General features: G+C 41.7%; 1 protein-coding gene and 1 long non-coding RNA gene across 3 annotated transcripts; both read left to right on the top strand.

The window, feature by feature from the left end:
- Nucleotides 1–55347: 55347 nt before the first annotated feature.
- oprl1 (opiate receptor-like 1) lies at nt 55348–132428 on the top strand. 2 transcript variants are annotated; one of them, XM_019260219.2, is made up of 6 exons: nt 55348–55817; nt 60932–61176; nt 106899–106986; nt 108536–108718; nt 109766–109856; nt 129804–132428. In XM_019260219.2, exons 2-6 carry the CDS (start codon nt 60971–60973, stop codon nt 130349–130351), a joined length of 1116 nt encoding a protein of 371 aa, XP_019115764.1. In that variant the 5' UTR covers nt 55348–55817; nt 60932–60970; the 3' UTR covers nt 130352–132428. The 2 variants fall into 2 exon arrangements, with proteins under 2 accessions (XP_019115764.1, XP_019115763.1); XM_019260218.2 differs by lacking the exon at nt 55348–55817 and adding an exon at nt 56575–56648.
- On the top strand, nt 95543–96682 carry LOC113747780 (uncharacterized). The gene is made up of 4 exons (XR_003463886.1): nt 95543–95783; nt 96098–96224; nt 96336–96466; nt 96552–96682. It is a non-coding gene; the product is annotated as an uncharacterized LOC113747780 (long non-coding RNA).
- Nucleotides 132429–144179: the final 11751 nt, after the last annotated feature.

The following is a 144179-nucleotide window of genomic DNA, read 5'->3' as shown; positions in this document are numbered from 1 at the left end:
GTGTTGCGTGTAACCACTTCTCACGAAATGAGTTTTTTCATGTCCAAAAACAACAGATGTGTTTTTTTGTTGGCATGACATCCAGTGCCATCTATCTGTGTTCTGAATCAGAGGTAACAGCCATTGAGGTCAGTGTTTAAATGATGACTCACGCAAACAGAAAATTCGTCACCACCGGCCTTTATTCAGTCTGTCTGTGCACCAATCTGCTGTTACCTCCACCCACTGGTGGCCTCTATGCGCCTCTAAAGGGTTAAATGTCCATTGTTGGTGTTATACAATTCTGAGTCACGTAATAAAAGCCAGTAGAAACTTCTTCTCTCTGAAGTGACCTCTGTTTGTCCAAAGTCTGCAGTCATGGTCAGATTTTCTAAAGCCTGAAAACTAAAACATCTCGTTCTGTCTCCGATCACTTGAATGGATTTTTTGAAAAACAGCCTGTCCCAGCTTTAATTAATGCAGGAAATTTGAACATAAAAGTCTTTGAATATAAAGTGACGATTATCGCATCAGTAAAGACAAAAACAAGGCACAGGATTAATATGGTCTCCAATCATTTTTAGTATTTAGATGATAATGATGTTGATGATGATAATAATGCATAAAGAGTGAGAGCGAAGAAAAAGCGAGTCAGAGCTGCAGGAAGCCAAAGTTAAGAGAAGCAGAGCTCAGGGTCCAGGTGGAATATGAAATATTCATCGGGAATATAAATGACTGTTTAATTTATTTAAATGAGGTGATGATTCATGTCCTCGGTGCTCTAACCTGCGTGTCTGGCTCACCTTTATTCACAGCGTGGCCATATTGGATTTAGTTATTCACAGTACGCGCAATGAGCGGAGCGTTAAAGACCAAACAACTGTACGTGAGGCTGATGCGTAACTTGAGATAATGTTAGCACATGATCAGCAGCAGATGTACATTAAAATTATATCTACAGACGTCATAGGTCCTCTTCCACGGAGTCCATGTGACTCCAGATCAGATCCTTTTGCACATTTTGTGGCCACCGTTGTTTTACAATCTACAAACTAATTTCACCCATACAGCAACCTACATAGGGGCGTCTGTGGCTCAGGAGAGCAGGTCGTCCAATCATCGGCGGTTCAATCCCCTCCAGGCTACATGTCCAAGTGTCCTTGGGCAAGATACTGAACTCCAAATTAGGCGTATGAATGGTTAGCTCCTCAAACGGACGAGCAGTTGACACCTTGCATGCCAGCTAATGCCATCAGTGTGTGAATGGGTGTGAATTTGGAAGTGGCAAAAACTGCAGTTCCTCAAACATCCACTTGAGGCTGGCTCCAGAAGTGGGCAGTCTCCATAAGTCCCATAAGGTTGAGCATCCAGACTTCATTCAGCCCACCTCAGGTCCACCAACGTTTCAGATCTTTGCCTGTTTTTCAATCAGCCTAAGGTGGCAAAGGCAGGATCAGTCCCCACACTGAACTTCAGAAACCTGTGGGCGACTTCACGGACACGTGACAAGAATGATGACGTCCAAGAATACAGAGGTGAAATGAATAATGTACTAGATTTCTATTCTGTTTCACTGTCCACACATTTAAAGTTAGTATTTTTATAAAACTTGAGTTTGAGTTTTGGCTGCATGTTGCAGTAAAGTTGTACAGAAACATCTCCTCTTTGTTTCTCCCCCATTTAATGTCCTAATTCACTTTACATGTCCGCCTCGCTCTCGAACTCTTTGGCTCCCTCTCTTTTCATCTTGCTGTGTCGTCCGTTGAGGTAAGCAGAGAGACTGTGTGTGTGTGTGTGTGTGTGTGTGTGTGTGTGTGTGTGTGTGTGCACACTTGTTTTAGGCTGCCTCGGCTTTTATTGCTAATTTGAGTGAGAGGTGATCCATCACATAATGAAATAGCTAGTAAAATGTTTGTCTGTGTGTGTGTGTGTGTGTGTGTGTGTGTGTGTGTGTGTGTGTGTGTACTGGTTTTATTGCCAGCCTTGAGATGTCAACAACCTGAACATTGTATGAGAGGAATTAGAACTACACACACACACACACACACACACAGAGTACAGGTTGAATAATGAGCAAAGCAAATGCATGTTTATCGTTCGGCTTCTGCTGCTCCGTAATTCATGTTGATGGATGAGTAATCAGCTAATGATATGAGCGACGGAGGCAGAGAGAGTGTGTGTGAAAGAGAGAGAAAGAGAGGAAGATGGAAAGAAGGACAAGAAGGACAAAGAGTGAGACAGATGCGGGCTGACGGTGACGTATCGATCCGATGAGTTGGATCAGATATCAAGTCTTGGCTAGACATGACTCGTCAATATGAAATATTGTATTCTCAAGTCAAGTCAGCTTTATTGTCAAAGCTGCCATATGTGCAGAGACATACGGAGGATTAAGATTTCCCTCATATCCCTGGTGCAAACAGTAATAAACAAGTAAATATAAAATATACAAGTTTAAAGATCTGAAAAAAAAGGCAAATATAAAAAGATATAAACTGTATAAATATGGCAAATATCAAAAATACAAGATGTAAACAGTTTGAATGGCATTCAGCAACTGACTGTACATATTGTAACAGTTTGAATGGCATTCAGCAACTGACTGTACATATTGTAATATTTAATAATTGATGTAACTGTGCATGTTCTATGTTTTCTGATGTTAGTTTTGTATATTATCTTCAGATTTCTGCCATATTAACACACTTGAACTTTACGTGTTCGCTTAATTTCTGTTGTTTTTACACACTTGAACTTTACGTGTTCGCTTAATTTCTGTTGTTTTTGCTTTTTGATTAGTTTGACTGACATTTACCGGTATAATGTACCCTTTATCATTTTTATAAGATACCCTATCGTAAATAAAAAGTGATTTTCTTGTATATTTACTGTTAAAACCGCAGCGATAGCAGTTGCTGTTAGTCATGTATATATATGCATAGAGCAATCACTGGAATTGCTTTTGATACAGAAGATATGAAGCATTTTTTTTTCCTTCTCTGTAGATTTATCTTTCTTTCCTGCTGTCACTGGAAAATTAAAGTCATGCTGATTCCAGCTCGATGTGATGTCTGCGCTCTGATTTCTCTGGGTAACAACCCTGAGAACAAGGACGAATGATTCATGATGCAAAATGTGTCATTGGGTACTTAATGTTGAACCCAGAAACATGAGCGCAATCGGATTTTAAAAATAAGACAGTTTGGTTTTGGATCAGTACCTGGCATTGGAGCCAGAACAGGTCTCCCTGACAGACCTGCAGGTCCAGTCATGACCTTGATAGCAGCACAGTCACGTGACTGTTCAGAGTTTTAGTCTTTTGTCTTTCTGTCGACCTTCCAACTCTATCTTCCTCTCCGTCTCTCTCTCTCTCTTTCATCCTATGAATGATGCATAGACCTCTAGATAGACGAAGCACACATTGAAAATCAGCCATGACCTTTGCTGATAAGCTGAAAGCCAGACCTCGCTGTTATTTCACTGAGCTCGGGGCTCAGGACCCTTCTCCTTAACAAATTATGGAAATTGCAGCTGTCGGGACATGGAGCTGACCGTCGGAAAGGCAGAACTGCTGGACACCAGCAAGCCTACTTGATCTAATTCACATCTAATGCTTTTCCATTATAGATTTGGCCTGAAGGACTTCTCGTAAAGAACAAAGAAAAAGTTCTACCTTTGGCTGTAATGAAAATTACGGATGGTTTCCCTCTAATTAACGCCTAAATGAAAATAAATCCAGGGAGATTTGGCAATGATATTAAAAAGTCCTCCAAAACATAAAAGGGATTAACATTGACCCTCATTCTTATAGTTGAGATGAGGGCGAAGTTAAGTCAAAAAAGAAATCACTTCATTCTAACGTCAGACATTTCAAGCAGGGAAATGCTGTCTGACACTCTGATCAAAGTCGGATCATACCCACGTCGTCTATATATAATCAGGGGACAGACAGGGCTCAAAAGAGCTTGACAGCCCCACGTCAGTGCTGCCACATTTAATATAACAGGGCATACCCCACCACCATGACTGTCTGGTGTCAGCCGTGATTCTGTGATCACCAAGAGATCGAAATCATTTGTTAATGCAACAGTTTTTGTCTTTCAAAGCTTTGTTTACCAGTGAGCTCACATTAAGTTGGTGGAGACATGATAATTGGAGATGGACACTACATCTTGTGCACCAGAGAAATGGGTATGTTGAGCCCCTGGGGAGTTCTACAAAGCAAACAATTGAGTCACCCACCGGTAAAAACGTTCCGACCGAAGTGTTGCCTTCATACGTAGCAAGATTTAAAGGAAGGGACCCTGACAGTAATGAAGGAGAAGGGGGTGATTCACATCTCCAGCCAGAGCCAAGTAACTGAGTAACTGGGGAGGTCCAGAGTCCACTCCATCCAGTCAGTGAACCCACCACACTGCAAAAATTAACTATCTAACCAAGTCTTCCAATCTTGTATGTAGCCAAAAAGTCTTTTTGATCTTGTTTTGAGAGCAATATACTATGCAAGCACAGAATGTGTAAGATTATTATTCTTGTTCTGAGAATATTTGTCTTTTTATTTCTTAGTCAGTAAGTAGATCCTAACACTATATATTTTTCACAGGTAGTAAGCCGAATTATGTCAGATACTCTTTCATGACCACTTCCTAGCTTAGAAAACTTGTTTCAAGACCTCCAAGTAAGCATTCACACACACTCTGATCACAGTTGTAACATGTTATTCACATTCATTTCAATGTCTAAGTACAGCAACATCACCAAGATAATATTTTGTCAGAACATACGTGGTGTTTTTGAAACTGACAGGGTAATATGATGTATGATCCACTAGCTTTTCAGCATCGATCAACTCTGTTGCTTGAGCAAGATTAGGCACTGCAACTTCAGTGCCACTTGCGGTCAGAACAAAACCAGTTTGGTTAGTCTTTCTGTCCTTCCAACACATTTCATATAATTTGTAACCACAATAGGTAAAAAGGCATTAGGCATTAGAATTTTAGTTTCTTCATCTCAGACTTACTCATGACACTTTTTCCCCCCTAATTCTAATCACATAACTTTACTCCCTCAAAGGAACTTCAGATGTATTAATCAGTAGAGACAGAGCACTTGTATTGTATGTATTTTGGCATTCACATCCTGCCCAGTGCAGCTTTAGAGTCTAAGCTACTCTCAGCCTGAAGTATTACAACTTTCATTTGATCTTCAGTCTGTCTGGTTTTCTAGAACTCTCTCATGATTCACAACCGTTTCATTTCCATATCCTCAAGAAACTGGATGCATTTCGCTCTGTTTACGAGGAAACTTGATTTAACAGTGTGAAGTAGTAATTACAGTTTCATTTCAACTCATTGTCTCTATCTCAGCTGTACTTATATGCAATTTACTATTGCAGAAGGCAGACATTAAGTATCCATACCTCTTTCTGGGGCTTAATTTAAAGATACAGTCTTATTTTGAAACAATACAGAGAAAAGAACTTCCAGAGTGGATTCAGGCCCCCGAGGTCCCTCCTGACCTCTCCGTCTCTCCCATAGGCCTTTCTCTCTTCCTTTCTTATCACTCTCTCCTCTTCCCCTATCACCTTTGGTTATGAGAATGGAGCAGCAACCTTTCAGCGTCTTTCATCTGTCAGACGTCCTGTGTTGGCCCCCCCACTGCAGAAGGGAAGCAAATTACAATTTTTACCTTAAGATCTGGAGACCACGTCGCTGTTTTGAAGAGAAGGGAAAGGAAGAGACAGAAAGGCCGACAAGTAGAAGAACATGAAAGACAAAAGAAAACTAAGTGATTCAGTGGAGATAGGTTAGATGCTTGAGTGAGTCATTGCTGCTCTAACAGTTCAACATGTTTGTCTTCTCTGTTTCGAGTGCAATTATCCAACCCCCATACATCTGACAGTTTCATGGCGTAGATATGAATTTCTCATGTCTGAGGAAATGTTCTTATCCATCCATCATCCATATTTATGCTTCAGGTTGGGGTAAAAAGACATCAAGTTCTGCAGCGTCTCCTGGGAAAAACCCAGGGATTCCCAGGCCAGATGGGATATACACTGCAATATAATCTTTCAGTGTATCATGGGTCCAGAAGAACTCCACGGGGAGACCTTTAGTAGGCTATAAAGATGTAGACTGACAACACATTGTTTAAGAAAGGCACCTGTTCTGCCCTCACACAGTAAAGACATAGGGTAATGACTGAAAAACACTATAAAATCTCCTCCTCCACCTCAGGGCAGTCAGCATTTGTGTGCATCATCTTCTCCAATGTTACTGTCCTATATGAAATGAACAGCTGCCTGAGGGAAATGCAAGTGTCCAAGAATGTATGCCACTTAAATGCAGCAGTAACGGACTCTGAGCCTTTCAAATCGTTCAGTATCCCTCCAGCTGTCCTTGAGCACAGCTCTTACATCATAACTTAGTGAGCCATGCACCATTCAGCATTGATGTGAACAAAGTGTAAAAGTAGCATCAGAATTATGGACGGTACATACCAAATCTGAATCTAGTAACAAATCAGCTAATCGAAGCAGAACCCTTTCAAATTCTTCAAATCTAAGTCAAACCAAAGTTTGACTTTCTAATTGTAAGTAACTAAAGTTGTAAAGTAACTTTGTTTCCGAAACTCTTAATTGAATTTTCAGTTTTGAGAAGGAACTGAATTTCTTTTAACCCTTTTTTTTGGTGGTTTCGATTCAAAATTATTAAAGCAGAAATCCACCGGGTTCAAATAAACAAGAATTAACTTTAAATGTGAGCTCCCACCTTACATAATGTTGCTTTAATGGTAAGTAAGAATTGCTATTTTTGTGATTTAGTGCCCTCAGTTTCAGAGCACTGTAATTCAATCAGGTTTTAATTCAATCAAGTCATCCATCAAAGATGGAAATACACATTAAAATGAAATATTGTGACTCTTTAGTCTGCCATCAGTGATTACAGGGACTCTCCAAATATCAGCAGATAATCGTCCTGCCTCACCAAACTCTGCTGAATTGAATTGAGCTCTGGGATCAATGAGGTACACAAGCCACCACGCCACGTCAGAGGCAGGGTCCATGTGGAGGTTTAATTTATTTTAAATGTAGAGGACAAAAGGAAAAAGACAAAACAAAAGTCATGTCTTATAGGATGCTTAATCAGGACTTAGACTACCTGGAAAACAAAAAAAAACAGAATGCCTCATTGGGACATACAGCCTGCTAAGCTCCTCCAATGCCAGCCTCAGCTCAAACACTTGTGACATGATTCCTCCAACAACTTCCCCATGGACGCAACCAGCTCATTCCCCACCCGGTGCAGCACAGACAGCATGTTGTCCTCTCCACTTTAAAAAAGGCCACAATCAGAGCTTGCTCCTGGTCAAATACAGTACTCTGCTTAAACACACCTAGAAGGTCCTGCACCTGCTCCACCTGCAGTTGAAATTGGCACCTCAGCCTGTTCCTATTGTGGGCAGAGGTATGAGAATGCCCGATCCTCCAGGGACTTGATGAACTGTGGGTGTGACCAGTTGGAGGAATGGGCTTCGGTGATGTATGTGTGGGGTATCCACATACATTTATACATTATTTTCCACTATAGTCATCCCACAGTGCAGGGAGATGGACTGAGGGAGGGTCCAAGACCGTCCTGCTGTGGTCATGCTTTGGGCTACGGGACCTGGTGGTGTAGCGATCCAGAGTTGGATCCAGTTTCACACACACACAGACTAGGAGGTCAAGTTCTTGATGTACTTTAATTCACACCACAGATCAGGGATGAGTCAGTAGTAGTAAAGAGTAACACGAACAAAATGTCCCAAGTTTCTCAACAGGAATACTGCAGGAGCAGCATAAAATATTGGATTCGGAAAACCAAAGCAAACACAAGCCAAAAACCTCAGGGCAGAGATTTGTAGTCGAATTCAGAAAGCAGGGTAGTTTAACAGGAAACTGGCCGGCTCTACAACGGTGAGTCCAAATGGTGAATGCCAAGCCCAATCTGACAGTGAGTGCATGGAGGTCTGGGGTTTAACTAGTGGCTGAGTTAGTGGAAATCATGTGTGTGTGATTGTCCTGATTGCAGTGGGGCAGAGTGAAGCGGGGGCAGGGTCAATCCCTGTGGAGAAGAGCCTAACTCACACAAGCAGTGGTCAATGGGAGACTTGCCAAAGAAATAATGGAACAGGGAAGAGAGGGAAGTCCAACCCACGGCTGACAGAAGATGGAAAAGAATTCAACGTTGACTTCATGGGGAAACGGAAATAAGGAAAGGGATGAAAAGAGAATGGTATACAGAGCTACTATCTGAAGTTCAGAGACAACCACGCAATTAAGACAGCAAAGCATGTGCGTCACTTACCAACTGTGGACTCTTATCACAGCTGGAGCTGCACTAACTGACAGCGTCGTCACATCCCAGCCCATTTTTCCTGTCATCTTTCATGTCATCTGTAAATTTAAAAACGCAGCCAGTAGCTCAGAGTGTTACATTATTAATGCAGTAACACATTTACATGTGACAGAACCATAAACTCAGTGTTATCAAACATGGGTTAGTATCGAGACACGGCTGAGGCTGACGCTCACTGCCAGCACCTGAAGGCAACAGAGCAGATGTTTTAAACCAGCATCATGCAACTATTTTACATTTTATATATTCATATCCGGATTAAAGGGACAAATGCTGACATAGGGATGGATGTGTTCAAACTTTTATCCATAGAAGCGCTGGTATTGCTGGTCACTGACATGGGCAGGTATACACATCACGTTTGGAGTCATGGGGATGCATACAGTCCAACAAATTTCTCTATTTTGACTTTACTCCTCTCATTTTTTGATAATCAAAGGGCAATGCACAAATCCCTTTTCTTTTTAATGTCCTCTGCATTTTAAGAGTGGTGTTTCTTTAGGTATCTCCTATTGAAGCTTAAAGCGGAGCCTAAACGACCTAATCATGTCCTCTGTCCTCCCACCCCTTCTGTTTCTTTATTTCTTACTCTCCATAGGTTCATAAGAGGGTCCGGATTCCCCTCCGGAAGCTCCCCACAACATAACATAACATAACCGCATCCCGAGATCCAAGACCACAGCACATTTCATCATTTTGTCTGTATCAATAAATCTTCCAGCCTCATCCGTTGATGGCGGTTTTGGAGTCACTGTACCATATTTGTTGTTTAAATTAAATGGCAAACACATTTTGACGGATTGGACTTTCCCTTAAGGACAGCGTGGGCATGTTCAGACGTCTTAATTGGCATCCGTCTGACTCTCTAATGATGGAGATTGATAGAAAATCTATTTTACTCACTTTCAATTATTTGCAACTTTTATTAATTCCCATTTCAGCTGTAACCAAACTATTTATAACTTCCCACGCCTGCTCTTCTTAACCCTACTGACACTTACCATGACTGTTCACACGGTGCTGAGCGATTTATTCAACATGGAGAATTCATCATGTGCAAATATTGTAGGATGATAACCTGTTGGCATAATGTATGAGGATGTGCTTTTAGGTGTTTACCATATTCATTCCCATGATGGCACTAGATGGATAAATCATGAGATCATGAAGGCCATTAGGATGCTGAATGGGGTTTCCCGGATCCAGTCTGGAGTCCTGCAGTGCTGTATAAATGTTCTGGTGGGTGGGTTGGTCCATGTCATTTTATAACTCACTAAAATAAATGCTTCATTTTTTATTTATGTTTTTATTTATTTGTTTATGCTAAACTAAACAACTGTAATTGGCATTTAATGTCTTGAGTTTCTCTGCTTCCTGTCAGCTTTCACATATCTTCATCCAAAACATCAATAAGTAGAAAAAGCACACAGCGTACATTTACAGTATGATTGCTGTCAGTGGGAGATGTTACTCACTGCCGAGCAGCATATTATCATTTTTCGTTCACACAAACTCTCACTCATACGAGCAAGTAAGTACAGGCGTGTGTGAGTGCGAGTTAAAACTCTTCGACATTCATCTGATGATGCTTTTATCCCAGGCGAAGGTGAAAGCAAAAAGCCGCACTTCCTCGAGTGCCAACATAACAAGCAACCACTCTTTAAAATGTCAAGTGTCAGTTAGTGGCAGTGCTCCGATAATTTTCTTGTCAACGTGGAAAAATCGGCCTGGCGGAGAAAGACGCTGAGCGATCTTTGAGAAAAAAGGTGGAGAAGTTTCTAACTGGTTTGACTGGTCACTGACTGCAAAGAGCATCTTTCTTCCGAGTTATGTGTTCATGAATTGAGGATGCATTCCCATTCTCCATTTTCCTGAATTGCCCAAATCTTCATGTATTTGGATTTGGTAGAATAGCTAAATTACAAGCGTGGCTGTCTGTTACCATCTGCCACAGCAGCTCAACTTCCATTTTAGTGCCACAACTGTCAGCATTAATGCTTTCTTCTCTGCACTGGAAGCTGGTTTGTGGGGGAGTGATGGCAATCAGCAAACATGTCATGACCTCCATGACATGTATCCTTGTCCTCGTATAGTATAATGGGAATTACTTCTCTGTGTGTGGATAGTGTTTTTCACAGTTCAACTGAGGTATGTTTCTCTGTGCGTCTTCCTCCTCCATGTTCATGTAACCCATTAGTCCGCATCCTTGTTCGTCATTCAGTTGATCGCATCACCGATGACACTCAGGCTCTCTCACATGTATGATTCACCGTTCTTTATCTTTCTATTCTCCTTTGGGTTTAAGAGGCTGAGACGGAGAGAAGGAGGTGCTGCTCATGGTTGTCTTTAGTGTCTGGATGTGCGTGGGTGGTTCTTTGTCGCCTTGTACTGTATGTGCACACATAACTTTGTTGGTTGCTCATGTCGTGTGTGTGTGTGTTACATTTATTACTTTTCTTGTTAGGTATTTCTCATGTTTTGAGGTGTTGTGTAACATTTATACAAAATCCTGGAAAAGAAATTGAGTCACAACATTTTAAAAATATGTCAGCGTCCCAGGACAGACAGAACAGAAGACACCAACATCAAATCTCATGAAGGACGTATGTTTTAAAATGTTTAGAAAGGGACATACTGTTGGAAGATTCTGACCCCGAAACTCCACCAGCACGTCTCTGTCACATCACGCCACAACACTGCATTGGTCCGTCCTGCACACGACTTCAAACCACCGAGAGCGTTTCAGAAGCATTGAGCCCGCCAGACTTGCTGCTACTTTGACTTGCTCAGATCTGCTCATTTTCTTGGTTTATGTGTGTTATGAAGTTTTCTGTCCTTAGGTTACACAAGGTCCCGTGTGGGCCTTGTGGGCCTTGGCAGTATTAATTGTTTTTCTTTGACTAGGTGCCACCATATCTCAACACTGTGGTGTCCAGGGTCACAGAGACCTGTTGCTGCCTTCATAGACATAATAGATAGCTTGTTGTTGACGGTCCAATCTGCGTAAACAGACATCTGTGTCTTCAGACTAGAATATGCTGACAATAACACCTCCATGGGTAAAGACATTCTCTTTGACTAATTCTGGGCGTGTAGTATTTGTGGTGTTATCTTGGGGTTTAAAGTCGATCCACCAGGATGAGTTGGGCAGAATGTGAGACCGACTCAGGCACTTCTGATGAACTTTGAGAGTGTCTCTAATTCTCCTTGGCCAAGCATCAATAAATAATACAGCATAAGACATCAGAGGCTCCTGAACACTTTCTGAACTCCTGACCTTTGACCTTTGACTTCAGCAACTTCTCCACAACAGTGTGCTTCTAAACATGCTTCTACATGTGTAAATATGCCAGGTAGTCGTGCTTCTAAACATGCTTCTACATGTGTAAATATGCCAGGTAGTCAATTTGTTTAGCTTTTGTCTGTTTTTACAACTGGCAGTTTGCACAGGGTGTTTTATTTTGAAAATCCACTGGATTCTCTATGCTGTTTTTGTGTCTGGCTTCCTGTCAGCTCGAGGTGTTCTGTCTAAATTTCCGCGGGCTGCTCGCGGCGTCCGTCAAAAATTGGAACAGCCGCGTATTCAACGTGGAGCCGAGCAGGAGGTCCACTTCTGGGACAATTTTAGGGGGTGAGACTTTGGAAAGTGAGGACTTTGTTTTTGTGTTTGGCCTTGTGCTTCATTCATTCAATCAATTTACTTTTGGAATTATTAAATGAGTCTGTATTTGCTTGGTAAACCGTGTGAAACACAGAATCAATCCGTATTTGATGAAGTGAGAGTGAGCAGAACATGTTATTTTACTGTGCTTGATCCGTTCAGCTCACTCTAAATAATCCTCGTTTATTTGCCAGATTCTCAGCTGTTTGCTCAGTAAAAATGTTCTTATCTCTCACAGTGTTTACTCTCTCTCTCTTTCTGTCCATCCATCCATCCATCCTGTCATCATTCCTCTTTTCACAGAGCTGTTCTCCAGCTCGGTCTGCTGTTGGAGCTCTTTAACCTCCTCTGCATGAGGTTGATGATTCCTGGCAGCGCGGCTGGTGTGTGATGATGACGTTTCTGTAAGTGTGAGTGTGTGTGACGCGGGCAGTACAGATGTTTGACAGGTTTGATACATGTCACCGTCAGCTCCAGGCATGCTTTTCAATGCACGTGCCTGTTATACGCGTCATTTGCATGCTGATTTTCAAGTGTTATTAAATATTCTATGAATGCAAAGTGAAGCATGTTTTTATTTGATATCAACAATGAAAGAAATTAGAAAAAGGATAAAATGCAACAAAGATCCCAGGACCTTTGAATCTCACACCTCCGAGCCAATCAGAGCTTTGTAGGCGGGATTAAGAATCACTGTCATGTGCCAGAGCCAGAAACATGATGTTGTGTCAAAGAAAAAACAACTTTCAAATGAATATAATTAACATACATTTTGTCACAACGCAGATAGGCTCAAGACAGCCAACCAACTGACTGTTTGTGTAATCAATCAGGTATCGTGACCCCCCAAACTGAACTTCCAACAGCAGACAGTGTGGCTAACTTCCAACCAAACGTATTTCAAATCTGAACCTAATTACTGTACGCCAGTCGAACCTCGGTTGTAAAAAACAAACAGAACACAGGATTTAAATTAGACATTTGTGTTTCTTACATCGAGGAAACTGGAACATGAACGTTCACTACATCGCAACTTATTCAGAAAAAGTGTTTCCTTCTCCCCATTAGAAGCAAAAATCACGTCAAGCGCACATAAATTCAAGAATTTTCCATTTCCATCAAACTTTTCTAATGCAATACTTTAAAACTGACACGTTTTGGTTTAGAACCATGTGAAGAAGTCCAACAGATAAATCCAACGTACTGAGACACTGCAAGAACTTTTCTTCAGAGGTTTGCGGGAAATTCTTTTGTTTAGTCAAGTGCTCACCATAAAAGTTATCACCGTCATTTCATGTATGTTCACTTTCAGCCAACACGGTTAAGATTATCTAGTAATAATAATAATAATAATAATAATTGTTTATTTCCCAGCCAGACGGATCTCAAAGATCATCGTCTGAGAAGCAGCTGCTCATCGAGGCAACAAGAACGCGCATCACCATCCGATCAATATGTTCACTCAGAGAAAGTGCAGCCACCTCCTCCTGCTCCAACCGTCTGTCCGTCCAGTTCTGAAGTCCTTGAGTCAACATGTGGTGCCAAAGTGTGTTTACTCTGTTTAATGGCAGAGAGAGAGAGAGAGAGAGAGAGACAGAGAGAGACAGAGAGAGAGAGAGAGAGACAGAGAGAGAGAGAGAGAGATGTAAGACCTTGAGGTGACACACATGTCTGCACACACACACACACACACACACACACACACACACACAGTAAGGTGTGACAGATGTTATCTTTAGTTTCCCTCCTGCCGTCTCCTTATCCGTCCTTCTGCCTCCTCCTCCTTCCCTCCTCCCTCTGTTGTGTTTCCTCCCTCTTTTCCTCCCTACCTCCCTCTAACACTCCTTCAACCTCCTCTCCTCGTCTCGCCTCCAATTCTCCTCCACGTTTGTCCTTCCTCCCCTCTCCCTCACTCCCTCACTCCCTCCCCTCCCAATCAGCCGACATGCATTGAATGTAAAAAAAAAAATACGATTTGAGTGCAGGTCTTGTTCCTTTTCCAGATTGTCAGATTTCATTTTTGTTTGACTTGTTCCTGACAAAACTATTTTCTCACCTCCTCCTCCTCCTCCTCCTCCTTCCACCTCGCTCTCTTCACCTCTTTTCTTCCCTCCATCCTCGTGTGTCTCTTTAATGAAGTCGTGACAAGAATAGTCCAGTTCGACACTTTGCACGTGGAGTGCAGGTCTACATGTTATGCACTGAATACATCAGTCTGTTATTGTGTGTGTAGAACGTTATTCTCGGTTTCTATTCTTCGATTTTAGTTTATGATTACAGTGTTTGATTTAGTGTTTTATCCTTGTTTGTTTTATAAATTGCCACACAACTATTCTTAAACAATTATTATAATTAATCCCGATCTTTACTTGTGCCTTTTGTTTGCAGAGCCAGTTACAACTGTCGTTTTTTATGTCCTTTGACTTTTTTACGGCTGCAATTATTTGGAATTTGTTAGATATTAATCTGTAATATTCAAGGAGTTTAAGAAAATTATACCTACTACTTGTAAATAAAAATGACTTGGTTGCTTTTTGCATGATTTTAAAACAATGTCAGAGGTGTGGAAATATAATAAACAATAGATTTAATTCCTAAAATAATAATATAAAATCAATCATTGTAGCATAAATACACTTGTACATTAATAATGATTCTCTCAGCCAAGAATAATGAGTCACTCATTTTACATCAGAGGGGTTAAAGTCACTGTGACTTCAAGATTATTTACAGTGTAACACACCTGAAGAAATCTTTGTTTAAAATTTCCTGTCTACATATTGACAGCAGTCGATGTTCTCTCTGCTTCACAGAGCCTGTAAGATCCTGGAGTCTGTGCCTAGAGACAGTCTTACCCATAATCCACTAACACTGTACACAGATGCTGGTAGATTGTGTCAGACCAGCTGTTTCTCCCTGTGTCCAGTCTAAGTGCCCATAAGAGCTGCAAAGTCTGGTGACATTGCCTGCTTGCCCAGCTCCGGTTCTGGCACGACACTGGCTTCACTCCATGTCAGAATTTGTGCACGTCCCCAGGCATGAACACTTCCTCTGCTTCTTACCTGTGGTACAAACACCAACACTGCCCCCGGTGCTCTGAGCTCAAAGTCTGGGCAAGCCAGCTAACAAACTGAACTAAAAACAAAAAAATATTCCGTTGGTTCAGATTCTCAAATGTGAGGATTAATTTTTATTCAACATTTTTAATTGTCTGTTGATTGACCCCCCGTGGCTGCGTTAACGTGTGACAGGCATTTTAATATTTTGCAGGTTGAGTGACTTGTACAAAATATTTACTGCGTAAAAATATAAAATCATGTCTTGTTCTTTTCATGGAAGAAGACAAAGATGGAGAGAGGCTGGGCATCGCTCACCTGCACCCGTCTCTCCCATCTTATCTTTGTCTCCAGCTGTTGCCATAGTGACACACGAGTCCCACAAGACGATGCCAGTTAGCAGTAAATTGACTCTCCACACACACACACACACACACACACACACACACACACACACAGCTCGTTCACGTGAGCACATAAACACATCTGTTGTATGTTGAATAAAAGCCTCCTGGACGTGTTTAGACGCAGGAAGGTCAGACGTGTTGAGCTCCAGACTGTCGTCGTAGATTAACGGTGTTTCTCGTAGCTGTCTGAGATCACCTGTCAGTCAGTGTGAGCCTGGGATGTCTTCTTCAGAGTCTGTCAAAGAGGATGGGACGCCTGAAGAGACGCAGAAGAGTGTTTGTTTAGAGGAAAACTTACTCAGATATCTACCAAGAAGTGTTCTCCCTGGTTTCCGTTCTGACCAGTCACCAATGACACTGGTTGTTGTCCCTGGAAACTCAGTCAACAGCTGAGATGCCTGATTTATGAATGATTTATGACCCAGCCGTGACAGTATATGGTAAATAATGCATGCATCTACGAAGACGATCCAAAATCTGCCCAGTAAATATGAAGCTACAGCAACAGCCGCAGCTTAGCATTAAACCTGTGGCTGTACAGCAGACATGTCAAACTCAAGGCTGAGATCGTTTCATACGTCCATTATTAACGCCCCGCAGGTAAATCGCACTCCCACCGCTCATATACAAATCAACAGCCACCTTACCATAATAACCTATGTAACCTAAACAGACTAACCTCTATATCTCTAATTACTTAGTTACCTTTGTTTCACAGGCATCCTGCTGAGGAAATAAAATGATATAAATCATTTATTCTTTATTTTTAACACTTCCCCATTTGCACAAACATACCGCTGGTACCTTTGTCTGTATGAGTTCATATGTTTCTGTACCACAGTTAACACAGCATTCTCTCACATGTCCTGTCTAACAATAATTACACACGTCACACAAGTCCTCTTACCTGTTTCCTAGCAACGCTCTATCGCTAAATGAGTGTGTGTGTGTGTGTCTTAAGACCGACTGACCACTTATCACGCTGGAGCAGCACGTGTCCTTGGATTCCTGTTTCAAAGTATCAGTTATGGAAATGTCTTAATGTGCACCTGCTGTGGCTGTGGGTGTGTGCATGTAGGAGGAGAGGCTGTGCACATGTTTATTTCTGCTGTGAAGACACTTGGACATGGGGACTTATGGAGACTGACTCACTTCTGGAGCCAGCCTCAAGTGGACGTTCAGGGAATTGCAGCTCTCGGCACTTTGGCATTAGCTGCATTCAGTGTTGTGTTCAGGGAATCACCTCAGCTGTGTCAGTCTGCCAGTGTGCTGAGAGAAAATCCATCCGCCTCTGTATGAGTGTGCAGCCATCAGGGAATCAGCAGCGTTCTCTCTGAGATGAGCTGAGACAGCAAATTCACTTTGTGTGTGTGTGTGTGTGTGTGTGTGTGTGTGTGTGTGTGTGCCCGTGGTGAACAGAAAATCGCTTCAACTTTATGAGATCTGTGGGTGTGAAATGAGCTGAGAGAGCAAATTTATGAGCCTGCGGTTAATGCCGAGCGTGAGCGTGCATTGATGTGTGTGTGTTTGTAACTACCTGTGTGAGTGTGTGTGTGTGTGTGTGTGTGTGTGTGCCATTAAGTGCGCATCTTAAACCCCCTGCTTGAATCTTTCTCACCCCGGAGAATGTCAGACACATCTAACATCACTGTTGTGTTATTTGTTCTAACGTCGGCAGTGTTTCTGTTTCTGTGCCTCCCGCCTCTGTTCCCACCGTCCTCTTTAACGAAGCTGATTTCAATACGAGCTCAATTTCCCCAAATGTCAGAGCTCACTTCTGGAATAGCAGAGCCCCCTGCTATTGTGTGTCTTTATTTTTATTTTTGTATTTTTTCTGCTGAAGATTCAGTCAAATCGCTGCTCCACTGTACAAAGAGCAAAGCAGGATAACAGCTATCAAACTTTACAAACCAAGTCTTGTCTCAGAATGAACTTAAACAGCTGTGCATCCATGCTATGTGCTTTTGTTGCTTTTCCAATTTTCATCATACGCTCCACCCTGATTAGTTTCACCTGCATCTTCTTGTCCTGTATTCAGTCTGTCAGTTCCTTAGTTCCAGTTTTCAAGTCAAGTGTTCAGACCTGTGCTTTGAAATCTTTGTTTTAATGGAACTTGCCTTTTCTTTTGGACTTTTGAACCCCTGCCTGCCATGCCACCCTCCAGTTTTTGGGCCTTTCCTCAAGTTACCCTGCTTGTGCAACCATGACGGACAGGAGAAATCTTTCATGTGGTGCTTAAGCTCAAGGAAGCGAGCTGGGCTTTGAAGATAATTTGACACAGTGGCCAAACCGTGTAATAACAATGTCACATGATGCATAGAAGCCCCAAAAGACTTCCCCATACGTTCACACTGTGAAAGAAGTCGCTGTGAAATGACGGATACTTTAGTTTAACAGCACGAAATGACTTCACGATCATAATTCGATCAGTTCCATCCAATAACATTTCCATAAAATTCAAAAGAGCTGCACGATTAAATGACTTTGTCCTCATTCACATTAAAGGACGGTTAAAACAGAGATTAGCCGGCTTCATCTGGGTAATTCAGTTGCAGAGTGAAGTGGGTTCATACATCACTGGGGCAACTTTCAAAGGACGGAATAGAGCCACTCTCTGTACTATTAAATGCAGTGTAGTCTTTAATGATTGTGGTGCACGATGCACTAATCTTTCTGTGCATTGGAACTTGAGTTGTAGACGTACGTTAATATGACTGCGTTCGATTCAGGCTTGAGTCTTGTTGAAAATACTGCTGGGTCCGACCCTCTCAGACCGCTTTTGCAGCTTTTATGGATAGTGACTTGGGGGAGTTATTCAGACTGAAGACCAACATGTTAAATCGCCGTCACATTTATGTAAGCCTGTAAGCCTCATGGAGTCCGACAGGCCTTTTTTCTTGCTTGCAGGCTGATGATGATGATTTCTACGCCGGGAGATTTGAAAAAAAAAAAAAGACTATAGCCTCTGAATATACATGGGGACATACTCCGAGCATACATTATGGATGGTGATGAATTTTTAATGCTACTGGCGACACAGAGGTGGTGGAGGCACAGTGTGAGAGAGGTGGGTGGGAAGTTTTCAGGGTGGAAATAAAAATATCAAAAATAATCCGACACATTTCTCTGTCTCCATCCTCAGTAGTCATAAACTTGTTGTTGTTTCGCTTGAGTATTGCTAAATACATCTTCCATGTCAGGAGAACTCAACACTTCTGTTGAATATTTAATACTAATACTGATATTGCAGACCTGAAACTGGCCCAGATATTACTAGGGCTTAAGACAAAGGTTGCAGCTTCGTTCGGTTATAAATAGTGTGTCCTAGAGGGTAGAGGAGAGGGTGTGAATATATTTCCACAGTACATGAAGTTCATATGTATAAATGCATAATGAGAATGAGGAGGTATCATTATTGTAGTCGATGTGACCAGCAGGCCAAGAAAACCCAATGTACAGAAGAAAGAATCATTATGATGAACATGTTCCGTTATCCTGCTGCAGTACTGAGATCATCAGTATAAATTATATATAAAATATATATTATAATTATATTATTATATAGCTGCACAACTGAGCTGACGTAGAGAATCTTACATCAGCAGGGGTCAGTTATTGAGACTCTTTTTTATTTTATTTATTTATGGGTGAAAAGATGATTGAAATTTCTCATCTGCATGACCAAACAGGGAATATATTTCAATAACAGCTAATTAGATTGACTGCGTCCTTAATTGAATATGACTGGGCTGTAATGGTAGACTGACTCCGATCAGACTAATCGGTTCTGTTGTCAAACAAAAGTACTTTGAGGCTAATTAGAGAAACACGCTGCAGCTCGGTGTTCTCTAACCATCGTCAGTGTTTTCAGCTGAGAATAAAAAGCTCTGAAACTCAATGAGAGCAGCGAGAGTGACCCAAAAAAGAATCGACAACAAGGTGAAGGAAGTAGAACATCTGAAGTCAGATATTCTTCTCAGGAGTTTCAGCCAAACCAAAGCAGAGCTGAAAGGAGAGTGAATATTGGACTCCCATTGATCGGGTAGCAGGATTCCCATATTGCTCAGACATGCGAACACATTAGCCATGATCAGACATTAAATCAAAGCTTTGTTGTCGTCAGTTTGTTTTGGAGCCTTCCTGTCCCCTTTGTGGCCAGGAATCAATTAATGCTGCTTGAGGGATTAGTAGCACTGTGTTGCTTTGGCTACGGCTGCAACATTTCCACAATCAATCAAAACTTGGCCATGAAGAGACATCCTGTTCCTGATGTTAATATAAGCAGCACAAACACGTGGCTCTCTGGAAAAGTGTCTCTTGGTTGAGTCAATCATTTTTTTGTGCAATCCCAAAGCAATCTTAAGTTCACATTGATATATACAATATTGTCTGTGGCTCGGGCAATCTTTGCAATGTGGGAATCTTCCAGTTGTTCAAGTTTCTTTTTGTCATACTGGTTGATGTGAAGACGTCCTGCAGTAAACAGATCCAACAGTGACTTCATCCAACTTTGTGACCAAGTGCTGTTAAACACCAGAAGCACCCGCTTAGAGAAACATCCAACTTCTCTGTCATGTGCTGCCAAATGCTCAGCTCACATAGCGACTCGCAGAGCAAGTTAATAACTCCACGAGAAGTAAACAACACATTATGTGTTGCATGTTTGCGTTCTGATTTTATTTTCCCCTTCAGTCCTTCACTGTGTTAATATGCATATGGTTATTAATGCTGTGCTTGTGCTTGTATTTCCCCTTCTATACATATGGTTATTAAAATGTATTCTCTGTCTTGCACAGAAAAATACACACACAGTCTTGCAGGGTTATGAAGTTGGAATATATCAGCTGTGGGTGATGTGGTATAATGAAATATATATGTGTGTGTTTGAGTTTGAAAGTACATTTATGAATCCAAATAGAGTATTTTGATATTTCAGGGTTGGTGCAGACTTATGTTGAGGTGTGTGTGATGGCAACCCACGATACAGCTGGCCAACTACTCTGCTGAGTCTGCTGAAGGCACATCATCTCCAGCTGAACCTCTCAAAAACCTTCCAGCCAAACTTTCTATACACCTTGACATCGACATCGAAAGTGACTCCCTGTATCTTGGTGCAAAGTGTTTCTTTCTCCTGTATTTTCGACCCATTTGTGTCTTGTCTGTCTGCCTTGTAGTGCCTCTCTCTTCTCACTGGCCTAATCACGATCACAACGGTCATCCAATCAACCTGGACAGGATAAAAGACCAGCTCAATCACTCAGACTCTTTCCGTTTCTTAGTGTTTCTTAGTGGTAACGGCTGAACTCTGCCTTCTGTGATTGCTTTGTTTCTAACCTTTTTTTCTCTGCCATGTACATCACGTCCAGTCTAGTTTCATCATGCTCTCCTCTTGGATTTTTTTTCCCCACCACCAGCCTTGCACCTCCTTGGACATCAAAGATTCTGCAGTTCCATCTTTTCTTTAATAAACCGTTTACCTGATTCTGGTGTTCTGACTATCAGGTCCAGAATCTGTCTGGATCCTTTGTATGCAGCCCAAAATTAATGACTTTGAGGATCTTATGTGTGGTCATTACTCACATCTGGCACTTAACCTGTATTTTAAGTGGGTTCATCCTTATCTAGTGTATATGAAATGCAGTAGGGGAGGGGAGCGGCACATCTAAGAATAAGCTTGCTTACAGGAGCGTGAAATATCGCCAGACGGATGAGCACCAAGGGCGTATAGTTTCTTAAAACAATGACTTGCTTTCCCCCTTCACACACACACACACACACACACACACACACACACACACACAATGCCAGGGTGACTGACACACTGACACTGACACAAACTGACACAGTTTTACAAAAATAGCTTGAGAGGATGTGGACTGCCACTTTGCGAACCTGTCTTAAGGCAGAGGACGTTATGTAACGGTAAAAAAGTGATACAGTGGGATTACAGCTGTGGAGATAAAACTGCTGAATGGAATAAACAACACACTCAAGACTGTTATTCTTAGAGCAAGTGCTTTTTTTACTAAAACTGCAAAAGCTTGTCCCGAGGGTGGCGGTACAGATAAGGTCATAGTGTCATTAAAATTTAACACTTTATCCCCAGGGGAGCATGAACGTATACTCAGTAAATGCCACGGCAGTACGCACATTAGGTCATTTGTTTTGTGTTGACATTTTCGCTTGAGGATAGGAAGTAGCAGATTTTCCAGACTGGAAATGATTCGTCCTCTTTGTGGGGTTGATGTGCTTAGGATTCCCTGTCAGTGACCAAGTGTCATAGTGGCAAATTTCTCCTGATGGAAGTGCTTTAGGAAAAGCCAGGGGTCACTAATACCCCTCGGGACCGTGAACAATTAAAACACGGCAGCTCGGCCATTAGCTTTCAGGATTTCTTGCTATGGAACAAGATGTTGGACAGAAAAACAAAGTCAAACTGTACACTGTCCCACAGCAGAAGACAGGTCACAGAGCTGAATGTGAGGATCAATAAGGATGTGAAGTAAAGTGCTGCTGAACAAGAGCAGACATGCTCAGCGAGCCTTCCCTCAGTGAGTGGGAGTCCAAGTACAAAATTAATAACACATGAAAATGTTTTCATTTTCTGCACATAGAGACCATTTAAAATAAAAACACATAACACAGGCTTGAAACCTACTACAGGTAATGTAATGTGCTTTTATATGCAAGTGTAGCATCCTAGCGGTGATTAGAAAAAGCTTAGTTAAAGTGACATTACTTGGAATTTGGTATTTTGGAGATTTAGTACCTTCAGTTTCAGAATGCAGTCCCACTGTGGTTAATATGGGCTGTTGTACACGTGTATTATATTATTTATGATCAAAAACCTAGTGACAATAACTTACATCGAGCAAGGTCAACACCACAAGGCATAGCAGACAGCTAATATTACTTACTAGTCTAACAGCAAGAAGCCCGGCTCAGCATCTGTCCCAGATTTACTCTTGCTCGTCCTTACAGACTGCTGATATTTGAACTCAACCGCCAAACAAACTGCTGCAGCCTCCCTTCAGTGATCATTCAGAAGCCTGGATCCCCAATGTCACTGACATGCACTGTCGAAGCAACCACACGATCAACCAATCTCTCATAGCTGAAGATAATAAAATATCAAATTTCTCAAACAAATGACATGCAAGCACAAAAACACAGCATAGGAATGCAGAAACAGATGAACCTCCACATCCGTATTCAAGCCGTTCAGCTCTTGGAGGACTCTCCACTGATGTTAAAGTCATTCTTTGCCCTTGCATGATCATAAAACTTATTTTTCAACTTTTGTTCTGACATTTACCACTTTAAATGGTAAATAGGCTCGCATTGATATAGTGCTTTTCTTGTTTACCAACCCTTCAAAGCACTTTTACAACACTTCCATCACATCCATTCATCCACCGAGGTTGCCAAATGCTCATCAGGAGTGATGCAGTGCTTCCTATTCAAAGGACTAACAAGTGATACAAAGCTCACCCACACAAACTCGAGAACACTTCGACAGAACCGGAAGAGCCAACAATCAAACAAGCAACCCTCAGTTTTCTAGACGACCACCTGAGCCCTGCATTCACGGAGCCGTCAAGGGTGAGTCAACAATATCCTGAAGTATCACCCTTTTCTTAGGGATAAAGGAAAATGCACTGAGTATCTTCTCGACCCCCATCTTTCTTTACTTTTCTGTCCTTGCCAATTTTCCCCCCACTTTCTCTTTGTTTGTCTCTTTCTCTCCCTCTTCTCTTCCTCCAAGGGCATCAGGGTAAACAACAGTCCAGACAGTCTTGTTTACTCATTGAGTTGTCAAGGTGCAGAGGGACTCGTTAGTCGGCTTCATTAGGAAGGCAGAGCGGATGATTTCTTTGTTTATAGAGCAGTGCCGCCACGCTCGGCTACCTTGGTAGGGATGTAGGGACGAGGTTCCTGTGTTTCAGGTTGGCTGGGAAACCTCAGGAGTCTGACCCTCTGGTTGAAGGTAGGACTCACAGTAACACAATATTTCACACAGGTCTTTTTGTCCAATTTCAACGTTGGTAGGTCAGTCAGAACGTGAGCAGGAAATCTGTATAACAGCTGGCAACATTACTCTGACATCTGTTGTGGGTACTCATTATGAGTAACCTTCCTCCAGCAGCAACATTAGCTTAAAATGACACATTGAACCTCATTTTCATTTGACAAGCTGTTTATGAAGTTTAATTTCTTCTTATTGCTGACAGTATCAAGCAAATACAGTTTAATAATACAAGAGGTCTCAGAGCAGTTTGAGCAGCTGGTTTGTCAGAACATGAAATCAGCTTGGATATCTGTTTCACATTTACTCAGACTCACATTTAATGAAGTTCATTGATAATAATTAGAACTGTGATCTGATTTCATGCTGCACATAGCGTGAGAACAACAAACAGCACTGTGGCCTTGCTGTTATATGTTCGGGTTTGAGATGTGCAGCCAACTCATGCCCACAAATACAACCCGATACACGTAGGGATGGGAATGGAGGTCGGTGACCGATTGTTTTAACCTGTGTAGTTTCATCGTGAATGATAACCAAGATCACACCAACATGATGTGGACCAATGGCAGTTTAGAGCATCTTGCAGTGTAAGTGTAATGTATTAATGTTACTGATGCTGCAAATGGAACTGTGGAAACCGAGGAAAGATGTTCGATTCTTGTTACCAGAGGTCAGTCCAAGTAACTCTTGTCCGGTGATGTCACACAGGTCATGATAGATGGTGAGTTGCGATCGATCTGGGACTAATGTGTAGTCTGTCACGTCTCTGACTGTGTGAGGAGCATTTCAGAAGTGGATCGTTTGACCACAGGGGTTGCTCCAATTTGGGGATTTTTCCTTGGCCGTGGTGCTTCTGGTGGAATCACAGTCATTGTCTAGAAGTGCCATAAACGGCTCTGACGGACGTTTCACTGCTAAAACGCGTTCCAGAATTTATCTATTTATAATTTTAGTAACTGGGCATGTGGGTCCTCTTTCCTGTTGGCAAATAACAAACCCTTGGACAGACAGACCAGGGTGGTTTGATGGCTCTTTACTAGAAACTTTTAGACTGTAACCTACAGGGAGTCAGACAGTCATAAAATCTTAATGGGCTGAGTCGCTGATGCAGATCACAGGATGGCAACACATCGAAAATCTGGGTATCAGGATCAGACACTTGAAAGGCAGAGATCTCTGAAAGGTCTGAACACAGTATATATATATATATATCTCATGAAATAATAAGCAGGTTGCCATGTTCCTGCTGTAATTATTTTATTATCTTTTAATCATAGACTCTTAAAATCTAAATTAGAGTAACATGGTTTGTCTGTCGGCACTTTTTCATACCAATTCTGACTCTTTTAGTTTTCATTTAATTTCAGGGTGCCAATTATCCCGTCAGTTCTTACTTTAGAAGCTCATAATGCTCTATTGTACTTCAGTGTATGGCAAAAGACGACCTCCTTCCATACTGAGAATATATAATGTAACTGTAGCATAATGACAAAACACTGCCCTACATTACATAAAAAGGGACTCTATATACCATAATGCACTGTGAATATTAAACATAATGTAGTAATAAAAGGACATTGTACAACATAAAGAAACGTATTACAATTGAACACAGTATAACATGGCAGGCCATTAAAATCCCCAGAGTGTCCACAAAGGTGCCTCCAGGGTAATTTACACAAACTAGATTGAATACATGTTTTGAGTTTGGATGACACTGGAGTGCACTGTGATGGTGAATTACATTTTTTCTCCTGTTGACTGAAACTCCAGCCAAATGAACGTCTGTGGTCAGACCGGAGCGGAGCTGACACTTTCTGCATTAACTAAACAAGCAGCCTTGTCTGAAACCACACGCCGCCGGCTTGTTTCGTTAGTGATAGTTGTTTGTTTCAGTTGAGGCAAAAACATCCTGAATATATGAATGTTGTTGAGGATTAAAATGCTTTAACCCTCTAGACCCCCAGTTAAATTCTTAAACTTTGCCGCAGTTTGCTGCTGTCAGAAGGAAATTAAATAAGTTTTAAAAATCAAAACTTTACGTTAATTTGATCATTTGGGTCAGGATCTCTTTCACAACAAAATCTTCCATATGACTGTAAACCTGGGGACGCTTTGCTGGTGGAAACCCCCAAAACAAATCATACATATCAATGTAATGATGTGTAGTTCTGGTTACTGATAACTACAATACAATAATAGATGTTGTGTAACAATAAGCTCAGTGTGTGTGAAGCCCAATCAAAAGAAGCAAGCATTCCTTTCAACCATTCAAGCATTTCATCTGGTTCAGGTTCATTATGGATCCATAATAATGTCTATTCATAGAAGTCCTTTGGTGCACAGATTATAAATATCCTGGCTTTGTGTTCAGACGGTAATTAATGCAAACACTTCTTGTGCTGGGGGTTGCAACACCTCCACATCCACCTCTGTGACTACACTGCAGATTACAGGAGGTGGGTCATAATGATATAAACATATATAACATATTCTCACATCGCGGGAACTGTCTGACAGAATAGATTAAATTAAAAAGCAGGAAGCAGCTCTCACATACTCGGAGACGCACTTTAAAATTAAAACGGTCGATCTGGATAAGACTTCAATTATCGCAGCGGCAGCGGGCTCATAGTTCGCGCAATTAATGGAATCACTTTACGTCCCCCAGAGGGAGGCGACGACTGCTGCTTCTCAAAGTTAAAATCTATTTTGGAATGGCGCTGCGGTGATCACAGCGGGTCATTTATTCAACTAATGTGTTTTCATATTGCTTCATGCATTGACTAATTATGGTGCTTCGTAATACCTAAAAATAAATCAAATGAATTTTTTGTAATTCCTGGCTCTTATGCTCATTTACGGCTAAATTCTCGTAAATTTCTGTTCATGTCTTTCTCATCATCTCATTCTTTTCCCCTCTCACTTTGAAACCGGATCAACCTCTGAAGGCTCAGGACTGCTCAGTGATCTCATCTGTCTCCATATGCAGCTCATTAGTCCTGATGTAAAAACAACTTGTGTCACCGCTAAGTGAGTTTGGCACAGTAACTTGCCTCCTTTCACTGCGACCAGGAATGCAGGAGCACTCTCTCTTGGATTCACAGCAGGTTTGAAATGTACACAGCCGCGAGGACGTTCGCCTGAGCTGAGCAGGAGAATAGAAGCTGCGTGCAGTCATCTTAGCTTTTCTCAGAGCTTCACTGCTCCACTCCTCTTTGTCAAGTGAAAAGAAATATTAGACTACTTTCTCAACCTGCCGTAACACCTGAATGCAACAGGTTTAGAACATTTTCTGGAAGATACAGCAGCGTCAGAGAAATGAGAAGATCTCTTCATGGAAGGGTGACATAAATAAAAATGAGCAAATCATTTCGACAGTGTTAGACATAGACATCCAAGGTTAGTTAACACATCCAATTTGATATGACTGATGATTTTTGTCCACCTCAAATATTCTCAGATGAATAGATGAGACTGTCAGATCTCCGAGGATATACATTAAGAACTCTTCTGAGCTCTACTTGTGAACTGGTACTGCCAAATGATCTGAGCAGTCTTATTGTTGACCACAGACGTACATATTTCAAATAATTTAGACACAACATAGTAGAGATTATTGTGGAGGCAGCTCCTGACTCATGATGCATTTCAAACCCAGCTGCCAACTCCTGCCGACTGATGACTGCTACGCCAATACTGATTACAGTTTAAGCTGACATTCAAGGACTAATAACTGTGGAATTTAGGACTCTATGCAGCTTTGTATTTTGATTGTATGAGCCGAGATGTGGATTGAAGGAAAATATGTAGACACTGGGTACATCCTAAGTCTCTTATTCGGAGGAGCCATGAGCAAGGATACACAAGAGCAGCCGTCACGGGAATGTTGGGTCGATACACTGCCTTAATGGATAACACTTATTGATTGGATACTGTCGTGGAGTTTCCTGTTTTTAATCCACAATATCATTAAATACATAACCTAAGTGCATTCTGCTGATAGAAATAAGCCAAATGACAGCTGCTCCAACTGTGATCATCACAAACAGACGACGCTTCAGAGGAAAGGACGTCTCATTCCTCTGAAAACATTTTTCTAATGTGTTTCTAATCTCCTCGCATGGCTTCACTCCATGCATCCCTGTGGGAGCGAGTGAGAGACAACTGAAAGACACATGGAGGAAACGTGGATGCAATTAAGAGACTTGAGATGTGGCCACTGAGGCAGAACAGGTTAAAGAAAAAGGACTCAAATTAACAGGCGTGAGAAGGCAGTCCAAGCTAATCTAGACAGGCAAGGCAGGCGGGTCATGGGGGGGGTCGAAGCGTAGGCAGATATCAGGCAGAAAACCTGAGGACTGGTGGGAAAGGGCTTCTGGTGCAGAGGTGAAGAATGGAAAAGTTCTTGAATACTTGGGGGAAGTTAGGAGTGACTGGAGGTGAAGACGAGGGGGCATAATTATCAAAAACAGGGGCAGATATTTTATTCTGTGGGGAAAGAAACCTAGATTGCTTAATCTATAATATTACAAATCACTCAATGTTATTAATACAGCTTCCACAACAACCTGGCTATTACTTTGACTGTCCCATCAGATCAGCTGACAGAATCTAATTTGGTAGCCGGTAAAATCAGAGTGAACTGACTCCTCGCTCTGCTCATCTCATCTCCTCTCAGATGTATTTAGGGGATTGAAACATTCCTCGGCGATGGCAGACATTTGATCATTTTCCTGATCACAGGCTGGAGGACAGAGGAGTGAGGACAGGAGGAGGCGTACACTCGCTGCATGTCAATCAGTCTCCAATAGAAATGTTCAAGAATATTGAATAATATGATTTTGAAAGCAAGTATTTGAGTTTTGAGCCATGCATGCGTCTCTAATCAAAATATGAAAATATACTTATGTGCAATAACTTGTGCAAATGTACGTTGTGAAAACTTAATTGGAGAGAGTGCAATTATGAAATCAGCTGTTACAGGATGAGTCTCCTCTCTCTGCATTACAGCTCCAGGTGGGAGCGGGCAGGTAAGTGGCACTTGTTAATGTCCTCAGAAAGGTTTGGTGTGGCCCTGCTCTCGAGGAAAACGACCTTGGAATTATTTTGCTTTCAGCTGAGTCGCCAATGGGAAGTTAATGTCACAAAGGTTTCCATGTTATAATTTGCACCAATGCGATGAAAGCCTGTTTCCCCCTGGTGGGATATAAAGCTAAGCAGCCTGTTAGTGTACTCCTAATTCCTCAGGAAGCAAATCCACCCTTTGGTAATTACAGCAGGACACACAGCCACTTTTAATTGGAATGCAAACACACACCCACACAAAATACACTGAAACTGCACAATAGGTCATTTTTAATTAAACACACACAAACACCCTTTTACAAACACACACCTGCTCTGGATTTCCTGAACAAATTAACCTGAGTGACCTCCACCTCCATGGCAGGGATTCCTGGAAAGCCTCCACTGTTCGTTTATTAATCCACTTCTTCAAAGTCTTACCTTTTCTTTCTTTTGCTTTCATCCCCCACTCATAACTTCCCGTTCCTCTCCTTCATGCTTCGCTCTTTACCTGTCCACTGCTTCCGTCTTAAGTAACTCTTTCATCTCCTCTCCTCCCTTCCGTCCCTTTTCTTCTCCCGTTACTCCCCCTTTTCTTCTTTCTACCACCCCCTTCCCTCCCGTTGGCTGTCTCCACCCCCTCACTTTGAAAAACAGTGATTAGCCTTGACCTTACAGACAAGAGATGGAGAGGGGGAGATGTTTGCGTAGTACGTGGCTATGCAAATAAAAAATGTGTTTTTCTGTGCAGGCCTGTGGACTTAATTGCAGCCGTCCTTTCCTGGTGTTTTGTCTCTGGGGAGTCATGCTGCTTCCACTGGAAACTGTCAATATGCAACAACAACAACAAGAGCCCGAGCCCGGCTCTGCAGCTTTAACACTCAGCACAGTTTCTGTAATGAAGCTAGTGTGAGTGTGACCGAGTGTGATCAGCTGACACTTCACTTATCATACCTGCCAAAACACTGACAACTGATCGCTCGTGTGGATTAATATGTCCATTAGTTATTGCTCCTAGTTCTTTTTGTGTTAGCAAATAAGGCAAAGAACTGCAGCAAATTGTAACGTGTGAGAAGCTGGAGCCAGCAAAGGTTTGGCAGTTTTGCTTGAAAATGAATATCTTGAAATAATTCCAGATTTACTACAATATTTACTGTATATGATAAAACAAAAGACTCTTACCTGAAAACGAAGAAGACTAGCTGCTGGACGCAACCAAGACATTTTTTTGTTTGTTTTTATTACATAAAGCAATGAAGAAATTGGTATTTTATGAGTTTCAATAGTACAATATGGACTGCTGTCTGAGCTCACAGTCCGGGCAGGCTGGTTAACGAACTTCCAGAAGTCAGTCCCAGGTTTACTCAGGTGGCTTCCTCCGTCATTATGTCCACAGAGGCTGCTGAGCCCGGTTACATTGCCTGCTTGCTCAGCTTCGACCTCCTCTTACCGACAGTCCAAATCACCTGTGGTACAAATACTAACAATCTACAATCCTGCTAACACACTGAGGGAACATTTACTAACAGCAGCTACAGGGAATGGGACTGACGGAGACATGCTTCAGTTTATTGCAGGTCTGTGAAACAGCAAAATTATTTAAAATATGTTATTTTATGGTTACACAAACATGACTGTGACTAGTATTTCTGAGTTTTACAGGACACGAGGGAACCATGAACTCCAGATGGTGAAATGTGTCAGCTGATTGCCCGCCGCTACCTCCACTACTCTGACAGAGTTAAGTGACACGGAAGTTCATGGTAAGCTTCGGCACATCACCTACATGCAAAATCATTCTTTGGCACATGCACTGCACAGATATAAAGTGTAAGACTGCGTTATTTGCACGCAGATTAAAAGATCAGAACATTACTGTGCAGCATCTCTAAGTGGCTTGTTAAGCTCTGAATATATAGCACAGTTATCAGTGGTTCCATGTGTTGCGTTTGCTGCCACAGACGAAGAATAAAGCTCTTGTTTATGCATGTTGACTCCCCGCCATCACTTATCAGGTCTTCTAACGCTGCCAGCAGTTATGTGTGAGAGGCATAAACTGCGGATACGGCGTTCTGCGATCTATACTTGGCACAGCAACTGACACACTTAACAGACCTCAGAGTCTTGTTACCTTTTTCTTCACTTCTAACGAGAGGCGAGAGAATTCGGTTGAACTGATCTTTCAAATTAAGCCAGACAGCTTGCACACAATATTTTTATGGTTAGAAAACTCAGATTTAATAACAGCCTGTGCCAACAAGACTATCTGTGTGATAATTGAGAACAGGACTGGCAGAAACATTGATGATCTGAGCTTTGTAGTTGTGTTTGACAGATGGCAACATGCAGTGAGAATATTCACGCTGCATCTTTGTGTTGTAGAAATTATTCATTATCACAGAAAAAAAGTGTTTTGAACTGACATCAGAAGCATATTTAGATTCTGATTCAGCAATTTTATACATGAGGCGTCTACCAAAGATGCTTGATGTCGTGTCATCCACTGATACAAGCCGTCACATTAAAATATTTGTTCTGACTTAATCTCCAAAGTTTTTGAGCGCTGTGCCAGTAAATGGAAACACGCCTTGCTTGCTTTGCCAGCATTTCTTTCCATCTGACAGAAGCTGTGGTTCCACTTTTATCATCACACCAAGACACGTGACAATTTGATGTTGCACACATTTTTCAGTTCTTCAAAAGGGCAGATCCAGAGGTCATCCGACTCCCCGCTGTGAGAAAATGTGGTGCAGCGTGGACATTATAGCCATAATACATGTTTAAACACAAGTTATTTAAAATTACTTAAATTAGTGTCTGTTTGTTTGTATCAGGCTGGAGACCAACACCCTGACTCAGCCATTTATCTATAAGAAGGACATTGCGGGAAGGCAGAGCGTTACTGCAACCCAGAATGGTACAGCGATAGGGACCGGCTTGTTTTGTGCAGTATGCATGCCATTTCACCATATTTCACAACACACAGAGGCTGTGCAGAAGAAGCTGTCATACATACAGACATCAGATGATGTGCAGCTGGTCAAACAGAAGGTCACTGGGCAATGCCAGAGGCAAGAGGGCACATTGGAGCAACTACACTGTCTGATTTGTTGTGCAGCAGGGGTTTGCCATCAGATGGCACAAAGAAAAAAGGTTTTGACAGATGACTACCATGGTGACAGGGAAGTTTGCCTCCTATGGGATTTTAAGTGGATTTCTTGGAAGCACTGCTGTCCACAAACTGTGGTGCTAAAAAGTAAAGAATTATAGTGGGTGAGACCAGAGACTTAAGTGGGAGAGAGCAGCTGTCCCTTTCCATTCGATGGGTCTCCAGTGACTACACAGCACGCAAAGAGTTTTTTGAGATGCACGACTGCCCTTGTACTGATGCATCGTCCATAACATACAGATCTGAGACACTTTTGCCAGTCGGACCTTGATAATATGAAGATGCAGACCAAACTGGTGCAAGACGGTGCATCCATGATAGAGGGGAAGATGTCAAGGGTGGCTAAACGATCAATTTAGCCAATGGCTAAATGCTTTCACAACTCTTTGCTCAACTCTGCAAGCATCACCAAAGTAACCGTTATTGTTGATGTCCTAGCTGCAGGTAAGATGCAGCAGGTAGTTTTAGTTAGCTGGACAAGCTACTGTGTCTCATCCATGCAGAGTTCCTTAAGTCTCTGACATTGTAGATCGGATTCAGGTACAGTTGATGGAGAAACAGCTCAACCGTCTGGTTTTCCTGCACATTCCCAAAAGCCTGACCATGACTCAGATATGAACAAGGTGATAGGCACATCCAGTACTTTGGACTGTCTGGAACTAAACTTGTATGTTAAAAATATTATCTTTAGTGTTTAATAGGCCATGAATTTAGATTCTGTTTCAAGCACTGTTAGTTTTTCAGCACCAGAGGTTGTAAACAGCTGAGGGACTATAATATACCTGCTAGACGGTGTGTTGTGTCAACCTGAAGAAGGGGAAACTTTTTAAGAGTTGGTGTCAAATAAATCCAAAAACAAGGGACAGAAAACAGATAGAAAGAGAAGCTTTACAGGAAGTGGCTTTCTCTATATTTACCCATCCGTGGTCCCCACAGTTTTGCAATATATTAAACTTGGACAGGGATTTGTCCTCTGAGACATGGTGCTCATTTGCTGGAGATATTTCTGTTTCACAAAGTGGATCTAGAAAATGGCCTGGAGCAACACAGCTATAATGCCTTTTGACAAGTGAAGCCGAACAATACCGCCACCTTTCAACTTATCAGATCCTCGGTTCATGTATGCCTGGAAATTCTTGCCAATCTGCTGATTCAGCCATTAGATTGATTCGGAGATGGTGGCAGTCCTTAAGTTCTCACCCTTTAAACTCGTTGTCTGGACTTTTCGTTTGATTTGTACAGTGCTCTGCCCCAAAGGTCGACAATGTAATATAGAAAGGAGGAGGGCAGCCCTGGTGAGACTGTATTAGAAACACTGTGAGGACAGTGTGAAGACTGAAGAGGAGTCTAATAGAGAAAGAGAGGAGGAAGAAATCACATGGGCATACTAGAGGGATTATTGCAATATTTTCCAAAGGCGGGTTCCAGAACTCAAGGCCGCTTATTGGAAGATTAAAACTGGTTATTCAATTAGTGAAGTAGAGCCCCCTCACTGCCCAATGGGCCCAATTGTACCCAGGCTGGCTCAGGGTCAAATCCCACTTGAATGTCCAATTTCTTCCCGTCCATCAATCCACATTCAGCTGCTGTCGGTCTCAAATAAAATTTAAGGAGAAGAAAGGCAATTCAGTAATACTTTTGGACCTTTCTGAGGACGGTCTGTTTAGCGGAGTGTTTATAGCCCTTTCTTTGTTAGATCGAACAAACAAGATTAGAATGGGCTTGGTGCAGTGTGGAGCTTAGAGAAACAAGCGTTTTGCCTGGGAGACTGTCAGTTCTAATCACTGGCTGCAGCTGACAGACGCTCACATGAATGCTAATTCAGTGCAATGACAGACGTTTTTACACACCACATGGTTCTGCCCATCGTAGTTTCTGATAAACAGTCTGACATGAAACCTTTGACTTTTCACTCTGCATGACTGCTGACCTTCTTTGCCAAGAATAAAACTATCGACAGCTTGATTTTCAAGTCTTTCTCTCAGTCTGTCAGTCTCGTACCATACCACCCTACTCAATGGTGGATGAGGGTGGAAAAAGAGGTCAGACCATAGGATTGGCTAGGGTGGAGATGAATTACTCCACAGATGAATTAATGGCACATCAAGCTACATAAACTGGCTGTGAGATTTTATGTTAAAATATATACATATATACTGACCCTGATTTAATTGAAGTGCTATTTGTTGCACCACACTTTTAATGTATTAAGCACATTCAAGTCAACTGCCTCAGAGTGGATTGGAATGAGATCTTGCTTCAGAGAAAACAAAACTGATTAATAAAAAGAACATCTTTAAACGTCGTAATTAATGACTGCTTGTTAATGTGTTTTGAATATGGGAATACAGACTTCAGTCCACTTCAAGTCCACTATCATAGTACCTTAATACTATACATAGACTTATACTACTCATTTGATTTAGTAGAAATAACATTTATTCTCAGTGCAAATTAATAAAAATGCATAGAACATAAAGAAGCGACAACCGAACATGAAAACACGCAACAGCAGTCCAGAAGTAGGCCAAGTGATAAAGGATGGAGCAGATCTGAGATGCATGCTGGTGCCTGATCCTACATGGCTCTATATGTGAGAACAAGAACCTTAAAATAAAAGTGGGATGCCACAGCCACAGTATGAAGAATCCAGGGACATATTACACAAGATGTGGTTGCACAGTGGGTTTTTTCCAAGGTGGGTAAGAAGCAGGGCAAGTTCCAGATGACCATTTTTGACCTGGGTGGCGGCATGATAATCTGGAGCTTCTGGAAGAGCTACTACTCAGCGTCGCGTGGTGCGCTGTTTATGGTGGACTCCATGGCCTTAGAGGAAAACTTGTGACCAAGTTGGAGCTCTGGCTGAAGCAGACATCATCGAGAACCTGTCGTTACAGAATCTGGTCAAGAAGCGTCTTTGCCATTTTAGGCTAAGGTAGGTAAAGGTCGACAAGTCCGCCGAGAAAAGCTTAAAGCAGCTCCTCAGAAACATCATCAAAGACTGTAATGCCTTACCAAGCAGCACACTTGAGTTAAGGGCAGAAGGTGTATGACGGATGTGAGAGGAGAAAGAATGGCACCAGAGGGAAGTAATAACATTAATGATAGCTGTCTCACAAAAATGACTGCACACGGGTTTCATATAAAGGTTTGTCTGGTTATCAAAATAAAGGCCATTGTGTGTTTTTCTATATTTTCACTAAGGGACGTTCACACTCCAGAAGAGGTCTTTGCAGGATATCGAGTCTGCGTGTCATATCTTCTCCCATTATTGTTTTATTCCCGTTATTAACTCACACGTTCTCCTCCGGATTTCGTTCAGCGAGCGACCCCGTTCATCCGTTTTGTTTCTACGTGTCATTTATTCACAAGTCTGCCTTTGTGCTTATTCTTATTCAGCGTGCCTTCTCTCAACTCAATTAGAATCAGTTACTTTAAAGAGAAAACTTCGTCACACGCAACATCAACACTGCAGTCAGGGATTTTCTTTTTCACCGTTACTCGCCTCTTCTTGCATTCTAATCTCCTCCATCGTCTCACATCCCCTCCCATGTTGTTGCTTAAATCCAGGCGGTTCGGCAGTCACATTTGTTATTCTCTGGAGGGTTGTTGTGAAATTGGAATACAACAGAGGAGAAAGGAAAAGAACATTACACAGTTTAATTGGAAAATGTACCTTTTTATTCGTCTTTTATCCTCCACTACTTTCTTCTCCCCTCCTCCGCATCCTCTCTGACATAACACTGCCTTTCAGCTCTCACAGATGAACAGTCGGTGGTCTATTTTCAGGTGTTATGAACATTTGGGAATATGACGGTGTTATGTTTTAATAGCCCTGCTTGTCAGAATCAATCCAAATCTCGTCAGACCGCATGAAAAGTGACGGAGGAAACCAAGAGCTTGTTTACAGCTGTCCCAAACAATTCGTTAAACTGTCCCGGGTCAGCTTTCGTCTCATTACGTCTCCTCTCCCAGATGTTTCTCTTTCCATCTCTGTGTATTAATGCTTATTTTTGCCAAATTGCTTTTGGCCTCATTTCACCTTTTCTTCTTTGAAGCCAAGAGCTAGAACTGAATGTTTATGCTATTAATAAAGGAAAAAAAACACCTTGGAACAATTATTTCATTACTTTGAAAAGATCCATGTTAATACTGTACTTGCAGCACAACATATCTATAATTCTAATTTTACCTTGTTCACAATGTACATATTGGAAACCTTGTCTGACAAGGATTTAGCCTCTTAGGGGCCAACAGTTCCTGGCTTAAGATCTGGGCCAAGACTTCCCCTACTGTTTGATTAGCAACTTGATACACGAGATGAGAAAAACACATTTCTGCTAATCTCTATAAACAGATATTTCTGTATGAATGCAGGTAACTAAATCATTGTGATATGATTATGGAGAATTTGGACTCAAGGTCCAAACAGAAACCAGAGAACTGAACCAGCTTTGAGTTCATAAAGGGTTGTCGTAGATTGAGATCCAGTGAAAAGGTTGAAAGAATGGTGCAGGGATGGTGGTGACAGAAACCCAAGATACAGGTGTGGAGATCAGACAGGACGGAGTGGCAGAGCAGCATTTTCCTGGAGCACAGTGAAATCACGGTTAGACGAGATTTCAACGAGTATAACACTTTGAGCCTTCACATGACAATGTCAGGCGATGTCATAGAAGATTGGATTTCTGCCGCTGTGTTTCGCCTCGTTTGTTCTCCACACAGATTGTTCCAACCAAAACCTATCCTCAAACATGACATATAGGGTAGGATTATATATAAAGCGAGAGAGTAGAGAATAAAGGAACACCACAGTTCAGTTCACAACCTAATATACTTGGCACTTCCCAAACTGAGATTGTTTTTTACCAGATAAACAGCTGCATTGTTTGACTATTAAAATACTTAAAAGACATTGTGACGTGGTTAAAGAGCCACAAATTAAGCTTCATAACTAAGGTTCGTTACCAAATAGCATACCTTGATCTCAACCCATTTCCACACCTTAAGTATATAAGTATCTAATCTCCACAGATAAGAAGAAATGGCACCCCACCCTCCTGGTCTGTCCACCACCAGCTGACCGTTGGATCCATTTCCAAACCCCTCCATAACCCTGATTCTTACCCCATAATCCCTCGACCCTCATCCTTCCTACAGCACACAATCTTGAGTCCCCTTCATCCATTATATGCAACAAACTATTCTAAATCTATATTCATATTGGCATGGTCTCTGTAAGTGCACAGCTTGTGTTCTGATATTGTAAACCACAGAAAACACTTTGTTCAGAAAGTTGTTCAGTTGCCTGAACTTAACCAAACCATAATCATGGAGGTGTCAGATCTGAAGAACTGTTGTGGAACAAAGTATTAGTGAAGGCTCACAGAGACAACTCCCCATCCAGAGTGTGGTTGATGCCTTTTTTGTTGTTGTTGTTGTTGTTGTTGTTGTTGTAAGGTTTATATCCATCCACCATCACTGATCACTCAAGCAATCCAAAATAAACAAGAAAACCGCACGTTGTTGTCCATGATTAGATACGAGCTTTTTCTGATTTGACGCCCCCCTGTCAGCAGGACGACATCATTTCGTCTGCACCTTCAATGCTGAAAAATCCATCTGTTTTGTGATGTGACAACGCTTTTGTTAAGGTCTGGTCAGGTTTAAGAAGAGAAAAAATAAATAAATAATGTTTCGGGAAAAGTGGTTTGGGTTACGGTGGTGGATCAAACTGACTGACACACCAACAATACAACGACTAGAGCCATAGAAATAAAGAAAGATATGTCTTGAAATATCTCCTAATATTTGCAGCTTTTTCTGTTTGATTAAGGGATAAAAGTGGAATCAATTGATGATGATTATGGTCCTTCACAAAGAAGTGATTATCTTTAGAGTTAAATAATGAAGCAGATGAAAGTCCAGAACAGTTGCATATTTAAAAACCTCTCTCTGGGAAATCAGAAAAACTACTTTACTTCCTTACTACCTTACTCCTTGTTAGCTGCATGAAACTAGTTTCCAATATATTCCGTTGGCCTTCTGTACATTGCATTTAATTTCATTAATGCTTTGACTCTCGGGACGCTCAGGAACATAGAAACACACCAGCCTCCGTCTCTGTCCTTTCAAAATAATCCTATTTGAGCTGCAATAACAATACTGTTGTCCTCTCCTTCTTCTGTCCTCTTTCAGGGAAGCACTCCCTCATCATTCCCCCTGCCTGAATTGCAGCAGCAATAAAACAGTCTCTGAGTTTACTCCCCCTCTGTCTCTGACAAATGCTCTCGACTCGTCCTTTCCTGCAGAATTGTGTTTTCTTTCTGAAGTGCAGGGGCAACAAGAACGATTTCTCCCGTTTCCTGTGTCAGTACTTGAAAATCCTTTATTTTTCTTCATCTTTAATAATCTATTTTCCTCTCAACTCCACCAATGAATGGTACACATTTTCTTGTGTCAAGTCCTTAAAGCACAAAATGAGCAAACAGCCTCAGATTTTTCTCATTTTCCGCCGACCTTTCTGTCTTGTTGGTGAAGTCATAACAGCTATTATGCCGCTCTTCTTTTCTTCTGAAATCTGAGTTTACTAGCCAGATATGTTCTTTTTTTTCATCGTCATTGCCTCCATCATTTCTGCGACACCTTCCCACCTGGGTGGCAGCACAACAAGTTCTCACTCCGAAGATGAAATGTACCCAGGGACTGTACCGTGTACCCAGAACAAAGCCATTGCATGTATATTTCTCTGAAATATAGTCTAGTTAGGTTTCGTTTGGACCAGGTGGGAACCAACTTTTGTTTCCACAACAGCTTTGGTGGAGTTTTATAAAGACATCAGCTTTGTCCCAGTTCATTCACCAAACACGCTGCAGTAACAGATGATGCAGTTGACCAGTGACCAATAGAGGTCTTCACAGATCCGACCCAAGCCTAGGATCAGGTCTGTTTCCTGGCCAGGTTTGTGTCTGACATTTCTTGGTTTTGCATGGGTCTAGGTCCGAGAAACGACTGCTCTGGTTCGGGCATACATTTTTCAACCAGTGGGCACCTGTAGTGACCAGGACGTACCAATTTGGGTCGTGAATTAGCTGAAATTGCTTTTCTAGAGTGTCAGTTGGAAATAGGACACCGTTGCATTCTTACATGTTGAGGCATGTCAATGAGCGACCAGTGTTTATATCTTTTGATATGTACAGTGTGTGAAGCTGGACTGTCTCATTTGTCAGTGAGATTCAACTTTAACACAAAGACCAAAACTAACATTCAGGACTTTGAAAATCAAAAAGGTTCCTATAATTTCATTACAGGATGTTGCTCAAATGCACCAGAAAGTCATTACCTGATAAACCATAAAAACTTGTTGATGACTCATCCTGCATTCGGGGGTGTGTACTAATTTTACATCCAACGAAACTCTTTTTCACTTTTGACTCTGCGGGAGTGAAGTGATTCCTTCTGATTCCTGCTACATGCATCTATGGCCGGGTCTTATTCATTACTGTACAAAAGCACAACTTTATAACATTCAGTGACTGTGGAGAAACTGGATCATATTTTATACAGGATATAGTTGGTTTTCCCTCTGATGTCCTCCAGTTTCTCAGCTTTAACACTATGTGAATTTTCTATAGCCTCAACACCTGTTACCAGGTAAGAGCACTGAGCTCTGGGGTCAGACTGGAACGGGTTTGAGCACAATCTCAAGATTTTCCCTGAATTATTACAATCAAACACCTTTAGATCAGGTAAATCTTAGAATAAGAAAGGTGTGAAATTGTTGGCAGGAACCCAAACCTAATATAATAAGCTACATAAAGATCATTTTTGTCTACATGCAATTTAAGAAAGCAGGGAAAATATTGTACACATAATATTGCCTGTACAAAAGTAAGAAATAACTAACTCATCATACTCTGCATAGCTTAGAATTTAGTTTTGGTTTAGTTGTCACTTTATAGATAATATCTGAATATATGAGTTGATGAGGGCATCTAATGGATTATTGGATGTTTGGATGCTTTAAAAGAAAGTTTTGGGCTACACTGGCACATGCTTTTGAAATGTCACATGCCTTGTTGTGACATCAGGACACAGACGGTCTGAAAATGTGGATTGTCATGGATCAGCGCCTAAATGCCTGTCCATGGTGCACTGCAGCCGCAGAAATCTCCTCATTCCAAGTTTCAGACGTGGCAAATGTTAAAAGTTTAATCACTTCGCCAAGGTGTCCACACAGCCAGCTGATGCCATTCTGCCGTGTGTGTGTGTGTGTGTGTGTGTGTGTGTGTGTGTGTGTGTGTGTGTGCCCTAATATGGTAATCAGTGTGAATGTCGAGGCATCCCAGACAAATTTAGCACAGACACAGAGGAAACAAGTTGCGTCTCCAGGCTGCAGACCTTCTGAGAATCACTGTCTTCACTCTCCCTCATCTTTCAGTCCCATTTGATCTATTTCAGTGCCTCTTCCTGCGGTGAATGTGCAACCCGCAGACATTATAATCTTTAATCCCTCTTCTATTCTATTTCTCTGTCTTTAATGTCTGATTTTATGACGATCACTGTGAACAAACAAGCTGACAAAAGACTGCAGGATTGTTCAGCTTCTCTGCGTTCCATACTATGAGTCACTGGATCGCTTCATGGGCACATACCTGTTTCTTGCTATGACAGAAAAGAGAAAACTAAGTGAGGTCAGATGTGCAACATACCTACTTTTACCTATTTTGCTCAATCTTGGAAATCATTGACTATCATCTGACTACGACGTATCCTCTGGAAGCAGTGGAACAATATTGCCCATGCAGAGTGGAAAGAACGATCGACCCAGGTATCCACTGTTTGTTTTCCCAATATCCGACTTCCTCTTCCCGTGCACTGCTCATTGTTTACAGTCCAATTAGCAGTTTGACACATGAGAACAATAATCTATAGACAGATATCTGCATATGAATGCTCAACCATCATTGGATGATGACACATTTCTTCTTGTCCGTCTCTCTGTCCTCCATCAGTGTCCTCCTTGGTCTTTTTGCCAGTTTGGTCATAGAGTCTGCTGAGCCAAGCTACATCGGCAGCTTGGTCAGTTCTGGTTCTGGTCTGACACCAGCTGAAAACCTCCTCTTCTTCCCGGCGGTCCAAAACACCTGTGGTCCAAACATTAACAATACTCTGATAGCTCCAAGTCATTTGGCCAGTGTGCTCCACTTCTTCTGCTGTTGCAGTCATTTTGTAGAGATCTCCGTTGCCTCCATCCATTCATCCAAACTGCTTTCATAGTTTAGTGTCGGCAGGTCAAACTTTGATTTTTTGCAGCTTTGATTCAGCACTGATTCTCGCTTATGAAACACAGTAGATTTGATTTAATCCTCTTTAATGCCACTGCTGAAAGGCAACAGAGAATCAAGCCTGTTACATTAAAACCCCTTTATAAAAACATGTGTCATGTTCTGGCTTCCCCGTCTCAACAGTTCTTCCTTCAACATTAACATTAGCACTGCATGGACTACAGAATATGCAGGTTTAAAACTGGCATAATATTTTTCTACTAACCAGTTTTCAGCCCGTTCACCACAGTATCTCTCTCCCTCTCACTCCTTGGTTGATGTGTTTTTTTCTCCCCCTCTCTCATGAATAATTTACGCATTGAACCAAACATAAGTCACTGCAGTGCAATATATTAAAAATGGAGTCCAGGCTGTAGTGGATTCTCAGCAGCAGTGCAACTGGCAGCTGAAGGGGGAGCTAATAAATTGTTACCGTGCTATCGAAGTAAATCGTCATTAAGCTGATTGGTGTATAAAATCAATCTAAAGCATCGTACTGCCTGCGTGGTTTGTTTTAATGTTTTGCATGTGTGATGTCTTTATTTTGAAGCTTTTCCCCATATAAACAAACAGTAAATATAACACAGTCATGTTGTAGAAGTTATGAAATGCGACATTTATGAAGTAAATTCTCTCGACGTTTTGCATCTTGTCAACCTGTGGCAGAAAATGGATTCTCCTGCCGTCGTCCCCTCAGTTGCTTCCCAACACTTGTCAGTCATGGTGATGAGCTGTCAGCCAGCTCAGGAGGTAACCAGCGTTTCTAAAGCCTCTACAGATGTCCAGGGAGAGTCCAGTAGGCAGTAAATAAGGATGACGTTGATGTTCACTGTGGTATTGAATATTTTACTTTCTTGTTGGCTTTAGCCTCTGGTGACAGCTTGATAGCCTCTGTCCCAACACCCATATAAGAAAAATGAAAAGATTCAGCCTGACACAGCTTTGTTGACAATATATCTTGGGGGAGGTTATCTATAACAATCTATACTTTACAACAAAAGACATTAAATACCAGTTTAAAACCATGCCAGTGGGGTTGCAGTGATTTGCAGTGCAAATCCCAGTATGTGGACAGAATATGGATTTGAGAAAAGCGTTCATCCTTTGGGGACCAGAAATGAAGTCACCAGAAGTCAAAGAATTTTTTTATGACAGTAGGGATTCAGGTCAAAAACAGCCCTGCATGGCAGGTGCCCTGATGGCTTAACTAGTAAACCGTGCGCTTCATGTACAAAAAGCTATATCCTGGCAGCATTGACGGTGGTTTGACTCTGGCCTGTGTCATTCTCTGCTCCATCTCCCTTCCGTCTTGACTTCTGCTGTCAAATAAAGTGAGATGCATCGGAGGGGACATGTTGTTTAATGTACTGAGAAATGAAATATGATAAAATCAAGTTTGAGTAAACACTTTGCACTGGTTTAAACGTGGCTGCAACGATTTTATCCTTTGTTGCAACATTGAGGTTAACAGCAAAATTACAGTGTTAACATTACAAAGTAATTCACCAGCAATGTCCGCTTGCATATGTGTGGTCGGCCATCGAAGTGCCTTGCCGAATGACGTCACACTGCAAGAATGGGTTTTTGCCAGATGACACTGTGTTGTTTTGCCGGAGGAATGTTGGGGAATGTTCAATCAGTGACCAGTAGGAGACAGAAAAGCCTTTCCCTGTTCTTGGTGCAGTGTCAGTTGATCCTATTGAGCCTGGAGACTGACGGATGAGCGGGCCTGTGGCTGACGCAGCCAAACACTTCCTCAGCCAGAGTAATGGAGTGGAAACAAATCAGACGGGCTGTGTTGTTCTGCCAACCATGATCCATTTAACACAACATTCAGCCTTAGGATGTGATTTTCCTTCCTGTTAAAACATCGGAGACATTGCTTGTTTCGAGGATCTTCTTGAAAATATTTGTATTATTTGACAGAAATTTGTCTCCTGCATGACAAATAAATAGCATAAATACATTTGATGACTTCTTCATGCACTGTGAGGCTGAAATTCTGCTAAATGTTCTCCGAAGCTATTCCTAACCCAGGGAACTGCAGTTTTTGGCACGTCACTTCATGGAAGTTGCCGCTTGGGTGTAATGTAACAGAACATACAGTAAATGAATAGAACCAAAAATCTTAATTGCAGTAAATCTGGCAACAACGCACAAATATACCTCGGCCATTGCAAGTACTGACAGCAACACCTGACAAGACCACAACCAACAACAACAGAGACACAAACACACCATAAAAACTCAAATAAAAAGATTTCATTTGCAAAAAACAGATAAACGCCGTTCTTAATCAAAATGGCTCCAACACTGATTGATATTATTCCCTAACGTGCACACAGAGAACAGGAAAATTAAACTCCAATGTGAGTTTGGAGAATCTGGGTCTGTTGAACTGTTGAACACGGACCAAGCTTCGCGTTTCACTGATGACACCGGGGAAACTGATAAACAAAAAGGCTGAGTACAACTATCTAGATAATATTAGATAATCAGATAATTACTGAGTGTTTATGCTGATGACGCAGCTGCAGCTAAATGGTTTCCATGGGAACCAACACTCATACATTGGAGCTGTGGAAAAAAAAAATTCAAAGCAAATTGCAAATACTTGTTACTCCTTTGTCAACCATTTGTTCTTTTGAATCTGGAGTGTAGAACTTTTACATATGAATGACGGATTACATCTAGTACATCGAAGCCCACGTCAAACGAGTTCAGTCACTGCTGAACTCTCACACCAGGTGAACTGTATTTCACAGGATTCATAAGTTTTTAAAACTGATGTCTGTGGTGAAATTGTTGCACTATACCACTGATAGATATGTGTTTTAACCCAACAAGATTGATTGGTTGGTTGGTTTGCCAGAGCTGAAGGTGGAAGGAACGATAACGGCAGAGAAGGTTTCAGCATCATGGAGTCATAGGAGCTCGTCTACAGTGTTTGTGTAATCACGTTCACTGCCAGAAGGGGGAGGCAAAAGTTCCACACTGCAGGTTTGAATTAGACTGCTTCATTTTCCCCAAAGGAGCAGTATTAGCAGGAGATAAAGAGTTTTGAAATGTCCTATCAAGAGCCATCTAGACGTCTGAAGACTGATAGTTAGATTCTATAACGCCTTTCAAGGAATTGTGTTGTCCCAGTCTGCACATAGCCTCACATTAATACATCATACTCCACAAAATAACCACAGAAATAGACATCCAATATGTATAGCGCCCACACATGACAGTTACCGAGGTGTTTTATTAAGTGATGCTATGTCAGAGGGGACTGCGCTCCTGCCAATGCATGCCCGTTTCCAGACCAGAGACCTGCATCTGTGACCGGATGGGAGCAGGGTGAAGAAGGCTTTGGGTCAGTGTCTGGCTTTGCTGCTGAGGTCTGAGGTGTTGGGATCGGGGGGACTAATAATCTTGGAGGCAGTTAACATGGCATTGCAACATGGCATACTCAGTGACAGAGGGGCGAGGCCAGACATGTTATTTCCTGCTTCCACAACATACCAACATACAGCATTGGTCACATTTTTGTTGTGTTCAGTGAAAAACTTATGGCCTGATGTGTGACAGGTGAGGGAATGGGGGCTGGGAGAGCGAGATGTGATGATGATTGACAGCTGGAACTATTTGTCTGATCACTCTTTACTTTTTAATGCAGTTGCGAGCAAGACCTGAAAGACAGACACACAGAAGTCAGGTGTTGCTCCAACCGGTTTGAGTTGAACCTTTGGTACCGTGCTGTTGCACCTGGATGACGCGGAAATTGTGAATAAGATAATCATTATCTGATCAGATGTTTGTGTCTGTAACTGTGCTGTGAACCTACAGCGGCAGCAAGACCTGCTCCAGAATGCAAATAGGTGTGCACAAGCCCGTGGAGGTGTTTAGTCCACCAGTATCTGCCGGCGATCCACAAAGAGCCAAGGTCTCCTTCTCCTCCCAATGCACCACGCTTGTCTCTGCTGCAGCTGGGTGCATTTTAGTTTGTAGTTGTCCTCCAGGAGTTTTTAGGGGAGGGCTGCCATTTCTCTTGAACTCTTGATCTTGTTTTCTCCTGTCTGTTTTAGGTAGGGAGGTAAATTATCAGAATTTTGTTTCTCTGCTTTGAGGTTATATGTATGTGTATTTAGGTACTTTTCTAATAGTTTCTTAATTGTTAAATGTCAGTAATCTGTCTCTGTGGCTGCTTGGGACTTGGAAGATGAGTCATGTTCATATGTGGCCCCTAGATAGGAACGTAGAATACCATCAGTGTATGGATGATTTGTTGGCAGTCAAGAAAAGCATTGTAGAAAAAACAAAAGTTCATTTACAACTTTGCGCTGCAGCTTAAGAGTGGGAGGTGTGATGTCCTTGACTTTCTTGACCTTTAGTGCTTGGTAGGAATTTGAGATGTGCATTAGTCTGTTGCTTTCTGTACCATGCTGTCAGCATAGAAGAAACTCTTTGGATAGGCAGTTTCAGTTTAGTCAAGGATCACCATGGTTAGCCTTGTTTAACATACGAACCATCGAAATCTGTTTGCACTATTCATTTCCTTCTTCTTAACCAGGCTCAGGTCACGGTTGCAGCAGGTATAGCAGAGTGTTCCAGACCTCCCTTTCCCCAGTAATACATTTAAGCTCCTCGTGGGGGATCCTGAGGCACTCCCATGTCAGATGGTCTATATATGCCCCCTAGTGGGTTCTGGGTCTGCCCCTGGTTCTCTAGACATCCTGGAACACCTCCAAAGGAAGGCGTCCAGGAGGTATGCCTGAACCACCTCATCTGGCTCCCTTCAACACAAAAGAGCAGTGGTTCCACTCCGAGCTAGCTCTGGATGTCCAAGCTCCTCAACCTCTAATCTCTGAAGGTCTGAGCCCGGACACCGTACGGAGAAAACTCATTTCACTCACCTGTATCTGCCATCTCATTGTTTCGGTCACTACCCAAAGCTAGGAGAGGGTTGATAGACCAGATAATCGAGAGCTTTGCTGTTTTGCTGCCCACAAGCAGGTCTGAGTTCAGCTTGAACTGAAATGAGTTATGTTACAACCAAACTGTTGATTTCCAGGAGCAGGAGATGAAGTATTTAGATTTAAAATGTCACATGCCTTCTCATTAAAGTTGAAATCAGAGCTCAGATCTGCTGGTCTCCCTTGTACGTGTTCCTTGTATGATAGAGCCTGTTGAGTCCAGCGGACTGACAGCTGAAGTGATGAGGTGTTTCCCCTGTGGCTGACTCAGACAAACAACTCTTCAACCAGCGTAATGAGGCAGAAACAGGCTGGACAGACGACGTCTTTGTTACACCGCCATGCTGTCAATCTTGGAATGGCAGATTTATCTGCAGGTTGCTAATGTGACATGGGACCAAATGACAACCCAAACATAGATGACATGGTGTGCTCACTGAAATTAAGTCGAGTAGTTAGAATATGAGATCCCTGTGATGACCCCCTCAGTGGATGAGTGTGGTACAGTTGTTCTTTGCAGAGCTGAGAGAAAAAAGCAAAGGGAAGTATTCAGTCCCGTACAATGGATCAGAGGAGTTTTTCAGGGTTGTCTTCTTTTACAGTTTTTCTTTCAGCTACATAAAAGGTTCAGTCCTTGTCCCTTCTGTTGTCCTGTGAAGGTAGCAGACAGACAGTGCTACCTTTGTGTCATGCACTGTCTCAATCTGCTTCATCTCAGGGGCAATGAGCGTCGCCTGGACGTTTATTGAATTGGGAGGTTCGTGTTACCACCACTGTGCAGCCAGCTGTTAGTGTCCTCCAATCAAAGTAACTGTTCCTGAAGTTTTAATGATGTGATTATGAAGTTTATAATGTTTTTGTCTTTCTAAGCTCATACAGTCTACATATGGTGGCAGACTGTGTAGAGAAGATGTTGGCACCAGTGTGGGAAGAAGAAGTTTATTGTCTGACTGAGCTCAGATCACGAGTGGGGTGTTGATGTTTATACCACACCGGAAAGAGGTTTTCAGGCCAGAGGGGTGGGGCTGGTGTCATGCCAGAACCAGAGCTGGAGGAAGCTAAGACAAGAAAATAAGAGAGCGCCTGTTGACATAACTTGTTATGTACTGTAAATCCAGGTGTGCGGTCGCCGTCCCCTGATTGGCCCCCCTCCAGCTGAGGAGGTGTGGCCATTTGTCAGAGTTTCCTGGAGGCCCATTGAATCCAGAGTTCTCTTTTTGGAATATTTATTTGTTTCTTCAACAGCATCCACTCGCCCTTTGTTCCCTTGTAGGTTTTATGTTACTGCCTTTTACCCCTCGAGTCGGGGCCATGACAGCGACTGAGCAAGAAGCTGCCAGACGAGAGTAAATCTGGGACTGGGCAGAAATGTGTCTTTCTAGTCATTCTTAGGAGGCTACACCGGAAGCCCAGAAACATCGGCCATAGCTCCCAGAGGCTAAATCACTGTCAGATGATTGGTTCCAAGATTAAGAGAGATTCAACTTCATGATCAGTTTATAGGCTGTAATTTGTGATGCTGTGGATCTGTACTGCACTACACTTCTGTGATTTAGCCTACCCACAAGCATAAAAGGGGTGGACAAGCCAGAAATTCTGAACTCTTAATTGCATGGTTTAAAAATTCTGTGCTATAGTTAGTGAATGATGCTGAAAGTTTCCTGTAATTTTGTTGTGTAGCTTCAGCACTGCACACAACAGAATATTAAGCTTGATGAGTGCAACTTTCTTCCCAAAATGCCCCTTGGGAGTTGCAGTTCACTTGTTTTTATGTCTTTGGTTTTCATCAAAAGGTCCAGATATTTCACACTGTCAATGCAGAAATAAACCAGAGTTTTCCTTCTAAAACCATGGACACTTAGATCTGTTCATTAAAAATGATTAATATCACAGATATCAAGGCTGGAATATCTCTGTTTTTACACTTTGGACCACTACCTGCCATCTTCATAACATCAGCTTGTTTTCACAGACACAGAGGCTTCGTAAAAGACAGCAGGGTCACATACAGCAGATCTAATGTGAAGCACGCAAAAAAATTCAAAGCTGAAAAAGGCTTTGTCTCTTTTTTCCTCACCTCAATTTAAATTCCTCATCTCAAGCTGCTCCTTGTGGCTATCGCTTCAACACTGCCTCAACTCAAAGAGTATTAAGAAGCAGAGATTCATTCATGCCTGCCGTAATTATCTTACAAATGAAGCTAAATAATTACATTTTGAATTAATGCGGTGTCCATTGGCCTCAAAAGCACTTTGTGTTTGGCACTAAAGGGTGACTAATATTGCATTTTGAATGTGAATCACGGTCTAGTTATGCTTTGTATGTAAGTATTCAGAGCACATTGTAAAGACAGATATAGTATTGATGTGTATATTATGCATGTGCATATAGAGATCGAGATTTAATGATTTCATCGTCTCAAGGCAACAGACTTTGTTTTTTTCATGGTCAAGAAAAAGTTTTCTGGGAAGTTCAGTTTCACAGTTTCTATGTCGGAGTGACAGGCTGCTCATTTATCATAGAACAATGGTTCCGAACTGTTGGGTTACAGTCCAGGTGAGTCTGCAGCATGTGGGCCACTTGTGTTAATTTAACTTGATTACTTGGATTAACTGCCTTCCTTGAGACTCTTGAGTAAAACAAACTCTTGCATATACTGTCTCATTATTAGACATAAGATTCTAAGATTCAGACTGGAACGGTTGAAGCTCTGGCGGTCCACGCCGTGGCGGTGTCAGAGGAAAACAGGTTGAATTCGACACGTATAGACTGACAAACACAAGCAGCAGGCTCCAGCTCCGTGTCTCTGACTTTACATTCAGATTTTCATGTCATGCTGTTAAACCATCTGTCTGCACACTGCTGCAACAGTCAACTCAGGTTAGTCACTGATCTCCCTATACGACCCCTTTTCTTCTACATCGCCTTCCCCTATCTGCCTCCGTACCCCAGGTTACACTAAATAATAAATCTACATGCATGATCTCTTCCTCCCACTAAGGCTTAACATCAGTGCCCCCTGTGGCAGGCTCTGTGCACATCCTTCTCCTCCTCCTTGTCCTCCAATGCCATCTCTAACTCAGAAGATAAATCAGGTCATAAAGGCGAGAGCTATGTGAAAGTATTCTCCGTGAACAAAAACTTTAGGCATCAGTCGAGGACTGGTTGGTTTAAGAGAGGTGGGGGAAATGGATCAAGTGAGACCAAAATGATTTAGGAAAAGTGTTGAAAATAAATCACATGTGACAGGAGAAAACAATGCCTGTTGGTGCTGCGAGTGCTGAAATGTTAAAAACACAAAAAGGGGAAAAACATTTTGTTTTGGCTTTAAGAAATGATCGCTGATACATGGAACTCCTCGAGGGCACAAAAACAAATATCATTGGCAAAGGCGAGGATATTGGAAGCATTTTTATTTGAACTTTTGTGTAACCGAGGCCGCATGAATTTTTAATGCAATCTAAATGCATCAAAATAAACCTGGGCAAGATGATATGAGCGTGATATTGCTTTGAATACGACCTGCGATTTATTTTCTTCAGAGTCCTCAGGCGTGCTGATGGGGTAAACTCAAGAACACCGAGTTTGGTTGGAATCCACTCATTCAGGTGTGTGTCATCAAGACAAAGACAAACAATGTGTGCACACTCGACACAAAAACATCAACCATAAAATCAAATGATGATTTTAAAATGCAATAATTAAAACATGAAAACGTCTCATGTTGACGTTCAGACTGAAGCTCAGAATTCGTCTTTTCTTTAAACAAAGTCAAAGTTCAGAACATACAGTTGGTTCATTGGTCTACAGTGATTATGTAAAATTAACACACACCATGGACAGGTGACCAGTTCATCACTGACACAGAGACCAACAACCGTCACGCTCACATTCACACCAATCAACATGTTAAAGAACTTAAATATGAATCATTTGTTTCAGAAAACAGACTTACATAATGGAGTTTTAAAATTAGGTTCACGAACGAAGGGCCACGTCTCAAACTCCCATTTTGGTATCTCAAGTATTTAAACACATCGTATCCGTTCACTCCCTCTTTTCTTTTCTTGTTCTCTCTTCTCGTCTCTCTTTCATTCAAACACAGGAGCATGGGGCTCTGATACACAGAGACGTGGAGAGACGGTTCAAATCCCTCCAGGTTCCCTCCCGTCTTCAACCATAATGGAGTTTTTATAAACTGGGTTCGGGAATAAGGGCCACGCCTCGTACTCATTCAATTTCCGTTCTCCACGTACTTCAGCACTCCTTTTCCATCTACTCCTTCTTTGATGCCGCTATCACATCCCACCCCCCCCAAACCCTCTTTCACGCTTTGTCTTCCCTTTTCTCGTCTCCATTCTCACACAGGAACCAGGGGCTCTAATCCATAGAGTCGCAGAGAGACGGTTCCCCCACTCAGAGTCTCCATCCCGTCAACCTCAGGACCACTCTGCCGATGGTCCCGCCTCATCCCTCTCACCTTTCCTCCCTCCCTCCCTTCATCCCATCATCCCTCCATCCCTCAACCCCTCTAACCCCCCACGTCACTTGTAATAAACATGTTTAAACTTCATCTGTACGGGCGTGGTCCTTGTTAGTGAAACATCCGATAAACCTCTTTAAACTTAAATCCATACTTGCGTGGTCCTGGTTAGTGAATCAGTGCAAAATTATAATCCACATAAAAAAAAGGTCTGTCTGTATCGTCCCCCATGTTAGTTTCAGTATCTGCCACAAAAATCCTGATACCCTGATACTTGGAGCATTTCTGTGGTTGGTTGTTTTTACACTTTTCCCGCAGGTGTGTTGTCAAATTCTCTGATTTTTTTCTTTCTTCATTAACTTGTGTTTTGTTGGTTTGCAGAGGTTTTCTGTAGTTGCAGTGTGTTGAGCTACTTTTTAATAAAAATTACGAATGAAAAATAAATGGAAAATGTCAGTGAGTAATGCGTGACCTATCAGAGAAAGATGCTCTAGCTAAGAAATACATTATTGTTTTTTTTTTAAAATGTATTTATAAAATGTATAAAGCACTTAATGAGTCATCATTTTTATTGGGGAAAAAAACAATTTGAAAGTGTTTCACTTAACATATTTACCAAGCTGTTAAAGTTGATTTCACCAATGGAAACTGTGGCTGTGGATTTTCTCAGTTGGAGTTAATCAGTGTTCGTTCCATGAGTTGATAGAATAAATCTGTGTGGTGAAGCTTCAGTTTAATAGACCACAAACACAAGCCTGTGGTTGAACTCGTTGGAAGTCATTGCAAGCTGAATCATGCTCAGATTTACTGACCGTGGATTTTCTGTCTTGAGGGGGCGTGATCAAAGCCACGTCCACAAATCTTGACGTCACGTATCGGCCCACGCAGGAGAAGCTGGGATCAGGTTTGAGCTCAGGTCAGCAGAGGTCCATCTGCTACAGAACAAGTGTGTTTAATGAGTCCTCTGCGGTCTCCAGGTTCCTTCAGACTTTGGAGCCTTTAGACAGCATCAATAAATAAATGGCACTATAAAACAATTCCCACTGGCTTTTCTGCCACTTCTTCATCATCTTTACTGAATCTATATGCTCCTTTTATTTCATAACCATGTGGACGCAGCTGGTGGATTCTCCTTTGTGGCAGTTTGGAGTTAACTTTTGCTCAAGGTTGTGTTAAATGAGCAGAGTGCTGCCTCTCATGTGCCCACAGATCAGAAGAACTCAAGGTGAAGAGCTCACTCTGATCATATTCTCTCTTTCTCTTCCATACATCCGTCCAAACTGTCACTTAGGAACATAAATTCACCCATTGAAGACTTTTTCAGTTTGGGGATAAATATTTTAACATACGTTCCAAATTTATTCCCTAATTCTCATCTAATGTCTCATCCAAATGTTGCTTTTGTTTTCTGTCTGTTTCTTTTTTTTTCTGGGATCTTTACCTGGAGACAAAACTCTTTTCATGATTACCTGTGATTACAGGTCCATCACACCTGTTGTCGTGTGTCCCAGAGAGTTGCACCTGCAGGTAATTAGTGCTCGTTAGACGGAGCAAACGTTTGATTCGAGGCAGTTAGAATTAGAATATAGAACAGAAACACTTTCTGACACCGTAATGCGGAAAAATGACTTTGATAAACACTTCATAACACCCTGGATAATTATTTTTATGTTCTTTATTTAATAAATGAAAGAGTTCAGCTCCACATGAAACACACACACACACACACACACACACACACACACACACACACACACACACACACTCATTAAGCTCCTTTCTGATGTATTAGATGAAATCCTTGCCCTCATGTGTGTTACCATGGTTACAAAATAATATCATGTTTTCTGTGTGATTATATGGGAGATCTTACATTTCCCACAGATGAGTCACTAATGAGTCTTAATAGTTTAGTTTAGTTGAAAGAATAAATATGTGCATGTGTCAGACCAAAGAAGAAAGTGTTATTAACCATCCAGCCATATTTGGATGATACATTTTGACAAGTTTGTGAAATCAGGTGAAAATCACTGAGGCCACGCCCACTTGAGGGACCATTCGCGTCACATTACGTAACGTAGAAATTTCGATTTTAGCGGTTTAGGATGCACGGCTTCAGAGTGCATAATCCCTGTCGTAAATATGGACAGTTGTACACGTCTGTTTGTGATGATTCAATTACACATGATCAAAAAGTCAGACTTTTATTTCACAAATCTCTCGCCAATGAGTAAAAGTCAGTCCCAGATCTTGTCCGACAGCTTCTTGCTGGATCCAACTCTTGTTAACTTCAGCCGTCAACGATGATCCTGAAAACCTGGTGGTCCAAAATTTTAAAATTTTATGTCTACTTCACCAAGTGGATTTAGAGCCTACCGACCAAACCGTGACTGCTTCACAAGGTTAACGTGATGACGAATCCATGTGCCTAAGGTAGATGTGTCACCTGAACATTTCATTTAGAAAATGTTAACAATTCTCAAGCAGCAGCTCAAACTGAATCAAACATGCAGACACACCTGGATTAAACACTAAACAGATTCGATGTAGGAAAGGCCGTAAGATTTAACTACAGCCGTGGTTTATTACTTCAAGTAAAAGTACAATATGTCTCGATCATAACTCAAAGACATTCATCTGATTCAGGAAAATAAAGCGAGCACAGAGACCTGAGGAGTCCTGACTTTACTACTGCTGACCAAACATCAACACACAGAAAGAGAACTGTTCGTTCCAAACAGTTTGACTGATCGGATCAGCTGAGGTCACAAAAACAGCATATGACTCGTCAACCTTCAAATGAAATCAGTGCTGACTTCATCCAGGGGTTTCTTCTTGTGTTCATAACTTAGCTACTGTGTGGAAGAAAGATTTTACACTGTCTAATGTAAAAAAAAACCTTTGAGCATTAACTGATGATGAGATTTATAATCATTTTGATGCTACACTGACTGTAATCACGTGAACGGTGTCTCTGTCATTCCCACTTTGTGTCCTGCATGTCTGTGTGTGTACAATCACCCACAGCAGCAACTATTTCACTGATTCTGGTGAAACTGGATCATATTTTATGGAGGAAATGTTTTCTGGTTTTCCCTCTGATGTCCTCCGGCTGCTCCGCCTCAACTCTCTGTGATTTACAGAGTTTATGATGGACAGTGAAGTAAACTGCTGACAGCTGTAGCTGCTGTCAGCTCAGTCTGTTAGCGAGGCTGTGACTAACTTTAATAAATAAAAGGCTGAAAGACAGACTGAGCTGGTCTGACTGCTGCAGTAATATAGTAACTGCTGGCTGCTATGTCTCGTGTTATTGACCTTGTTTGTCACAATGAAACTGAGAAAAATACTAATTTCTACATAATGTTACTTCAACTAACTAATATTAGTATCACACTGTATGTGGTGCAACAGCCCTGTTCTCTTATATAGTACCCAGAATGTTTTGTAGGCTGTTTTTGTAAAATAACTGAATTGATTGTACATTTGGAGTATTTTGTCACATCTGTGTTGAGTTGAGGAAACTGTCCTTGTCCTTGTTTATTATATCAGGATTAAATACATGGATCAACTCATTTTGAAGGTCAGATTCAGTTATTCCGTTTCATGTTTTGTCCACAAGTCTTCTAAAGGAAAATACAGCAGAATACAATAGTGCAAAAAAGACCTTCTGGGTTTCAAGATGCTACAGTACGTTTTTCATCTTTCTCTTTCTATCACCATCACGTTCCCAGACATATTCTCTGTCATTGGCATTATTATGTCTCTGCTTTTGTTATTCAAGAGTTTAAGAATGTTTGTCACTGTGATCTGCAGCAGGTTGAAGGTGTGATCCAAATACTTCAGGTTCAGTGTGAAGTTCTGCTGTCGTGGACGTTTATTTGAAGCTATAGGGAACATTCATAGACAGTATAAATATGGACGTGGACCACTGGGTGCTCAAACAAACCACCTGTAACCACACACACCTGTTAACCCTGCATAACTTTAAGCCTTAATATAATGTGAACAGGTGAGTTGTATATAAATTCACCCTCAGTACAGTTGTCATGAACGGGGAAATTAGCTACAGAGACCAAAACTGTTTTTTGTACCAGGCTGTAAACATGTTTATTTCTGCTGTCTAACATGGGGACTTATGGAGACTGACTCACTTCTGGAGCCAGCCTCAAGTGGACAACAAGAGGAACTGCAGTTTGTGGCACTTTGCATTGGCTTTACTTCACAGCCATGTAGTTTTACCACTTTGTTGCAAGCAGCAGGAAATATTCTTATAATGAGCAGGTTCTGATTTTTATGCAAGAAATATTTAAAACACACGAATCATTTCTCACAGCGTCCGGACTCGTCTGCTCTTCCAACACTTTAACACGAGGCAGAGTCATTTCTGTTGATTCATATCAGTAATATTGCGATGCACACACACACACACACACACACACACACACACACACACACACACACACACAGTGACTGCTGTTTCAGCTGGTCAGAGGAATAATAAATCATCATTCTGTTCACTGGATACAAACTGCAGCATCACTGTTGAACCATAACATCACATTTTTGTGGTGATCTAATGTTACTGCACTCTGTTGTAATCAGATTACAGTGTAACAGGTTGGATTACACGTGTTCTCTTCTTCTTTTTAAGTGCAGCTTCGTTTGCTTAATCGTCCCTCCGGAGCAAACACACACACACACACACACACACACACACACACACAGAACAGTTCCCGATCCAAATGCGCATACAAGACGGGAGAGAGAGAGAGAGAGAGAGAGAGAGAGAGAGAGAGAGAGAGGTGGAGGGTTGGAAGAAATCGCAGCGCTTGGCTGCATCTCTATCAGCAGACCCCTCTCTCTCTCTCTCTCTCTCTCTCTCTCTCTCCGTCTGCCTGCCAGCTGATGCTGACTGGAGGTTGAAGCGGTTTTTTCCCTCTCCCCCCTCATCATCATCCCGGGGAAACCTGGACGGACCGGACCCGAGGTTTTTTTTTTTACAAAAAAAAAGACAAAAACATTTAAACATTTATTTCTGAGGATTTTCACAGACTGCTTTGACCTGGCGATGACAGCGGCGGGAGGAAACTGCGAATGTGAAGCAGAGAAACCAAACATGAGAGGCAGAGAGGCGCAGTAACACACACACACACACACACACACACACACACACACACACACACACACACACACAGAGACAACAACAACAACTTCCAGCGGTTGTGTCCTGCGGGGTCTGCGGGGTCTGCGGGGAGCTCCGGAGCTGTTGCCAACACAGAGGTAGGTTACTGCTCCCGCGTGCTGTGCCGCAACAATGCAACAACATTTCCAAACGCGTGTTTGACGTGCGTGTGTGTGTGCGTGAACACAGACATATGCATGCGTGCGTGCGTGTCCTGGACCCCCACAGTGAGCGCCAGACGCGGCTCCGTCCGAACCGTCTGCAGTGTGTCAGTGTGTTTATGTTGGAGCTGCTGCGGATGAAGGGCTGCCATAACACGCTGTGGAGATGGTGATGGCGCGTGGATGTGCGCATTCACGTGCGTGAGGGTGCGTTTACACTTGGCTTCATGTTGTGGTGCGTTTGAGTGACAGGTTGCATGAAGAAATGCTTTCTCATTGTGTCTGTACTGTGAGTGCAGTGTGTGTGTGTGTGTGTGTGTGTGTGTGACTCTGCTGTTACTACTTTCCTGCAGTTTTAACACTTCCACGCAGAGCTGCTGCTGCTGCTGCTGCTGCAGATACATTCAGGAGCGCTCACACTCATTAGAGGAGGTGAGGAGATGACTACATGACGACAGGTTTTCAACATGCCCTGATCTCTGTCATCATCACTCTTGGATGGATTTCATGATGATTCACGTCCAGAAACATCAGCTGCTCTGGTGAACTTTGCATGTGAGGGATATTACTGAAGAACAAGCGGCTTCAGAGGTTGTGATGGTGATGAAGAAGAAGCTTCTTTAAGTCAAACTCTTTTGTGCTCAAAACATCTTCTCTGCTGACTTTGCTTCACTTTCTTTCACCGAGACACTTCCACAGATCTGCAGCATCTTCTGCTTCATCATATGACAGCATGCTGCTGAACTCCTGATGGAAGAATTGCAACAGGTCTGTCTTTATTATAACGTGGTGCCATCATCAACATTTGTCATGAATCTGTGCATACTTGAACTCATCTCTAAGACTTATTGTCTAAGAGTGATGGATCAGCAGAGGTTAGATGTTCAGTCTACAGTATTGTTGTCTCTCGCTGCAGAATGATTTCTGATTTCTCTGTTTGTGAAGAGCACTGCGACTGTCTGTCCATCACTAATGACTTCTAACTAATCCCACAGAGAAACAGAAAGAAAAAAACACTGAGCCAGCCGGTCTCGTACAAAATGCCTTTGTTGTTTGTAGAGATCCTAACAATAGAGCAGTCAGCTGATCAGCTCAGAGAGACAGAGAGGGATGAAATTAATAAGTTGAAGAAGTTCATATCGGTGTTTGTTTTCATGACTCATGGGACAGATCTGTGACCTGCTGTCATGTGCAGTCAGAAAAAAAACAGATCGGAGAAGCCATCATAACCTCGTTGAACTGTACAAACAAAAGTCCATAAAAAGGAAGGTGCACTGCTGTATGTCCACCTCCTATCTGTTCAATCGAGGCTGATGTCAGCCGGCACTCACAGACCTGTAGACGCTGCTTCGTTTAAGAGCACAAAGTTTGTTAATAGAGCTCGATAATCATCCTGGATCTCACTGTCCATGGTGTACGTCCTCTCTGTGGGTGAGTTGGGGAAATGTTGGAATACGTGTTTTGCATCCAGAGGGCTGAAGCAGCTAACCAGTATGGCAAGTATTAGCTTCAATGCACAACAGGCTGCTGTTTGTCTCAGTCAGGGAAAAATCTGATGAAATCGTTGCTGCTCTTCTCGGCTTTCCAAATGTTATTGGACCAAATGGATGGAACTGTGAATCATTTGTGATGTGATGCTCGAAAAAATGTATTTACTTACCGCTTCTTTCACAATGTAAGCTTACAGGAAGAAGTATTTCACATGATGGAGGCCATTGTTCGGCGCATATGTCCAATTGGCTCCAAAGACTCGGTTCTATGTTGTGCACAAACAGAGTAGTCTGGCTCACAGGAAATAGCCTTGGCCAACAATTTTAGTCAGCATTATCCTGTTTCTCTAAAAATGTGTGTCAGTTTGCAAAGTCCTTGTCGGTCAATACGTGAAACAACGATCTACATGCTAAAAAAAAGCCATTTTTATGCCAATCATTGCCTCCTCATGTGCAAATGTTCCACCAAAACATCTGACGCTATTCTGCAAGGGCGCCGCCACTGGATCCTCCCCAAATCATCACACAAACAAGTGACAGTGGTTTCCCCCCTACATCAAAATAACAATGGAGACTGGTGTGTGGAGATAGTCCTGGCTATGCAACACTACTACACCAGGGGCATAACATAAATCACTGTATGTTTAGGTAACTGTAAGCATTGGGACTACTGTGAACAAACTGAAGGGTTGAAAATAAGCAGACTATATCCTCCCCCACAGTTTACCTGAACTGTATGGGCTTATTAACAACTGTTTGTATTATGTTTCCTCTGAGGAGCCTGGAGGTATCCAGTACAAAGAATTCTTCTGCAACATCCTGATCTGTTATGTCTATAAATAGTTTGCAGCGTTAAATACTGAAAATATACTGTAGCCGTCCCTATGGTCTTTCTATGAGGATATTCAATGTTTTGTTTCCTTAATTATTATGGGAATTCTTCCTCATTCAGTCTCATTAAAGGTCCATGGGTCCCCTTATTAAGGCGGGGCAAAGCAGACCAATGTGACATCACACGGCACTGTGGCGGCCAATCAAATACACGCAACAATGCTGCCATGTTTTGTTCCAAATTTTTATAGTATACTAAAATATTCAAACTTTTAATGACATGTTTGAATTCAAAACTCACCATCAGCATTGTCTGGAACTATTTTACTAATTAATTCTTAATATAATGAATTACATGTCAGATCAAATGTCGAGTTTTGAGAAACTGCCCAAACATTAAAGCTCATATTCCTGCAGGCCACCTAGGTGTATTCACCTGTATCATACTGTTTGCCTCCCAGTCGTCGTGATGAAACAAAACATTTATTTTCCAAATCTTATCTTCTAAAATTTTAAACCACTTTGTACATTTGCTAATCAAATTAATGCAGAATTCCTGGATCACATCTCATTGGTCTCATTGTCTACAATAACACGTCCACCACCACCGGATGACTGATCTGATCATTCCTAGTTTGGGTCCAGCTGGTGACACTTGTTGTAGGTCACCTGGAAGACTCTGTCACCATAGCGGCTGATGGGAACGCCACGCGACACAGAGAAGACAAATTCATTTAATAAAATAACACAAATGCCATCGGAGGTTAGAAACAGTAATGAAATGCCACAATGAATCAGAGCCGCTGCTTCTTGATAAATGACGTCATCTTGTTGCGTCCTCTTGCACGGGTTCTCACTACCACGCTGATTTTTATGGTGGACACATAACTACTGAAATATCTTCAGGGATCACAACTTCAAAACTTACAACACATCATTTGAGGTGTAAAAAACTTTAATTTCCTACATGCACCTTGCTCTGTTGCATGCAGTCTCATAAGTACTTCATGTCCTCTTCCACGTACTACAAGTGGTACAGTGGCCCACCCAGAGTGGCACTGCAGCCTTACATGGACACACACTTCAGCCTCTAAGTTTAACTGCTTATTCATCAAGCTTAGGCAGCCAACACACACACACACACACACACACCACTGCTGCAGCAGAGATCGAACCTGGAAAACAGAACACACTGTATCGAGATGAGGACGGTGGATGTGAGAGGGGGAGGAGGTTAGCAAAAAGAAGGCAACAGGGAGGGAGGAAGGGAGGAGAGGAAGGGAGGAAGAGAGAGATATTGGATCATATATAACCCACGTGTATTGAGCCTGGCAGTAACCCCGGGGAAATTCAGCAGCACGGCAGAGTTACTTTGCTGTTTTGATTTGATGAATATTCATGATGAAGCAGAGAGAGAGCGAGGGAGGCTCATGGAGACCAGCGAGGCAGCTCACATGAAGGAGTGTAGCAGAGTGCTGCCTGTGTCGTAGCTTATGTCTATATCAGTGCCATGGACCTCCACTGCTGTCCAGAAACTATTACAAAATGCATTAAAGGACCAGTGTATAAGGACCAATTCAAGGGTATCTTGCAGTGTAGTAGCAGATTGCAACACCGTCCGTTTGCCCTCTTGTTCCAAGCATGAAGAGGAAACTACAGTGGCTGTGAAAGTCATGAAAAATGCAAAGTGCCCCAGGTAAAGCCAATGGTTTGTCCATTCCAAGCAAATGTAGAAACTTGGCAGACTCCGTAAAAGAAGACCTGTAGGGTCTGTAGATAAAAAGCTTACTCTAAGTCACAAAAACGTGGCAATTGTTATTCTCAGGTGATTTTGCACTATGAGCATACATATATTCAATTCCTGCAATCCTAAATCTGACAAACAGGAACTTTTAATTAAGAACACAGGCAATGAGTTAGTCTTACATACACACACAAGTCCCAGTGGCGTTCTTCCATATCCTCCCACTGTCCCTTTGGGATCCCGAGGTGTACTTAAACCAGGTGGGATCTCCTCCCAGTTGGACATTCCTGAAACACTGCAAGAAGTTGTCCAAGAGACATGAGACTCAGCTACTTAAACCACCTCAAATGACTCATTTTCAACAACTCTGACTGTGTCCCCGAGGATGAGAGCAGATGCACTGTGAAGGAATCTCATTTCAGCTGCTTGCAAAAAGGAATGAACGTTAGGAAGTAGATTGACCAGTAGAGTGCTTGACCCTCATTCATTCCCCTTCACTATGACTGATGCCGCATCAATCCACTTGTGGATCTCACACTCTTGAAGACCTGAAGATGCTTCAACTCCTTCATTTGGGGCAGGAACTCACGTCCAAGCTTGAGAGTGCACATCCTTGTATTTTCAAGCATACTGATCTCAGACACTGAGGTGCTGACTCCCGTCCCATAATGGCGATAACGGTGGAACCACATCGTCTGCAAGAAGAAGAGATGCAGGAGTTCCTGCTGCCCTCATCTGATCTTCTGAGATTTGTTCAGCATTTCAAATAGATCTCGTGTTGTGTCCATTGAGGGTTGTTTCCCATCAGTCAACCTATCAGAGCTTAGTAGGCGGAAAGCTCTTATTAAACCTCACACCTTCCTTCACTTTTGTTTGATTAACAAGAATCAATGGAAAACATATGAAACACGTTTAATAATAAGCTTCTTATTTTTTATTTTCTGTTGAATCCCGTGTCCAACCACACTTCTTCCTCCATCTTTCAGGTGGTTGTGAAACTGCCTCCCCCTTGGTCTTCATCAGAGATGGAGTTCCCGGACGACTTGCTGGCTGAGCTCGATCACCTGCAGCTCTACAACGACTCGCTCTTCCAGAACAACTTCAGCAGCGCCTACAATGACACCGACGCCTTACTGCCGACAGGGGTGAAGGTCACCATCGTAGTCGTCTACATGATCGTCTGTGTCATCGGCCTGGTGGGAAACTTCCTGGTCATGTATGTCATCATAAGGTAAGAGGGACAGGGGTTTCTGCAGGTACATTGAATTGAGTTTGGTTCAAGATTTTTTTAGGACTGAGAACAACAGAAGAATCGAGACAGCAGATGCTAGTTTTTAGAAAATTAACCATGCATCCAACATGTCCAACTTGAAAGATTGTGAATTTGACAGTAGACCTAGTACACATAGGTCACTGGAAGTGTAGAAAAACATGTTTTCTGCATATATTTGATATTTTTCTTGATGCCACATTTATGTGCAATCAACCTCGATAAAACGCAACGGTCAAGTGTGTGCATGAGTGATTCTCAAGTTTTCTAAGAGTACTTAACCTTTATCCATGTCTCAAGGGGTTTAGAACTAAAATGTCCTTGAAAAGTCCTTGATTTTGATGCTAAGAAGCTGAGGGAACCCTGCTTTAAACAAGCTGCTTCACACTGAAATGATCGCACTCTACTAGCCTATATTTTTAACTTTTTAGGACCCTTCACTTTACATAGAGGACGGAGGATATTTTTGCAGAAAGCCTCGATTTCACTGTTAGCACACTCTTGTTGAAAAGGATTTATATCAGATTTTTATGGTTTCAGCACATAAATAGGTGAGAAACCTCGACAGCCCAGACTCCCAGTTTAGTGATAGCACATTTTCAGCCGTTCCTCTAAATCTAAGGTGTTGTAGTCAGGAATGATGATTTGTCCACTGTTGCTATAGCAATGCACACTCAAAGGGACGAAAAAACTTTAAATAAAACATCTAGATATAATCTAGTCCCATCATAAAAATAGACTCCATCTTTTCAGCTGTTTTAGTGAAGATCCGTCTCACTCACACGCCGTCGCTGCAGCCTGTCGATACTGCAGTCCATAAATCAAGACGTTGATTGAAGTAAAATTATGCAGCTGCAATCTTATGAGTAATTTAACTCATTTATCAAGTGAAATCACCAAGATCTTCTGCTGTTCTAAGCGTCGTTTCATTGTAAACTTTGTACTTTCGCACTCTGGTGACAAGGACAAGTGCCCCTGAGAAATAATCTGTAGCAGCGTGAGAAGGTGTCGGGCTTTACCGAGATCCACCACTCAAGATGATCTTTGGAAACCCTCATCTGCCCACGTGTGTGTGTGTATATATGTGTATGTGATCAATCCGCGAGATGTTTTTGCGGAAAGCCTGGCAGGTAACGCAACCGTGCGGGTCATGTGTGCCACTGTCTTTTCTGTAAATGTGTGTGTGTGTGTGTGTGTGTGTGGGCAGCTGTTTGCACATACACACACATTATTCCCTGTGGATTTGATCAAAACAAGTGTAGGTGAACACATGGTGTTGTGTGAGTTAGTGTGTGTGTGCAGCAGTCATGGTTGGCCCCCGGTGGGCAGTTGCTGTCTGCTCATGTATATCATGTTGAATCAAGAGTGTGTGTGTGTTATGTGTGTGTGTGTGTGGGACTTTGCTGTTGTTTGCTTGAGACAAATGTCATATCAATCACACAACCTAACACATGATTGACAGCACTGTCCTCACTTGTGATTGTCAAACTGGAGAAACGTGGCAGCGTTATGGAAATGTCAGATTTCTCCCGAAACTTTCCGTCAGTTTCTGAATAAATATCAGGAAAAACTGAAGACAGCGCAGTCACAGAATTACGTGTCATTATATACAGATAAACAGCTGCAATACATGTTCAGTGGAACTCCAATAGAGGGATGTGACGCCGCTTTTATGAAGATTCTAAAGACTGTCCTTCATTTGTCCACGTGTTTTGATGATGGTGGCGGCTAATGAGTTGCTGTGATTGTTAAAATGGGAGATCTGGTGACTGTGTGGGCGAAAGAATAAGATTCACATCGTTTTTAAAACATTCAGTGACCCTATGTGCAAGAACCATTTATTCCAGTTTTCATATGTCTGGTTTAAAAATGTTGCTCAAGAGGTTTTGGTGTTTTTACAGTAACAGAGTCAGGTGACTCTCAGTGGAAGGTTTTTGTATTATCTTCTGAAACTGGATCATATCTGATGTCCTCCAGCTGCTGTGAACTGTAGCTGTAGAGTTTGTACCAAGGGCATTTTGGTCCATCATGAAGAAGAGGAGGTTTTCAGGTTGGGGGGCAGGGGGATACTGATGGGAGTGGATCTGGTGTCATGACAGAACCAGAGCTGGCTGCGGGAATGTAACCATGCTCAGCAGCTTCTATGGACATAATGACAGAGCTGAAGAAACCACAGAGGACGCTGATGCAGGAAGCTAAGAAGAATGTGGGACTGACTTTTAGTGGTTGGTGAGAGCTTGGTGAAATAAAAGGCTGAAAGACAGACGCCGAGCTGGGCTGACTGCTGCTGGACTAGTCAGTGAGATCAGCTGCTTGTCTCTTGTTGATTTTTTTATTTTTTTCCTTAATTTTTTAAAAATATCTGCATAGGGATCTATATGCTGCACTACTTTCTCATCTGTGTGAGGCCGTGGATAGCTTTCCAGTGTGTATTTGTGCTGAGAAGTTGTAGCATTGCGTGAATAAAATTAGTTTTCTTGGCTAATATGCCATATGAAATCACACACACACGCTTTTGGCGTTCACACATTAACACACACAGGCGTTAAATCATCTCTTTGCTCAACTCGCCTCACGGTGTCATCTCAGCCGTTGCCCTCTGTAAAGATGGCCGCCCTCGACAACTTGCCCTTCATCGAGGGTGTCAGAAGGCAGCAGCCGCCAACATTTAACCACGTCGGGTTGGATGAAAGGGCTTATCACGCACGACGGCCAACCGGAATGCTCACCATCACCGAACGAGGCAGAGCAGAGTGCAGGTGTCTGGCCTCATTAGCCTCTAATCCTCGGCTTCAGCCATGAATTTTCTCCGGATATTTTTACTCGCACAGCTCCATCTTCATGCCTACATGTATGACACTGATAATGCCTGCCCAACACTTGATCCTGTCTCCAGCACACTGTACATAAAAGCCGTGTCACGCTACATATGTATTCTTTCCCTTCGTGGCCAATTAGAGATGTTTTCTGTCACTAGGTAAACATCATAATAGTCGTGATGTGTTGCGCTTCGAAACATTCGTTGATGTTCACTGCTGGAATCTGGGAGCTGCATGCTGCGTGCGTGCGAACCTGCTTATTTACCAGCAAAATAAAAAGCAGGCTGTAATTAATGTGCCGCCGACGTGTTCCTCGCTTTATATTCGGAGATGATTCTATGTGTTTTTCTATGATCTTGACTGTTCATGTCTTTTTCTGCAAATGTAGATCCAACCCACAGAACTCCTCGTTACCCTCGGATTTCTCTTAGCGACCGTGTTTACAGTGTTTTCAACGCACTGTGGGGAAATGTATAGTAGCTGCGGGGGAACATGACAGATCCCAGCTCCCTTAGCCTAAGATTAAACCATGCAGAGGACATGATATGATATGCACATTATATATACATCACTACTGGTTGTTAGAGGCACCTTTAAAAAGCTTGGAAGCATTAAAAGAATAATCTCAGTGCAGGTCAGAGCGTCAACCGAGTGCTTTGAATTTAAAGATGGCGAATTACTTAAAGAACTGAATCCAATGTGACTCTTCTAGGCTTGGTATTAAGGTGATGGATTGTGGGTAATTACCTGGGGTGGACTCATGTTTCATCCAGGAGGGATGGAGCTCGCTTCAGGAGCTGGAGTCTCAGAACAGAGGGCCGTCCGACCAACTGACTTATTCATGTCCAGAGACCGCGGATGGAGAAAGAAAATAAGGAAGAATAAGTCAAATGTAAATGTTTTTTATAAATACTCAATGCTTAGAAAAGTCTGAGTCATTCTTTTGAAGCAGATGGAAGAGGTGAGTTTCACCGACACAAACAGATGCTGCCGCATTTAAATACATAAATTAACATAAATTACTTTTGTAATGCGAAACCGTAAAACTGCATCAGTTAATGTAGCACAAGAGAATGTTGTCATGTGAGTTTAAATACTGTTTTTCAAAACCACAACGATTATTGTCATCACTGATTAATCTGACCATCATCTCGATTAATTGATAAGTTGTTGTAAAATGGTGAAAAATGCAGATCACAGTTCCCCAAAGCCCGAAGGTGACGTCCATAAAGGTCTTATTTTATCCAAAATTTGAAATATCCATTTTTTTGTCAAAGAAACCAGAAGATATTCACATTTTAGAAGCTGAGATTTCTTCTTGAAACAATGAACCAAAACAATTAATGAAGTATCAAAGAAGTTAGAAAGCATGCCTCAAACTATACCCCTTCTTAAGAATTAATTTATTCTTAATGGAACAATAATTTAACCCATTTACTCTTTTTTGAGGGGTTGGCATGCCTAAATAACATGCTCAGATAAATGTTTGTGAAAGAGGAACTCACATATCTCATTTACATATCAGAGTCTGCTCTAATACGAGTACTTCTGCATATATATATTTTAAAACATGTATAAAACCTTTTGTTGCTCCAGCAGGAGCTGCACAAAGTCTGATGAATTACCCAAAGTTATGTCATTTGAGGCAGTGTGGGGGTGTGGGAGTAGAGCAAAGTGAATTTACCAGAGCTCTTCAGCCTGCTCCTCATTTCTGCTTGTGTCAAAGATATCAAAGACTTGGACTGCCTCTGCAGTTTTTTCCACAGTAAAGACAAAGTAATTACTCTTTAAGCCAGAGAAAAAGATGTGACATCCAACCAACACACACACTGTAACTATTAATTACTGTGGGATGGGGGAGAGAACAAAAGACAGTCACAGGCATGCTGCTCATGTGTCAGGTGTGATGGAAGGTGGGAGGCCGGCGTCGTTTGTCAGTAGCAGAAAGAGACAAAGAAACATTGACAAAGACACAGTGGAAGTGGAAACCCTTTAGAGTTTTTTCAGTGGGTAGTTCCATCGGCTATTAAGCCCCACGCAGAGATGGAGATGGATCCAAATGCCCACAGGGATCATGTCGACTGGATGCCTCCGTGTCGAAGATAAAGGAAATCCAAAATTCAAAAAGAATCAGAAAGCAAGGACTACAGTGAGAATCAAACACCGGCAGTAAAACTTTACATGACCAAAATATGCACTTGATTTGTCTGATCCACTTCCGGAACCTTGTATCAACACTGGCCGAACTTTTGGAGAAATTCTGTGGATTCTGTGTCACATCTTTTGCTTTGCAGTGAATGTGAATAAATGATCGTTTCAGGGCCGAATGTGGACTGGAGGAATAAAAGTGTTTTGACAGAAAAAGCCACAAACCTATCCATTAAACATCAGCTATTTTCCATTTTCTCTGCATTTTGCTCTTCACTCTCTGACAGTGGAAATGATGCTGTGTACGCTGAGCTGTCCTGCCTGAACAGGAGCATCCTGTTTACTGTAAAATGAGCCGAACGATGTCTGCTGGCAGCAGCAAAATCCTGTTTAAACAGTTCAAGACAGGTCAGTCATTTAAAAAACAAATCAAGGGATCATTGGTCAGGCCAAAGAAAACTGACATTCGCTCTTATGCACCTAGCATTACCTTTAAACCGTGCCCCATCTATGAATCTTTTGCTCGAGAAGTTACCGTCACAAGAATGTTCAGGACCATAACACCTTCCATACTTGAACCAACCACCCTCCGGTTCCCAAGCCAAGTCCCTACGGACTGAGCCTCATCTTGGCAGGACTGCTGTTACAGGTGGAGGCAAGCCAATCAAAGCGACCACACTCTTAATAATAGATAACTTCCAAGCCTTGGAACATTGGAACAGGTGAGTTCAATAAAGATTCTCCCTCAGTACAGTTGTCATGAATGGAGGAATTAGCCATAGAGACCAAAACCACATTGGCGTTGAATTGGACTGCATTATATTGACAGGTGTTTGTAATGTTTTGGCCACCCTATTCACATGAGAAGACCCTAAGATTAGAAACACTTTCCACTATAATGCACCGCAGTACAACACCACCACCTCCAATGGGTTCACTAATAAACATAAAGTAGAACTATTAGAGTTTGTTAGTAAGTTTGTTCCTAATGGAGGAGTCATAAATCACCATTTGAAAGCCAACAAATGGAGGGCAGGCAGCGGCCTTCTGATCCATTTCTTTGTTTTCAACAAAAAGCAACAAAAGCCTCAGAGGAAAAGCCGTCAGGCAGCAAGAAATCGAGGCTACGCGTCTGCCGGGAAACTCTTCTCCCAGTGACGCTTCTGCTTTTTGTTTTGCCAGACATGCTGTAGCACTTTCTCCCTGACAGCGCCGCAAGCGTAGCGTGTTCTCAGCTCTCAGCGCTGTCACAGAACAGCAGAGAGAAACAGAGCTTTAACTTTCAGCAGCAGAGCATCACACCGCAGACGTGCTTCTGGCTCATAGGAACAAAAAAGAGCCGAGAGCATGGATCCCTGCGAGCATCTGTTAAGTTCCACAGGCCAGAAAAAAGAGAGAAGGTGGACCACAGGGAGAGAAAGTCATCTGACTGAATCCAGCACAGAACAGCCTGGAGACAGAGGATGGCAGACTGAAGCTGTGTTCACACAGAGCAGGAAAGTGCTGCCTGGAGAGAGTTTTTGAAAAAAGGAATCTGTTTCCATAACAACAGACAATCCACATTGTGCATTTTAGGATTATAATCAGCTCCTCGCATTAGTTCAGAGACATCAATCATTCCTTGGAGCGATAAACATCAGGCACTGGAGGTAAAAAAGGAAAACCAACACATTGTCAATAGGTCGTCCAACTGTATGAACAAGCTTTGTAATAAATGGGTTTGCCAAGTATCAGGTGGATCTCCAAACCTCTGCAGTGAAGCTGTAGTACGTCCAGGTTCAGGAAGTCCTTCCAAGGCTTGGATGAGGATGAAACACTCCGCACTGAAAATAATCTCTGCTAAGCTGAAGTTAAGTGGTATAGCTGAAATGATCCATCCATTTATTTCCACTTATTTTTTGCCCAGTGGATGGTGGGTCCACAGGGTGACGGCTCCATGTTGCTTTTGTTGCCCCATGGGTGGCTAAGGCTCGGCCACCAGGCACTCGACCTGCAGCTCAATTCATCGTTACACATGGGGGTCTTTGTGAATCGCATTTTGTCTGATCCCTCCTTTGGGACCTACCAGGTACTATTGCCCCAGACAACGCAGCTACCAGGATCACTGAGATACGCAAACCTCACCACCACGATAAGGTGGAGAGTCTTGGGGGGATAGTTGAAACGATTGCTTAATTAATCAAATGATAATGGGCAATGGGATAATTTGAGCTGGAACTAGAGAATGCAGGCTGACATTTTTAGATGTTGTTGACTTTTGGTCAAACAATACAAAAAAAGTTTAAGATGTCACCTTGAGCTGTGAGAAGTTATGACTCACCATCACTATGTCTCACTATTTTCTGATTTACATTGTCAATAACCAGCCAATTATATCAAAATATACATAAAAAGACCCGTTTAAGTGTTTTACAATCTTGCTCTGTAAAAACTTGATGAACTGTCAATAGTTCATTAGTTCACTTTGGCATAATACCAAGCAGGTGTGAAAATGTAATTTACTAAAACTGATACAGAATCCCAAAGACCATTCCTCCAAGCATAAGAACTCGTTTGATTTAATTACTGAACACTAATTTCCACTTTGACTGCGGCGGTCGACGTTTCAAACACGTCCCTGTTTGCTTTTGTTTAATCTGCTCGTCTTTAAATATTAGTTTGCCTCTGAAGTACAGCAGTTTTGACGTGTATCGCGTGGTTTAACAATTAAAAATGACACGTACAGTGTCTAACTCTGACAGCGCTGTGAATGGCAGATTTTGGTATGCAGACAAAAAAAACATGACACATTCAACATCTTAATTTAACCGGCGTGAAGACAAAATACAAATCAGGGAGACACTGGATGTCAAAAAGCGACATATTTAACATAATTTAAGAAGAAAAGTGAAGGAACACATTTACAGTATAACAGCAAACCAGAGGTGAGAGGTGATGCAGCTCAGCTGTGCGTCTTGACTGATCTGGCTCAGCAAAGATTTTTAATTTGTCGCAGGAGGAGGAATGAAGCCGGGCTTGGAAAGAAACCACAGAGAAAGGCAATAAGCACAGAAGATGGATGTCAAGTAAATCTTTCCTGTCCCTGGAGAGCAGTGAAGGGCTGCATACTGTTCGGCTCAGTCGTCAAAACAAATCTGCATGTTGCTGTTTTTCATTTGAATCCCCGGACGAGGTGAAATTTGCTACAATGGATTTATTTTCTCTGATATGAATTAGGGAAATATACGAAAGGAATTGATTTAAAGTAAGCGTCTTTGTTTGGTCTCCACTTATTTTCTCTGGGCTCCATTTTCTCTCATTATCAGGAAACATTCTTATAATTCATTCACAGATATTACAATCATGTATATTCATACATTGTTCATTTGGGTGTGAGCAAGGCGTTTGGTTTCCTGTGTATGACGCAGCTGATAAACATTTTTACCTCGTCCTAAAACACGAAAATGACCTGATTTTTTAAAATACGAAGCAGTGGGTCAGTTTGGGAGCATCTGCTCGGGAGCAAATCTGGCGTGTGAACTGTATTTTGGGTACCAGAGAGTCTGATCAGGATGTGACTGAGCTGCATCGCTCAGTTATCTGAATCTCTGATGGTAAACAAAGCTGCTGATGTGGTTCTGCCGGCTTCATCAGACCTTTGCAGTCGAGTGTGAATGAACTGGGCTGAGAGTCAGCACCTCAAAGTCTGAGGCCATGGTTTTCTGCCAGGAAACACGGGACTGATTATTTAAAAAGTGTTATATAGTTTGAGAAAACAAGCTACCACTATTCACAATGAACTCACATGTTTGAAATAAAGCTGTGATCCCGTAACACAGCTGTTTACACTTTATTGCTTGAAAGTATCGTTGCAGGTAGGCGAGGTGTCGGCAGACGAGGCTGCTGGGTATTTGTGAGAATCTGCAGTGTCATAGTCCGACAGCGTGATCACAGTGTCTCAGTCCGTTCTGCGCTTTTTCTGTGGTGACGTCAAACACTTATCGTAAACATTCGTGCTTTGGCTCTCGGGCATGAAGCTGATTTAAGAAGTTATTATGCACAGATGGTTTGGAGTCACACAAAAAAAACAGTCAGCTCTTCCGAGGACTTCACACTAATTACATTTATTGCATGTGTGTGTGTGTCCTTGTAACATCATTAGAAAAGACAAAACTGACCTCTGAATTTTTATTCACGAGGATCTTCAATGTCATTCATACCCCCAAAAAAGTGAGTGTCGAGGTGTAGGTCGAGCTTGGTGCTGTTATTCCGAGTTTTCTTGGTGAAAATAGATTGAATCAGAAGGGAACGGGCAAAAATAGAGAGAGGTCAATAAACAGAGTGAAAGAGATACAGGGAGAAGGGCAAAGAGAAAGAGATATGAAATGAAAGAGAATGAGCATCCAGCGTCATGTTATCTGATATCCTCTCATTTCTTCATCTCCTCTATAGTTCCCTTTTATAATCATAATCAGAATGTGTGTGTGTGTTTAATCTGCATTCACTGGGAGCCATTATGATCCTGATGAAATCTGTTTATTCATTAGTTTGAACCTTCATCCGTCACACTGGTACTTCTGGACACAACAACACAAACTGATGGTCAAAGGTGGAAAAAAAACAAACTTAAAGTTAAATGTGGTTCTCACCGGCAGTGTGTTAGGAGTTATCTTGATTTTTAACCTCATATAAACAAACATAAGCAATATTATATCCATATTTATGTTATCCTACAGTAACATACGGGACATTCTGTTGTACCAGTGTAACAACTTGAGGAGCAGAACCAGAAATGTATTTTTTAGTTTTCCTTCTGGTCTCAGCCTGCCATGTGCATTACTCACAATCCAACTGGGTACAAATAGGAAGTTAGTCTGCATCCAGGATTTTATGTTGGCGAGGCAGAGAGCGTGGCGGAGGTGATGGATGTGGTGGAGATATAAAGCAGGACATCGTCGGCGTAGCAGTGGAAGTGGAGACCATGGCGGCGAATGATGTTGCCAAGGGGAAGCAAGGGGAATTCTTTCTTATGGAAGCTGCTCAGTGGCTGAAAAAGACAAAAAAGTTCAATTTATGGAAGCTGCTCAGTGGCTGAAAAAGACAAAAAAGTTCAATTTCTGGCCATAAAATTAACCCGAAGAGACTTCTGCCAGCCGAGACGCTAACTCCTGGTTTAACTCTCTGTTGGTAAAGTGATTTCATCATGTGGCTCTTTGAGACTTTACAAATGTTATTGGTCCTAACTGATCAAATTCTGATAGTGAATTGATTTCAGAGTTGTGATGCTTTAAAAAAAAAAGTATCCACAGTTTTACAGCCACTTCTTTCACAATGTAAGCTTATGAGAAGAAGTCCTTCTGGGTCAGTGTGCATCACATGATGGTTGTCATTACAGCATTACCAGATTCACTCAGCCTCACAGACTCTGGTGCATCTCAGCGAGTAGCAGCTAATGTATCCATGAGCCACAGTCTCTAGCAGAGATCAGGAACGGGCTACAGTGATCTGGAAAGAACTCTTCTTTGTGGTTCTTCACAAGACCTGCACCAGACTTTCAGGATCAGAGTAATATTAGAGAGATGCAGATTATTCATCACACACATTTACCGTCGGCCATGTTCCAGTCTGAACCGTCAATCCAAGCAGATGCATTTCAAGAAGGCGTGCCGCGATCCACCAAGTAGGGAGACGAGGTGATGCAGAATAGAACAATGAGAAGAACCCTGAAGGATGCTGTCGTCTGTGTGTGAACCAGCAGAGAGGATCATGTCACATCTGCCAGTCCTTGACCCCGTGACCTCTATACTCCACATATAGATTGATGGTGTGTGTGTTTGTGTGTGTGTGTGTGTGTGTGTGTGTGTGTGTGTTTCCATCTGTTCCTTTTCATAGTGTTCAAACTCGGTAGAAGGGAACGTATTTTTTAGCCATTAAAAACATTCACCGCATCGCTGTAACAGTTGGTAGAACGACAGTTAACCGTTTCCTCTGTCTGTACCTGTGTGTGTGTGTGTGTGTGTGTGTGTGTGTGTGTGTGTGTGTGTGTGTGTGTGTGTGTGTGTCAGCCACAGGCTAATGACTGTGCCTTCCTCCTTCCTAATGACCGCGGTGAATTATGAGGCCATTGACTCTGCACTGCAAATGAATCCCTCCTACTGATAGCAGTGTGTGTGTGTGTGTGTGTGTGTGTGTGTGTGTGTGTGTAACAGACACCAAATATAGCTGGTCATCACGTGACTTCTCTGTCTCTGTGACACAGGCACACGCTCTCATTTGCATATTTTCAGGACATGCTCTCTCCTCATGTCGTCCCTGGAGCTCCTCTGTCTGTCTCGCTGCTGCTCCCCGTCACAGAGGAGACATTCTGGACCACATTTTATTTAAAGAACACTTTTTTTGAAAGGTGCTTATTTGCTGTCACATGAGAGGATTAAAGGGCTGATCCATTAATTTAGTATGTCGCTTCCATAATGTTTTAAAATCAAAGCAGCAGACTGAGATATCCTGAATTTCCTACATTTACCATGATGCAGCTCAATTTTGCAAAGATCAAACTAGAGCTGCACATTTTTATTTTTGACAGATTACAATTGACATTGACACAATGTGACATTTGTTGGTGTCCGTACCAAACAAGCCTGCCACTGCTTGGAATAAAAGTGGAGCCAGTCTCGAAGACGTAGGTTTTGTGGGATTAAGAATGGTGACCTTGTGCCAGAGCCACAACAAAAGGTGAAAAAGATGCAGCAGACTGACAGAGCTGCACACGTTTCTCAAGGACAACCTATAGAAAAAAACCCAAGGATCAACCCAACCTCGATGTGATTATAATCTGATTATAAATTATAAATATTCCACAATCTTAGAAATTAGTTTGAGCAACATTCCTGCACTGTTATTGTTTTGTCATGGTAGTTCACTAAATGTAACAGTTTAAGAATAACTGAACCGATGCTTGCACGACGTTGTCGTGGTAAATCAGTTATCGATGTTTTTATAATGACAAAGTCTTTCAGGCAGGATTAGGTGGGAATCAGTGATTCGCGAGAGAGACGGAGGATACATGCTGAGGTGCAGGTGCACTCACAAACACCTGACCGTTGAACCATTCACCAAGTAACAATGAGGCCTTGAGGCTTTTACACTGGTGCTCTGGAGAACGTCTATTCAGAGGAACATCTTCTCTTTCAGATGCTGGATGCTCCTCTCATCAGTGCTGGCACTTAAAACCTGCTAACCCATCACTGTCCAGCACTAAGTAGAAAATACTACAGTGGTTGAGCTGGACACACCAGCGAATGAGGAACTTAACTAACAGTCAAACGTCAACAAGGTCACCAACAGCAGACAGCAGTCAGCCCAGCTCGGCGTCTGTCTTTCAGCCTTTTATTTCACCAAGTCCCACATATACTCGGCAGCTTCTTGCCTGATCACTCTCTTCTTTTATCTTCTTAGCTTCTTCCATCAACCCTCTTTGTCGCCTCTGGCATTACATCCCTCTACTACTAACAGAAAAAAATTCTGACTGGATAAAGTCTTAATGTGATATAAAATAATATACAAATAGTTTCTGTAAAAAAAAAGGAGCATCAAAGAGTGATTAAGTCTCTGAAACTGAAATCATGTTATGTTTGATAGATCATGTACTTGCATCTGTGTTGCACACGTTACCTTTGATTGATGTTCTGTAAGTAACATCATAAATAAAGAAATAAAGAAATAAATAAATAAATGCTTTTACCCAAAACACGTGCAGAGGGGCAGGTTAGTTCAACTGCCCTCGAGTTAGACCTTTGGTAGATGGACAGATACCTGGTCTGCCTCATTCATGCTCTCACTGTTTTCCTTTGAGTAGTCGACCTGAAGCGCTTACTGGATATTGCAGAGTGTGAAATCTGTCAGCCGTGAGGGACAGTCAGGAGATATTTCCTCAGATCTTTCCTGGAGGCTGGTGATGTGATTAAACCGAGCCGCAGGACACGACTGAGCTTCGACACAACCTCGTCTGTCATCCGTGCGTCCTTCCTGATGCAGACGTTTTTTGCCTTTGCAGGGAAGCTCTTGCATGGTTATTCAATGCCAGACAGTTTGAAAGTGTAGAGTTTGGCATCGTGTGGCAAATTTCTCTAACTCTTACCCTCTGCTGAAAGCTTCAGGCAGTTAATGCTTTCCCGATTTATCCTTAACTGCCACCTAATGATTGATTGAAGACTCATTTGACAGCAGCTGTAGAGAAAAAACCCCACCTAATGAGCAATAAAAATGACAGACAATCTGTCAACGTCTGCGCTCCACCCATGCAATTTCATGGCACTTATGCCATTGAGAAAATACTTCCCGTTGAGACTGTTTAAAGCAGACGTCACCATCAAAACAGGCTCCATTACAAACCAATGTTATGAGTAGAGAGCTGAAGTTTGACCTCTTCCCTGTTACTCAGACGTCTATGAAACAACATGATGAGATGCTGCCATGTGGTGTCAGCAACGCATCAAAAACTTCAGACTTCTCCCGGTTTGAATGTTGGAGCTCTGCTACTCTAAAGCTGCTTTGCAGTCGAAGTCACAGGTTGGAATTTCCCATTAACGTCCCAACCTCCAACCTCTGAGCCTCCCGGGTGCACAATCAAACTTCATTCACACCGTTCTCATACATTAAACCACTCAGTCACCCCTTTTCTCTCATTTACTCAGGTCAATGGATTTCTAAGAAGTTTACAAATAGAAACTCAGACTTTGAGCAGTGTTTGATTGTACTTACAGAAGGAGGTCAGAAATGTTCAGAACTCTGAGTTGTGTGGAAAGCAGCATTAGGATCAGTGACCGAAATTAACGAGATCGTTAAAGAGGAGCCTGATAGTGTTCAAGAATCCTTTCAACCTATAAAAACGGCTCGTGGTGTCGCCTGAAATATCTCAGCGAGTGTTAGGTTAATTACATGATGCGAACATTCATGAGGATGAAACCTAATGACTTCTTTTCATCTAGTGCCACCATCAGAGTTTTTCAGTGGAATAGCATGGCATCGTCTGCATGGAGTCACACGAGTTAGATAATGGGCCTCATGCAAGAACACGTTCATACTCTCATGCACAAACAGGAAACAGTTGAATCCGTGTAAGTGGCATTACATTGTACTTTTTCCATTCATGCCTGATGAACGCCGTCTACTCACGAAATGCCATTCAAGATTCATAGGAAGAATTTCTCTGTGGAAATGTTAGAAATGTGCAGACGTTTCATTTCTCTGGTAGCGTGTTGATATTTTTCAGCCAACATTCAACTACAACACACAAATAAAACTCGTCTTCAGAGGCGACCGTGACATTTTTAGCTGCACTGAACGTGTGGATCTTTTCTTTTTTTCTGTTTCTGTTGGACCTGCTGAGTTTTAAAGGTCATTTTACTGATTTCTTCCTGTATTGAGATGTGATAAAGGCCTTCACTAATGAGACATTTGTCTCCCTCAGAGTGGGTGCAGTTAATGAGCATTAAACTATAACTCTAATACTAATGAGGACCCAGATGTGAGAAGGTTGCAGAGGGTCTATGATCAGTTTTTCCTCTTGAATTCAAAGTGAAGACATTATCTTCAACTGGCCTAACTGTTTACTCTATGATTCATTCTTATAATATCGTTCCCTTTTATTCCTCTTCTATTCTCCCGAACTTGTCTTTAGTAGCGAGTAGTCATTTGCTGAAATTAATTTGCTGAAAATTGGCTAAATCTCTTTTGCCCTTTCTTTTCTTCGTTCTCTGCTTCTGTTTCCTCTCTTACCATATGTTTATCTCTGGCTGGTTTAACACTGTGATATAATGAGATTGGCTTCATTATCTAAAGCTGTGTTGAAGTAGATTTTGACTCTACATTTTACTTAAGTGGTTCCACACAATCAGTAAGAGGTCGAATCAGATTCCGGGATTTTCTCCAGCGCAGCTTTTAAGGCCCGTTCCAAAATAAACCGTCACATCTTATTTTAATTCTGTCTGAATTCAGCCCATGTCAGTTCACCTTGACGTTTTAGAGTGACAGGCAGCAAGTTAAAGGACAAGTCTAAAGATCTCTGAACATCTCTGCACAGCTTGGACAGTGAAATAGTTTGTATTCCTTCTTGCTGTGATTGTTCTTTGATGAATTCAGCCGTCTGCAGCTCTGCGGCATTTTTCTATTGAAGCAGCTGTGTGTGAACAGTTAAAACATTATTAAAAAAACGTCTGGTGAAACCTTAAACGCCTTTATTAAAGACTGGCTGGTGTAAATTGTTCTCCAGTTGTAAGGCGATATTTCAGATCTATTCATTTATAATTAAATAATCAGCGCTCTAACATGCATAATTTAAATGTTAAACTATTTATTGGATTGGCTGGATGGTTTTCAGAAGCTCAGAGACAGAATACAGACAAAATTCGAAACCTTATCTGCCTCATATTTGAATAAATTGGCACAAACCAACACTGGAAACCCCGAACAAGTAAGCAGAACTAAAATATTAATGTAACATATAGTTGTCTAATATATACAAATGCAATTACAGATTAAGCCTACTCAAATGTTTTCAGTACATACAAGTCAACAACAAATGTATTCCAGATATTCAGTATATAGTACAACACATATTTCTACAGGATTCTCTCCCTCATGTCTGCTGTATTTGCTCTGCTCTCCTCTCTGTGTGAGAAATGTGAAGCTGATTACCTGTTAACACCTGATCAGAGGAGCGGTGACACATTGGAGAGATCAGATGGTGCGGAGAGGAAAATGGGGAGAGGCAGGAGAAGCTAGTCTTTCTTTTTTCATGTTCTTCGATCTCTCATTATCCATCGTTATGCTTCTTTGCTGTCATCTTCATTTTCCATCTCTGTGGTCGTCGACGTGTTTCCTTTCACTGCGGGTGTAACTCACTGAGAAGCGTGGACTTTATGACTCCACACAGGAGCACAGAACATCTCCAAATGTGTGTTTACGTTTGACCTTCATTACACAGTCGATGTCTTTATGTAACAGCACAGAGGAGAATATAAATCAAACGATTTGATGGCAGAGGAGGAATAAACATTAGGATCCTGAAGATTGTTCCCGGAGATCAACGAGAAAAGAGAAACAGTTGAGGCTTCTCTGGTGTTCAGAGATATTTGTCATTGGATTTCAAACTTTGCCTCCTAATATTCAATTCTCTGCTAACAGGCTTATCTATGACAAAATGCCACATTAAGTCAAGGCGGAAAGTCTCTCGCATCCCCACTGAGACTCCATCGCCTCGAAGTCAGTGCAGAAACTTTTCATCTTGAACTCAGATGAACTTAAATCTTGATTCCTGTAGCACTTATTGTTGTCATGTTGTGTTGTTTGGATCTGGAGGAAGCATGATATAGAATATTTATGTGGTTTATATGTTGTGCTGCATCATCATGTGGCATTTATTTGATATGTGAGGTCACGCTGAGTGAGTGCTTCGCTTTTAAACACCATTATCACTCTAACATCCTATTTAGACGTACAAGGTCCTTTGGGTCGAAGCTTTCTAATATTCAACATGATAGAAATTTAATCAGGACTTAAGTGGTTTGGGACCAAGAAGATTTGCCAAATCAAACCTCACAGAGCAGAAAGAAATTAATCAGATGTCAGCCCAGCTCGGCGTCTGTCTTTCAGCCTTTTATTTCACCAACCACTAAAAGTCAGTCCCACATTTACTCTTGCTCAGCCACTCTCCCTTTTCTCATCTTATCTTCCCCCATCAACGTCCTCTTCACTGTCATCATTACGCTCATAGAGGCTGCTGAGCCTGATTGCCCAGCTCTGGTTCTGGGATGACACTGGCTCCAGTGAAGAAAGAAACCCAGAGTTACATAATGTGGGAACAGACGTACAAATGACAGAGACACCATCCACAGGTCAGTGCAGCATCGACATGATTTTATGATGTGTTGTTATTTTTCAGTAGAAATGTAGAAATGTTGCTTTGCAGCGACAGAAGGTAAGCAGCTCGCTGAGTCATACAAAGGTTCACGCAGAGCAAAATGTGGCTCTAAAAATGTCGGATTATTTTTGGTTATTTTCACTGACAGATGAATTTTAGAATCGGTCGTGACGCACAAAGTAGGAAGACGTCAGCGTTCAACCAAAACAAACGTTTCACCTGGTGTATGACAGAGCAACATGTGGTTTGGCAGAGATGCATCATTTCATCACACCAGCAACAGATTGCATTCAGCTGGGAGACACACACACACACACACACACACACACACACACACACACACAGGCCTTGGTGGGGTTAACGGCGTGTGCAATCATCCCTGCTCTGGGCCTCTGCGAGCCATTTCCTTTAATGAGGGCCTCAGATGGCGAAACAGAGCCAGACCATTTACCATCATCATGGCTAATTTCTGCTCCGCGTGGCTTGAACATGGCAGCGTTTCTTTTTACCAGTACGCTTCTGGACTTTCTCTTGACTTTTTTTGGGAGATTTATTTTTGACAGAGACAGCTGAAGAGTGACAGGAGAGAGAGAGAGAGAGAGATGGGGATCGGCATGCAGCAAAGGACCGCGGGTCGGATTCGAACCCTGGGCCGCTGCTGAGCCTTCGTACACGGGGGCGACTTTCTCTTGATTTTTAACAATGGAGAACCGGGGCTGATTCCTTTTGACAAGGGAGCGCTTCATTTGCATTAGAATGAGAGCTGGTGTGAGGTGGGATGGTGGATGGAATTGATTTTAGAAACATGGCAGTGATTTGTGCAGTTTTTACAAGTCATTTCAAAAATGAAACATCGTGTGTGGGTTAGATGTCAGGAAAACAAAAAACCACCCGACCTGCTGAAGTCTTTGAGGGTGATCAGCATCGTAACTCTCAGGCTGAACCACCTGAAGGTTCAAGTCCTCACACCCGTTCACTCGTCTGCTCCTGCTGCTTTATGTCCCTCAAGACATGAGACAGCTGGCCAGCTAGCATTAACTACCCAGCAGGTGGACAGCACAGAGAGGACTCCACACAGTCAACTCTCATGTTACCTTGTCAACAAACACAAACTGAGCTCAGATCAGTTTGCACAGAAAAAGCTCTGTGCGTCTTATTCTGCACAATCTAACTGTGTCTCTGTACGATCATCTGCTTTACGGCAGCACATCACCACCGGCTGCTTCACTGATTGTGGTGAAACTGGATGATGCGAGCCGTGAGCGCAGAGCACCGGGGGAGCGTCAGTGTTTTGTACCACAGGTGTTTTGGACGATGAGGTGGTTTTCAGGCCAGGGTGTGGGGCTGATGCTAAGACCTGAGCTGGAGTCTGTGAGAGAGCGAGCGAGCAAGAAGCCGCCGGACAAGAGTAAATGTGGGACTGACTTTTAGTGGTTGGTGAGAGCTTGGTGAAATAAAAGGCTGAAAGACAGACGCCGAGCTGGGCTGACTGCTGCTGGACTAGTCAGTGATATCAGCTGCTGCTGGGTCTGTGAGGTGATAAATAAAAAACACTAATTTCTACGTTTAAGGCATGATAAATATGTGAAATCAAACATTTTGATCCTATTTGTTTTGGAAGTCACTGATGCACAATGTCTAGACTTTAGTAAATTCTGCAGAAACAGCATGTGGACACATTGACTGTGTTTTCTTGCTGTTCACAAACTGGTCATTGCCATGTGACACGTCGTCCAACACCCTGAGCGAGTCTAATTTAAAAAATATTGGAATTCATTAAAATCTCATCAGTGGTGTTTGTGTGGCTCGGCGTCATTAAGAGGCGGACAGACAAAGAAACAGATCAAACTGCAGGCGGACTTTCAGTTTCATCCTGGAAGACACAAAGAGACGACACAAGTGTGAGACCAAATGGAAGCGAGAGAGGTTGGATGGAAAGACAACAAAGTTAATGAGAGAGAAAATAAGGTCTTTAAATAAATGGAGAGCCGACCTGAGAGGGAGGCAGACAGATGAGTGGATTTGTGGCCGTCGGCTTAATTAGGTACTTGTCATCGTAAGCAGGTTAGCTTAAGAGGGAAATAATGTGCATGGTGGCTCTGACGTGCAGCAGCACATTCATTACTGTTAATATATATAGAGAGATCTCTCTATATCATGTATATATCTATCTATATTCTAATATATGAATATATATCTATCGATCCGAGGATCTATACGATATATGCTATGACAGAAACAGAAAGAGTTTTCCATTAGAGGAGAGAGCCGGAATTAGACCGAAGATAATTAAAGAGAGAGGATGTGAATGTAAATGTAACACGAAGGTTAATGAGACGGGATGTGGGGGAAGAAACGAGAAACAGACAAAGAGGATGGTAAACAGGTGACGGGAGACGAAAACGTTCAACGGAAAAAAAAATGTTTTCATTCTTTGTAAATGAAAAATCTTCTATTGGACACCCGTGGCCTTTTTAGGCTTGTTGTTGCACCCTGTGCATTCAGAGTAAAAATAGCAGCGCTCGAAAAGAGTGAAGAACGTTCATCGAGATAAAATTCTTCTGAATTAATCTCTCTGCGCTGCTCCTTCATTCCTTCATTATTAATACTTTAGTTGTATTTTATATTCTTAAAGACTATATAAAGAGATATATAGTGTATATTTCAGTAACAATAAGAACAATAACAATAGTCCCATAGATCAGGCTGTTTCATAATGTTATTAGCATTATTTGTCATGTTTCTGAGCATTATGAGCTCTCGTCGTCTTCCAGATTGGAAAACTATCTGCAGTCTTTGCAACACAGGAAGTAGAAATATCACTAATGTTTACGAAAAGCAAATTGGTGGAATTACCTGCGACGACGACAGCGAGCAGCAAAACAAACATTCATATGTAAATGATGTTAAATTAGATCAGAGGAGATGGAGAAGAAGAAAGGGCAAGGAAAAGGAGATGAATGTAACCGTGCGGCATGTTGGGTAAATTTAATTGTTGGTGTGGGAAGGAGAGCGAGGAGGAGGTGGAGGAGGAGGAGGAGGAGGAGGGCGGGTGGAGACAAGTGGGAGGAAGGAGAGCTGAAGAGGAAAGAGGCGGAGAGGAGAAACCAGGGAGAGGAAGAACAGAGAAGAGATGGAGAGGGCTGATGAGTGAAAGGTGGAGCCCTTTAATTGGCTACTTGTTGCTGTGGAGAGACAAATGGAGGAGGAAGGACAGCAGCACAAGAAGCTGTTTGGTTTCTCAAACTTCTCCTGAAATCAGAGAGAGAGTCTGAAGGAGTTCCTCTGCCTGCTACACAGAAGGTTTAATGGACTGAAAAAAGAGAAAGGGAGTTCAGGTGGAATAAACGGAGGATAGATAGAGGAAGAGTAAGTAAGAACAAAAAGGCGTTGAAGGGGAGAGGAAGTAAGGTGACTGAGCGATAAAGATGGAGCATGATAGAGGCCTGAATAAAAGGAAAGGAGGGAAGGTGGAGAAAGAGTGAGGAAGTAGAAGAAGAGGTGGAGGTGAAGAGAAGACAAACGAGTGTAAAGAGAGAGAGAAAGAAAAAAACATAGGAGTTGATCTGTGGAAAGTATAAAACAGTAAATAACGAGGTAAAGGTTAAAGAGGAGGAGGAGAAGTGAAGCGAGAGTTGAAAGTGGAGAGAGAGAGAGATTACATTCGAGGAGACAGGGCAGAAGAGGGGAAACATCGAGGGAGAGAGGGAGGAGGGAAGGACAAATCAAGGAAGATAAAGGTGTAAGAGGACGAGGACGTGATGAATGGAGGATCCACCTGCATGGATCCCCTCAGGATGCTGAAGAGATGATTCACAGCGAGAGGGTGAAAGATGAGGCGGCTGAGGACCGACACACACTCGACTCAGACTGTCAACAGTGTGGACAGCAAGTTGTACCTGCATAAAGAGTGTCGAGCTGTCGAGTATATTATCAATACAGGAAAACTCTGGTTTATTATCTAACATGTATTGATTATTATTAAGTCCAAGCCAGATTTAAAAGGGAAGCCACTTGATCCTTTCATGCCATGAAACAGGTCAAGGTGGCGTTCTTCTGCAGCAGATTGAGCTCAAGCTTTCATTAACTGACATTTTCATCCAAATGCAATCATAGAAAAGAAATTACGAACGAATGCTTATTTAGCATGCTGTGAATATTAAAGATTTCTTTCAAAAATGCTTATTTAGCATGCTGTGAATATTAAAGATTTCTTTCAAAACACATTAAATTCGTGTAAAATAGTTGCTTAAAATATGTGAAAAGACTGAATGATGTATCACTGAGATGTGGAGTTAGAGGTTCGCTGTTTTTTCACCAGTTTTCAGTCTCAGGATTTTGTGGGCGGTCCCTAAAGGGTGGCTCGATGACACGCTGAGGCCACCCTGAGCATACCCCTGCAACAGAGAGTCTGATGGCGCAGTGTGTGGCGCCAACGCAACAAGATGACGTAATTTGAAAAGTGTGTCCATCTCCTGTTAAGAGCAACAACTGAGTGAGCGTGAAAACATTTTATGTCATTTTGCTGTTTCCATGAAACGCGGTACTTCAAAATACATCAAGTATGTTCATGGAAATGTCAAAATGAATTACTCTTTGCTTTTACTTGGACGTGAAGCAGGTGGGTTCATGGGAAATGCAGTTTATCTCTAACATAGTGCCTCATAAGTTCAACAAAACTGCAGCAGGCTGAACTGAGCGTCACATTGTGCGAACGTTTGCAGCAGCACCTGTTAAAGCCTTGAACTGTTACATAACTGACCACAAATGTGACTCGGTGCAAAGAAGCTGGAGCAGCTTTGACAGTTCTCTGCTCTCGTATGATGGTGATCAGCAGCAGATAAACAGGCCACAGGTCATTGGTCTCTCCCTCTACTGCTCCAGCACGTAATTAGATGGGCTTTGAATTTACCCATTGAGACACAGAGCACCATCAAACCCTATCCAAACTAATTTCACACATGATTACACCCGTGCCCTCAGAACAATGGTGTGATGATAGGTATGATGACAGACAGGAGATAGTCGCGGGTAGAACAGGCCGATTCCTTGGAATATTTGCTCAGAGTCTAACAAACACACATCCTGGTGGAATCAAATGCTTTTTGTTTGGTTTGGTTTGTACATTGTGCAGCCGTCTGTCCACGTCCAACCAACTGAAGCAAACATACGACAAATGAGCTGATGCATGAATGTTTGAGGATGAGGATTTATGAGTTTAAAAGGAAACAAAAAGATTACCAGTGAAGCTGATTAGGGGCCGGTTCATTAACCGACTTCTAAACGACGATGGTGGCTGCTGAAGTTTGCATCACAGCATCTTTTTAAATGAACCACGCTATTTATTCAGACTGTTGATGTGAATGGGAACAGCTGCAGCTGAGTTCATTTGAACACTTTATGATGCGATGCTGAACTCTGAAGATAATTTGAAGTAAACAATTAAAGGACTAGTATCATCAGTACAGCTGCTGATTGCAACCAAATGGAAACCTGCGTGGCTGGGAAAGGAAGCCAGATTAGAAGAGTTGCACTTCGAAGACCTTCGGGTAATGTCATGCATACACTGTCTGTTCTGTTTACTGTCACTGATTGCAACCCGTTTCCCTCACCCTATCCTTGCTAGTGTCGGCTGTTGTAGAAACATGTTGGTTCCACGTGGCAGACTCTGTTAAAGACGACCCACAGCATATGTAGATAAGAAAGGCTCATTCCAAAAACAGCAAATGTTATTTTCAGGTGCTTATATCAGGCTTTAAATTACAAGCTCCTGGAATCAAAGGACATGGTTATGTAACGCTTAAAATATTTCTAAACTGTATCAATCATAAAAGCCTGTAGAGTGACATGTCCCTCCTACTGCCTTTACTTTGTCAAACCTTCTCTGCCACACTGACAATCGCTGCTATAATTTAAAGCCATGCTGTCAGCGGTGCTGTGAACGTGTTTTTGACCTGCTTCTCACAGATCCTCAATCACTGAGCCAAAACCTTCTGCTGCTGCTCCCAGTCGGCGACGACAATCAACCTGAGGTCTCATTTGTATAAATTTCCATTCATTTCTTCCATGTATTGTATTATTACGTAACAACACCCTCAAACGCCGCCCTAAACTTCAGCGAGGTCCCGCAGTAAATGATCACAAATGTTCTCTGACTTGTTTGACTCATCTGACTTGGTAAATCAACCCCTGCAGCGGCAAATTATGAGCATCAAGCCGAGCATGGAAGTTATCACATCCAGTGCACTCAGCCGTACCTGATGCCATCATGAATAAATGCATAAATAAATAAAATAGCTACCATCGAACTCGCTGAAAGTTTCTGGAGTCAACTTTAAAAGCTTTGCTGGCTTTTTTCCAGACATTTAAATCGCTGATAAGAAACTTTCCAAAAACAGAACAGCCTTTCTGTATCAGGACGCCTCAGAGGGCGTTCTGACTGTCAGTCCATCAAAACTTAAACTGCATTTCTATCGCAGCGTGCATATCTGCTTAGTGAATCACTCTCCATGTGCCCTTTGAAAATAAATGAAAAACCAAAATGGTTATTGGTTATTTTATAGTTTTTTGTTTCATGATGGCACCTCCGAGTTTTGCATTCATTTAGCAGAACACAACACAAACAGCAACACGCATGAACTCTCCTGCTGAAGCCTCTCGTGTCCTTCCTCTGAGCTTGTTGAACAAGCGACCACACAACATTTGGGGGAAAAGGTTCGTGGTACTGTCAGTCTGCAGTCTCGATAGCTAATTAGCTCTTCAGCTGCAGCACAGCATGTAAACATACCTGCAAACGTCACAGTCAGATGCTGTGCGTTCGTGAGCCACAGCGCATGTTCATACACTTTGTTTCTTGCTCTACGTGTAACGACACTCTGGCAACCGAGCTGGAATATTAGTGTGGACACTTTTGTCTGTGCTAATAAGAGGCAAATCAAATTATGTTACCTACATTATAAATATGTTAAATTTGTATTCTTTTAGTGGTTATATCATAGTGACATGCAGAACAGATGGAAGTGCATTGGTCTGTCATAAGAGTTCTGCTTTAAACCTGGGAAGCTGCACCACTGAATCACTCACAGACCTGGGGGGTTATTCAAATGGACACTTTTTTTTTTTGAAGAGATACTAACATAAGGTGCTCAACAATAAATAATGACAATGAAGTCCGAATCCAAACATCTGTGCCTGGAAGAAAAGATGAAAAAAAACAGTAAATCACCATGAAACGTAGGAAAAGTATTCAACATAAACTGAAAGTTGACTGTGGAGTGAGAATTAAAGAAGATGACACATTGTGCTTTTAGGCACAGCAGCTCATAGAAGGTATTTTTGAGGCAGGCGGGCTCAGTTTGTGTATTTCTATGTATTTTCAGAGTGTGGTGGCTCCATGGCTGTCGTCATCTTGACAGTCCTGCCTCAGGTGGCAGGAATAAAGCCTGGTTGCTCACAAGCCACCTGTGACGACACGCACAAGCCACGCTCTTAATCCTGCATAACTTTAAGCCTTAATATAATGTGAACAGGTGAGTTGTATATAAATTCACCCTCAGTACAGTTGTCATGAACGGGGAAATTAGCTACAGAGACCAAAACTGTTTTTTGTACCAGGCTGTAAACATGTTTATTTCTGCTGTGAAGTTTTTAACATGGGGACTTATGGAGCCTTCCTGCCATCTGTAACTGATTTTTTAGCACCTGTGTGTTTGCTCCTCTTCGTCTTATCATACACTTCAGTGTTTATATCTCATATCACTTCTAGTACTTATGGCCATCAACTGACAAATGATGAAATACCATGATGTCACAAAACACCTGTCAGATGTTTCTAGTTTACCTCGTCGTCGTCTTTGGTTGAGCCTATCTCCTCACTTCTACTCGCAGATATTTGACAGAATGCAAGCTTAGAAAACCAGCCCTTAGCACTCAGTAAATGACGAAAAAACAAAAAAACATGTTCAATAGCAGGAAAGAAATGAGCAGACATTACCAGCTCGGTTACAGACCGAGAGGCAGAGGTATAGTTGGAAGAGAAGAGGTGAGGTGAGAGGGTACTCTAATGGCTCCAGATACTGATCCTGTAATAGGAAGGTCACAGGGTTTTTTTCTCCTGTAGCTGCCAGCTGTTCATCAACAATCTCGATAATGACACCCGGCACTTTACCTGCTCACGGCTGACAAAAGCCGCAGCTGCAATGTCCACAGGGGTTGAAAGGTTTTGTGATAATGCACAGTATTTGCCAGAGGACAGCAGTCAGCAATCACAAGGCCGACACTCTAATGCTTTTGGCAGAGCTTTGAGCGAGGCCGGCCAGCCTAGTGACCAACCATGCTCAGCACTCCACACCCGAATTTATAGAAAAATCATTTATTATTAAGTGCCAGCGGCGTACGTAGACTGCATCTCTATGCAGGAGGGAAGTGGTGCATGACTCTAAGTGTATGTGTACGTTCATATGCATTGAGCTGCTGACAGCGGCAGAAAGTGTGACAGGTGCGGCTCTAATGAACATCTCATCCCGAGACACAGTCTCTCCCCCGTTCCCTCCTCAGATCTCAGTTCGTGACTTTCTTTTCAAGATAATGAGGCTAGTGTTGCACCTTCTGTATGCATGACGGCGTGTGCATATGTGCGTTAACCGGAGGGAGAGAAGGTCTCCATGTATCCGAGGAGAGGTCTTCACCGGGCCTCGGTGTCTTATATCTGAGGGTCCAATTATAATCAGTTCCATTGCTGAGACTCTTTGTGTGTCTAATAGTTGAGGTGACTGCGTGATGCGTAATAAACATATAACACATATAATGTCAACAAATCCATTAAAATTGCAAGAGATGTTAAATTAAACCTGATGGCATCATGTTGGATTATTCCTATTGTGGTGACAGACCTGTTCGCACACTTACATTGTGGGGACTCTAATCTAGCAAACTCTTTATTTTAGTTTTTAGTTAAGCTTTGATTTTATGGTTAGGATGTATTAAATTCTAAATAAAATATTATAAAAGATCTTCCCTCGAGCTGCTGGTTGCATGGGATGGGAAATAAGGGTAACTAACTCACCCCATAGCTTTCAGCCTTGTAATTTAGATAGTTTGGAGTCAGTATTGAGATCTGCCACCATCCAAAATAGTGATAATACATCTTAAAACTCCAATGCAATGTGCCTTTCAAGGAGCAATTTCCCAGTTACTTCTTTACTGTGAATTGAACAAATAGCCCCCAATGAATTTAGTCTACAAAAGCACAAAGTTTGTGTGCATGTCTTCATGCAGAAGGAGCTGAAGGAAAACACATTTAGTGATGTAGAGGTGTCAAGTGAACGTAAACGAGATGTTTGAATTAGTCTGTGTGGCCAATATACGCAATGCTGTTCAATTAACTATTCTAACAATCCTCAAGGCTCCTTTAACTCTGACAGTTTTATGAATTAGATTTACTGTATCTCAGTGGAGACCTGCATTAACTCTGCATGTACTGTGGACAAAAGCAAAAAAGGTGTGGTACGCCACAGCAATTTAAAAGAACACGTGTCTGAGCAGGGATATATGTAAAGATTAATAGACGCAGAAGTCTTTTCAGCAAATGATTTGAAAACGCCTTTAGCAGATTTGCTGCTGAATTACTTCATCACAGATCAAGTCAGATTCAAGTAATGGTATGCATTAAGTGATATAACCATGCAGGGATTAGGCAGATTAGGAAGTTTGGGGACTGTTCGTTTGTCAGTAGATGTTTACATGACCCTTTATCTTCGTGACCTACAAAATCTAAATGTTCTAATGTTTCGAGCATCAGTGAGCATGAGGGTCAAACTGTGAAAATCTACCCGCTTGTAGAGAAAAACAATGAAACGCGTTAATGAGGATATTCACAATGCAGGGAAGGTGACAGAACCCATGAATATTTTATTTACTGAAATGATTAGGTCTCATAATCAGACAGAATTGCAATTTGGTTTCACTTAATTAATTTTGCTTGTCACTGTATTCATATGAGCTCATTTCTTGCTGGAAGGGGCTCTAGCCAGCCATCTATCTGCCACAATGACCTCATTTTCAGTTCACACAGAAGCTGTGGCAGAAGTAACGTGCAGTTTTGTTCATATTGCTCATAGAAAATAATTCCTTGCTGTCATTCAGACTTGAGGCCAGTTTTTCTGACTCTGTCCTTATATTTGTTTGATATAGCCAGGTAGATCACTTAATAAGGAGTCCCCATTCTTAATCCGGCCCACTAAGCTCTGATTAACTGGCTGTTTCTTCAACTAGCAGACAGGCATCAATGGGCACGGTACTAGACATTTCAAGGACAAGGATGATTGTTCCGACGTTAAACGGTGACAGAACTTACATTGTCATCCAGAATGGCTGCAATAGTTTCCAAGCTATTTACAAAAAAGGGAAACAATCAAGGTACAGTGCAACACCTTGTAGGCCCGTCAGGAAGGTGGTACAGTAATCTAGTCATGCGATAACCATAGCCGATGTCAGTAGTTGGGTAGCATGTTTAGTTAGGTAAGGCATGATTTTTCTGATGTTGTGAAGTGCAAAGTTTGGTTGGTCATCAATCATGACCCCTAAGTGTCTTGCAAACCTTTTGGGGACGAGACATAGGGAGTCAGCTTTGATGTTGATGTCATGGTGTATAGTAGGTTTGGCTGGGAGGACCAGCAGTCGAGTTTTTGAGAGGTTCAGCTGGAGGTGGTGTGCCTTCATCCATGTCGGAGACTGACGGGTCTTCGGGAGGAAATGACAAATACAGCAGTGTGTCATCTGCATAGCAGATATAAGAGAAACCATGTGAGCGGATAATCAAAGCGAAGGGGCCCCAGCACTGAGCCCTGGGGCACCCCTGTGGTGAGATAGTGAAATGAGGACAACTGTCCAAGAGTGCCTTGTAAGGTAGGATTCAAACCAGTACAAAGCAGAACCAGGGGTGCCTGTTTGAGAGAATAGAGAGAAGGACTCAATGGTTAACTGTGTCAAACGCAGCTGATAAGTCAAGCAGAATAGGGACGGAGGACTGTGCTGCTTCTCTAAGGCTTCTGTCACAGACTACCACTATACATGTAATGTAACCACCATATATGAAAGTCATGGCAGAAAATGCCTTCTAATAATCTAGATACAATCGCAGCAGTCGAGCCATCGACCGTCATTGATGTTCTCTTCTTGTGACCAGTGTTGGAAATATGTTGAATGTTCTCCTCTCAGTTTTTCACTGCCATAAACATAAACATAGCAGTGATGATGGTGCATTAACACACCCAACAGTATGTTAGTCACACTCACATCTACAGCCTGACGATTAAAAACTGATCCCATGCAGGTAGGAAACTGCTCCCATTTAGCGACCTAACTGCAAATGACGCATTTATTGATTGCCTTTTTTTTCCTGCTTTATATTTTAAGCATCTAAATGCATCCTTAATCAAAACACCGTCACTGCATAGTTGTAAATTAGCAGCAGGCCTCATTAGAAAACAGTGAGATATGGTCCATGGTGCATGGAATAAATCAAGGCCGCTGTACCGTGTACTGCTGATATCACCTCAATAAATTGAGCTTTAAAAATGATGTTTTCCAGTTTCCCAGGATGGTTTATTCGTTTGCTCAAAGTGTGGAGACCAGGGAATAGGAGCGAAGGATTAGATTTATATTGTTATCAGTGGAGCCTTAGAGGTGTATTATTAAACCACTGATGGTGTTTTCTGCTCCGTAGCTTGTTCCACGATCTGCTTTGAATGTTGTGAGATCCACTTTTGGCCAGCTAGACTACATTGTGCTCACATTCTGCCTCTGAAAAGCTGTTATATGAGCTGACCTGCTTTTTGTTGGCAGAAATTCTACCACGAAACATTTCTCAATAGCTCTGTGTCGTCTTCTTGTCCTACTTGTTTTACCACGTAGAAGACAGTTTACTGGCAGACAGAGACACGAAGAGACAGCAGAGTTTGTGAAATAAGCAAACGAGTCAAATGCCTCAAACAGGTTAATGAGTGAGAGAGGGAAAGATGAAGTCAGAGTCAAAGTCACAGCTGTTTCCAAGGTCAACAACTGTGAGACTGAATCTAATGGGCCACGTTTGGACAGTAACAGTCCTCAAGGGCTCATTTTGGTTTCATGCCCAAGTTTCATGTCTTAATGCAACAATTCCCCCCCAAATTTTGTTTTAGCAAATAGTTCAGCCCAGTGCTGAAAACAGCACAAGGACACTGCGATGACTTCAACGGGTAAAAAGGGAAACCACAACTTCACAACTGTAAAGTGAGCCTGTGATGTTTTACACCAAAGAGACAAGATCACAGTGTGTCCAGTCCTGTTATGTTTCCATTTCTCACCTTCTGCTTGGAGGGAAAATGTCCCATCTGTGTCCTTACCCCACATCAGAATTTCAGTGCAGCCAGCAGATCTTTCACATCTCAGACGAGCTCCTCTCTTCACAGACACCCTCTGAGAATTAAACCGATAACATCATAAAACCTCGTTCTGTGCAGCAGTGGCTCCCGCTCGAGCGATGTTCATTTTTCTAAACGTGAAGCTGAAAGTCTCAAAAAATAAAATACACGCCCAGCCTCTTTGATTATAGACATAATTATGGTTTTAGCAGCTGGACTTTGTACCCAGAATTTATGGACTCCAAATGTCAGTGACACCGAGGATTGTCAGAGACGGTAACAGTATCAGAGTGGAAACTGCTTCTTATGACTGCTCAGCTCAGAGCCTCTGTCGAGCTACAGACAAAATTTTAACCAAAAAGAAACAAAGGCAGGTTCCCAGTAAGTTTAGTCCAAACAAACAAAATCTAGTGTGCTCTGTTCACTCCTTGGCTTCATGGTTGCATTAACTTATAGCTGGTTAAAGCTGCATTAACAAAAATACAAAAACAGCAACTAGCTGCTTTTGTTACACATGCAGCAGCAGATAGGGAGAAAAATCTGCAGTTAATTCATTTGGAGTTTTTCCTGATAGGTGTTTGTCCAACATCCACTCTTCTCTTCTTAGGTCTAGCTCGGTGTTCACCAACTCCTGAGGGAGGTCTGTTTGTCTGTTTAGCAGCTAAATGCTCCAATATGTTCACCAGCTTGTCACTAACTTTACCTTTTAGTCTTTTGGTGCTGCAGCGAGCTGTTTTGACAGAATTTCCACCGAAAACGACACGAGACATGATGATGAGAGACAAAACAAAAAACTAAATGAGTGAATGCATGGTAAAAAATCATCATCAATCTTCTGCTTTATCAACAAAACTCCAGCCTCCTGGAAACACTCATCTTCTCTTTATCTTCACTGAATGCACAACAGTAAACCTGGATACTCAAGTGGAAGCAGTGTTTCATCACTGTGGTGAATTTTAGTGACTAAAATATAATAATATTTGTTTGCTGTATTTGTCTGTGAAAATCCATCTGCGCTGAGCGATCAATATTTAGTAAACTGTCATATTGATGCGTTTGTAGGAAAGTACCATCCCTCGGGAATGAAAAGGAAGCATTTACTCTTCGGTCTTTGTAAGGATGCCTGGTTTATTTTGCTGCAGTAGAAAGGACATCTTAGCAGACTCAATGAGTTTCCTTCCTCCCTCTTCTATTTTCTTTCACAGCGTTAGCTAACAGCATCAGGGGAAATTACTTTCAACTGCTGTTTTTCAAGAATGTATTTGACTAAAAAAAAAAAAGTCACTCCCGCTGACAATTTATTATCTTCACCAGTTGGGATTCTGATTTGTGCATGTGCTGAAGACAGAAAAGCAGAGAAAATCAGTACCTGCGAGAAGGATGCACATCCTGAAATTGCACCATGGACAATTACCAGGAGATTGATTTTGGATTTTCTTGTACACAAAGGGTTTGTTTTTTTTAATCTTTGAAATTAAATGGGCCACTTTTGTCGTCGGGTAGAGAAGCCAATAAAAACAGCCAATAAACATGCAGAAATGCTGCTAGAGGTTTGTGTTCATTTCCACGCCCTGTACTTTTTGTTTCATATTTAATGTGACATTTATTGTTTACGTGTCAGGTACAAAGGTCGCGGTTTCATCAGGGCTTTGAGTTTAGAAGTCATAGGCATTCAGTCAGCCAGTGAGACAAGGTCAAGCCACGCTGGCCTTCCCCCCGAGGTTGAAGGTCTGTTAGTAGTCCTGAGAGTTTAGCTCAATGCCAATATGATTTATAGATTTATCAAAACTGCCTTGGGTATGGTGGGATGAACGTATCAACAAAGTGATCTCTGTTCGCATTTTATTTTCCTACCAACAATGTGGCACAGTCTGAACTCTAAACAAAGTCATTCCTGTGCCTATAAATCTGACTAACCAACAACTGAGGTAGACGATATAGAAGATATAAATCTTTTATGGTTGCAGTCATTTTTAATGGTTTCGGAAGACAATGACAAACTGTGTTGTTCTGTTGAGAAGGTCGTGAGATGAGAAAACGCTCTCATAGGTCACTTTGGAACGCAATGACAAACATATCGTTTATTCTGGAGGACTTGTTAAACTGCCAATAAACACTTTCACTTAACGGCGGCCTTAAGTTGGACCATAGTTGGTAGCTCACATTGCTCTGATATTCGAGCTCTTGGTCTGCTGTAATCAGATTTCCAGTTGAAATCATTTGAGCCTCGCGGACAGCAGTTAGATGTTGAAGATTTGTGCTAAAAACAGAACTGCCACATGGTTCAGCAGCATCTCGACGGAGGCTCGAACATCTCGCTTCCACAGCAGCACTGATGCTGAAGCAAACCACATCCTGAACGCTTCACTGGGAATGAGTAGTGTCACTGCCCACGGAAACATTTGTGATTATTATTCCGCCTATGAATAAAGGCAGTGCCAGGAGTTTGTCAGCTTGCCCTCGTGACCATGAGTATGAAAGATTCTGTTCAAATCCCTCATAAGATCCAAAGTCAGATGTTAGATATACTGCAGCTCCGTGTTGATCTGACGTCTAACATACCCCCGTCACATTTAACAGCCACAGCAACGTTTGAACTTTTCAGATTTAGTTTGATTCTCAAATCACATCAAGAAGTGGAATTTCCTTTTAGCGACACTATCGCTACTTTCTTTCTTCTTTCATCGAAGAAATAGTTTAACCTTGATTTACTTTGCTTAAAACCAGCTGGATGTGTTTCAAGATGAGTGACACTGAAAACAAACCTTTGTGACTAAAGAAGATGCAAAATAAACAGCACACCAACATCTTTTGTGCTTCATAAAAAAGTGTCTTCTGGGATATTTGTCATGTAGCCGATCCCAGGGTTTTTATTACTCTCTATTATTCACATATTGAAAACATGACAGTGACAGCCTGTCCTCTTAAGTTCAAAACAAGGAGACAAACACAACAGTGATTTGAAGAGACGTCCCCAGTGGACAAATGACTGCAGACTCATATTACAGCTGCGAACACAGACAATAGAAGAACACAAGGAACACTGCAGAAGAACTAACGGTGGTTACAACAGCGTTTGATCCATTTTTCTTTTATGTTGGAAGAAAATAAAGAAAATAATTTACAATGGCGCCTTCAATGTTTGCCGTGATCATGCACGACCTTGTGGTTTCCCTTGTATCCTTGTAAGAGGGAACTGTTTGATTGCTTGACAGGTTGTTGACAGGCTTTTGAAATGTGTCACCTTTGCCACGTGTTCTTTACTTGTTCCTCTGTATGATGCTGATACTTAGATAAAGCAAAAATGATTGGATCCATGATTTTTGAAGTGGTTTATTACACCCCAGCATGCTTAGGGAAATTGAAGCAACTTTAAACCAGATGCATTTGATTAATAATACAAAAAGCAATGAGGCAGACTACAAGGGGGAAAAGGCTAATGGATGCTTCTCAAACCAAAGTAATGTGTATAACCAAAAGAGGTCTCTAAAGACTATACTATGCTATACCTGTCCCCAGGTGGTTAACAAGTACCTTGTTTAATGAGTTATTTTAATAAGTAACATTCATAATTTATCACTGAGACCCAGCCACCACGACTGTCAGGCTGTCCAAACTTTAGTAACTTGGTTCCCCAGATGGCATCCTGTGGACTGGAGGGTCGGACCGAGTGCCCCTTCAATCTGGATGGATCCCCAAGCTCTTCATGAAGCTAGAAAGTGATGATGGCCATGGCCTCACCAGCTGGAGCCAATCAGAAACAGGGATCCACACACCTGGCTCAGCATCCACATACAATAAAGGTTCTTCATAGGAGTGTTGGCATGGCTCAACAATCATATAAAGTACAAAGGATTTAGTTAAGTCAAGGTTTTGATTTAGTCAAGTTAGTCCTGGAACAGCATCATCTCGTTGCACCATCTTCTTCTGCAGTGGTTGCCAACTAGATCATCAGAACCAGCAACAGTTCTTGATGTGTTCAGATCTTCAAACAATGGTATTGGACACACTCGATATAACAGGACCTATCAGTGTTATTATAATACCAAGCTTAAGACAAACTGGAACATAAAGCATGTTGAAATAAATCCCTGAAGGTGTCGGCCGTTAACTCACAAACACTCACTGGGGCTTTTGTACTCGCGGCGTCCACTCATGTGCTCATCAGCGCTACTCGAGTCTCTTCTTCTCCGGATTGGATTCTGATTGGTTTAATAAAGTAGGCTTTTGATTTTGTGTGTGAGTAAAAAGCATGTGTTTGAAGTGTGTGTCTGCATATGTATGCGTGTGTAACTCTCCATTATCAGGGTGACCTGTGGGATTAAAGTGAGTGTGATGAATGAAAGAGAACTGAGGGAGCTCTACACTCATTGAACAACTTTACCTTATTGGCCATTAAAGGGACATCTGAATGCTTTATAGCCAGTTAGGTTTCCAGACGAGGCTGTTAGGGGATCAAAGTGGAAGTTAAATGGACACCCGCATCCTCAGCAGCATTTTTAAAAGGTAATTTGGCAAATGAAGCATTATCAAGGGGTTTGATTAAATCTTATTGTCCTCATTGATGCTGCTGAAAGTATGATGGATTTATGAAATACAGATAATTTAGAGCATCTGTCCAGGCTGTGATTGGGACTCACACTTTTTATTATTATTTTTTTATTTTGGAGATGTGCAGATGTCTTTGGATTTCTTTTAGTGCCACCTGTGTAATATTTCACCTATTTGGATTACTGAGTATTCCAACCAACTTATTCACTAAAAAGTTATCGGAGGTGAAAATGCTGTAAATGTTTTCCTATGTTTGATGTTTAATATAAAATATAAAAAAGCTATTTTAAAAACTGCATCGATCTAATCTTTTGGATTGTAAAAAGATAAATCAATGAGTCAGATTAATATATGTGTGTACAGACGTGACTTATAAGATTGTGACATATAAGCAGCCACCATTTAAATTAACATGGCTCAGTGGTGGCTGGTTAATAAAAAGGTGCATGTGCAGCCACAAAGTTTCTCCTCCATTCTGATCCTGTTCCATCCGGATTGGTTTCACCTGTCCCTCATCAGTTTACCTGTGTCTGATTGTCCTGTCTTAGACACAGGTGAAACTGCCTTTAGTCCCTCTGTTGTACTGTGACAGTACTCTTCTGTGTCTGTATTCCTGGTGTTCCCTGGTCTGGATTTTTGTTTATATGGACTTCTGTTGGACGTTTGATTTATTCTTGGACTTCTGTTGGACTTTGTTTTGCCTGGATTTCCCAGCTACTTTGTAGTATTTTGTGTCTTCCTCCTGATTCTGTAAGTCAGTAAATATTTGACTTTTGGTTCACTTTACCTTCATAGTATATTACATCTTTTATCAGTGATTTTATTTATTCGCCTCATAGGACACACAGTTATCAACATGTCCAGTCCATCAGATGGTGACCATGTGACCATTGGCACGTTTTGCACTATTGAATATTTGCGTTGCTTCATAGAAGCAGTGGAATATTAAACAGAATCTGACATCTGAGCTGTGTGTGCTTTAAACGTTGAGTCTATGTTCATGTTTCATGGTCCACGTGCATGAACACTAAGCTCCGTCACCACATTTGATTGGCCTCTTTTAGGAAGTCGCTGCTTTGACCTGAGAAATCGGTGGGGGTTGATAAACTGGGAGCATGTCAGATATAAAACCTGGAGTCAGACCATTAAGTGCTGTGTGTAGACCAGGAGCAAAAGGAGCACTTGACCCAGGTAAATAATCACAATCATTACTGTATTGTCATTTTAAGTGCTTAGAGACGACCTGGGTGGTAACTAATGTTGCAAAGTTCACGAATGTTCACAAATCTCCATCGTTTTCAGATTTGTATCTGTGGAAATTTAATCGAAACTTACCTGACGAGGTGCAGAAAGGCATAGCTGGTATTTTAAAAAGGCTTTTCATGTGATTTAGCTTCAGAGTTCAGTGAGGATATGAAAGGATCATCACAGAGGTGAGTTTGTGCTTAGAAGAAATGTTCTGCTTTCATGCTCTATTGACCAACCGGGTTTTCTGAGTCCTTGTTTGCTTTTCCAAAGTGCTTTTTAGATACTCATTGACCCAGCTGGATCAGTGCTTGTAAGTCTTATGTCAGGAGTGAATAGCTTGAAAGACCTGAACCCTCATCTCTCTGGTGTCCTCCTGTTCAATATCGGCCTCCTCCACTTGCTCTCCGGTGCTCTCATCTGAAGATGAAATAAAAACCTTTTTATCTCAGGTCTTTCTTTGCCTTTGATTTCAGCTTTTTATTTCACTGTTGCTTCTTCGGCATCATAAACCTCCGAGTCACAGGGGTATTTTATGGAGCTTGCGTTCAGTGTTCTTTATTCATCACCATCTTTTCCTCTATGAGGGGAAACAAGGACAAGAAGCTTTTTGTTTTGCTTCAGAGCCTCATTTGTAAATGGAAAGATATCCTTGGCTATGTTTGGTAGTAGTAATAATGTATTGGACTTATCTGTGGATGGAAGTCTGGTTGGACTTTCAAAATAATTTCTGTATTTGAAGCCTTTTTCCTCTTGTCTCTATATGTCATATCATTTCAGGCTCTGCACTCTGAAAATGAGCTTTGCCCTCATTTTTAACACATGAAACCATGACCACCATGACAAAAAGGAGATGTGCTGGCATGAATACAATGTGTGCAGTGTTGTATTTGGCTGCCAAAAAGCAAAGGGCAGGTCTGTTGGCATTCATGACTGAACTCCTAAAGCGTTTGTTTAAAAGCAGCATTGTAATCCTCACAATGCATGCCAAGACTCTGAATCTGATGTTTGACATCGGCATACATGTTTCCATAATCTCTCTAGCTGCGCACTTCGAGCCACTTCTAGCCATGACGGAAAATAATACATCAGTTGGATTGCTTTCAGGGATGCTTAAAGACCTTGAAGAATACGGCTGATGATGTCAGAAGAGGAGAGCTGTGATAATGACACGGTGCCTGTATCTCCTCAGCAGCCGGCGGCTCTGAATTGGATTGTGAGATTGTCATCGAGAAAGGCTTTTCTTCAAGAGCGCTTTCCTCTGAAGACACACGGGGATATGAAAGGGCTTAAACTGTAGCAGCATACAGATAAATAGGTCTTTATGAATCTGTTATTAAAGCACAGAGAGAGTGAGTGGATGAGATACAAAGAGACGCAGGAGAAAGAAAAGGATTTATTGTAAAAGTGATGTTGATCCGGCAGATTTGGCAGAATTCAAGGGCTCTGCTCTGTAATGATGCTTTTTCAAATGCTTCTCCCCGTAACCGTGGCCAGTCTGACGAGAGTTCATACCAGCTTTACACTTCCCACTTCCATTTTAGGCAAAAAAAAGCAACTGAAATAAACCCCCTAGATACATGCAGCCGTACTTTTGGGGTAACTTGTTGACAAAGTCCTAAAACTGTTGTTTTCTGGCTGAGCCGACAAAAAACAATGAAAAATAATTCTGGTTCATGATGTGACAACACTGTGGGTAATAACGGAGAGGTTTAGGCACAAACAACATTAAGTTCAGTTTGTAGTTAACTTGTTAAGGTTAATGAACCTTCATCAAACCTTTTGTAAACTCTAACATTTTATGTACCCATGCTTCCACATTACGTACACAGACTTTGTCACTATTGAATAATGTCCATGACTTCCTCCTTTGTTCCCATATTCACTAAGGCTTCTATGGCTCTGTCCTGGTAATCAATCTACCTATCTCTGTTCCTCACTATGCATTAAGGGTAAGGGTACATGGATTGGTCATCAAAGTACTTTGAGACGTTTTCTTACCACTAATCAGTACATGCTGGTTCCCCAACTTAATCACGACCAAAATAATATCCACCTACTTGTTCTTTGGCCCTATAACATATTTGCTGAGATATCATGCAAGCTGTAGATGATTAAAAATGTCAATATTTAAAAATAGTAACGTTGACGGTTAACTCTTAGCCCTCACTTGTTCTGGAGCTTTTGGTTTTCATTAGCAGATGGAGGCATGGATCTTGTAGATGTTGAAACTTTTTACTTTCACTGTGAAAGCACTTAAGCACATTTAATCATTTCATTTCGATATCAAAATTCCAGTCTAACAAAAACATTTGGAAAGGCTCAAAGAGATGATGAGTAATATAATTTAATACCCATTCAAGTTAGCGGAGGGCTAAACCAGAAGCTACGAGAAGCTTTTGTAAATTTGATGGCCAAGTATGAATCATCCAAACAAACTGAGGATTAAAGTGCTCCAGGGTTCAAATAAACAGTTCCAAACATTTACAGCTCCATATGTCATCTCCACACCAAAAGGTTCTGCATCTGTGAAGATGTAAGAGGAGTGTAGGCAACGTCTCCTTTCACTCTGAGCACATCTTTGTATTATTCTCTGTGCTGGGTCAGGTCTGCTGTTTTTAAGCTCCATGTTACAGGTGTATTTAAGAGCTTTGCATAACTTCGCAGCACAGGTAGTGGGGTTATTCATTCTGTGGAAAGTGTGAATATCAAATATTTGTTAAGTTTCTAAATGAATCTCTGGAAGGCCACTTTTTTGTTTGTGCCTTTTTGTGTGTACACATTTTCATTCAGAGTGACTCACCATGAAATAATGACGTTAGACCAGCAACAAAGGGTCACAAACCTGCAGAGTAGATGACATGAAATATTTATTTGACCCTGGAAACATTTAGCTCAGTGATGAAAGAGAGAAAAGCCAGAGGAGAAATTTTGTCTTCGTCAAAGACGCACAGGCCGACGGATGAAACAATTTTGCCGTTCCTGCGAGGCTAAGTTGGATGAAAAGATTTGTACCACTCTCTTGTTCGTGTGATAACTAGCTTTAACCTTCTTGCTTCAAATACAACTTGTTGCTCAACAGTCCGGGTTCCTTTTTGTATTTTGCACTATATTCTGTGCCACACATTTTAAATAGGAGAGAAGTCTAGTGGACTCTTTTAGTATGAAGCCACACAGTTCGACCTGCTGAATGTGGCTCAGCATCATCTTGCTGAAATAAGCAGGGACCTCTCTAGAAAAGACGTCGTCTGGATGGCAGCATATGTTTCTTAAAAACAGCATTAATGGTGTCAAGTTGCCCAACATGCTTTTCAACTTTGCACTGGTAACAATATGGATGGTCCTTTTCCTTTCTTAATCCAAAACTGCCCGAGGGATTCAGCGTTGGTTCAAATTCAGAACTGATAGTTCAGACTATCAAATGATCCTTATTGAGTTGAGTATCACCTGATATACACAAAACACACACAGCATGAGCTCCTGAAGTCAAGATTTTGTGCCGGCGTGAGAAAGCTCATTCAAGCCGACACATCGCAGACCAGCAGTTTCTGAATAATTCAAAGTCGTTATTAATATTTGAAAGTGAACAGCATGGCGGATGAAAGAGTCATCAGATAGACTCCTTTCATCCTCCAACTGTGAGAAATGGAGCCAAAGAAAAGTCTGTCAGAGATGAACATGGATGACGGAAGAAAGGGGGGAGGATGTGATCGAGGAAAATGAGCTCATGGTGGTACTGGTTCAATGAAGTCAAAAGGACAATGTCATCTGCAAAGAAATGTTGTTACATGTGTCACATTCTCTTGTTCCTGCCGTACAAACGGAGACACTGCAGGTGAATAGAGTTAACAGTTAACTAACGGATACCACCATGAAACAGTTGATCACTTACTTCGAGAGAATTTGCTTTTCGTGTTACAAGTTTTCTGAAATTTTATGTAAACAAGGCATTGAAAAAAACCAAGGTTCAAAATTCTACCAAATCAGATTTATTGCAAAGCAGCTTTTCACATACAAGGAATTTGTCTTGGTGTTGTCGGTGCATAATGTTTGACAAGGAAGAGAAAGCACTAGAAATACTTTAAATCCAGCTGCTGTGGCTGGACAGATATTTACAAGTCAGTGACTGATCAGAATTCAAGGCAGGTCTATTTATGTGCATCTTGAGATATGACAGTATAGTAACACTGACTAACGTCAACTGTAATTTGCCTTTGCCACTCATCTTGTGATCCTTCATCTTGCAGATGGCTGATTTTAATCTCCAGCCTGTGATAAAAATGGAATCGCTGGTATGAATTGCAGAATCTCGACCCCACAGCCCTCAATTATTCACGATGCACCAGCGAATTCGGCACATTTCATTATCTGCCGCGAATGTGTTTCCTGAAAGGTCCGTCGGGGTAATGCATTAATTGCATTTATTAATTATAATATCAAAGTTACAAATATAGGTGAAAGGTTAAGAGGAGACAGTAAAGATAAACAGCTGGAGAGGAAGGTGCAATCAAAGGAGGGAAAGAGAAAATAAATGGAACCGGCACTGTGAGGAAAACAGAGCTGCAAAAATACAGAATTTAAAAATGTGTTATAACTCAATTAACATGAAATAATTCAGTGATCTGCTGCAGGAGAGATAAGTCGGACTTATAGAGTAGCAAGTAGAGAAGTGGTTGGAAATAATTGAACTCTGTTTGGCTGACTGACGTTGTCTATCTCAGGTGGCACCAGAGAAGAACACAGTTCGCCTGCTGTCCTTTGTTACAGGCTAAACAGTGAAATTGCATTTGAAGTGATGGAGGAGGTCAGGCGTGACAATATGGATATGAGTGAGAAGAATGACCCGAAGCAGCTGAAACACAGTTTTCTGCTAATTTTCCGGTAATATGCAGCTAAATCGGGTTCTTCCCAGAAAGAAGACAGGAAACTTTGAAAGGGGAAAAAGACTGAGGCACTGACTGACTCTCGTTTTTCTTCAGCTCAGATTAATGTCTATTGAGGTCAGGAATGAACATCTGAAAATGGAACATTTTAGCAAAGTCTTCATCTAACTTTTAAGTAATGATATAGTGGTGACTTAATTTAGACAAAAGAGACAATTTAAGACCAACCATTGAAGCTGCCGAGCCCGAAAAACGATGTCTTGGCCACGACAGCACAGAGCCTTCCTCGGCGGATTTTAGGGATATTTTTTAAAGTTCATTTGTTTTGGAGAATCTTACAGCAGGATCTTTGTGTCAGTCGATAAGGTTGTGAGCTGCAATTTGCTCGAGTTACCTTGCAGATTGGATTTTGTTCAGAGGACAATACCGGCCTTTGTGTTCATATAAGGACACTGAAAAGGACAGAAGAAGTCAAAAGAGAATTGGAGGGAGAGAGATGAGGAATAATGTGGCAGCAGGAAGAAAACAGAGTAAAGAGGCATGAAGCATTAAGCCCTCTGTCGTGGACGGCTAAATATGTCATGCTTATCCTGAAGACTGAAATCTTTATTTGCAGACAGTGAATGCAAACAGGACAGAGTCAGAGAGATCAGTGGCTTTGACTCTAATGACAGTAGTTTGTCAAAAAAGTTATTATAGTAATAGTACAAATCTGTATTCAAGGTCTCAATGCTACTATTTAATTTGTCAGCGTGTCAGTCTCCCTCATCCAAAAGAGTTTTTCTTAAGGCGGGGACACACTTTACAATGAACTGAACCAATTATGAACATGAGGTAAACGTGACAACTGATGACAAGTCTTCAGATCCAGACGCTGCTTAATGTTCTTCCAAGCTTAACATTCAAGTGCGCCTCACTCGCCTCCTCGCCTTCACTCCCACTGAAGTTTATACATCGTCCACACCTTTCCATCCGGGATGTCACTGTATATACACATCGCAGCCTGGTGGTTGCCGTCTTAAACCCATTAATTTATAACTTCATAACATTTTTCATATTGTTCTTTTTGCTTAATTAGTCACACATATGGGATTTTCCAGGGGAAAACATGTCATCATCGGCCTGATCTTTGAGCAGTTTCTTTCTAAAGGAAGTTGATGTATGAGACAGTTGTTGCCCTTATCAAACACTTCCTGTAAACACATGACTAATTGAGCCACGGCATTAAAAACACCCCGCTCCTGTTTCCTGGTACAAAGTTATCGACTCGGCATATTGATTAGTTTTCTTCTTTCTGCTGCCGTGCTCTTCATCTTTGTGAGGTGACTTGTCTTTTGAAACACCTTTTATTATCACACATGAATAACTCGTTTATCTTCTTTTGTATTCAAAGACCAAACAAGATGTTCCTACAGTGTATCGTCAAAGCAACGACATTGACGCAACTCCTCCTCAACTGCAGCACTGAAAGTTGCCCTCTTTGAAAGGAAATTAAACGGACAAGTAGGAGAACATGCTTCTTAACAGCAGCTACTGTGAGAACTAATCTTCACGCAGCATGTTACCGACTGTATGGCTTCTCTATAAGCAGCGCTCGCCTCTTTGTCCTTTCTTCTCTTGGCCTCTTTACTTTTCTTCATCTTTTCTCTGCTGTTACTGCAGCCGCCAGGAGCCTTGAACTCATAATTAAAATGCAATTATAGTTTCAGTGAATGACAGAAAGAAAGGAATGATGAAAGGAGAACGTAAAGTAGTGTAAGGAACACAGGCTGAATATCAACAGTTTCAATAGAGAGAGAAAAGAGAAAGTGGTTCTGAGCCGGAGAGGCAGAAGAAAAGATGGATGTGAAGAGGCTCATGGAAAAAGAAGACGAGATGTTCAGGTGGATAGAAAAAGACAGAGATGGAGGGTGTGGCTGGATAGACTCAGTCCCTGATGTAAAGAGGCGAGGAAAGCTGAACAGCTATAAAATATTCTCTCTGAAGACTCTCCGGCCTACAAGTCTTCAGTACGCAGAGAGGAGGAGGAGGGGTGGACAGTCAGAGAAAGAAAAAAGTTGAGGACGAGTACGAAAAGGCACAGAGAGACGGAGGATTAGAGAAGATGAAGCAGGATAGAGACAAGAAAGATGAGGGAATAAATGAGATGGACAGATATTCTAAAAGTGAGGTGCTGCTGGCGAGGATGAAGAGGGAGACGGAGGGAAGAAGCTGAAGAAAAGTAAAGCGGGGTTAGAAAGGATGGAGAGGGGGGAAGATGCAGAGATGGAGGAATGGGAAAATAGGTGATGATGAGCAACAGTACAAAGGCAAAGATGCATGAAAGGAGAACTGGAATCAGAAAGGTGAGAAATGCGAAGATCCTTAAACATTTCCATAAGAAAAAGCCAAATATAACTTCACATTGTTTACTGGAGGCAGAACCATGAATGCAATGACTGAAGTCTGCATATACTGTCCGTATAAGAGTCATAAACCATATGTACATTTAGATTATCGATCGCTTTTGTCATTCAAAATCTACAGTTCAAAACTGCCTTCCAAATGTGGCTGAAAATAACGAGGCGGACTGAAATGAAATTGCTACATATCAGCTCTGAAGATCACGTCATGTGTCCTCCTATGAGGAGAATTATTTTAGTCGATGGCTCCTTTTATCCTTGGTTTAATTCATCAGCATTCTCCTTCCACGCCGATGACATACCTCTGCATATAGCCATCAAATCTCTTTTCGTTACACGATCCAAATTAAAGTCCCTGATGCAAAGAGAGGAGGAAAGCTGAACAGCTATAAAATATTCTCTCCTAAGACTCTCCAGCCTACAAGTCTTTGGTATGCAGGGAGAAGGAGGGGAGGAATGTCAGAGAAGGAAAGAAGTGGAGGACAAAAAGACGGAGCGAGAGACGCAGGATTAGGGGAGATGATGTAAGGAGATGAGATGGGTAGAGAGGGAAGAACGAGATGGACAGGAGCAGAAATGCATTCAAAACGTGAGGAGGAGGAGGAGGAGGAGGGGGTTAAGGTGCTGGAAAGGTGGATGAAGAGGGAGGAGGAAGGAAGGAATCTGAAGAAAAGCGAGAGAAAGGATGGGAAGGGAAGATGCAGTGGTGGAGGAATGGGAAAATAGTTATGTGAAGGAAAGCAAAAGTATAAAAGATGAAGGTGCATTGAGGGAGAAGTGGAGAGAGGAGTGATGAAGCAGAAAGAGACAGAATATGTGGTGATCCTTAAAGGGTTCAAAATTTCCATAAGAAAAACCCTGTGGAAAATGCTGCAAATATAACTATTAATATTCAGTTTTCTGGGCTGAGGCAGAGTAGAAAATGCAATGATTGATTGAAGTATATGTATATTATCCATACAACAATCAAACATATGTAGATTAAGTTATCGGTGGCTGTGGTCACTTGTTCTGCCTGTGAAGTGATCCCTGTGGAGATCCACGCTCCTTGTTCTGTGCATCCCAAATTTAGCTTGAAATAATGAGGCCGACTGAAATTAAACTGTTTACATATCAACTCTATAGATCCTGTGACTAAAAAGAGACACTGCCTGCTCACACTGTGCAACTAAGTCAAGTAACCGTAGCTATAACTGTCTTAGGTTGTCACAAAGTTTTCAGAAGACATTGCTGAATCAGTCTCGGTCCATATTTATCCTTTCTTGTGAGTCATAACTGTTTTGTCCTGGTCTGACAGTGACTGCTCGCAGTGTTTCTTATTTGTCTGCATAACTCCAGTAACCTCAAAAATTGCAGCATATTCTTATTTGTTAGACGACTATGAGTTCTCTGGGGTTGTTTTTGTATTTTTAGTTATGCAGAATCTTGGCTGAATTTTTTCATATAATGCTGTTGTCAGTCTGAGCACAGTCTCAGGATGGGTTGGAAATCACGTACTGCCTGCTGCATATTCTGTGGCGGCTGTGGCTCAGGTGGTAGAGCAGGTTATGTTCTAATGATCTCCAAGTCCAAGTGTCGTCACTCAAAAACGCTGCTGGTGGGATGACTCCGTGTGGAGAAGTGACAAACACAGGGTTTGCAAATAGAGTTCAGGATTTATCTCTATGTGTTTCGGTATGACAGAGGAACGATGACGTCCTTCAGCAGCTCTTTTACTGTCTCCTTTTTATGCTGCCATTTCATAACTTTCATTACTTGTTTGCAGCTGCTAAGTCTTATATTTAGATGTAGGTGTAAAGTGTCATAAAAACTATTGAACGCATCTTCAATTGAGCTTCCTGAGACCTGCATGAAAGAAACCAGGAAGAGCTGAGAGTGTGGAGAAGTCAGAGGAAGGTAATGGGAGGGATGAAAGGGTAAAAGACTGAAAGACACAGATGTTGAGATGCAAGGGAATGGAAGAGTTCGGTAAACGGCATCTGAAACTGGAGAAAAAGGGGACGCAAGGAGGAAGAAAGAGACAGAGAATGGATGAAAGAAAGAAGGGGATGTGTCGAGGAGAAAAGGGAAGGGTGCAAAAAAAGCCCGAGGCCAGACTGAATGAAGGGGGAGAGAGGAGAAGGGGAGAGAGGAGAGGGGGAGAGAGGAGAAGGGGAGAGAGGAGAGGGGGAGAGAGGAGAGGGGGAGAGAGGCGGAAATGTTTGACTGCAATGCGTTTTCTGTGAAGTTTTATTCAGGGCAGCTGAAGCAGAACAGCCTCGAGTTTGTTTTCAAGGTGAGCAGGCAAAAACCTGCAAAGACGGACACGTGCAACAAAATGATTTTTAATAAAATTGATATCAATGTTCAGTGGCTGCAGAGAGAGTCATCATCATCATCATTATAATCTCAGGCTGTCTTCTGTTCTGCAAGTGCACTCCAGTGAATATCAAACAGGTCGTTTTCATAGGAAATCTCAAAAAACTATTTTGTGTATTGTGTTGTGTGTGTCCCAAAAACATAAGAACAAAATATTAAAAGAAAAGGGCAGAGACACACATCAGATGAGTCCAAACGGAGAACTAAACCTGACAGAAACGAGGAAATCAAAAACAAAGAAGCAACACAAACTTCAAGACCACAGGGGGGACAGACAGATCTACACAGAAGCCACAGAGCCCAGTAGAGTGGACACATGACGTTTGACCTTTCACCTTTTCACCGAAACACAGCGAAAACCAACTCCGTCAACTCTCAGACGGACGCACAGCATTTATCTAGTTGCTATGACTACAGCCAATCACAACCCTCCAACGTACAGGGTTTATCTAGTTGCTATGACTACAGCAGTATGGGGTTTATCTAGTTGTGCTCCCCTTTGGTGATGTTTGTTGACGTCGTCATCAGGCGAAGGACCCCGAGCCGATCCAGCCGACCAATCAGTGGAGTTGAGTCTTAAAAACAGCGATGAACAGAAAAACAACGAGCTAAAAGTCAGGAGAGGTATTTTACATCCCCATGAAGTCAAAACTGATGTTTAAGTGTTTTTATCACATATGTTTACCCGCTGTATGTCACTTATACACCAGTGTCTGACCTGACAATAACAAGAAAGTCAAATTTACCTACTGCTGCGTCCGATGTTAAAAATATCCTCAGTCCAAATCTCATTCTAACCAACAATTGTGGCAGCAGCGCCTCACAAAGACGACGCACCTGCAGCCACACAGAGACTCTGTTTGTTATTCAGACTGGATTGAATCCTGAATTGTCTGCAGACACTTGATTAAGGTGTTAAAGGTGTGTGACCTACAGTGGAAATGAGCTGAACTTTTGTCTTTCTTGTGTTTCCTCAGATACACAAAGATGAAAACTGCCACGAACATCTACATCTTTAACCTGGCTCTGGCTGACTCTTTGTTTCTGGCTACCTTACCATTCCAGGTATGACTTCATCAGCCACCTACACACATGTAACAGATTACAAGTATTTAAAAATATCTGCAAATCATTTTTTTCTCAATATTAAAATCTCATTGAATTATAATAAAATAAAAAATATGAATGTTTATTTGCAGAATAAGGTTAAGTCAGTTGAGATGAAGTTGCATTATTATAGTAGATCCAATAAACAATCAGCCTCTTATTTAATCTTGTCAAAGATGAACTGAGGTTAATGTGACACCTGCATGTTGCATTCTGATCGAATTCATTTTTACCCACTGGGACTCTAAAAACAATTAAATTGCACATCATGTGTTAAAAAAGCTCTCCTAGTTTACTCCATTTAACAACGGTCCATTACAAAACAGCAAACCCACGTCCTGGTGAGGCAGCAGCGCTTGTAATAATCCAATAAAAAGATTCAAATGTTTTTTTCCATTCATAGAATCATAATTAAGAAACTGAAGACAACACGGATCAATTCTTTTTAAGGATATTCGTTGAAGGATCAACCAAAACTCCAGTTCAGCTCAGACTAAAGAGGGAGGTGCACATTATTTTATATATCTATGTTTATTTCTGAAATATTTGCATGCATGTAGCTTTTATTTAATAAAATGCAACATGATGTATTTTCTAACCAAGTTCACACACTCTGAAGTCTGAGCAAAAGAGATTTTATTAATCCCTCAATGGGGAGATCCTATACATTTTACATTTTACATTTATAGATCATAAATACATTTACTTATTTTACTTTAATCACTGCTTATAGACATGCAAATGTAGAGAAATGGTGGCGCTGCTGTGGGGACAGTTCGAGGTCATGAAACGGCACCTCCACGCTTCGTACCCGTGGACTGGTAGACGTGCCGGTTCATCCCCTCCTCTACCAACTATATATGACAACCTTCCTCTAAAGGTCCTCTGCGTGCATGTGTGAATATTTATGTGTATGATTAGTAACAACTGAGTGTAATTGAATTTACCTAAGTGGGATTAATAGAGTAAGATTCAATTAAAATACCATGCCCACGACTGAAAACTAATGTATCTTTGCATGATGCATTGTGGAGATATTATACAAACATAAAGACTTATTTGGATTGTTTATGACTGATATTAAAATATTAGCCTCGTTTCAGTGATTTATTGCTTTGTGCCGTATCAGGCAGTGCATCTGGCCAGTATGTTGTCAGGTGATAAATCACTTCAGAGCGTCATAAAAGTTTTTCATAACTCCTCTTCAATCTTCATGGATATATTCTGGCTCAAATGTTTTAAAACTTTTCATAAATCGATTTATTTTCATCAATTCACTGTTAAAACACAAAAAAACTGATTGCGTGATTCAAGTTTTTTCTGTCTTGCCAGCATCTGGATGTTCTGGATTTTCATCAGTCACTGGTTGTCAGCTTCACTGCGCTGATTTATTTCCACTCCGTTGACTAATTAACTGTTCAAAGTCGCATTCCAGAGGAGATGGAGTTCTTTGTTCTGCCTCCAGTTGTGTTTCTATGTTCATTCTGTCATTTCTGGATGTTTCCAGGGCACAGATGTGTTCTTGGGCTTCTGGCCATTCGGAAACGCCCTGTGCAAGGCGGTGGTGTCCATCGACTACTACAACATGTTCACCAGCACTTTCACCCTGACGGTGATGAGCATGGACAGGTACGTGGCCGTTTGCCACCCTGTCAAAGCGCTGGACATGAGGACTCCACACAAGGCCAAGGTAAGAAGGTTTCATTTCAAAAGTGTCTTCACCTGACACCTCTTTTATTCTCCCTGAAATGACCGCTGACATCACTTCAAACATTGTTGTCATGTCATGAATCCATTAAAACCTTCAAAAACGCGGCAAAAATCTGGTTGCACAGAGTTGCACGACCCAAAACTTTGAGTTCCATTTCTATCGGCATGTATATGATGGTATGAGAAAGCTATTTTAGCAATGTCTTCAACAGACTTTAAAGAGTAAACATTCGGCTCTGTGCTGACACAAACGCACCTTTTCATGCACTGATGAAAATTTGACAAAATGAAGAAACACTAAGACAGCAGAAGATGATTTGTGGGGTTTTTCCGCCCAATAATCGTCCTCATCACAGAGATCCTTTCAAATTTTACTTCAAAGGGGAACTCACATCGATTTTATACATGGAAGTCTGTTTAGAGTTCTTGGTGAGTACTACTGCATATGTGAAGACGTAGGATAAAGGGATTGGTTGCAAAATGTGATGTGCCTGCTCCTCGAGCTCAGCACCCATCAGCTACCGCAGCAGCTAACTGGAAATGTATTTTGAGCTTCCAGTGTGGCCATATCTGAAAACGGATAATGGATATCCAGGCCAAGACTTTCTCTGCAGTCCCATTAGGAACTTGATAGTCAGGAATGATGAGAAAGACAAATTTCTACTAATCTCTATAAAAAGTTATCTGCCGTTGAATGCAGACAACTTTCAAAGAAAAGTTTAATTATCATCAGACGATCGCTGATTTTGCATTTCGGCCAAATGCTGCATTCAAGACAACTTGTAACTTGCAGATTTGCCTGACTTTAATTAAAATAATACATACTACCACATAGTAAAAATTTCAGGGCTTGTATTTAAATGCTGTAAAATATGTTTTTCATGTTTGGCCTTCTGACTGGAAAGCAGAATAACACTGAACTGTCAGCTGTTTGGTGCACTGAGGTTATGATGTTGACATAAGGATAATTAAATGCATCTTACCATGTGACCACTTCACCATCAGCGTCATGTCATTGTGCACACAGGTGGTGAATATCTGTGTGTGGGTGCTGGCTTCAGCCTTTGGCGTCCCGGCCATGGTCCTGGGAAATGTGGAGGAGGAACAGGAGCATAACAGTAAGTATACATACATGTACCTCCACACATATGGCAGGTATGTATGTCCTGACCTGTACGTGACACAAACAGTATATATCTGCATACATTCTGCACCGCCACATGTATTTGTGTGGATTTTTATGCCTAGTTAATGCGCAAAACAATACAGAGCAACGTGAGTGCAACAACAGACACGGTGGGTGTGGAATGGTGTATTTCATGAGACTGCTTCAAGGTGTGATGCGAGTGAACCCATTTACACGTGCTGTCCCAGTTTTTAAAGCTTTTTATTGCACAGCATCCGACTAATATCCTCAGCACATGTCGTTGTGCCATGCCGTTCTTTCAAACAGTTTGAAAGAGATTTGAAAGCTGCTGTCTGCCACAACTCCTCCACACGATGCAGCAGGTGCACGTTTATATATCTGACAGAACAGAAACTTTCCAGCTCTAAACATAAGAACTCATGTTGATCAGACCAATGAGATGAAAGGAGCTACCTGTTATGGTTTTATGATTAAAAGTCAAGTGAAGATTTATTTGTAACATGTGGTACAAAGTCTGTGTAGCTTTATTGAATAAAGGCAGTTCAGAGCACTGGAAAAAACACGGCACATAAATATGAATGCCTGAGATGAACTGAATGCATTCAGCTAAATTTAATTCAATCAGTAGTTTTCACAGAAACTATTATGCAAGTAAAGCAGCGCTGTAATCCATTAAACAAGAAAGAAATAATACACACACACACACACACACACACACGTATCACTGCTGTCCGATGCGTCACCTTTAGAATGTTGGTCAACAATATATACAAAATAAACTGCTGGGTGTGAATATACAGTATAGATGGCAGCATATAATACACTATATACACATGATATACAGAGTAAGACAGTATAAATGGTATATGTGGGGTTGGTTTGGGTTGGGTTGTGTTGGGTTGGGTTGGGTTGTGTTGGTTTGGTTTGTGTTGGGTTGTGTTGGGTTGGTTTGTGTTGGGTTGTGTTGGGTTGGGTTGGTTTGTGTTGGGTTGGGTTGGGTTGTGTTGGTTTGTGTTGGGTTGGGTTGGTTTGGGTTGGGTTGTGTTGTGTTGTGTTGGGTTGGGTTGGGTTGGTTTGGTTTGGTTTGTGTTGGGTTGTGTTGTGTTGGGTTGTGTTGGTTTGGTTTGTGTTGGGTTGGTTTGTGTTGGGTTGGGTTGGGTTGTGTTGGGTTGGTTTGTGTTGGGTTGGGTTGGGTTAGGTTGTGTTGGGTTGTGTTGGGTTGGGTTGTGTTGGGTTTGTGTTGGGTTGGTTGGTTTGTGTTGGGTTGTGTTGGGTTGGGTTGGGGAAGTTCAGTCAATTCACGCGTAGATTGTGAGATCACCTCTGTGCAGTTCAGCAGGGTGACAGCTGATGGGAGGAAGCTGTTCCTTCAGTTTGATTAGGCCAATGTGCTCTGTGGAAACAGTTTAGCAACTGAGGTGGACGTAAAACAGGAGAGTCGAGGCTTCGGGACGACCCACGCGACATCTATCACGCTAATCTCTGAGCCTGATATAAAAGGAACAAATAAACAGACTTTTCTGTTCACACATCGGACGTGTCAAACACAACCTGACTCTACTGTGGTCGATCAAAACATAAGCACGTCATCTTCTTCTTAAACTCACAGATGGGTTGCAATATGGTCGTTGTCCATTGCTCATTTGTTGAACAACAGTCCTGCAACATTCAGAAAGTCCCAAACCTAGTCTAGTGATATTGTTCATGTTCGGTAACATCTGGAAGATCCATTAATTATTTTTTTTTTCTTCCATTCCCTCATGTGACCAGAAACATGGTTGGTTATATATTTCCCTCAGGTGCTTCCAAATTCAAACCAATCCACTTTTTTTAACTCACACTGAGCTCAGCCTTGAGTGGCAATCAGAACATTTTTACACGTGCATCTTCCAAATGTTATGCAGGTGGTGTGTAATTTTCTTGGCAGCCTCTCCTGTGCTGACGTGTACCAAAAAAAGTTCAAATTTGATTCACTTTACTTCCAAGCTGCAGGATGCATAAAGTGACGAAACTGTGGTTCTGAATGTATTTTGAAGAAAATAAAGAAAAGGTTTGTTGTAAAAAAACACTTTGCAGATCTCAGGGGAAACGTGTCACATACTTTAAATTCTTATAAACTTTACATATAGCTAGTCACAACATTATATCAGCATTTATTAATAAAAAGTAATTTACTTCAGTCAGGTCTTCCTGATTGAATTATGCATATCATTGTTTCCACACCTTTGAGTAGATTTATGAGGTGAGTTTATGACTAACTCTGCAGAGCTGCAGACGCAGACAGTTTTTGCTGCTGCACTCTAAATTCTTTGATACATGTAAATCCGAAGATTAAGTTGGTTTTATGTTGCTGATGCTCCTTTTCTGCCACATTAATACCCTTCGAGATGAGGCTATAATTCCCCATGCTTCACAACTATATCTACTTTCTCTTTTTTTTTTTTATCTATTACCTTCTTCTCTTCGAGGAGCTGGTGCCAAGAGACATCCGATCGACCTCTAACATTAAGACTGATTTCAAGACGGTGCTCAATACAGCATTACCTGAAGTTCAGTAATTAAATCTAGTCTGGCCTCGGCCCTCCCTTCCTGGATGCACAGCTGAACTCCATTTTCCGTAATGAGATGTCAGTCTATCAGGCGCTCGACCTCTCGATGTAGGTTAACCTCCTCTGCTCTGCTGCTGCAACATGCAACCGTCTGAACGGAGGGAGGTTCATTTAATCTTCATGGTTCACATAACTGTTTTAATAAAAGCTTGCATTCGTGAGTTCGCTTCCTTATCACCTCTGTCGAAAGCTGCACGTGTGCAGTAATGATTGATCAGGATGTAGCAACATGTGGAATCGATCTCTGCAGATCTGTGCTCTGTCGTCAAACTGGCCTCATAACATTCAACGACATCTTCATGACCACAAGACCACGACAGTATGTTTGAGGTCATGACACGTAGCATTAACACAAAGAGTTAAGTCAACACATACATAGTTCCTTAATTAAGCCTGCAGTTGTTGTTTTTTTTATGATTAGGGTTGTGTTCGTTAATATCAAGTTGTCATATCTGTTGTCAGTTGATTTAGTGGAGAGAAAGTGCACAGGTCCAAGACGTCTTATGCTGAAAGGTTTATTGAAGCTCGGCCAAGGGGAATGGAGGATTTGTCAATACATGGTGCCACCTCAGTTCTCTCTGGCTCGTCTATGCTCTCTAACCCGAACTGGTTATGAATCTACAAACAAGGGAATATGTTTTTAAACCCTCAGTGTTCCTTCTACATTATGTACCTGTCTGTTGTGTCGAGGGAGTGAGTGCTCATGTGGCAAGCCAGAACAGGTATCTCACAAAATCTAAATGTAGCATTCAAAAAGTTACATATTGGACATTGGACAACATTCATAAAGTTCTCATGTGCATGACCGGTGTCATGTCAGTCTCGCATGCATTTCTTCAAATGTTAATGAGCCGTTAAGATGTTGATTAACTTCACATGCTGAATAATTTCCAAAGACATCATGAGGCAAGAGAGGAAGTGATTTTATAGAATATTAATAACTAAATGGCAAAATGAGCAAAGACGAGTGAAATCAAAGTCCAACCTGAATTGTTAACATTTCATTTCATCATTTTATTTTAATAAATGATGAAATTAAAAGAGGAATAATTAGGCGAGACCAAGAGTTCATCACACTTACAGTGCTTATTAATGAAGGCATCAATGGGAAAACATTTTTTTTTATAAACCCATCACTGATGCAGAATGTGAGAGGGAACAAAGAACGTCTTTCAGAAAACAGAACTGCTGCCTCTCGTGCTCCAAATATAATTAAAGCTATTTGGCCTTTTCTGTGAGAGTAAATGAAAGGAAATGAACATCGCAGACACCTTCTGCATGTCTGAATGGCACAGAGCCATTACTTTATCAGCAGTGTTACATATTTCACAAAGCGCCTACGGTTCCATTTAAAGTACTGGATTCTTACAAAAGTTTCTAAGACTGTTGGGAAGTTTGAACTCTTCATCACAGTCCCTTTGATACCTGATAACACCTGATGGATAACAGCAGCTTCACTCTCTCTTTGAAATAGACTCGTTTCATTTCTCTTCTTAAAGCTGCTTATCGGTTTCTACTGAGTGGATCCAGCTGGGTCCTTCTCCTCTATACGCTGTGTGTGTGTGTGTGTTTGTTGCCATAGATCACCTCTGTCAGGCATTCACATATTTTAGTACAGGACACACACACACACACACACACACACACGTTTATAGTGTAATATTAATGGAAACGCTTTGCAGTGGAACAGATTATTCTCTGCAGTTGAGTGTGTGTGCTTAAAGCAGTGCATTTGCCATATAGGGTTATGCGCGTATGATGATGAGCATCTCTGAGAGTGTGTGTGTGTGTGTGTGTGTGTGTGTGTGTGTGTGTGTGTTATCCGATCGTGCTGGCAGCCTGAGATATCGTGACAAACTTTCTGTTGGAGTTTGGAGCTCGCAGATGGCTGCTCGTCTCCTAAAAAGGTAAAAAAAAAACCTAAAGAGTTCTGCTCGGTTTCTACGGTAACAAGTGCACAAAGACTTTAAAGGGGCAATACGTAAAGTTTTATACAAACCAAACGCAGGAAATGACCCGGCAATACGTAAAGTTTTATACAAACCAAACGCAGGAAATGACCCGAACGCGTCATCAGTAGGTAAACAGGGTTGTTAATTAAGACGAGTGGCTCAACGTTTCTTCTGCAGCTGCCGAGATTTCTGCGTCATTTAACTAAAATTCTGGCTTCTGTTCTGTTTTGGAACCAAAAATAAATCCCGCCCACAGCAGAGAGACTGTTATGACAGAGACTTTACGGTTTATGACATGTTTAGCCGAAGTCAGGAAGGAGAGGACGAGTTTATAGCTGTAATTCATATCGCTGCCGTAATTCATTCTCATATATGAAAACAAATGTGTTTTATTTAGAATCATTTAAAGGTCAGGCTGTTTTAGATGTCTGTACATAAACATGGTTTCAAAAGGGTCTGAATAAATGTACCCACCCACACACACCCTGCATCATTACACTGACATGAATGCGTTGTGAGCAGTGTTACCATCTACAGTTCATAATGTCATTTAAAGATTTAGAGAAATGCTTTGCACTTTACAACATCAGACCTTACCTGACTCAACATGTTACCCAACTCCCGACACAGGCTGTGGTCATCTCCAGACTAGATTCCTGTACCGTCCTCCTGACGGGCCTCCCAGCCTGCACAGTGAAACCCTTTCAGATGATCCAGAACGTGGCGGCTCGTCTGGTGTACAATCAACACATATGTTACCTCACGACCGCTGCGTTCCTCCAATGAGCGACGCCTGGCTCTGCCGCCCGTACGCTCAGGACAATCCAAACTTTTCTGTCTGTTGTTCCCGTTGGTGGAACGTCCTACCAGAACCTCCTGAAGACCTCCAGCTCTTCAGAGAGGACCTCCTCTACAACAACTATTTATTATAAATCCACCCCTTTAAGAACTGTCACAGCACTTACTGCTGCACTAATACTTTCCAATCGCACTGTACCTTGACTGTTTCCCTGCTTTGGATAAAAGCGTCAGCTAAAAGACTGAATGTAAATGTAAATGTATAGAATATTACTTCACAGGCTCTGGAAAGGGAAAACATAGCTTGTCGCTGAGGCAAAGAGAAGGACAGATATCAACAACATCCAGAATCACTGCAGACCTCTGCGCTGCTTTTGTCCTCATCAGTCTATCACGATCAAACATATCAAACTAGTAAAGAAACTGAGTAAATTTAATACTATACCGTGGATGTTTCACAAAGGGAAATCCTTTACCAGAAACATGAGGGTTATCAGTGCTGAATAATCAGCTTGCACTGAATACATTAATATTTAAAATGATTTGCTTTAAAGTGTGTTCATGTTGAGTTTATTAAGAATATTGACCTTTACAGGCTGCTTCATATGCTTCACCGCCTCCTCATATTAGAAATCACACATGTAAGACTATCTGCACAAGAAAGAAGCCGATATTTTAAAGTGTACTTTGAGCTCACTCTCGGGGCTTTTGTATTGAACGCATAAAACAAATCTTTATTGAACAAATCTTTTCCTCGGGAGATCGAGCTGTCAGAAGATCCTTCTTTAAATATAAAAGCAGGAGATTTATTTATTTCATAACAAACACCAAAACTCACCTTTGTCTCTCCCCCTAGATTCCACTTTCCCTCAGTATTGCTTTGCAAATATTTCATGAGGAATAAATATATATATAAAACAATATTAATACGTAGTTGGATATGTCAGTCAATAGTGACAGAAAGGTAATTTCAGACTGGATAAGTGGCAAGTGTCTCAGTCATGTTTTCCTGACTGCACTCTCTTGTCTGTCATTCCTCAGTGTTGTGGAGAAATTGCTGAAGTCAAAGGTCAATGGTCAGGAAGGAAGAAAGTGTTCAGGAGCCTCTGATGTCTTATGCTGTATTATTTATTGACGCTTGGCCAAGGAGAATTAGAGACACTCTCAAAGTTCATCAGAAGTGCCTGAGTCGGTCTCACATTCTGCCCAACTCATCCTGGTGGATCGACTTTAAACCCCAAGATAACACCACAAATACTACACGCCCAGAATGAGTCACAGAGAATGTCTTTACCCATGGAGGTGTTATTGTCAGCATGTTCTAGTCTGGAGACACAGATGTCTGTTTACACAGATTGGAACACCAACAACAAGCTATCTATTATGTCTATGAAGGCAGCAACAGGTCTCTGTGACCCTGGACACCACAGTGTAGAGATAGACTGGCACCTCCCAACCAAAGACTAATACTGCTGAGGACCTCAAGGCCCACACGTGACCTCGTGTAACCTCAGGATAGAAAATTCCACAACAATAGTAACACGAGCAGAACAACCATTACAGCTGAGCTTCACGGCATACAAAAGATTTGCATGTTTGAGATGGCTGCCTGTGCAAATGACTACGTAAGCATCTGTAATGTTGCTTCAATAGAAACAAAAGTTGACCTTGTGCTGGCAGCGTCTCAGAAGAGATGAACGAGGCACAGTGAGAATGGCTCTAAACAAACCAGCAGCCTTGACTGGACAACAGTTCCTCACTCAGTCATCTGAAAAACATTGTTGACATCGGTTATGAGGTGAAACGTTTCTCATTCATTCCACATTCATCCACTGCTGCTCCTCTTTCATGGGAGGCCCCAGGGCTCTATCCTGGGTCCCTTAATCTTCATCTCTTTGTTTACAGAACAAAAGTTTCCTCGTGTTTGATGATTCTGACTCATTTCTGCTGCCAGTACAAACGACCACAACAACAGTTAATCTTGGATTTAGTCTGGGTAGCATATGTGAAGTTTAAGACCTATAGTGCAATTTTTAAACTCTGTCAGCAGTCATTTGTCACCAAAATCCAATAATGCATAGGCCAGGAGAAGGTCAGCAGTGCTATTTTATTTCCCTCAGGCTTAATTACTAAATAAACCACCTTTTTTTTCCTGCATCTTACTCCAGCACATGCAGATCGCTGCTGCCAGACTGCCAACACAAGCTCCAAGAGAGAACATCTTGTTATTCCGACGCTTTCTGCCCTTTAACGACCTGCCTGTCAATTTCAGAATTGATTTTGCCACTGGTTTTTAAAGGCTTGCGTGCTCAGGTTCCTGCTTGTCTGTGAATTGATTTTTCCCCCTGAGCCTGATTGAGGCCCGAGAACCTCTGCTGGCTCGTCCGGCTGTTCCCAAATCTGTCAGTGACCTCTTTTAAAGACCTCAAAAACCCATTTTATCTTCAAGATTTTCCCCCTGACTCTTGTTCGTATTGCTCTTTGAGAATTACTGCACAGAAACTGAAGAATTGGAAGACAAAGAGAGTTAAAAAAAACAATGATTTTCATGTTAATGTTGATGCTAAACAGAACCAAAATAACTAACAAACTGTTTTCCCAGTTGCTCACACAGTCCACCATTTTGCAGCTATATCAAGTAATTTGTTGTAGCCAGCAGGGGAACGAGGTGGTCTTTGGTGGAAAGGTATTGATCTGGTCTGAGCCTGTAGCTACAGCTTAATCCAGTAATCATTTTTATTAGTCGACTCTACAGCTGAGCTACTGAGAGCACTAAGAGTTCTCTGCGCTGCCATGATTTGTATTTATCTCCTGTTTGCACACATCTTCCTTCTTTGGCCTTTTTTCTGTTTTCAATTCGATTCTTGTTTATTTTCTTGTTGTTCATCTCATTAAGTTCTTTTCATCCCATTTCCTTCTCCTTAATTTAAGTCGCATGTCATTTCTATTATTTTGTTCCTTGTCTGCGTCGTTTCATTTTTATTGCAATCCCCTCTGTCATTTCATTATCATCACATTCCCATCACAATCTCATGGTCGTCATTTTATCCTCATCTTCATCTCATGGTCATCGATACAGGATTCTCATTCTCTTCAGTCGTCATCTTTCGTTTCGTTCTCTTCGTTACATTTAGACATCGAGCTGATGCTTTTATCCAAAGCGATTTACAACAAATGGAAACAATCAAGGTACATTGTGACGAGGACACGTTAGTAAGTACTACTCGCGTAGAATCAAGTGACAGTTGTAGTGGGGGATAGATTCATCATGTCCAGTTGTTGGTTACATGTCTGTATGAGGATGTTCAAGTAGACCTCTCTGACTACTCTGTAGTCAGCGTTAGCAATGTGAATTTAATGTGGGTTGCTACAGGTGGACAGTGGAGCTTGATGAGCTGCAGGGTGACTCATTCACACCTCTTTCTTATTTTCATGAAATGTTTTTATTCTCTTTTTTCTCATTATCTCTTCTCAGTTGTCCTCCATGGTCACTTCGGTTAATCATAACACTCTTTCTCCACAGTCTTCTTTCTACTCCCTCACTCTTTCTCTCTCATCTTTAATATTCTCACCTTCATTTAATTCTCCTCATCTTCTCCCTTGTTTCACTATTTTTCTCTTAGTTATCCTCTTCATCTTTTCTCTCCTTTCTTCTAATCTTTCACCTTGACTCGAATCTTTTGCTTTCCATCCGTCTCTTGTATTGTGTAAGCAATTTGTTGGCCCCGTCCTGAAGCTGTTTGTTTCTTATGTGACTTCTAGCTGTGCAACAAATTGACATTCAGGAATAATGAATGTTCACTCTACTCCACTTTCCATTCGTCTCCTCTTCCCGTCTCCTCTAAACAAACAGAGAGGAGGGAGCGGTTTCATAACCTGACAGCTGCAGGGAAAGTCACGGCACGCCGCTCTCAGTAATTGGGGTCAAAAGCCTTGCCCAAGGACACAGTGGCAGGAAGGAGGGTATAATCAGCAGCCACCCTGCTGGCACTAATAGATGCACTGACTAATCCATCCAAAAGACTGGAGAAAAACAAAAGTGGGAAATGTGTCAAAGTGTGTTTCCTGGCTTCATGTCTGTGCTGCTGCACAGATTTATCAGCGCTCAAGTTTTCAGGCTCAAGATTGCTTCTGCTCCTAAATACATTAAGTCTGGTTTTGTTTACATTTAAAGGATTTAATCTCTCCGTTTTCCTGGCGTCTGTAATTTTAATTCCTTACACCTGAAGTGGCTGTGTGGTGATGACTTCAGGCAGCAGCAAAGGCAGAAATAGTGTGATGTTGGTATTCGCTCTGCAAAAACCTGCAGACAATGGAGACTGCCGTCTTTAATTTTAGTGCCTGCGCCTAAACCCATGTGAAAGAAGGAAGCAACCTGGTCCAGGTGGTCCAAAAGGCTGGTGGTGCAAATAGTAACACTCCCCCGGTGCTCTGAGCTCACAGTCCGGGTAGCCGAGCTAACAGCAGCTATAGTTCGCAGCAGTTTTCTTTACTGTTCCTCGAGAACATCGGGAATCACATACAGTATGCTAAAGCTTATTTAAGTGTAGTTGAGTTCAGTACGTCGTCTCGTGTGCAGACTTCCTTTTGGTTGTTGGATTTGGAACCACCGTCACTATTGCAAACAAAAGCGGGGTGGACCGGATGAGGCGGTTAGAAGCTGGCATGAAACCGAGCCAAGAGTCACAGCAGGGGAGCAAATGAGCAGAGGGAATAAACAAAGAAGATGCACGGTGCTGTACAATCTCCACCAAACAGGAAGGAGGGTGACTGTTCAGCCATGTGAACACTGTTATTCCTTTATGTAAAGTCATGGGTTATGATGGAATACGCCGTTTCAGTGATTAAGTGCAATAAGTTGATTGACAAATACGTGTCAAAGTTCAGTCCCTCGTGTTATTTCTGCGTCCTCGAAGCTGCGGCGTGTAATGAATGAGTGATTACAAAAGCACATAGATATGCTAATATAATGCCATTAAAGCAACAATGCATAATGAATGCAGCCATGCCTCATTATCTATGACGGGCTGGTATAGCTTTTATGAGCCAGTTATTGTAAAAGCTGTGACACATACAGCTTAATGAGGTAACGCGTCACATATCATTACAATGGTTTGATGATGGCAAGTCCCAAACGTGATTGTTGGTGTAATTAGTTTCAGATTCAACCTCTCTCAAACGCTCCTTTCATCCTTTTTTATGTGAAGGAAACGCACACATCAACTTCAGCAGCAGTAATTTTTAAAGATCCAAGGCTAGCTTTGGTTTTTGCAGCTCTGAAAAGAGTATACACACTATAAATCATTCCTGTTTCTATATTTAATTCAGATTTTATTTTGCCCAGCACAATATTATCACTCTTTGTGGGCAATAATAATATGTTCCTATACACAACATTGCCTTCTGCGTAAGCTGCTTGTTTATAGTGTTTCTGTATTTTATCTTCAGTACAACAGTGAGTCAGCTATGTCTTTGCTATAATGTGAATGTATGTGGGAAGAATTGAATTAATGCACTATGTGGACAAACGTATTCGGACGCCTGACGATTATACCAACAGGGACGTGGTATTCAAATGCATATACCTTTATCTGGAGTTGGTCCCCCCTTTGCAGCTGTAACAGCTTCCACTCTTCTTTAAAGGCTTCTGGAGTGTCTCTGTTGGATTTGTGCCCATTCATTCTGTAGAGCATTTATGAGGTCAGGCACTGATGCTGGACGAGAAGAACTGGCTCACAATCTCGGTTCCAGTTCATCCCAAAGGTGCTCGAGATAGGGGTTGAGGTCATTCAAATTCTTCCACACCAAATTCATCAAACCATGTCTTTATGGACCTTGCTGTGTCAGTTTTACGGAGAGCAATGCACACCAGTACAACCATAGTCCAGCCACTGGAGCATTTGGGGCTGGACCTTTCTCAAGGTTATGAAGTAATCACTGGTATAGAGGGATTGGCATGTGCTGCTGCACCAGGGACTGAACCAAAGACCTTCCGGTCACAAGCTGGCTTCTCTATCCTGATTAGAGAAGCAAGTCTATTTGCCCCATCTGCCTATTTAAAGAAACAGACCAAACCATGTCACATGTGTATTTTAGTCCAAACCCTGAGCACTGAAATTGAGTCTTTCTGGATCTGGATCAGAGTCAATGTAAAAGTATCTCCAATGATCCAATGATCAGTTCTGTAGGAAGTAGTTGACCCACATATGTGTTGTAATGTTTTGCTACCAGACAGCCTAGTTCATGCAAGTACACACAGCGGTAATTCTATCCCAACACTATCACTCGCTTACGTGCTACAGTTAATTAAATCCCTGCAGCCGTCTGAAGGCATCAGGGACTCACATTCTGTATGTTGATGAATGCGAAGCCTCTGATTGGACCTATGCCGCGGTAGCGCGGAGCAATTACGCATGACTTCCCGCTGTGTTTATATTGATTAAACAGTAAGCAAATGACACCAGGCTGCAAAAGAGTCACCGCACACCTCTGTAACATCAGACAGGTCAGTTATATCTCACTATTCTGACTTTCCAGATCGTCTTGTCCAACAAGTCATTAATGTTTTATTCTTAAAATGCCTTAAGGTGCAGACGCTGCTGTGATGTGACAGATGCATATCATAATAATGACAGAGATGCATCAGATTGATGAGATCATATAAACCAAACCTCCTCCAACCTTTTTGTATGTTGCCTCATGTTGGTCCTTGAATTCTCCCTTTAGAGAAACGGCGGTCACGTTAAAACGACAGAGATGAATTCTGTTTCAGTTTTACCCTCCACTCTGCAGACTTTATGAGACCAAATGAATATCCTTTGTAGTCCTGTGTTCAGATTATCTGCAGAGTGATGAAACTGAAAAACACAGTGATGAAGTGCAATGGAAGAACCGTTCACACTGAGAAATACTATCTATAGAGTGTGAGTTTGTATAATAGAGTTGACTGCCCCCTTCCTAAAACAACCAGATAAAACTTTATGAGACAAGCACCGTATCGCCTAAGGATGGACACGCCTCAGAATACAAACAAAGAAAAGCCAGATATACACACATAAAGGATACACACACATACAAAGGACAGCAGGATGAACTGTCAACACTGATGGACACTTATTTTTCTTAAATTAAACAGCCCTGAGGCAGAACATGTTCGTATTTCCATATGAGACAAGCTTCGACCGTGACCTGCTGTGACTTGCACAACGCTCAGCGGGTTGAAGAAAGGCCAAATCACACCACGTCAGCTTTTATTTTGAAATTCATTGTGGTACTAGTTGTCCTCTGGGTGCTGTTCTTAAGAATTGTTGACCTGGTTTGTCATTGATTGCCAATCCCAGGGATGTCAAACATGTTAAAACACTGCTGTTGTTAAATACGACCCCACAGAGCTTCAAATTTAAAATTTAAATTCAGCCCAAAAGTACAGCCTGTTCAAAACGGGGCAAAGAGCTAATGTGGTCTTAGTAAGCTGTTTTTTTATGGGGAATATTCAAGCCCAGAAAGCATGAAAATGTCTGAATGTGCCTCTATGAAACCTCCAGTTGGCTATAAAGAAGCAGTTTCAATGATAACCTCTGAGTCAGGACAATACGCTGGGCATCGCCTGTAAATATCCATCTAGAGTTTTCATGCAAGAGCAGGTAAACAAGGACATTCACTTAAAGAATTCACTTCATACGTGGATAAGTTTCCATATTAAACGAACAGCTTCAGGGTTATTGTGTACATGCCTATCATCCATGAACCTACTTGCTCTCTCTTCCTTTCTATTTTTGTCTGTCCTCACAGAAAGCTTTCATTTTATCTCCTGTCTGAGTAACAACATCAGCCACCATTGCTCTAAATGTGACACTATAATGTGTCTCCCTCTTAAAAGCACAGAGGAGGGGAGGAACAACAGGAGACAATGAAAATGGAGAGGAAGAGAACAAACAGTTTAAATGTCTGTCTGAGAAAAGAGCTACTGCAGTGCGATGTATCCCAGAAGATACTGCACAGAGGCAGCTACTGTTTATCTGCAGATGGTCTACCACTTTGGACATGCATGGTCCCCAGAGGATGAATAATGATTTAAGTGATCCAGTGAATTTTCATCCACCAACAGGTCAAACTTTTAACTTATCCAGTGAAATGTCTCAACATCATCTTGGTGGACTTACACCAACATGTACATAGATTCATGGTTCCCAGATGATGTCTCCTGATGACTTGTAATGTTATCTTTCAATATAGCACCACAGTGAAGTTCATGTTTTCGTTTACATTCAGACAGGGAACAAATATTGGATTGATTTGCCAAAGAAAAAACTTAATGTGCCCAATAATCAATCAAGCAAAACTAATGACAGACAGCAACTCCCATGTTCTGCAAGGTTTTTATCAATGAAGTCTTGGAGAGAGTGATGCAGATAGTAACTGCAGAGAGGATTGTCGAGGTAAAGCGATGAAAATAATCAAAAATATTATTTGATTCATTTTCTTAGGTTTGTGTTTGTAAGTAGGTTCTGTTGCAATGGGAGGGTAGCGCAATGTTTCACTTCAAGTGAGACAAACTATTCCTTTAAGATGTCCAATCATCATGACTCATGTGCATTAAGGGTTGATAAGTCTTATCATTAACAAAGCAAGGTAATGACATGTGACCATTTAATTCTGACATATCATTGCTTTATCAGTAACCCATGCAACTGAAGATAACGGTAATCTTACTGACACTGACGCATCATGGTGATGATAATTACACAACTTTAGCAGTCGGATCATATCCTTCATCATTTCTCATAGAAAGTTTATTTCCCGGTTGAGAATTGAGGAATTTAATCCTTAAAATCAGGTTATTGGGACTGAGGCAGCTGTTTAACTGAGGTAACAAGCTTCCATGTGTTCAGGTGGAAGGGCAGCGGGATCCAATTACTGCAAGACCACAGCAGTTGTCCTCAGTTATAAAATGGAAGCTATAGGGGGAGGAGGAGAAAGAAAAGGAAGCGATGATGAGCGAGAAAGTGAGGAAAGGTGAAAGGAAGGCTGTTTTGCTCTGATAGAAGAAGAGGTAAAGAGAGGCATCAAGAGAGAGACGGACAACAAGACAAAGTTATTTTCTACAGAGGAAAAGAGCAATGAAAGAAGGAGAAAATCATAAAGAGGAGTAGCCAAGAGAGTGTAAAGTGTAAAAAAGGTCCCAACGAGGACCAAATGAAAAGGAAAGGTCTAGCACAAGAAAAGAGCAAAATGGTTTAACAGATGACAAGACAAAAAGCTGCCGAGCAGAGAGAAGTTTAACCAAAATGAACAAAAGGGGAAAAATAATAGGTGGGAACCAGAGGCGAGGAAAGTAAGACAGAGCAGAATCAAGGGACTGAAAAGAAATAGATGAGAAGAGCAGCGAGAGGGCGAGAAAAATACAGACAATCCACGCTGGAAGAAAAGGAAAAAAAAAAAGAGGTAGGCAAAACACAACAGAGGGGAAAGAAGTGATGAATGAGGGGAACGAAAACAGAGGTGGAGAATCATCAAGTGTGAAATGGAAACCAGGATGGGACACAGATAGATGGTTATGAAAGAAAGAAAGAAAGAAAGAAAGAAAGAAAGAAAGAAAGAAACCCAAAACTTCTCAAAACCTTAAACATTTGCCATGATTACAGTATTTAACTTAACCATGTCACAAACAACAGATCTTCCTGATCAGTCCACACAGTCTACAATTATCTCTAAGTCATACTTCTTCTTCTTTTTGTCCTACAAAACTACGTCTCTATGAAATCTTATTTGAAAGCTCAGTCAGTGGTAGCACCTTTTTCAGAAATGTGTTTATTCTGAAATGATTGGCCTGCGCTCTCGAGTGGGAAGCCAGTGAGGGATTATGTACTTTACTGCACTGCTGCACTGGTGACATTTGACTCATAGTGACTCATTTAGTAGAAAATAGACTTAATTACATAGTTTACAAGATCTCCGAGGCGCTGACTTCAACATACACCAAGACACATCACAATTTACTTGTGAACTTGTATGACAGCCTTGAATTAATGAAGGTTAATATGGGCTAATTGTAAATACTATTTTATAGGATAAAAAAAAACAAAAACGAGGACAACGGTGGTTTGTATAGAAACGGAGAGAGGTAAAAGTCAACCATTGACATTTGAAAAGGTGAGATATTTCGAAACAGCCATTGAGTGATTGCTGCTAACAGCTATGGCATGATGGCGGCTTGACCTTTTTGCATGCGAGCGTCCAGCGCTGCAGAAAAGCTTCTAATGGAGCAGCGATAAATCTCGTCTGTGAGATTTCCTCCTCCTATCAGACATCAGGTCCTCAGAGAGATGAGACGGTATTTATTGGCCTTTATCAGCTGAGAAGAGGACGTATTCAGAGTGAACGCATCAAGATATTTTCATGAATGTACATGTTTGTGTGTAGGTTTATTTTGGTGAGAGTGAATTAATGCAACAGGCAAATGTTCAAAATGAGAAATGAATTTACATGGAGTGCGTCTTTGTAAACACAAAACAGGTGAGAAATGATTAAACTGAAATTGGATAAATGAAGTGTGGCCGTGTTTCTGTGGATTCAGATAACAGAGTGAAGGAGCAGGTGAAACAGAACCACAATGATTGCTTCAGCATTATTAGAGAGAGCCGGGGAACTATCTGTGATGTTTTTATGCGTCTTTGTATAGAAATGTGTCTTATTCTGTGACATAGCTGGGTTTGAGAAGAGCGTTGGTCGTTCAGTGTTTTGGCGATTCCTTTATGATCTTAGTTTGATCAGAAAACCCAGTTTAAAAAAAGAAGTCCTCAAAGAAGTAAGCTCGGATTGTTGGAGGTTCACGCTCAGGTCTTTGTAAAGTCCTTGGTCCTTGCTTTATGATTGCCCTGATGAAGGATTGCTTGCTTCTTCTCCATGCACCTTGGAAGTAGGTGAAGCTGGCTAGAAATCCCTCATCTGCCACTAACTGACCCCCATGTTCACAGATTACATCTGCTTCCTTTTTGTGATGTAAATGACCAGCACATTTTGGGGAGTATGGGAAGATCTACTTTCAGAGGTAGACCTGATTCAGACTTTGCACTGCAGTGCAAAAATGTATTTTTTTTTTCCCATTAATTTGAGTGAGCAACCCATCATCACACTGAGGTGACCAAAGACCAGTCAAACTCCCCCACAGTCAGCCTGAAATGTCACTGAAACTGAACCTCAACCCGGAGTTCATGGACTAATACTTTCCCTCTTGAGTGCTTGCGTGGTTTATTTCATGCACCCAGTTTCTACACACACCACCGAACGACCTGATTCAGTCTGAACACGGTCGTGAACATTTAAGGACAATAAAATGAGGCATTATGTTGTATTGAAAAAAAACATTCAGAGTTTTGTGTCTGCATGTTGACGTGTCCACAAATACTCTTACATGTAGCTGTTCAGAGGCTGCGGTTATTGAAGTCTTTATGTTGGGCTGTATGTCAGTTTACTGACGAGCTGTCTCTGAGCAGAATGAAATAAAATTCTGAGCAATAAATCAAAGTGTAAAGCTCGCTGTGATGAAATGTCAGCACTGTCTGAAAAATGGAGGCAAGAAGACGAAGACAGGCGAGAAGGTGAAACATGAAATGAAGAAGACCTACAGGCTCATTAGTGCCGAAATGTCCGATTAGAAACATGAAGTGTAAACTGTTATCTAACTGCTCTTAGATAACACATCGACATCAAATTGTCACATCACAGCTACTGTTGTCGGTCCATTTGCCCTCTGCCCTTCCACGAGGAGACATTATTTCCCTACAGGGATCAATCCCATTATTATAGTTGTTGGTGTTGTTTCTCTTTAAGTTTTAAAACCTGCCTGATGCGTCATTTCTACTACTTTCACCCTCTGGGGACAGAGATCCATTTACAGCAATTTTTATAAAACATAAACTTCACAGCCCTATCAAGCGGGTTATTATTATTCCTGTCCTTTCACGCGGACTTTTACTGTGTTTTTGATCAATGGCTGCAGCGCGGCAGTAATGGAACCAGGGCTGCGGCTTCCATTTTTACCGGGGACACCCACACACACTATAAATCGTGCGCACTCGTGGCCTTGAGATATGTGTCGGATAAAAGCATCCACCAAATGGAATAATAGATCAACTTTTTCTTTCAACAGTTCCTTTTCCTATCTGTTTGATCTGGCTCTACCTCGACTATTTATGCAGTCTATTCTATAGTGTGTGTGTGTGTGTGTGCAAACATAGTTTAAGGATTTAATTCAAAACAAAAGCGTCTCATTTGTGCTTCTTTTATAGCGAGAACCACTGAATTTAAATAATAAGTATGCAAAATGAGTTGTGACCTCGGCGGAGGAAAAATAAGACACTAGATGTGAACAGCGTAAGAAGATAAACGGTTTGAGGGAGGCCTTTTCTAAAGCTTTTGTGTTTAAGCGGTGTCCCTTAAAAAACCTTGAGGGAGTAAAAATTTCACTAATTCCTTTTAAAACTGTTCATGCAGGATAATTATTATAATCAGAGTTTGTAGAAGGCGATCACAGAGTGCAAACCTCTGCTACCTGCTTCACTTGAAACCCTTGTTGCTCTCGCTTCAGCTTTATTCAGCGATGATTTTTTTTGGTCGCGCAAACAGACTTCTGTTTACTTCAGAGTTATGATGAAAACACTAATGGCACAAATCCCAGAACCAGATCACCTCTAAGATGTCATCGATGGTTGTTTGGAGCATTTGTCGTTTCTCTGAGAAATGGATTGTCAAAAGATAAGTATTCATGAGGGATATATTTTTCCTTCTTCTCATTTCTCTCTGTGCCTCGGAGCGTGCCGCCGTTTCACGAGGCTGACTAAGCAAGAAAGTATTAAACTGCTGCTGCAGGCAGTTCGGTACTTTGGAAGGTTTGGGAGGAAACGCAAAAAGAAGCAGTGTGTTTAATTTGATATTTTACTGAATATTATCAAGCTGTATGATTAATTAGAATGTGAATATATAAACATTTTCACATTAAGAGTGACCAGGTGCATTCATGGACATTCATATACATACATTGATTTTGATTCCTACCGACCTTTTGTCCGTTTACCGCAGCCAGCTTCTATAGTGCCAACTGCAGGTGGACATTTGGAGTTTGATTTTTTTGGACAATACAGCTGATTCCAAACCTACGTTTTGTGCAGATATTCGGGATGAATCCTAATAATTTTAGTGATGGCCTGATATTTCCTCTAGTGCCACCAGCAGGTCAAAGTTTTCAGTCAAATATCTTAACATCTACTAAATGGATTGGCACAACGTTTGGTACAGACATTCACGGTTCAATGAGGACACATCCCAATGACTTAGATGATCATCTTTTCCAAAACCACATCACAAGTTTGACATTTGTGTGATTTTAGTTTAAATGTCTCAACAAATATTGGATAGATTGCCTTCAAAATACACAGTGCCATCATCAGGACACATTTTCATTTAGTCTAATACTGCAGTGTCAGCGAGTTTTTAAAGTTCCTCATTTCCTAGAAATCATTTTTCTCTTTGTTTTTGTTTATTAGATTGGCTCATAAGAATTTCCTAGAAACCAATCAGTGAACCGTACTGCAGCAAATGTCCTCATCACAGTGAAGGGGTTCAGTGTTTGTTCTTTCCAGCCGTCGCTCACTCGCTGTGTAGGAGTCAGTTTTGCATTTTCTCTTTAATTTGTGAGGCACCCCGCTTCCTGTGTGTTAAGAGGATTTTCCTCCAGTGCCCAACCAACCGACCAACTGAGTTTCATTTGGGCAAACGGAGTGAATATATTCAGTTTCGTCAGGCGGACTGGGATGCTGCTAAAAACATAGGGGTGTTTCTGGAGAAACGTTCCTGGAGGTGCAGATACATTTTAGTTTCAGAATTTCATGACTTTTGAAATATGAAAGCATCTATCCCTGCAAATCGTATGCTGTTTTTCCTCTAGCCTTTTTTATGCAAAAAAGCTTCTTCTAAAACTCTACAATCATCAATTATTCCTTCTTTTATTTTACCGCCTTCTTCTTATCTGTCTGTTCGTACAGACACATTAATCTCCCTGTCTTCTTCCTTTAGCTGCCGACTGTAGACTTGATGAAACTAATTAAACCGGTCTCCCTTTGAAAACCGACTCTTCTATCTTTCTACATTTATACACACAAACTTACACAGTTGTTTTTTCCCCCCCATCCTCTGTTCAATGTGCCTGTCTGCTATTATTAGTCTCACTGCCTAATCTACATGAATAATTAGCATTTTTAATAAACAGTTCATATTCAGATATCACCCACATTGTTCCCTGTAGTATAAGAAGTAGGTTTTATCCTGGTTTAATTGCACAGTGTGTTTTATTTTACGTCACATAACCAATATCAGATTCCTCTCGACCTTGAGAGCTTGCAGTCACCTGCTCATCACATCACTCTTAAGAGAGTAAGATTAGCACTTCCCTGCTTCCAGTTATGGGTTAAACACCTGTAACTACTCTGTCACTGTAATTAACTTTACCCTACTTATTCAGACTGTTTTCATCTTTCTATTCCTCTTTTCTAATACATCCAGGTGTCGAGTGCATCGTGGTTCTACCTGAACCAAAGAATTACTGGGATCCGGTCTTTGGCACCTGTGTCTTCCTCTACTCCTTCCTCATCCCTGTGGCTATCATCAGCATCTGCTACAGTTTGATGGTGAAGCGCCTGCGCAGTGTTCGCATCCTGTCCGGCTCCAAGGAAAAGGACCGTAACCTGCGACGCATCACCAGGATGGTCCTGGTAGTGGTGGCAGCATTTGTCGTCTGTTGGACCCCCATCCAGATCATGGTCCTGGCTCAGTCGTTGGGCTTCAACCTGAGCAGCTTGTTCACGCTGGTCCTGATGCACTTTTGCATCGCGCTGGGATACGTCAACAGCAGCTTGAACCCTGTTCTCTACGCCTTCCTGGATGAGAACTTCAAGCGCTGCTTCCGTGAGTTCTGCCACCCGTCACCGTTTCGTCTTGACACGCAGCAGTCTGGCCGAATGAGGAGCATCGCTAGGGAGGTGGCAGCAGCCTACAGCTGCAAGGCTGGAAATGGCGGGGGTCCCGGGGGAGGGACGCCTAATCCAGCATGACTAGGCGTGGAGCTCCCCTTGGTTGGGGTAGACCCCCAACAAAGGAGAGAGAATCAAGGGACAGGGAACTCCAATACAGAACTGACTCAGATTACAGCTCTCTAGCGGCACGAGCCCCCTCACCCCCCAACTAGAAGACTGGCCTGGGGTGGGGGGGAGGGAGATGAGGAGGACGGGGTCGAAAGGAAAAGAATTTAGAAAAAAACGATGGGGATGACAAACATAGGACCAATAGGTTGTATGGATAAAGCGAAATGGGATGAATGGTGGACATCTAGTTATGAGATGCTGCCAGATCTAGATCGAGAACTATTGTGGATCCTAGATCCTGGACTGATTACGACCCTCAACTCCAATGAGACGTATGTAAACACAAACAAGGTGACAGCATTATACATTTATTGCAGCTCCAAAAACAACAGCCTTACTCACAGAAACTGTATTTGCCAACAGAGACTGGGACCCAGTTGCTGCATCTCTAGAAAGATGCAAGACTCTCCACTGGGGTATCATAAGGCAGGAGTTGGGGCTGAACATTGGGAGCAGCACAGGATTCATAGAAGGAGCTGCAGAAACCAAAATCTCTGAAACCACCATGCACTACTTTGGTTATTGTGGAAAAAATATAAACAATCTTGAAAGCACGGATCGTGGCTGTCTGGCTGTAAGGACCAGAGACTGAAGACCTGCCAAGGACGAGTAAATCTTTCTGCATTGTGAATTGGAGAATAAACACTTCACTCACTACAGTTTATTGTATCTTTACCAGTTGATGTTCAGTCTAAGGAACTTTATGTCATGAGTGGGAAGCAGTGGACAAAAAAAAACTGATCTCACTCTGGGGTCTTTACGGAGATGGTTGCTCTAAAAATGTGTCTACATACAGTAATGATGATATGCTGCTGAGCCCGTATCAGGACTTAAATGGGCACACAAAGTGTAATGTGATATTTGAGCCTGTAGACAGGAAGGTGGTTGTAATATCTGCAAACCATGAGCTGGCATAATGAAAAGACACAACAAGCTGTGTCTATGGACCCAGATCGGGTCACGTGGATGTTATTTCTCGTACGAGCAACATTCCTCAATCTGTCCTGAAACAAAACGAGCCTGAGAAAATCTGTCCTGAAACAAGTTTCTTAGAGTTTTTGTGATTTTTGAAAACTTTCTATGATCACCTGTTGGAAATTTAGAGTTTGGGGTGAAGGGTCGGGTTGGGGAATCAATGAGATTGTAACCTGGAAGAATCTGTGCTTGCTGTGTTTAAGGTCCACACATCAGCTTGTATCCAAGGGTAGATGTACCCATGTCAGATTTGCAGCTAGGACTTAAAAAGGTTGCCATAAACATGACCTGGTCAAATAATGCATCCACGTCTGTGGAATGTGTGTTTCAAGCACTTACGCCTAGAAGACATCTCAAAGATACCATTTGTCTGAAAAATGAACTGATTTATGGTAATGAATTTGAAAAATTGGTTTCTGGTTAAATAAAGAGAAATACTCTTTCTTCAATGTTACAACTTGCCACTGTACTGCTAGCTGATTCTTATCAAAGTGGTCATTCAAAAACACTCCCTGCTGAAATGTGTTTCAGTGTCCTGGCCTACCAGGGTAAGACATTTCGTGCAAAGTAATCACAGATGTTTTGAATACGACACATCTGGATGTACTGTTTTTCTCCGGTCTGTAGCTGCTGTCAGTTTTGGTGAAACCGAAGCAGTTCAGGGCGTCGATATTGGGTTTGTGTTAGTGGTGAACTCTGGGGTTTTGAGATATGTACATTGGGCGGGTTGGGTATGGGTGTTCTCGGTGAGTCATTTTGACTCTCAGCACCACAGTGGCAAAGCAGGAGGAAGGGGTCACAGTGTTCTGACCCCACTCCAAGGGACAAAGGGGCTCTCTCTCTTCTTAGTGTCTTAAAGTGGAAATTAACCCTTAAACAGAAACCACATCAGGTATTCTCATTTTCCTTGGAAATGATACTGACAGCATTCGATACAGAATTTACACTCCGTTAATAAATATTGAAAGTATGAACCAAAATTAAGATCACACAAATTATATGATTTACTGTTTTTAACAGGAAATTTGCCTCTGACATAAATAATAACAATTTTCCAGATGTATTTGTAGGAGTTTTTTATATCGTGATGAGCAAAAGTTCTAACAGGTCTTTCGTAAATGTTTTAAAAATAAAGAATCATCTTAGGAGACAGGGGACAATTTGTTTTAAAATCTATTTACATTTTTCTGGCGCTTACAAAAGACAAAATAATGTCACTATTTTATAAGAAAAGCAGTGAAAGATAACAAGCAGAGAGAGTAGAGTTTTCTTATTATTATTGTTACATCTGAGGAAATGATAATTCTTTGATTTTGTAGCATTTTATAATAAAAATGTTCTCAAACATTCTTTCTCAATTCATGAGTCTAACTTAAAGAGAATGGCCAATTCAGTCTAATTAAACAAAATTATGTTTTTGAAGTTATCCACTTTCACACTGTAGATATTCTGCAGTGGTTTCAGTCTTAGAATTAGCATGTGGATTCTGTTTTAGGGTTGGTCTCTCCTTTAATTTTATATTGTGTCTCTTCATAGAATTTTAATTGGTTAAGATGATACTTTGTTTTGTTTTTTTTATGAACATGAAAAGCTGACAGCGTTTGCTGTCACGGAGGGTTATGATTTCCTGTCAACATGTACGTGTATAGTTGGTAGTTTAGTATGCGTAAGTTATATCTGTACGATTTGTTTGCTGCAGCTACTCCTTGCAGCACATTTGTTCATTTTCTTAAGTTTGCCTTCGTTTGTTTGAGAGAAACAATTCTATGAACTTACATTGCCTTAAATATCAAGTGAAGTCTGTTACTGAAGTTCGCTCTGGCTGGATAAAACGTGTTCTAGTTTTACTGGTGCTTCGCTGTTAGTTTATACTAATCCAGTATTCATAAAGCCTCCGAGGACAGGAGTCATCAGAAAACCAGAGAACAATTCATTTTTGAGTTCCTTTAATAAAAACCGCCTTAAATTTAAGGTTTAAATGTTTTATTAAAGACTACCACTGAATCCAGTTTTATCCATTTTAGGAAAGTGGAAATGTTTCTCCCTTAAACGTTATAAAACATGGACTACGGCCACAGAAAATATTCCTTTCTTTGACAACCTCAACTTAACAAAGTCGCCACTTAAGAAAGGTCGACTCTCATTGGTATAATATATCTTGCAGTGGGTTTATCTGACTATGTAGACACACTCTCTGTGGTATTGGTTATCATGTAAACCTTAATAACACTCTAACTGCTGTGTCGGTACATTATCATTGTATAATCGTACAGGAGGCCTTGGCTTCTGTAGAATAATATTATGCGCTTACCTCTTGTAACATGGGGGCTGTATCTTCAGTAGTAGTTCAGTAGTTCAAGTGAGCACACCTTAACACCATGTGAATTTATACTCAACACTGAGAACAACAGTAACCAAACACTGTTATAGATAGAAGTTCAAATATGGTTCAAGAACAAAACAGTTTTACCTGCGCTGCTTATTAACTCTTTCTGGTAAAACAAATAGAACCATGTGATCACAAAAACAAAACACAGCTCCGTTGTACTTTACGTAAAATGCTATAAGCGCTATAATACACTCCAAGGTGTTCTGATATAGGTAATAATGGACTCAGCTAACTTCAGAGATGTTTCAAAGGTGTTTCTGGCTTCACCAGCTGTTGAACCTAACTTTTCCATATCTCTGGTATCCTCGATGATCGAGTCTGTTCTGAGATCGTTTTATGAATACTGCCTGTCTTTTGTACAACCTAGCAGACTTTGTGTAGGAAAATTGGCCGGAGCATCAAGGACACTGGCTTCAATATGATTCACCTTCATGAAGATGTGCTATAATGCAGCTGTGAGGCTCTTCTTTGTGCTTAACTGTCACTGTTAAATTGAAGACGCGATGATATTTTGTATTACTGTTTGGTGTTTTTTGTAGCACAAAACTACATAGAGAGGATTCAAAGAGAATGAAGTGAATTCCTTCTGTTTATCAACGCAGAGTGAGCATAATATACTGTCTGTTAGCTCTGTATAAACATTGTTTGAATATTACACTTATGTAAAAGTATACAACATAGTTCTGATCATCATTCACCGTCCGACCTCTTTCTCTTGTATTCTTGGTGTGTGAATAAAAAAACGTTTTCTCGCCAACCGTAACGGTACATATTGTTACCTCCATGCCTCCGAACGCAGGGAGATTCCTTTCATTCGTTTACATTTTACAGACCACATGAATGTCAAATGAAAAACCTGATGAAAATCCAAATCTAGAAGGAAAAAAACATACGATGTTGATGTTGTTGTTATTACTATTATTGCTATCAAAAGAGAAAAAAACAGTGTTGCATTAGTGTTTTTTTGCCGTGCGGGACTGTCTGGTATGTATCTATGTATTACTTGTGGACTGCATATTGCTCACTGCCTGAGTCATGAAATTAAAACAGTTCAGTTTCTTAAAGAGTCGCTTTGAAGGCCCCATCCCTCAAACATTCTATAACCATAAAGGTTAAAGTCGTTTCTACACTTCATCTCTTACTTTTACGTAAGTCAGAGCATCAGCTTAAATATTCACTGATGCTATCCGGTCATAATTTGAATTGGTTTGACTATTGCTTGTGATTGGTTGGCGTCAGCTGACAGAGCTGTTTGTATCACATGACTCTGGCTGTAGCTGCATAAACTTACCTGTTCTGATTCTGCCGACGGCAGACTGAGCTACCATGCTAGCTGGCTTGTTGTCAATGCATAGAGAGTTTTGCTAAAGCTTGAATTTTAAATTGTATATTTTTCTCTGCATATGAAATAAATAAATAAATGGCGGCCTTGTCCAGTGTGACTCACTGTTTTATTGTTTTGGCAGGTGACTTATGACTGGCATTCTTTTGTGTTGGTGGTGGGACTCAGATCGATTGGGTGGGGAATGCAGAACAATTCCACACCTTCATTTGGTTTGGTTACAACAGCTGCTCGTTCGGAGGCGGTCTTGCCCAAAACAAAAAAGCACCAGGAAGAAGAAAACCCGGCTCGTCTTGGCTTTCTGATCTTTGCTTCGCTGGATAGTCCGTTTTTTCTTTGCCGCTGTAAGCGATCCGCACCAGGGTTCACTTGTTTGGCGGACCGAGACCCACGTTTTCAGGCAGACCAGAGTTCGGATGAGCTTTTTACACTTGCCCAAACAAAATATCAGAACTCTGGCCCGTTTAAAGCAGACCAAGCATTGAAAGCATTTTGTTTTTTTGACTGCTTGTTATCGATTTCCAACTGGAGAATTAGCGTCACTTACAGCTTTTGATGCCAAATGTTTTATAAACTTGAACTTGGAGATATTAATCAATTTAAAATCACAATAATAATATGTGTATTTTTCCTCTGAGCATACCTTGTAGCCACAGTGAAGCAGAGTGACCTCCTTTTGTTCTTCTAATGTTTCATTATAGTGATTGTTCAGGATAAAAGTGGACTGACAACTAAAAAGAACGGTTGACTAGAGGAGGCGGATCCGAATCAATCAACCCTGTTGACAGCTGAAACACTTTAGACATCAATCAAAGAAGAATCTTTAGCATGTATATCCTTTTTAAGATGAGTCATAGTTTGTGAATCAGAGGTGTAATGATGCTTATGCAACAGGAGGATTACTGCATACCTACCTAAATATAGCCACAGATGTGTATCAGTGCACATCTTGCAGAACAATACTGCAGGCAGTCGTCCGTGTCATCCGTGGTGTTAACGGCACACAAGAGACTTTCAGTGACTTCAGTCTTTAAGCGTTGCCTCATTCCAGGCAACGTAACTACCTCCATAAAATGGCACGACCCCTAGAGAAAGGCGCTGGGAATAATTGTCCAATGACTTGCTGTCATTCCATGATCCATAAGCTTCATAAGAGGGGTGAGTAGATGGATGAATATATAGTTAAAATCCTAGTAGGTGGAGTAGGTAGAGGACCCACGTTGTCTTATTTTCAGGTGATCATACACTTGTGAAAACAGAAATACTCCAAAGGTCTTCATATTAGAAGCTACAGTTTACCCACCTACTAAGACACCACTGCTGCTAATTCTTCATTTAACGGGCGCAGAGCGACGTACATATTTCCCAGGAGGACAATGTAAGTGATCATCAGCTGAGAGTTTTTCATAAAAAAAAGACTATATGACCTTTTCGAATTGTTTTTCAGAGTTCCTGATAACGGGCTTCGAAGAAAATTGTAACGGGAAAAAGGTTAAAGCGATTTCCTAATGTTGCCCTAAAGGTCAGTCCAGCCTTCAGTCCTGTAGGTGTTGCACAGTGTCGACTGTACACAGCTGCTTCCTGTGTGAGGGTAGCCTGTAGATCGTTTTTAAATCAGAAGTCTTAAAATGGTATTAGTATTTTTATTGATCTGTGCAACACTTTGGCTTTTAATAGTCCTGGAAAACATGGAAAATGATATCTGCCTTTAGATACAGACAGTATGTTATCACCTGACCACTAAGTTCTGCACATACTTCATACTTCTGACCCCACCATTGAACCATATACGTCACAAGATGCTCTGCAAAGCTAAAAGGACATGGTCACCAACCCTGTTCTCCATATCCACAGTGGGTGAAGTCTGGGTGACGGGAGAGGTCCCTCATTAGCAAAAAAAGGAAATAAGCTCGCTGTATGTAGGAGACGAAGGGAAAGGACACAAACACTGGAAAACACATTCTGAGAACTTTCTGTGGACTCCTGGCAAATGTAATTCAGGAGGAGGTTTGGGGGGAACATAGCTGCTCCGCAGAAGTCTCTAATGCTGTAGGGCTTTACATAACACACTGATGATAATGAAGATGCTTGCAGAGTTGGAGGATCTCTCCATCTTGTATACTCGATGATACATATTCTGATAATAGTCTGATATGTTAACATTAGAAATGTGTTTATCTGCTTTTGTTAAAGCAATCGTACAACTGATTTTTTGTCATTTTCAGTTTCCTCACTGACAGATTTCTGCTCATTTGTTGATGAATGTTTGTAATCCCTCGTTGTTGGCTCCATCACCTGACTGAACTTTTTACTTTAACTGCAGAGAGAACCGAGCTTTCCTTTTGAAGGCGGCTAAGAAAGAGCCTGGATTTATAAGAGACCGTCCTCGTTGCAGAAAATGCCCCAACACAGCATACTGTATGTTTACATTCCCCTGACAAAGCCCTCTGGCGACTACAATGATTAATGGTTTTGGAAAGCGCAGACACACGATGCTCTTCTGCTGATAGAAGCATTAGATCAGAAAATGCTTGCATACGGTGTGTCGTCCTAAAGGTTACAAACAGAGTCGATTCAGAACTTTGGTGGTTGTAACAAAGTTTCTGTTTTGTCCTTCTACACTTTGGCTCTGTCTGTCCCTCATCTTCTCTCCTCAGTCAGATTTATTTAAATTAACTTGTGAGACAAATGGACACAAACACAAAGTGAGGACAACAGTTCGTATCAGTTTATCTGCCTCCCTCCTTTTTATGTTCCTCACCCGTCTGTCTCTTATTCCTCAGCTCACCTCAGCTCTGTCCTTTTGTAACTTTCTCTAAACTTTTCAAGCTGCCCCCACTCTCAAATCTACCTACACCACTTCGTCCTTTTCCATCCATCGCACAATGAAAACCTTTTTTATACACCCTTGTCTCTCTCTATCTCTCTTTTACCTCCCACTCTCCTTTTCATTTACTTGCTCCATTCCGTCGATGCTTTTATCCAAAGTGCCGGCTTTGAACTTCTACTTTATTAATATTGTACAATAGTCTGAAAATAGGCCGTACTATTTTACCTTTCCATTCGGTGTCAGCTTCAAAATGCACACTCGTATTTGGGGGCACGATTGTTTCGTTTTCCTTCATACACTATTTCAGTATTAACCTTATTCCTAACCCCTCAATGAAATAAAAGGAATATACATAATGTCATACTGGCTGTGGGCATACTGTGTATATAAATACATCATACAGTCTGGTTAAGCTCATGGCTATATCTGTTATTGACCTTTTCTTCGCCTGGTTAATAAACAGACCATTTCTCATATGCTGTTGCAGTCATCTGACAGAAACATACATTCACTGAACTTCCAGTCACAAACTACATGTAGGATCTTCCAACACAGCATAAAACTTAATATAACTTTAATATTTTCATCGATGGCTGTCCAATAGTCTTCCTGTGTCGCGGTCCACTCCTGGCTTTCCATCCCCCCTGCCAGAACTTTTCCACTCACCTGCCTGCCATTCCCACCTCATCAGTGCAACCACCTTCACCTGTGTTTCCTCACCTGATCACCTACCTGCCCAACATTTATAGCCACTCATTCTCTGCCAGATTGTCTTGAGCATCATGGGAAGTTGGGTTCTGTTTGTGGACGTTCAGGGCGGCTGTGGCTCGGAGGTAGAGTCGTCCACTAATCAGAAGATCGGCCGTTCGATCCCCTCCAGTCTGCATGTTGAAGTGTCCTTGGGCAAGAGAACGGCTGCGCCATTGGTGTGTGAATGTGTATGAATAGGTGAATGAGATACGTACTGTAAAGCACTTTGAGTGGTTGGGAGTAGAAAGGTGCTATATAAGTTTAGTCCATTTCATCTGTTTATGCGGCAGAGAGGCTGTAACAAAGAACTGCGACCCTTCGTTCACCTGCTCTGCTCTCTGTGCTGTACTTGGGTTCAACCTCACGCCCGTTACATCTTGGGCTTTTGTCCACCACAGGACCACAAAAGATTGTACCAGAGTGTCGATATTCTTGTTACATCTCGATTATAACTTCCAGTCCAAGTAAATCTGTTTATTAGCCCTAGAACACTAACATTAAAATTAGAAACACCATCACTAACGTCTGGTATGTTTTACCCGGTATAATATCCCAGATAAAATACACTTTTCATCAATTTATGTAAAAGTACAACACTGTAACGAGAAATGTCCTAACAAAAAAAAATAATGAAGCTGGGAACTTGTTCTTTGGTCCACCCATTCCTGGGACATGTGAGCACAGTCTTTCTGCATCAAATTGTAGACAGACAAAAAATGGTGCTCTGAAAATCGGTGAAAAAAAAACAAAAACGTTGAAAATCACCCGAACACATGCCTCTTGAAAAAACCATAGATGGAAGGAGGGAAACAAACATACCATTAATGAATCAGTGAGCAGCCTGAAGCTTCCCAAGGACCCATGCAACTCAGACAGCAGCAACACAATGAAAATCACATGACAAGGATTGTGTGGGTGAAAATCAACGTTAGTGTTCTAGGGTTAGATGTAAGATGAAGTTTTACGCCTCATATGTAATTTGTCAGACACGATTTTATCATGTCACACTTTGGTTTCAGCACAAAAATGACTTAAGTTTGGGGAGATGCTGCACTTAAAATTGAAATGACAACTTCAAAAAATGTTGTAATGTTTTGTTGACCCAATCATCCATCCCGAGCTGAGCCTTACATGCACCGCCTGACTTCCTCTTGCTCCTGAATACTTACAGGCATTAACAGGCTTCACCGCTTGAACATTAACATACTGTAAGTCTTTTGACACTTGCTGAAATGACTGATGCTGCCCTTCTTCTTCAAACAGTCTGATTTCATGTTGAATTTCTTGTCAAACAATCTTCCATGTTGCAATGTTTGTCTTATTACGGCTCCCTGACTGATTGTTTAATTAATAACCGTAGGGGGCATAATGAAGAGATCTAATCTAAAGCCCAACAGAACCACCTGCAGCAGCAGCACGGATCAGAATAAAGAAATATGTTGCTGGGTGAATCTGTCATTTGCTCTGTCGCATTTCATTAAATCACATTGCTGTCGCACACATGCTGCAGTTCTTCTGAAATCAGGTCAGGAGCTCAGATTGGATGGCCCTTGTTGACCCCTCAGAGTCAGTGTTTGCATGCAAGAGACAATGACTGCTACCTACTGTTTGTAAGTACCAAGATCACTCCCTCACCTTCCAACCTGTCAATTTACACGATTTTATTGGCCACTTGTGAGCTGAAAACAAGCTCATATTAACGCCTATTTAAACTGAAGTGTTGGCAAACAAACACCTGTTTGCACAATTCCAGTGGAGCTATATGTGTCGAGGTGGTGGTTGTGTCTACTGGATGAACAAATCCAATATTCACTATACTTTTTGATGTTTTCCTGATGGCGGAGGCCAAAAAATATCGGACTCTTCAGCTGCTAAATGCTCGACTATTTTCATCAGCGAGTTCATAACTTTGTCTGTGTGCCTGTTTGTGCTGGCCAGGTACCACGGTGAGTTTATCAGAGCTTATCTGTGGAAAACAGCTGCCTGCTGCTGCTGCTGCTGCTGGCAGTAATGAGAGCAGAGACCGAACCATTCAGTAAATGTGCCGTAAAACCAAGACAGCCGAGAGAGTAAGAGGCCATTGGCTCCAATATAAATCTAAAAGAAATTGATGTGTAGCATTCAAAATCTAGACTTTTTAATGACACCGAATAGCGCGGAGCAGACTCCCAGTGTTCGTTAATACACCTTGCACACCAACACAGCATGCTCCCATTTTAATTCATCACACCAGAGGGCCACTGTGACCATTACAGTTATAATGCCTCTCATCCATCTGCTGATATGACGGAAAGAGAGAGAATTTCCATAGCAACATCTTGACCTTTGACCTCTGCAAGAGGTTGTGAACTCCCCAAATTATTTTCTTTGCAAAACTGTGACTGAGTGTGTTGGAACGTTGATGAATTGATCTCTGGTGATTTGTATTCAAGTTGCCACAGCTATAGTGCTCTGACCCTTGACCTACAGGGTTGCAAATGAGCGGCTGTAAACCTTTTCACTTCACATCGAACATAAAGAAACAACGTACACAAAGACCTTAAAGGAGAGGAAGGACGTATAAAGTGCAATATACATATCATAGGTTTATTCAGTGGAGTTATGCTGAAAGGTTTGTTAAAGGTTGGACATGGAGAATTTTGAACAATAACCCAAAACACACCTCAGGACTTTTTGACCAAGGGGGAGAGTGAGTGTTTTATCAGATGACCTGACCTAAACTCGTTTAAGATGGTTTGGGTTGAGTCGGACCACAGAGTAAAGGAAAAGCAGACGAGTCCTTGTCCTTCAAGACAGCATTTTAAGTCACTACCTCATGAAGCCGATTGAGAACAAGCCAACAGTGTGCAAAACGGAAAGCCTTTTTTGTTTGCCACATAATTCTATATAACTATTTCATAGTTTTCATGTCTTGAGTGTCGATCTACAGTGTACAAAATAATAAACTGGCAAGAAAGACAATGAAGCAGGGACGCACGTCTGCTGTGGAAACGACCACGAGGTCAGCACCATCGATGACACTTGGGATGAAAAGTCAGTTCTGAGGTTCTGAGACGAAATTTCAGTTCTTACCTTTTGAAATATTACAGAGAATGAATGCACAAGTCAAGTATGAACCTATCTAACATTTATCCATCTATGAGTTTATTGCAGAAACTGAAGCATTGTATTTACAGGCGGTGAACTGGTCTGCTCACAGGCACCGGCAGAAATTCAGGTCTCCACTGTGATTTATTATGTCGGAGTCCTTTTCATGATACACTCGTTCTATCACCGCAGCAGGAGGCTGACGCTGTGGGCAGAAGATCCTTTCACAGTGTGACAGCGCTGTATAGTATCAAGGAAAAGTTGCCCACTGTGTCTTTATGAGAGGACAGTGATGAGCCTTTTTACCTGCACTGCAGTATGTTCCCACTACAGTAACCCTTGTTTTACCTCAGCAGGAGAGGATATTATATTTGCCTCCCCTGTCCTTGTGCATGTCGGTTTCCACAGAGCAAACACGGAAAGGTTGTGCATGTATTCCTGCCTACAACGTCACGTGACCGCTCTCTGTTTGAGAACGATAATGGGAAAGCCAAGTTGACGCCACGAGGCAATTACAGCAATACAATTACACTGAAATCATTTCCAGGCAGCGGAGGAGGGGGGCGGAGGTCACTCAATCATCTAACACTGCACACACACACACACACACACACACACACACACATTCATCACCATCGTCATCACACACAGACCTTTACATTCAAACAAATATGCAAACTGATGCAAACCCACGTCCGTGTCCGCCATGGAGTCTCCAACGCAAACATGTCCTGATATGTATTAGTTACTAATTAGTGACCGTGCTATTAGCAGGTCCAGAAATAGAAGCAGCTATGACTAATTAATAAGAATGAGTGGGTGAGGGGAGAAGAGATGATGGATGATGGAAATAGAAGGAGACGGAGAGGAAGACAGTTTGGCAGAACTATTCAGTTAATACTTTGCTTGCCTCACCAGAATCAGCGTCATTACTCGTCTGTGTTGTTGCAATAAAAACTGTTATTTTCTTTTATTGAACATTATTTGCCCAGGGAACGTGTTACACCGGCTGTATTAACACAGCAGCCTAGAGCGGCAGAGTAATTAGCAAAAAACAACATGAAGAAATCTTGATTGTTTCTATCAGCGAGTATAATTATGTTATTTTGCATCCAACAGTTTTTGTAACTTATCAAAACTGACAATCCAACGAGCACACCTAATTCCTGGAGTGATTTGGAGGTGAGAAACTCTGAATCTTCCATCTGCCTCCATCAGCTTTAGTGTGAACACCGAGCACTGCACCTGCAGCAGCAGCCTGCTTTGTTTGCTATTTGCTTTGTTGTTTCCCAGTCTGTCTGTTTTATGGGACCATCAGGGGAGCCTACAAATCCTTTTGCTAAGCTCCCCTAGGCACCTCTGATCATAAGTCTGTCCAGATCTACCATTACCATACTACCATCCTATTCTGAAGAGGACATCATGGTGCAGTCTGACTCTTTTGGGGAGCTAAATCCCTGTTCTGAATGTATAAACTGGGACATTTTTGAAGAATCATGTGCCGATTTGACTTATAAACCTTTGTGAATCCCTTAAACAGTCGAATAAGAAAACACTAACTTTTATCAGGTGGATGTCACTGTATTTATCACGAACTCTTCATTCTGAGACAGGGTAGAGAGCTGTAAAATAAAGACTGATGAAGCTACGGTATTTAAATATTTCAGCTTTATCAAGGAGAGGAAAGATCCTGAAATATTTGCAGGGACTCACATCGTGGTTCTGGGTTTTCACCATGTAGTTTTTTACCTCGGTGATGACGAGGCTTTTTCTTCAAGGCGTAATCCAATGAAAAGCATCTGGACCAGACTCTATTTCTCGATCCACTTTGAAGCACTGTGCTGATCAGCTGGTCTCTGGTGTTCACTGATTTCTTTTAATTTACATTTACATCACGTTTAACACTTCACTGAAGACACGCCATACTCTACCATCATCCCCCGTCTCCAAGAAACCAAGGACCACGGGACTACAGATGTGTGGCACTGGCCGCTGTGGTTATAAAGTCATTTGGTGCAACAGCTCCAGAACAGCTCAGCTTTATTGACACCATGTGGGAACTATCATTTCCCAGGTGGGAGCCAAGAAAGTAGAACAGAGGACGTGCATCCTGCAGTAGCTGAAGAAATTCAACCTGCCAAAGACAATGATGGTGCACTTCTACACCTCCATCATCATGTGGTAGGTTGCTGCCAATGCCAAAGACGAGGGCAGGCTGCAATGTGTCATTCCTGAATGCAGCTGGCATACTTTGCACAAACAGAGGGAAATTCTTGTACAACCTAAACCTACTTGGCAAGTGTGAATCTTATTGAAATCACCTGAAAAAGAACAGATTCGAATCATGTTTTTCTTTTAGCCAAAC

This window comes from Larimichthys crocea, chromosome XV (genome assembly GCF_000972845.2).
Source record: "Larimichthys crocea isolate SSNF chromosome XV, L_crocea_2.0, whole genome shotgun sequence".
NCBI classification, from domain to species: domain Eukaryota; kingdom Metazoa; phylum Chordata; class Actinopteri; family Sciaenidae; genus Larimichthys; species Larimichthys crocea.
The sequence above is the reverse complement of the archived record's forward strand: the minus strand, read 5'-3'. Positions and strand labels throughout refer to the sequence as shown.

What these genes read in the sequence shown, in the direction of transcription:
- oprl1 (XM_019260218.2), top strand. An exon ending in TGGCTACCTTACCATTCCAG is followed by an intron (nt 106,987 to 108,535) that starts GTATGACTTCAT and finishes GGATGTTTCCAG; the next exon opens with GGCACAGATGTGTTCTTGGG. An exon ending in GGACTCCACACAAGGCCAAG is followed by an intron (nt 108,719 to 109,765) that starts GTAAGAAGGTTT and finishes TTGTGCACACAG; the next exon opens with GTGGTGAATATCTGTGTGTG.